General features: G+C 40.5%; 1 protein-coding gene across 1 annotated transcript; it reads left to right on the forward strand.

The window, feature by feature from the left end:
- Nucleotides 1–5,786: 5,786 nt before the first annotated feature.
- On the forward strand, nt 5,787–80,081 carry MKX (mohawk homeobox). Its single transcript, XM_006086632.3, has 6 exons — nt 5,787–6,214; nt 8,047–8,206; nt 15,948–16,101; nt 16,501–16,836; nt 79,091–79,118; nt 79,223–80,081. Exons 1-6 carry the CDS (start codon nt 6,027–6,029, stop codon nt 79,407–79,409), a joined length of 1,053 nt encoding a protein of 350 aa, XP_006086694.1. The 5' UTR covers nt 5,787–6,026; the 3' UTR covers nt 79,410–80,081.
- Nucleotides 80,082–144,179: the final 64,098 nt, after the last annotated feature.

Below are 144,179 nucleotides of genomic sequence, written 5' to 3' on the forward strand. Positions count from 1 at the left end.
CATATAGGTATCTCTCTGTCATCTATTAATATGTTTCTCTTTACTCTCTCTCCCTCCCATCCTCCTTCCACTCTCTTTTAAAAGTCAATGGAAAAATATCCTCTGGTGAGGATTAACAGCAACAAAAAGAATGTAAGCAATGGCCATAAGCAAATGTCTTCAATTAAAAAAATAAAAATGATATAAATAAGTGAAAAGGCTCTCAAACAATGACATTATTTTACTCATCATGTAGGCAAACATTATAAAGACTGAACATATACAATGGTGTATAAGCATGTGAGGCAATGGGGACATTCATGTGTTAGTGGGGGTGTAGGTTGAAGAGAAATTTGGAAATATCTATCAAAATTTTTAAAATCATGTTTCCTTCAACCCAGTAATTCTATGTCTGTGTAGCTATCCCTATAGAAATATTTACACATGTGCAGAAAGGATCATATACAAGAATGTTTGATGTTCATAATAGGAAAATTGGAAAGACAAAAACTTTCATAGGGGAATGGCTAAATGGATTATATAACAGTTAAAAGGCGTTATATTTATATTTACTATTATGAACGTTCTCTATGAAATTATTGAGTGAAAAAGCAAGTTTTAGTTTAATACATCTCTTTGTGTGTATACACTTATGTAAAGTATGGTATCATTTATTTTAAAAACGAATAAAACAAAACTATAATGTTTTGTCTGTATTCCTGTATGTGACTGCATAGAGAGAGGTAGAATTGATGCATATCAGACCAGCAATGGCCACCTCTTGGTGGCTGCCTCTGAGAATGTGATTGGGTGGAGCTAGCTGAAGAGGAACTTCCACTTGTACTCTAATCTTTGGTTGCTAGAGAGTGAATTTATGGAAAAGACCTTCTGTGAGAAAACTTATTCTGTATTATTTATTTTATTAAAGTATAAACGAAGCAAAAATACCTGTGAAGTATTTGCGGACCACCCATTCTACTAGTTTGCTCACAATGTTTCTGCAGCTGTGTCTTGCTATGTTGTTCCAATATGTATCTCTACAGGTCTGACTATCCAAGTGTGAGGTGAACCTATTTGTCCATAAATTTATTATTTTATGCCATTGGGACAGGAATAGACAGTCATTCCATGCTTTGTAATTTATTTAATTGCCTATAAGTAATAATTGGAAAAGAGAGTTTAAAAGCAATCATTATTTTCAAAAATTATGACCAATATTTGTTCTGAAATGTCAAGTTCCTTAGTAAAATATCAACATGCCAAAAATGAAGGCTTCTTTTCCCCCTTCATTAGAAAGCAAAATTATATTTATAACCACTCAAGGTCCAATAGAATGAATTTAGATTTCTACTAAATGTTTTTACTTAACATTTTTCTAGCTTTAGCAATAAGTACCTTTCACATTTAAAAAAATATCTTGATGAGAGCATAAGACAAGTTTATGGAAAACTCAATCATCTTCATTTTACACTTTAGTAAGTTCAGGTTAAACCAACATCAGATTAACTAGAATTAAGATTAGGGATCAAGTTTTCTAACTCTGGCCTAAGTTTCTCCCCCTGCTACATATAGCAATCTCCCACAAACTACATACACTTTCTTAAGTCTTTCTAAAACTGAAAGCTTGACTTCTGAAGGTTATAATACAGCATTTCATAAACTGAGATTGGAATATAGCATAAGAAGCAGAGTAATTTTAGGAAAATGTGACATTTAAAATAATGATAAATATATCTAAACAGCGGATTAAAATACATAAAGGATGAAATGCAAAAATAAAATTTTGGTCTGTCACAAAATACATGCTCATTGTATATTAGAGAGGGATTCTCCACACAATTTCACTTTAAAATAGATCTTCCAATATTCTTTCATTTTAAAATGAATTCTAATGACTAAACTATACTCTAAAGTAATTATCATATCTTAATTTTCAGTGACTTAACCTGAGACTGAGGTGTATATTACTCCTCTACTACATTAAAAAATAATTGCTGAAAGATATTTTGCTATATAGTTTATATCAGAGTTTAAGAAAACAAATTTTACATGTAAGTCTATACATGTAAATATGTCTTCAACCCAAATCCTCTAAATGCATTTAAAATTGTGTAAATAAGGTAAGACTAAAACAACAAAATTAATTTGCTCTGTACTAGCCTATATAGCAGCATACAGCTCTATAAGTCAGTAGAGTGGGTACTGAGAAATGCAAGCAACTGCACACAGGCCTGTTGCTTTACCTAGCACAGCTGACCAATATATGTCAGAGGGCAATGTTACAGCTGATTTCATTGTCATGTCTGGTGGCCACAGCACAGTCACGGAGACTTTAGAAGGAGCAACAGGTTTCTTTCCCTCCTATAAATTACCAATTAGAACTACTTTTGTTATGCAACTTATTCACAGCAAGTCTGGGGCTGAAACTTTATGATGTGTCCTTGACTTTAACTCCCTCCAGCGAGGTCTGTGAGCCCTTCTCTGCCCTGAACCCACACCACAGCTAGTCAAGTGCAGCTCCAATGACAAGAGGCCTGCGCTACAACAGCAAGTTATATCATAACAGAGAACTAGGACATAGTGATCAAATGATGATATTTATACACCTGATGTTCAAAAATGTGAACCTACATCCTCTTCTGCTTCAGATTGCTCTACTGCCCGGCTTGCTGCCAGGTAGTTTGGGGAGGGGTAACATATGGAAAATTCAGGGGTCTGATTAGTCTTGGGGGGAAATAGCTTTAGTATATAAAAGGAAGATGCTTAGGTGAGCCGCTGCCCAACCACCTCTAGAGAAGAAAAGGACAAATGATGCCATGACTTCCAGGTGCGGGTAAATCTACTTTCGCTCTTAAAAACAGATAAAAGGTGTCCCTACAGCGGCGAGGCCAGCTGCGAGAACGCGGGCGTCTAGGTGCTCAGAGTCCTGGGGATGTTCTAGGCTGACAGAAGCTCTGAGCCTCCAGTTGCACCCAAACCACAGCTTCGCTGCTCTTCCACTTGCGGCGACGGTGGGAAGTCAAGTATGACCAGTACGAGAATCTGATAACCGTTCTCTCTTTCCTAGCACTGGTCCCCGCTCGGATTCTTCTCAATTCCATTCGCTTGGCTTCGCACAGACCCCTGGCCTTGGGCTCGCCCTCTCTTCCACCCCTAGGCAACGGGCTCTCCTAGCCCCAGCCCTGCCCCTTTCCCCAGGCCCCGAGGCGAGCTCAGCCACTCCAGCGCGAGCCCCGGAAGGTGAATGTGTGCCCGGTTTTGAGACAGCCAGGACCCCCCAAACCTAGTGACACCGGAACAGAGGCTCCCAGGGTCCAAGCGGCTCTGGAAGTACCCTCGCGCCCCACAGGCGCAAACCGAGGTCTAAGTTCACTTCGGCTAACCGCGAGGAACATCTCTCCCGCCCAGCCATTCGTAGTGAAGTTTCCGACACTCGAGCCAGCTAAGACATGGGATTTGCACCGCAGCCTCTCAGCTTCCTGAGCTACTTGCAGCCCCTCCGAGAATTTCTCCCCGAAGGGCGAAGGAAGCGGCCCCTTATGCCCCGCGCCCTCGAGGCCCGCAGGGCTGGGGAGGGCTCGGCCGCTGGGGGCTCCCGTGGCGCCCGCCGTGGCATCTCCTCTGCGAGGGTTAACTGCCGTCCCCGCAGACGCGCGGGCGCGGGGGCTTTCTCCCGCCGGCCCTGGAACGTGGATGCCGCGCCCGCAGGATGTTCGCGGCCTGGGCCAGGCAGCCGGGAAACATGAGAAGGCCTCGGCATCCCTGTTCCCGGGCCGCGCGCGCCTGTCTGCGTAAATAAAGCCGAGACGACGGCGGTGGCGGCGCTGAGCGCCTGGGATCCCGCGCGGAAAACATGCGGCGGGCATGGGAGTGCGCCTAGCCTCGACGCGGGAGAAGCCAGCAGCCCTGCCGCCGGCCCCACGATCCCAGGTACAGCTTTTGGGTCTCTGAGTCCCCTGCCCCGAGGCCTCGGGATGGGAGGTGCGCTCCGGCCCCCGGCCCCCTGGGGCTCCACGTCCTTCCCCTACCTCTCTCCTCCGTCTGGAGGGGACGCGCCCGGGTGGCCCCTAAGGCTGGCCGGAGGGTCTGCTGGGAGACGGGAGCCCACCTGGCCGCTCCTCCTCTGCTTTAACTTTGCTGGCGGGCGTTGGGAGGGGCGGTTCCTCAGAGAGGGAGCTCCACGAGTGGCAATTTGGAGTGAATCAGGGTAAGTGTGAGCACGGGAGCCGAGAGGGGGTGTGGGGGGACCGCGCGTGGCTCCCCGGGAGGATGGGAAGCTGCGGTTCCCACGCCCCTAGGACCTCTTGCCTGAGCACCCAGCTCTCGGACTTCTCCCGCCCGCTCCCACCACGCCTGCTGCCCATGGCCCCAGCCCCTGGGCGGCTGCAGACAGCTAGAGAAGGCCCGGTGGTGCCAAACCTCGGGCGGATGCGCTGGGCAAAACACGCCTACAAATAGGAGGACAGGGCCGGGTGGGGGAAGACCCTGCGGCTGGGAAAGGCTGTATTTTACAAATGAAACAGCGTAAACGCAAAGCATGGAGCGCACAGATTTAAGTCCTGACCTCGGAACCGGGGCTGCGAGCACGGAAATTTGCTTGCACACTTCTCGCCTGGTGTCCAAACCCCAGACACCTACCTGTCTGTGCGGGAGGACTCAGTCTTAAGGGACGCGGGACTGCCAGCAGAGGTCCGACTTCACCTCCCCACGACGCGAGCCTTCGTTTAATCGCCGTGGTCCCGGTCCCACAGGTCGCGTGTTGCCGCTTCTGTGGAGAATGTGGACATTCGGCGAGGCACAGGATCGGTGCATGGCTGGGGGGGGGGGGGGGAGGGGGCCCGCAGCCCACGCCGCGGCGGGGCGGGGAGAGGGGCGCCGGCAGCAAAAGGAAAGAGAACTGTTCCGTGGCGGGAAGCAGGGAAGTGGGGCGGGCCGGGGCCGCTGGGCTTCTCGGGACAGGCGCTCGGCTGAGCCACGGCAGCGCGGACTTGCCCCTGAGAACGCTGGCGCTGGCAGAAGCTTCCCGCCGCCGGACCCGGGAAGTTGAGCTGGAGGTTTTGTCCGACGGTGCAAGGGCCGCGATTCCTCCTTCCTCTCCAAACACCTCGCAGCCTCTGAAGCGGTTCCTTGAAACCCCGGAAAGGGGCGGCTGTGGAAGGGCTCGGAGCTCCAGGGTCTCACCGCACTGTGGGAGAGGACCACACTGACAGTGGGCCCTGGGGGGCTGGGACTCCCCGGGCCACGGGCTCCTGCGCTCTGAACTGTCCCCACCCTGCACATCCTGGAGCGAGAGGAAGGTCTGGGGGGAGGGGAGTATGTGGTGCATTTGTCCCTGACACCACTTAACTTTCTAGCTCTGAGTCTGCTAACTTTCCCAGCCCTCACCCCCCACCCCAGGGACGGACGCAGGAGGTTCAGCCAAACCATCCCAGATCTAGAGAATATGAAAATTCCCGAAATCCCGTTACGGCCTGAGACTCATTAACTGGGGCTTGCGCACGCAGTCGTTCAAGTTCTACCCAATTTCTCTCCCTCCCAACCCCTCTTTACGACCCGAGTGGAACCTCCGAGAGGCGTTAGTCTTCCGCTGTGACGGAAGGCCCCGCGAGGCCCCGCGCAGATGCCCTCCGCTCTCCGGAGTGTGCTTCTTCCAGATTAAAACCGAGGCAGAAAGGCTCGTTCAGGAGTTAACTTTCCTTTGCCGCCGCGGGTACACACTCCTGGTTGAAGCGCGTTGAGAGCTCCATCGCCCGGTCAAGGACGAGGGCAGGGACTTGTCCCCGGAGTGTGCGGGGGCGAAGGGGACGGGTTAGCCAGGTACCGAGAGGTGCGGAATCCCTAGCTCGGATGCGGCGGTGTAGCCCCTGCCACGAACTCCGCAGCCGCTCGCCTTGGCTCCATTTGGGGCTCGGGTCGCTCAGGGTGTGAGCGCTCTCAGCGAGTAACCTGCTGCACTTTCATCTCCTAGAACCCGAGCCCTGAGGAGCTCCCGGTGGCCCGGCTCCTAGGCGCTGTGGCCGCGCGGGGCGCCCCTGCCCGCCCGCACCATGAACACCATCGTCTTCGATAAGCTCAACGGCGCCGTGCTTTTTGAGGACCGCAGCGCTCCGGAGCGGGAGCGGGGCGGGCGCCCCTATGGCGGCGTCCTGGACAGTCCCCACGCCCGCCCCGACGTGGGCATTCCGGACTGCCCGCCCCTCAAAGACAACCTCGGCCTGAGACACCGGAGGACCGGGTAGGCGCATCCTCCCTGGGCCCCGGGCCACCCGCAGCCCAGAGGGGTGGGGGCCGTGAGCGGAGGAGGCGTGCGAGTGGCAACCAGAGCGAGAGGGTTAGCAGCTTGGAGTATCCTAGGAGGGCAGGTCTCTGCCTCCTGGTTTTTCGCATTCTCATTTCAAGGTAGTAGTTTCTGAAAATATCGGGTAATCGATTGGTGAGGACAGCTCAAAAGAGGCTTATTGGAAACTGAGGACACCTGTAACTGGCCCCGCAATCCTCCCATACTTGGACCTCAGGATAGTGGGTGACCCCAGTCCCTCTCCGAACCTCGGGTGCAGACGCGCGACTGAGAGCCAAATATAAAGGATTGAGCAGGAAGAGTAGGAACAGGGAGGGCCAAGCTGTTGGGGCTTTCCAGGTCAGGCCGGCCTCGTGGGCTTCCTCCGTTCTGTCAAACAAGGCTTCGCCACAGCCTCGCGGCTCGCCTAGCCTCTGCCAGGGAGTTGGGAAGGTCGGCTTTGCCCTGGGCGCCCTAATCGCACGCGGCTGGGCCCGCTGCCAGCCGGGAGGGGGAGGCCGGGAGCTTGCGTTGCCGGGTTTCGGTTTAGCAGGGTAAGGAGGTGACCCCAGCAGCTCAGGCTGCAGACCTGTGGACAGCCGTCCCTAGCCCGGCCTCCTCCGAGAGGCTACCGGAGCGCGGGGTGAGGCAGAGGGAGAGGGGGCGGCCATCCCGGCCGTCTCCACCTGGAAGATTGCATCAGCTGCTTGTTCTGCGGCGCTGCTGGTTAGTTAATAGAGATTAGGTTTCCTCAAAACGTTACTACCAGTCCTTTCGGGTGGAATTGCATTTCAAAGTGTTTGAAGAGGCAAAAGCCCCAGAGGCTGCGGCACTAGCACCGGAGCCTCCTGGAGTCGCCGGGCGCGCGGGCGTTGGCGCGGCGACACCTCCCGGAGCCTCCTGGGAACGCAACGCCCAAGGCCGGCTCCAGGCTGCTAGTCTTTCTCCTAGGAATATGCTTTTCAAGAGGTTTTGTGTTTTTTTTTTTTCTTTTCCTTCGTGGAACAGAGCTTTCCAAACTTGGTAACTCTCCTTATATAGGGAAAGAGCCCTATAGTGTTTTCTTCGTACCCTTCCTTGGGAAAGTTTCTCCTTTTCCCCAGAGGATCCAAAGACTCTGGAGAGAGCTCGAAGGGAATCAGGACAGCAGGACGGCGGTCATCCCTTGCTTTATTCCCGCCGTCCAGTGGGCGACCGTTCCTTTGACTACAGGCGACTGGAAGCCCTGAGCGGCAGGCGTGCGTTAACTTTAAAGAGCCTGCAGCACCCTCCACGCAGCCCACCAGGCCAGAACCGCTAGAGGAGGGCGCAGTGCAGGCGGGCTAGGGAAGGGTGACACCGCCTTGCCGCACAGATCTGTAACTTGAATAACATTTTTCTTCAGGTCACTTAGCCATCGTCACCTAAACCTCTAACTTGGGTTACTGGCTTCAAGATGTCCCCCTTTTTAAGACAAACCTGGGGTCCTTCACTGCCACATGACCCCTGTGCGACAAACAGGCCACTTCAAAGAGACATACATACCAAGGAAAGGATATTAGCACCCAGAAATTGTGTGGCTCTCTCGCCTCAACCTCGGGACGCGCGGGGCGGGTTACCAAGGCTGGGCTGGGTGCCTGGGGGTGCCCTGCGGGGCGGGCGGGGGTGGGGGAAGAGGGGGAGGAGGAGGGAGGAGGGGGATCGGGCAGGGGACCTCGGCAACCGTTGAAATCCTTCCCCGCCTGAGGGATCCTGGCGGCCAACACCGAGAGCGCCGCTCACTAGGGCCTTCTCCTCTCCCGGTGTCCCAGGGCCCGGCAGAACGGCGGGAAGGTGAGGCACAAGCGACAGGCTCTGCAGGACATGGCACGGCCCCTCAAGCAGTGGCTTTACAAGCACCGTGACAATCCGTACCCCACCAAGACCGAGAAGATCCTCTTGGCGCTGGGCTCGCAGATGACCCTGGTGCAGGTAACCGGGCCCACCTGACCCTTCTCCTGGCGAGGGGGGAGGAGCAGGCACGCGTCCTGTTTGTGCGGCTCTCCACCTGGCGCTTCGCCCCGCAGAAGGACAGAGCAGAGAAAGGCCAGCGAGTTACTTTGCTGCTGAGGATGATGATGGGGTTGGCCCAGGGGCAGAGCTGTGTTCTGGGAAGAGTTTCTGGGTCTCCTCTCAATCCTATCAGTTCAGTGTTAATGCTCGTTCGAGGAGGGATCGCGTGGTGTTCTGTTAGGGAGGACAGTGACAAGTCAACTGAAAAGTTATGGGAAGTTGTCTGGGAATCTGGACTCACGGACCCTATATAGCTGGATTCAGATGGACTGCTCGCAGTGATTTTCAGACTGGAGCCTGCATCAGAATCGCCTGGAGGACTTGTGAAAACTCAAACCAGAGCTTCTGATTCAGTAGCGGTGGGCCCGTGATATGCATTTCTAACTAGCTCTTGGGGTGATGCTAAAGGTGCTGGCGCTGGGCCACACTTTGAGAACCAAGTACAGGATAACCTTCAAAATTAGCATTACTGACAGATCTAGGAGGTGGGTTGAAAGGGCAAGAAATGGGTTTGGATTGCTTTTTTGTTTAAGTAGAAGCATCCTGGGTATTGGCTAGAATCCACCAATTTCCCTGATGGCACCTTTCTACTGGGGTTAAGAGGAGGCAGATTTCATATAGTTGGGATACTCGTCAAGTGTAGAAATGGTACAAGTTTATTTCCTCTAGTGAACAACACTACCATACATTTGATTTGCTTATTTTCCTACAAATCTTACTTGATATTCACAAAATCATGGTGAGATATGGAAGTTATTGTCAGTATTTTACAGATGATGTAACCAAGGCATATAGAGGTTCTGTGTTAGTAAGGATAGATTTAGGCCTGGAAATGATGCAATTCCAGATCAAATGCTCTTTCCATCACACCACAGTTTTCTCTAATAAATAGGGTGATAGGAACTTTTATAAATGCAAACAGAACACAAGTATCTAAAAGAGTAGGAGATGCTAAATGAGCTGAGAAGTTTCATACATTGTAGTAGCACTACATCACTGCTGTGAAATATGGTCATCCCATTAGCTATATGTTAAGGGAAAATCCCCAAATAAAAAAACAAAGAAACAATATTTAACTATTAGATAAAAATGGAAATTGCTTTCCAGAGTAATCAAGATCATCATTTAGGAATTACTGGAAAATTTGACAAAGTACGAAAGTTGACTTGTGTTCAAGCATATTAAAACTATAATATGCATTTGTCTGGTTATTTTCAGAATACTATTATAGAGGAAAACATCTGTTTTGCTTCATATTGACAAGCAATAGTAGTAATAGTGATTTGCTGCAGCACTGGAGGGGAAAATTAATTTAGTGTTCTTGGCTTAATATCTGTTTAACATAAAGCTATGTAACTTTCAGTGATTTACAAAAGTAGTTTCTAAATAAATTATTCCACTCAGAAAAATTTGACTTTTGAAAATAAATGCATATAGTCAAATTTCAGTTTAAGCAGGTATGCTATTTATTTTGAAAATACATTAATTTATAAAGCTATTTGAATATTTCACAATGGTGTTAGCAATAAAATACTAGATTATTTTGATTCATTATATAGTTCCACATTTAATGCTTACCATTCTTTTATATAAAAGCAAAAACCCCTTATGACATATTTAGAACATTTTTTAATTATAAAAAGTGACCTTTGCCATTAGCAGACATTTACATTTTCATGTGCAGTAGTTTAATAAGATGCAATATAAGTAGTTTTCACTTTAATACAGAATCAAATCACTTCCTATCTGTAATGATACTGCAAATACAAATAATAATTCTTTTTGCCATAAGGTCTTGGTAAGGCTATTGCATTTTTCTAATTTACATGGAGTTTTCATTCATGTAATGAAAACTTTTCTTACTACAGTTTCTTTCTCTTACACTAGTCCTCAGAAAATAAAAATGCACAAAATTATGTAATTTTAAATAGGGCAAATATATTTGTAGCAATAAGTGATATTTGTTTAATAAATTTTAATTTATAGTATGTGAAGTTGGTTTCTGGAACTTTAAAATAAATAAATAAATAAAAATCTATACTATAATCAAGGGACCTTATATATAATCCAATTTTATTTCATTTACTTTCAATTAGGCATAAGGGATATCTATGTAAGAAAAAAAATATATGAATACACACATATCTACTACCTACCTATATCTTTATATATATGAGAGGTTTGTAAAAATCAAGCATATATTAAGAGCCAAATCAAATTCTAACACTATGGAAACCAAATAAATTATGTAAATACTTTACACTTCTGGGTGAAAAAATACAAAGCCATGATCTGAATAAAGCTTTTGATCCCTGCAAATTAGACCCTGATTTAATGAGTCAGGTTCTCCCACTGAATAAGTTTCTCCTGTGGAGTCAGGCTTCTTGAGAAGAGTGATCATGTCTTATTCATTTTCATACCCCCGTCCCACCCCAGCACAGTACTTTCCGTATAGTAAACCAGCTCTACATTTTTAAAGAGTGAATAGATTCTAATGGGGGAATACCACTATAATCACCATCTAGATTTCCAAAACATGTTTTTGAAAGCTAAAGAATGTCTTGAAATCTAATTAAAATAGTTTTAAAATTCATTCAATTGTAGAGAATACACAGAGGGCAGCTCTCTACCTTTAACGCTATATGATGGTTCAACAGAACAAGTAAGCGTATAGCCAATTTTGCTATTTTCGATATATCTGGAAATGTGTCCTATTTTTATGTCTACAGATACATATGGAACATTCTTCTTATTTCTGGTTTCAAACTCCTATTTCTTGTTTATTGCAACACCTATCTCTGTTTTTCATGATTTATATTAATAAGCTGTTGGCATAACTTTTATTCCTTAACAACAAGACTATCTTATATTTTGATAATTTCTTTTACACTTAACATTTTCCTTTTGGTTGTGTGTCAAACTTTTCATAAGAAGTATTTTTGACTTACTTTGTTACTCTTAAATTAATAAAGAGGGGTATAAAACCTGGTCAGCAATCTCCATTAAGCCCAGAAACAAAAAGTTGAAACTGTAGTGGAGAGAATATCTTTAGGGCCACAAAAAAGGTACTTTTTCTGATAAATAGAATCTCTGAGGATATGAATAGACACCTATTTTATTTACCCCTGAAAATGAAGCAGAAAGAATTATTTACAAAACTTTCACTACTAGACTTGGCAACTTGTCTTAATGTGCTATAACTATGTTTGACTCTCATTTACATTATTAATCTTGCATCTTACTTCCTAATGAGATATAAGCATTTTTATAAAATTAACAGAGAGGTTGTGTGTGTTTTGACTCTAGTCAACCAAATTTTCCATTGTACATGGTTCCTATGGCTGACCATTATTGAAATATAAAAATATACTCTGCACTCTCGAAATATAAACAGCTATATTGTGGAATAATGTAAACTGGTATACAATTAAGGTTTTGTATTATTGTAAGAAATGGATCTTACCAAAGAATAATTGCTTTTAGAGAGTTTCTAAAAAGGCAGATGGAGGCTGTATCTGGTTTTAACATTTTCCATAGTTTATGTGTGTATATTTTAAAATACTTTTTTTTCTGGATTATAGGAGTGGAATGTCTCCTTGGGATGGCTTCTTTCATGATCATAATACAGGGTGCAGGGCAAGAGGAGTTTGAGATTACAGTTTAACAATTGGATGTTAATGCTTCCTCCTCTTATAGTAGAACTTTCAAATTTCTAGGATATGCCCATACAATATGTGGTTAAAACTATGTTGCAAAATTTTGCCTCCTATATTGACATAGCTCTACTTTAGCTTGGTATGAGTGCCTCTGCTGAGCCATGTAGTTATGAACTGCAAGGATTATAGCAACTGCTAATTATTCAACAAAGTCTCAGAAAGGTCCTTCTACATTATTCCAAGTATCATACAACGTGGTGTGGAAATGAGGTGCTCAATATTTCAGTTGAATAACCCAGAATAAGTTTATTAATTCTTTATGTTCACAAGTGGGCAGATGCCAGCATATCCCTTTGGGCTTACTGTAATGCTTGCTCAGTCAATATGATGAACATAAACACCTCAGTTAGAGTAGGATGAAAATTACTTCGTTTTCTCTTCCAGCATCTAGATATGTGGTTCTCTGTGCATTTACTGTAAAATAGTGTTTTTAAAGCTCTGAATTTGACATTAAAATACAGGTAAGGAGGCTGTTTCATGTAAAAGAGAATTTGAATAATAATCCAAATCAACATATTGTAAGTGAAAGGGAGAAAACTTGAACTGCTATTTTTACCTTCAGTGAAACAGATAGGGCTTGTATTAATTCATCAGAAAAAAATTGCAAAATAATATTTATGCAGATTTGTTAACCATTTATTTGTCTGCTGTTGCACAACTTAATGTAAGTAGATATTAAAGTCTCACTGTATCCAGTCCTTTGGCTCTACTATAAATTTCTGGTAATAAAATACTGTCAGAGTAAATATATTAGCAGATTGAGTGTTCATCAAACTTATAAAATTAATTTAGAAACAGCCTTTATTAGATATCAGCAAATCTTTCTAGAAAATCTAATATATAATTAATATGCTATGGGTATATAAAACATAAAAAAGGACATGACCCCTATGTATGAAAAGCTGGTTAATTCCACCATGGCATTGAAAGGTCCCCATTTTTAGATTTTAAAATTATAGTATATTAATTTTTTTGAAATTAGGCCATTGCATTTTAATAAAAATGAGTAGTTTTATAAGAACTGGATTTTACACTGTACTGTGTGGTGGTTGTGTTACAATTAAGGTTAGTTAAGAATTAAGGTTTGTCTGAATTATATGATATTTAGTAAAGAAAACAACAAAAAGTTTTGGACTTGGATTCTACTAGATATGTGCCTTAGGCCTAGGGGAAGCTGCATTGTGTCCTCAGTGTATGAGAGGCGCAGAGAAGGACATAAACACACATATCTGATTGCTAGAGAGAGAAGTGGTTGAGAGCAGAGGGTAGGTTAGTTGCAACTATGAAGGGAATTAACACTGTTGTATGACAGGGTGGGCTATATTCCAAGATCTTAGTTCTGAGAGTTGACAAAGATGTTAGGAATCATCTAATGCATTTTACAGATGAAGGGTTTGAAGTTCAGAAAAGTGGGTGACTTATTTCAACTCACACAGCATGTTTTTGGCAAATACAGGACAAGATACCAGGTCTTTTTCCATTATACCACAGTGACAGGATAATGGGACATTCATGAGTATTTAAAGAAGTTAAGTAATTAAATCATAATGGTGCATCAACACAAATTTGAAAGTGGTTGTTAAGATCTATTCAATTGGACAGAATGGAAGTTCAGGAAAAGAATGTTCTAAAATTCCTAGTCAGTAGTAAGGAGGACGGGGACAAACACATTGGTTATGATTTGGACAATAGAAAGAGATTTGAGAAATGTAGTGAAGAAATGGACCAGGCATTTTGTGCTTCCGTAGCAATAACCTGTGTATCACAGTTAATCATAGATAGTTTTTCACTGCTGGTCCTTCTGTGTGTGCATGGGACACAATTTATCCATTCCTAGCACTTAATACCATGGCTAAAGCACAAGAGCATCTTGATACATGTTTATTGAATGAGCAGTCCCAGAAGTTGTCTGTCTATAGAGGTTGGGAAAGACTGAGAATTTGAAGTCAGATTGAATTGTAGTAATAATAGCGTAGCTTGGGAGGAAGAAGGGTTGATGAAGACTAAGACATCTGAAATGCCATGGTGAGATGTTACCTTATTACATGTAAGTTTAAGAGAACAATTGTTTAAGACACAAGGCAGTAATATTGAATTTATATAAAACATATGATGTATTTTATGCAGATACGTATATAAGTAAATGGGGGAAACTACCATGTTCTACCCATGGAAACAAAGAGAGAGAAAAAAATTGCAGCTTTGTTGTTGTTTTTTTTAAGTAGGAATTACCACAGGTCTACTCTCAACAATTAGGGCTTGAGAAATATGCAAAAATGGTGTTATTTATATTATAAATCTAAAATAAGGAGAAAAAGAGCTTTCAGTGCAATCATTGCCACACAAACTATGTTGGTAATGTGGGGCCGTGGTCTGGAACAAATTGACAGAAAGATGTATTTCTCTTTCCACATTTCATTCTTTAAGGGTAAATATCAGTCCCTCAGGTTTTTCATAAATGTATTCTGATGATAACCTGATGTTTTAAAAGAAACCTCAAGTACCATTGTAGCCTCTAGAAATTCAGTAGCATCCTATAAAAAAAAGCAATGGAAGTAACTGTACTTTGTTTTGTAGTGTTTTTTTTCTTTGAGAGCATTTGACTTTTAGCTTAAAGCTGGGTGTTACTTGTCTCTATCTCTGGCTGTTTTGCCAGTTCCTCTTTTATATTCCTACTAGAGGCCCAATGCACAAAATTCATGCAAGAGTAGGCCTTCCTTCCCTCGGCTGCGGGCACCGGCTTCCCTCTGGCACCTGGGACCCCCACTTCTCTCGCAGCCCTGGCTTCGTCCAGAAGGATGTCTGGTCTAATTAGCATATTATGCTTTTATTATCATAAACATCCTTAATCACTGGAGGTTTCCATTGGTCCTTGACCATCTTTTCATTCTTTTTACTCTCACAATTTCAGCTATCACTTCTGCACATTTGATCCAAATCTGCTCTTCCTCTCCCTTAAGTGTCAGGTACCATTATATTTTCTTGCTGCGCATCTCACCTGTATACTCTTCTGTTGCCTTCAACTAAACATGCCCCGAAACAAACATATCATTCTGTCTTTAAACAGTTCTACTTTCTTTCTCAAAATGGTACTATCCTCCTCTTGGTTACACAGATTTGATGATTCAAAGTCATCTTTAACTCTCTCTCTTCTTACCACACTCTTTCTGCAATTTGACTTATCTTTGTTCCAATGTCCTCTTTATTGGGAACACACTTACCTACCCATTATACCTGACATTTTCCTTCAAAGCCTACCTTAAATTTCTCATGAAGTCTTGAGTCACATGTATCCCCTCTTTCCTTTGGAATCCTGTGTTGTTTTATTTTATTTTTAATTTTTATTTTCTTGTTAATCCTCACCTGAGGATATTTTTTTCTGGTTTTAGAGAGAGTTGAGGGAGGGAAGGAAGGAGGGAGCTAGGGGGAGAGAGATTAATGTAAAAGAGACACATTGATTGGTTGCCTCCTGCACTTGCACCTACCAGGGCCAGGGATGGGACCTACAATCCAGTTATGTGCCCTTGATGGGAATCAAACTGGAGACACTTTGGTGTAGCTGGCAACGCTCTAACCATTTAGCAACACCAACCAGAGCCTGTATCATTTTATTTTAATGCATCTTAAGCTATTCTTCCCATTCTTTCCTATAATTAGACTTATTTGTATACTCTTCTACCTCTTTGATTAGACTGAAAATTTGATGGCAAGGCATCTGCATTTTTTAAATTCCCAGAATACAATTAGTGCTCAATCTCTGTAGTTAGCACTCAGCATATTTGTTGAGTGCATGAATGAGTGAGTGGAAGAAGTGTCTAATACTGCAACACCCTGAGGATATTTAGTGATCAGAGATACTGAGAGAGGCTTAGGTCCTTTATGGGAAAGTAATTGTATGATGGGTAATTTTTTGTTTTGTTAATTGAGAAATAATACTTTCTTAGGTGTCAAATTGGTTTGCTAATGCAAGACGTCGACTTAAGAATACTGTTCGACAGCCAGATTTAAGCTGGGCTTTAAGAATAAAGTTGTACAACAAGTATGTTCAAGGAAATGCTGAGCGGCTTAGTGTAAGCAGCGATGATTCGTGTTCTGAAGGTTTGTTCATATTTTATTTTGCTTCATTGGCTTTGCCTTTGTAATAAGTTTACCTCAATTGCTATTTTTAAGGTCAATCCCACAAAATATGGTGGTGCCATAATGGTTCCTTTTCACTTTTATAATACTAGAAATGACAATGGCTGTTTCCTCTTGTTTATAATTCATTGTGTGTCAGAATAACATTTTCTGTGAAAATTATTAAAATTAAAATACCATAGGGACAGATCACATAGACTCCTCCTTTTTTTGCCTAAAAAGTAATCTTGAATATAAAAGATAATTTTATACACTTTAAATATTCTTCCTTTACATATATTTTTAATGATTAAGCATAACAGTTGGGTGGCTGGGGAAAAGTACATACAAGTCCTACGTAGTGATATTTTTCCCTTTTAGATGGAGAAAACCCTCCAAGAAGCCACATGAACGAAGGGGGCTATAATAATCCCATTCACCATCCTGTGATTAAAAGTGAGAGCTCAGTCATAAAGGCAGGAGTGAGGCCAGAGTCACGGACCAATGAGGACTACGTGTCACCCCCAAAATACAAGAGCAGCTTATTGAACCGTTACCTTAACGACTCTTTGAGACATGTCATGGCCACAAACGCTGCCATGATGGGAAAAACAAGGCAAAGAAACCATTCGGGATCTTTTAGTTCCAATGAATTTGAGGAAGAATTAGTGTCTCCTTCGTCATCGGAAACCGAAGGCAACTTTGTCTATCGCACGGGTAAGTCTCTGCTTTTTGTACCTTGTTTAAAACCATTAAAACGGCAGCAGAGGCATTTATTTCAGCAGGTATAAAGCCATGGTTTTTATTGTTTTTGCAATAGGTTATTCATAGATTATCCATATTAAGGTTTTAATGTTTTTGTTTTGTTTTTAATTACCAGAGATTCTCGTAATAGATGATGGGAAATTTTCATTCTTAATAACAATGATAAGAATTTTTATTCTTAATAATAATTTTTAATCTTAATGGTAAACATTCCTAGATGAAATATATTTTGGCCTTTGTCAATAAATTTTAATGGAGGAATGTTCTGGATTCCATAGTCAGACATGCTAATACTCTGTATTCCATGTTTTCTCTTAAATTCTTTGTTTGCTAAATTATCATAGGTACCAAGACTTCTGTGATGGAGTAGTATCTGGCTTAAATTGCTTTGGGAATTTTACTTGTATTTCAGAAACAATGAATCAATTCCTACTTGTTCAAAACATTCAGATGGAGTAGTGAGTTTGGTAAAATTTTCTATCTTGACTTCAGTTCCCTGAGAACTTTGATCACACAGTGTTTCAGAATAAAGGACATGTGCAGCCTATATCTGGTGGAAATAGAGTTTGGGTCCTGAAGATAACTTCAGAAAGCATCTAGTCCAGCCAAATTATGTCATAAATAAGAAAATCCAGCCCTAGAACACACTACTAGTTTATTCTTCTCCAGATCTATAGTACAGCTAAGCCAGCACAACAGGTAGGAGGGATGTAACTACTACTTAGACTGCCATTACTGTTACTATTACACATACTAACGTAACCACAGCTCAACTTTACTGTTATGATTACACACACAGCCACCGTCATTTTATTGAGTAGTTATGATATGCTAGGCTCTATGCTAAATGCTATACAAATATTACTACATTTAGTTCTTAGCATATCAAGGAGGCTGATATGTGACCCATATGACTTTATAAAGGAATTTAAATTTGGCTTGTTAAATATACCCTTCAGCTTATCTAGCCAGAAATCTGATTTTTCAAGTGCCTACAAATGTGTACAAGATACATTATCTCTGAGGATTCAGAGAAAAATCTCAATATACTTTTAAAGACTTAATGTCATTTTTGTTTGCATCTCCAACTCCAACAATGAAAATACTCCAAACATTTTGAAATACAAAAATAGTCTTGTAAATAATGATTGGGTGTAGGAAAAAGTAAAAAATGCAATAAAAGACTATTTAGCTAATAACAAAAAAATTTAAAACTACATATTAACATCTAACTAATATGATTAGAGCAGAACTTGAAAGTAATTTAGAGCTTTATGAATGTTAATTTACAGAGAAAGGAAAATAACTTATTCAAGTACAGATAATTGAAAATATTTTTTTTAAAAAAAGGTAAAATGGAAAGCTGAAAAATAGATAAATAAATCAAGAAGTCACTCTTTGAAAGCAATAGTAAAAGAGATAAGCAAAAATTTGCACTAGTTAAAGTTGGGAATGAGAAAGGAGATATAGCAAAGCAATCATATAGGTATTAAGCAATATTATTAAAATTATGATGAAATACTATTAATAATTATTTACAAAATGCTGTTTATGAATATGTAGGTGAAATGAGTTGCTATTATCCACATAGATTAAATTATAAACTTATAATAAGAAAAGTTTTAAATCACCACTAATTCAGGAAAAATTAAGGTTTTAGTAAATCTGCTTTCCTAAACACATGATTTGATAGACTCATTGGATTTCTTTCAAACTTTGAAGAAATAATTAATTTCCATGCTTATACATTTTCTCTGAAACATATAAAATTATGGGAAGTATCTCAGTTTTTTTTAAAAATGTGAATGTCATCTAAATCCCAAACTAGATTAAAATAGCATAAAAGTCAAAATTGTTATTTATGATACTGATATTGACTATGAAACAACATGAGAAATATTGATAATGTGATGTTAAGTGAAAAACAATTTAAAATTGTGGGAACACTGAATACAATTATAACAATACAAGTGTGTATAGACAAAAAAAGATTTTTGGAAATAATAAAAATTAATTTTGATTAGGTAATTGAAAGTCTACTATTTTTAAAAAATTCCTTATAAATTTCTTTTTGTTGCCCAGTAAAAACAAGGTCATATTTCTATGAAATTTACCCAGTGTACTGAGTCTTCTGAAAATGCATGCTTTTTCAGAGGAAACAAAATAAAAAATTAAAGCAGGAATAGCATGCCTGTATATTTGATGCTTTTCAAAGTTAAATATCTTCGCCATTTATTTCTACTAAAACATTCCATGGCCAAGTTCTATTTTTACATAAAAACGTATTTTTTAGTTGCTCAAGCAATGAGAAAGCAGCCTAGACACGTAAACTTCTGGGTTTTCATGCATGTTTATAAACTTTAAAAGAATTTTTTAAATTTTTTGGTTCTTTGGATGGAGAATTAAGAAAGACTGGTGGTATAACACTGGTCGGCTAAATTTCTGACCAAAACAATAAATGGCTGTCGTCTTCTATGGGAACTGAGTGACAGCAGAGCTGCAGCTGGGTTAGCACTCTTGCATAAGGAGTAGAACAGGGGATTTTAATAAATACTTTCTGAACAACTGCTATGGTTTTCTCTGGCATACAGACTTACTTTGAATTCCTTTAATTCCTTCTGGTTATATCTTTTTTTCCCCTCACCTAAATAGAAATCTTCTAAGTCTGCTATTAACACTACCCCCTTCCCAGTTCTATAGTAGTACAAATATTTTGAATTTTAAATTCTTTTCAGGAATTGATCACTTTAAATACAATTTATTAGTTTATCCATGCTAAAAAATGTATCTATTTTTTCATCCATTTTTTCGTAAAAGAGTTGCTATCTCATGATGCATTTTAAAGGAATTGGTGTATGGAAGGATAATGTATTACTGTATTTAATTTCACTGGTTTTTGTTAAGTTTTATCAGGGAGAAGCCAGGAAGGTTATAAAGTAGTAATCCTAATTGAAGATATTACTAGATACCATCAAAGTAGATACATTTTCATTGATTTTATATAGGCATTAAATATTTCTCTGTAATCTGCAGTCTCCCACAACATGCAGAAAAAAAATGTTCTTTTTTTTTGAGGGGGATAATAAATATTAGTTATTTATATAACTCAATAAATATCGGTTAAACATTTCTGACAGCAGCAATTATAACATGAGAAATTATCAGAATTATTAAGGTCATTGATTTTAAATACAGTTAAGTAATACTCAAGAAAATTTAGTCACTCAGTGCTATCCACTGAATTAAGTCATCCAAATTAAAATTACAACTCGTTTTCATCATGTTGGGTTAACAGATGACAGTTTTCAGGTATTTGATAGAGTGAATTCCCATTACAAGCTGACTTCCAGGCCTCAGTATCAGGGAAAAATCAGGCAAGTCTTGAAATAAAATGTGTGACTTCCCCCTCTTCTTTTGCTTGGCTTGAGGACAATTCCCTATTCTGTTCTTTCTTTTTGCAGCTCACAAATGATCAACTTTTAAGTGGCTAGTACATTCTGAGCCCTACTGCTCTGCTGGTGTATAATTCATAAATTTAACCTCTCCCACGAGACTTCATCTTGTTAAACTGTCTAAAATCCCTCTTAGTAATACACACCTGGTGTCTACTTGACTGAAGTGAATATCCCTGAAGAAATAGAGATTTTTATTGAGAGGTGGGGGGTGGGGGGGAAGGTCATTTATTTGGTACATGGAACACTTTGGGAAGTAGATAGAATCCATTTGGATGGCTTGCCACAGTTGGAGCAAAATAAGAAAATGAGGCTTTTTGGTGACTGAGGAAAGAGGAACTAGGAAGTAGAAAGAAATTTGGGAAAATGACAAAAGCTAAATACCATTTCCAAACATTTTTTCTTGGCTAATGATGACTCACAAAGGAAGAGATGTTTCTTTTTCCCTCTCTTCCTGTATGTCATATACTTTAGAATTTAAGCTGGTATCAATGGTAGCAAAACTTAGGTATGCTCATGACTTCATGAGCCATTGAATTAGTCTGGAATTTAACCTTAATTTATAGCATAGTTTGGAGAATTACATTCTCAGTTCTAAACAACTGAGTTAACAGATAGTTTTCAGGAACACAATCCATTCATATACGAGGTGCTCTTTTGTGTATTCATTCAACTCAACACAAAAAAAGTTTATTGAGACTCTGTTGTAGGCTCACTGAAGCCCTAGGTTTTGTGTTAGCCTACTCATCACAGAAATTGTAGTTGAATGAAGCAGAAGAAAGATTTAAAGAGATGCTTTGGCAGATGTTTTTGAACAGTGAATAATCACTCCTAGTTTATGTTTCATCAATTTTAGGTTTTCTGTAGCCTAAAGAAAGTCACATGGCATTTGAGAGAAGACTTCCTCAAAAGCCAGATGTTAATGATGGCATGTTTCTGTGTGCCGATGACCTTGAACAACATGGGTTTGAACTGCACAGGTCCATCCTTTCAACTCAGTAATTTTAGGATTTTTTTCAATAAACACTGTAAATATATTTTCTCTTTTGTATGGTTTTCTTAATAACATTTTATTTCCTCTACCTCATTTTATTGTAAGAATACAGTATATAATACACATAACATAAAAATTATGTATTAACTGTTTATGTTATCGTAAGGGTTCTAGTCAACAGTAGACTACTAATAGTGAAGTTTTGGGGGACTTACAAGTTATATGTGGATTTTCGACTGCATGGGGCTTTGGCGACCCTAACCTCCATGTTGTTCAAGGGTCAACTGTATATCCTAGGTTTTTCTTTGGGGTTTTGTTGATCAGTAAGTCTACTTTCTACACTTTTTATCTTTTTTTTAACTTTTATTTCCCTTTTTGTGCTTGTCACTTCCTTATTTTTAGTGAAAGAATTGTGCTTTGGATTATTCCAGATATTCTTTCCCTAGCATGCAAATACATGACTGTCGAGCTACTCCAGCAAAGAACCCTAAAACCCTCTATCAGTGGCCCAGCTAGGGTACTTGAAAGGTTATCCAATTTCTTGTATCTTTACTACAAAAATACAGTTACCTCCTTTCAAACATCATCAATAAAATATATTAAAAAAAAATGAAATTTCTAGATAGAAATGTAAGTACCGATTTTTTAAATGTAGGATTTCTGCTCTCCTAAACTTACAGTATCAAACATAGCATGTGGAGTGTGCATCAATGTCTCTCTTCTCTAATCTCCTTCCTATTGCTTTTTACATGTTGTTCCATCCTTTCAACTCAGTAATTTTAGGATGACCATAACCCTAAACTTGCCTCTAACTCCTTTGTATATAAAAATGGTGACTTTCTGATTGCCTTTTAAAAAGGGATCTTTTCTAATTACTTATTTTAAAGCAGCAATCTTTTAAATGAGATTTCAAGAAATTCTGACGGTTGGATAGGCATGGGGTTACTATGGAATTATAAAAACTTAAGCATTGTTCTAAAAACCAGAGTCTTCAATATTTATCAGTGATGGTGATGGGAAAACACATTCACATAGATTATTTCTGAAATTAAAATTAACTTGATTTTTGAAAAGTAAGTATTTTTATGGATTTACTTGCACAATTTAAATGAAACGTTTATGTTTTCCACCTACTATTAAAAATTGAGAGATTAGTGGCAGACAGTTTGCTGGCTCCTCCTGGGGTTTTTGTTGTTTGGTATCATGTGAGAGCCTGACAAAACGTAATTGTAGACGCTGAAACTCACAGGCCCTTTTAACAACGTGACTTACAAACAAACTGAAAGTATATGGCAGCTCAGTTGACAAAATGTCCACGTTTTTTAGGTCTGTGTTTGACCCTGACAGTGTTGGTCCTTTTATGTTGTATTACCTCCCGGTGGCACCTCGCATGATATAACACTAACTTCACATTTGTGTGAATTAGACAAATTGCTTTCTGAAATGCAACTGCATCTTCTTTCTTCTGTTGTGCTGATTCCACTGCCATGTACATATTAAAGCTTGTTGAGGTGCTGAAACGGCGTTTTATTCATTTTTATAGTCCCACTAGCCCTTAGTGCAGTATCTTTCACTTATTTGCTCCATAACTGTTTCTTAAATGAATGGGTTAGTGTTTTATTGATTTAGTCTGTCTATCCCTGAAGTCGTAGAAGACATTTTAATGTACATATGTTTATCTCTGTGAACATGATAAGAGAAAGAAAATGGTCCTAAATAACTTTAAGTGGGTCAAGAAGAAAAGGCAAATACAAAAAGTTAAAACCAGAGGGGAAAAATTAAATAAAATGTAGCTTAAAATCATGAGATGTTTAAGAGATGAAAAGTTTTAAAATTTAGAAAATATAAAATGAAACTAAACAGATTTTTAAGTAAAAGAGTGACTTTCAAGAAAATGCAAGGGTGATAAAATCCACCAAAGAATAAAAAGTACAGCAGATAGACAAAAATAAGTGGAGCCTTAGTGTTTTTGACTTCACTAAGTAATGATATCTTTGTGCATATCGAGTGCACAGCCTTGCAGGTGAGACTTAAGAAATAAAGCACAGATTTAGATCTACTGATTTAACACTTCTTCACATTCACGCTCAGTGTTAGCATGACAGCTTTAACTTTTTCAGAATCAATATTTTTATTATTTTTTAAAGCCTTTTAATTGAGTTTTAGAGAGAGAGAAAGGGAGAGAGAAACATTGATGTGAGAGCAACATCAATCAGCTGCGTCCTGCACGCCCCCTCTCCTCCCACTGAGGATCGAGCCCCCAACCCAGCATGTGCCCTGACTAGGAATCAAACCGGAAACATTTCTGTACACAGGACTATGCTTAACCAACTGAGCCACACCAGCCAGGGCAAGTATTTTTAATCATATGATAGAACTGGAGAGAGTCTACACAGAAATTTTGCATTTTCTCTTTCCTCCTCTCGTGAGAATAAAGATCCCACACATTTTACACATATTCCTGTAAAAAAAAAAAACCCCAACAAATTTATCAATATGAAATTTTGATTCTGCAGTGTATTCACTATATTTTGGCATTACTGTCTACTGGCATTAAATCAATTGCAATTGATTTTCTGATACTCCATGAATTTCAAACTTACTGGAGCTGTCAGTCACATCCTGGTACAATTTCATAGAAGTGCTTGTTCATGTTATTATATTTAAGACTGTGTCAGTATTTCCATTCAGAGTGGCTTTTTTCATTCCCAAGGGCCTCTAAATAAGTTATAAAAAATCAAGCCAAACTCAAAGTTGGCATAAAGGGCCCCTTTTTCTCCTTCTCCTATGTATAATGAATATAGGTGCATAACTCTCACTAATTCTATATTTAGTCAGGTTTGTAAACTCTTTACACACCGACAAGACCAAATAAGATCTGTTGACACCTCTCCAGTCCAGTACTAAAAAGGATGTAAAAGGTTTTACTGTCTGTGAAAATAACAAGGCAATCTATTTAATGAATACGGAAGTGGTTTCTTTCCTTTCTTTCTTTTTTGGTTCAACGTAGTTAGTTTTTCCTTTCTGCCTCCCTACTTTGTTTCTAAAATTAAACAGATACTTTTCCAGGTCAAAATTTGTCTTGTTGATGTAATAGAATTTTTACTCAGGTAAATATTGGTTTCTTCCAGTTCAGAATTTTTGTACTTTTCAATTTGGGAAATTTGTGTTCTTGTTTTCTATTAGAAATTATATAATTTATAATTGTGCTTTGAGAAATCAATGTAATACTAATAATAATTTTATTCACTTTGCCCAATTTCTTTCACAAAACTTAAATTTTTTAGTTTTCAGGTTAGATGAAGCATGGCATGTTTAAATAGCTCCTGCATAATAACCTTTTCCTCCCTTTCTTCTTTGTTATCCAATTTCTCTACTTTTCGTTGTACTAAAAAGGGAAATAGCCAAGGATTTTATAAATCCAGCCCTGAATTTTAAAGGGTCCTCTACTTCAGCCTTTAATTTGCAGATTAGAAAATTGCTTTGGACTCTTCACTAAGCATCAGAATTGTTGGGTCTTTGAATATGAGCTGTTTGGTCTGGTGGAGCTGTGCCTGATCCCGGTACAGTAAGTCTAATTGCTTTTGGCAATTTCAGGTGTTTAATTGACTTTTACTTAAAAAATACTTAAATCACCAGTGTTGAACTTTTGAGAATTTAGGCAAGGTGTGAGTGCATTTTTAAAAATGTCTCTCTTTAATGGCTGCAATAGAAAGATCTTCACACATGTTGATAGGTGGTAGGTTGTAATAGACATACACCTGAGGATCATCCTAAGGGAAACTGGCATGGTTTGCGGAAGATCCCAAACAGTTAATACTCCTGTGGGGTGTGTGTGTGTGTGTGTGTGTGTGTGTGTGTGTGTGTGTGTGTGATTGAGTCGCGGGGTAGGAGTAAGTAATAGAAATTGAACATAGCTGGAGAAAGCAGCTTTTGAAAATGACCAGTGGTATCTTCCCTCTGCCTTGTGCATACACTAGAGACATTGAGTCATTACCTGAAGGTGGTCAGAAAAAATGTGAGTGATAATGACAACCCACTTGGAAAGTGGTGCTGGGAAGATAGATTAGTCTCAGCCTTAAGTAATAACATCAGTCATCCACTTTTAACAGTTTTGAGTCTGCCCAGTCAGAAAAGCCAGTTGTGTAGCATTTTTTGTGCCCAGTAGGACATCATGGTGCAGGATACACTGATGTGTTTCGGTGTCAACGTCACCTTTAACATTTCCTCAGGTGAGGCACGTCACTAAATTTACCGAGGAAAAACTTACTGTGGCACAGATTTGGGTAATACCTTAAGGATGGCACTGTGGCCAGGGTGTTCTCAAGTGCATGCTGTGCCTTCCACAATCACCAAACTGCAGGTCGGGTCAAAACAGCCTCTTGCCCGCTGACTTCAGTGCTTTGAAGCATCTTTGGCACAGTGACCAAGATGGACATTTTTGACAGAAAGAATGTGTTCCCTGTTTGGTACCATTATATATGAATATATATATCAGTGTATATATACCATACCCAAAGGCAATTTTGCCTTTGATCAAGTTTCATTTAGATAAAAAAATAATAAAATTTCTCAAAATACTAATTTTAAGAAGAATATTTTGTTAAAATAAAATTAAACAATAACAATGAAAATGAAACCTTTTAAAGCGCTGAAAGGTGGTCCGAGACAACCGTTCATAAAGTGTGATTTCCAAGAAACAGTTTGTTCTTTGAGTTTTCACATCGTTGCCTGTATATTTAAAATTTAGGGCTACTGGTCCCTTCGATTGAGCCAGACTCAGGTTATGGTGGACAAAGCTCTCAGTATGGCAGAGACATTTCAAGTAAGAATGCCCTGTTCTGCCAAGACTGTCATTATGACACTAAAATGTACCCTTTTGCTAAGGGCCAAAATTCAGTGTTTGTCCTTCCAGTTTCTACACTGATTTAGACAACAGATGCTGAAAAGGCAAAGTGGTATTTAGGATCATTTGTCACATGGCTTTAGGACAAGAGGATGGCTACCTGGCAAGAGTGAGAATTCCTTCAATGTTACTGGGTCTTACATTTCTAAGCGTAAAATCTCCGGCCAAAAGTTGCTTGGTGCCATGTGCCTTTGCTGTGATGTCTTTGCCCAGCACAAAGCTGGGTGGTTGCAACACTGTGACTGCTTGAGAATCCACATAACCTTTACTTGTTTGCAGCTGAGGTTGAGTGCTATTGTTGTGCATTTTCTCCTACCGTTGTCTCAGTTGCATTTATTCTTGCTGTACATTTTTCTCCTTTAATTATCTTCTAAACTGCTAAATCTATCCAGCTAGATCAAGGGTTTTTTTCACAACCTGTCCAGTGCAATTGGTCTTGTTTTCACTTTTATTGTGTCTTCCAGGTTTTTTATTTAAGATCTTTTCAGAAATATGGCACTACTTCAGATTTACTCATAATCCATGGGGCCTCCAGTTGATCTAACCTGTGTACTTTTGTCTTTCAGAACATAATTTTTAATTTATTTTTTCTTAAAATGTACTTTTAAAGGAATAAACATAAATTATCTGGAATAGTAATTCTCAACTATCTTGAAAGGTATTTGAGGACTATTTCATCGTTACTATGATTGAAGCAGTAAAATTTAGTTTATAGTTACAATAATTTTCCTTTCATTAGGAAAATATTAAAAGGCTCAACTTTATGATTTCATGACATAGTACCAATCCCCAAATACCATTCCTAATCCCCACCCCCTAACACACATACTCAGTGAAATATTATTAGGAAGCTCAGAGAAAAAGCAAAAAGACAAATGATCTATGTTCTGTTTGACCTCAGCCTCTCTCTAGGGTGCTTTAATTAAAATGATAGTATAAAGGTCTGGGTAGAGGATCAATTGGAGCAAAACAAGTTTAATCTATATTTTGATAACATAATTAAATTTTGTTGAATTTCTGCTGCTTTATCTGTGGTTTACTGGGCCCAGATTTTCTCTCCAGTCAGTCTCCTTGTCTGACCTGAAATTACCCACATGTAGATGAGGCCACAGGAAGTTATAATGTGCAAAAGCAGGGAGGTTTGCCTTAGAAAGCAGGAGCTTGGGATCCAGCCACCAGCTAACAATTGGGTGTGTATTCTAAGGCAAGTCCCTTTATTAACAAGGACTTCAGTTCCTTTAGCTATAGAATGAGGGCAGGTGACAAGATAATCCACAAATACCTTATTACCCCTGATAATCTGAGATTCTGTGAAATGCACAGGAGGAGAAGGAAGCCCACAGTTTACAGAAAGTCATAGTTAAATGCATACCTTATTATCTCTATTGGAAACAGAACCTGGGCTCTGAGTAACAGGACAGGGACATTTCCAAGGAGCATGTGGAGCATAGCAACAGCATTGGCAGATAAGGATCCTGGGTTAGAGGCTAAGAAGGGAGAGGGCTCGTGGTAACACCTGTTAATGTGTTCCCCCCAAAATTGACAGTCAGTTGTCCTAACACAATTTATTGAGTACATCCTCCTTTCCTTACTGATTTGAAGTTCTACCTTTATTATATTAACTTCCTTTGTGTGTGTCTATTTCTATGCTCTAATGTATTCCATCAAACTTTTAAAATATTTCTATATCAAATAGTACACTGTTCCCATGACTGTAGCTTTATTGTGCATTTTGACATATAAGGTATGTTTACTTTTACTTTAAAAAAATATTCTCATGTAGGTTCTTGAATTTATTTTTCTAGTTGAACTTTGAATAAGTTTGACAAGTTTTTAAAAATTCTTGGAAATTAATTTGGGATTGCATTGAATGCATATATTATTTTTTATCCTTATTATATCAGGTCTTCTCACTCAGGAACATGGCCTATTTCTCTATTTATTCTGATCATCTTTCCTGATACAATACATTTTTACAGTTTTCTGTACATAGGGTTTACATATTTCTCATTGTTAATTACTAGATATTTTATTTTGTTGTTCTTATTGTTTCTATTGTAGATGACTTCTTGTCTGTTACATTTATAATAGTTAGCACTGATATATGGGAAATCTGTTGAGTTTTGTATATTTTTCTTGTATCCAGTTGGATTGTCAAAGAACACACAAGCATTTAACCTTCAAATAGTAATGGTTTTATGTACTTAGCTCTTTCTCCCTTTTTCCTTTTCTCTCTCCCTCCAGTTATAACATTGCAAGAGGTTTTCCAAAACAATGTTGAGTATTAGAAGTGATGACAGACATTAAAGGAAATTTTTCTTATATTTTACCATTAAGCATAATGTTTGCAGGATGTTTCTGATATAATTGCTTTATTAAGTGAAGGGATTCTCCTTCCATTCCTAGATTATTTAATAAGAGATTTTCTCCACTCCCCAATACACACATATCTAAATAAGCTATTGCATTTATCAAATTCTTTTTCCACAATTTTAAGACTATCATCTAATTGTCCTCTTTTAATCTGTTTATATAGAGTACATTTCCGAGTGTTAGTCATTGAGTTTTTGGAAAAAATCTATTCCATCACAATATATTATTCTTTTAATATATTTTTGAATTCAATTTATTAACATTTTATTTTAGTAATTTTATGTCAAAATTCTCAAGTGAGATTTGTCTATGATTTTCTTTCTTTTTTCTAATGCTCTTCTTGCACAATTTTGATATTAGAGTTATCCTGTCTTGTGGAATGATCTAGAAAGTATTTAATTTTTTTCTACTCTGGTAAAGTTTAAATAAAGTATGGATGAGCTCTTCCTGATATCTTGAAGGTTTGAAATTATCTTGGCTTAGGATTTCTTGGTTCTCTACTTTTTCTTTCACATTTTCCTCCCCCCCCCTTCCTTCTAAGTTATGAACACATTTCCCAACTTTATCCTTCCAGATTATTAATTTAGTCTTCAATTTTGCCCCTTCCATTTTAGTTTTGCTATCTTGTTTTCACTTTCCAAGAACATCTGGTTTTCTTATGGCTTCTTTTTCATAGCATCTATGACCGCTGTAGAGATTAGAATTTACCTGAATCTTGACTCTGCACCTCTTAATGGTCTCACTGCCTTTGCTAGAAGCTGTCTTTAGATGGGTCCCCCAACTTGCTTTAAAAATCTGTAGAAACTGTGTCCTGGGGTCAGATGACTCAGTGGCACTCTATAGACTCAGGAGGAAAGGCATGACCTAGGTTTTCAGATGTCTGTCCCTTAACGGTAACCTTCATGATTCTCCTCATGGACCACTTACTGTCTATGAACTGCTGACTCGGAATACCTTCTGTGCCCTGTTGGGAGAAGTAGCTCACACTCTACCATGGTCTTGCTGTCCATCTATTTTGAGTTCTCTGCTCCAATTTCTTCACTAACTTGATGCCATATGCATTTCATCTTTCAAGAATTTCTCAACTTTTCTGATTTGGTGATGGTAACCTATATTGTTTTCAAGCATTGCTAGGTATTTATTTGTTTTTAAATTTTCATTCTGTAATTTTAATGGGATTTTGACAGAAGTAAATAAAGCTTATTTAGTGTACCAGCTTAAAAGGAATGCTGTAATATACACTTTTAGTGAATTATTTCCTTTGTTTCTGAGAGTTTTTAGTGGTAACTTGCACACATTCAGAGCTATGTACAGATTCTGAATATCAGAATAATTAATTTATAGTAATTATCTATAGAATGGAGCATGGGAACTCCTAAAAATTCCTGATAGGTTTCATGTACATAAACATGGCACATTATGATGGGTAAGATTTTCTAAAGTATAGTGCTTGAAATAAATATGTCCGCAATTATCTATATAATAAAAGCCTAACAGACTGTTACAGCAGAACGACCAGAACGACCGGTCGCTATGATGTGCACTGACCACCAGGGGGCAGACGCTCAATGCAGGAGCTTCCCCCTGGTGGTCAGTGCGCTCCCACAGGGGGAGCGTCGCTCAGCCAGAAGCCGGGCTCACAGCTGGTGAGCACAGTGGTGGTGGTGGGAGCCTCTCCTGACTCCATGGCAGCACTAAGGAGCAGCGAGCTGAGCAGTAAGAAGCAGTGAACAGGCAGGTGGTAAGGAGCAAGGGCTCCCGGACATGCCCTGAGGGGTCCCAGACTGTGAGAGGGCACAGGCCGGGTTGAGGGACACCCCCCTCCAGTGCAAGAATTTCATGCACTGGGCCTCTAGTAATAATATAATACTGTATAGTGGTACTTGGCAGCCGTGCACCTAATAAATACTATACTTTTGAAATGTGATTAGAATCCAAATGAATACTGTTTTACTCTGTAGTTAAGCATGTGGCAGGGCATGCTAGAAGTGACATTTCTTTCTTCCTTCTGGTGGAAAATTTAAGTTCTTTGTTTGAGTGAGTAGTGTTGGGAATTTTTAAGTAAAAACAAGGAGCTAGGAATTTTATTTCTTTTTGCCAATCTTTCCGTAAAGCAAAATTATCAGTTAATGAGAATTAAATAATAATATGCTTTATATATTTTTTACCTTTTCATACTTGGATTATTTTAATAATTTTAATTAGTGCTACAAATGTACTTAATTAAAGTTAAACATCAAAATAAAATGATACAATGGAAAGGAAAGGGTTATCATGTTTCAAAACATTATATCAATAAAGTACATATTGAAATTTGCATATTAAATTTATTTCAAAGATGTCAAAATATCTTGGTTTTCTTTTAATTTCTCTCTCTCCCTCTCTTCCTCCCTCCCTCTTTCTTTCCTTTTCTTTTTAATCAATAAAGTGCATTGTCTTTGTTCAAGGCTTTGTTGTCCAGATTCTTCCTTGGTTTGTTCCACTGCAGCTGAGCTGACTGAATATTTTGCAGTATTTCTATGTTTCTGGAACTGGTGGACTGACCACAGAGTACTTTTCTATGAGTTTTTCTTTCTTCCCTCAGGGATATGCTTGATTGTCCAGCTGTCAACATGTGGAAACTGTGCTGTTTACATAGCAATGAATTTAAAATGGGTCACTGTTCCCAATATCTTTCTGAGAGCAGCACCCAATTTTATTGGAGCACCAAACATTTCCAGAGCCCGCACGGTGACCTTATTGTCAATGTATTAGGCAGTGCTATACTGGCTGGGTCTGTCCCTGGATTGTGTAGCTATGCCTTGGTACATCCTTTGAATAACTAGAATCATTCTGATGAGGCCAAGAGCTTTTCATGTTATCACTACTTGAACTCCCCATTGGGCAACCAACTAATATCCAATATCCAAACCTAATTCATAGCCAGTCAAGGCTTTTCCTAGAATATATAGATTTAAAGGGTGTCCTTTTTTGATGATCCTCTACATCCTCTGTTGGAGATGCTAATGAGCAGCAGCATATCCAAAACTTACTCTAAGAAAATATTAAGTGAAGCCCTGAAACTCAGAAGGACAAGAGAAATGCCAGAAGGCCAGCTTGAGATAGTGGCACATACATTGCCAGGAATGGACAGCTTGTATGCCATAGTCAGGAATGGAGTATGTTGTTTTATAGTTAATTAACCATGACAGGTTCAAAAGTGATGGCTGTGGTTATACATCAAAGAATGGTTTTTATGCCTATGTATTGGTTTTCTATTGGTGCAAAACAAATTGCCACACAGGAGTGATAGGAGAGGGAGAGATTAGAAGACATCTGTAATACTGTCAACAATAAAATTAAAAATTAAAAAGCATATTACCACACACTTAGCAACTTATAACAATACCATTTATTACCTCGGGTCAGAAGGCTGGCACAGCATGACTGGATTCTCTGCTCAGAGTCTCACTAGGCTGACATCGAAGTGTCCCTCACACTGGGCTCTTAGCTGGCAGCACCGGGAAAGAACCCACTCACTGGCTCATTTAGGCTGCTGGCATAATCCACTTCCTGTGGCTGTAGGACTGGCTTCCTTGCCTTTCAGCTTCTGGAGGCTGCCCTATGCCTTCTCTCTGGTCTCTGCATTTTCAAACTGGCAACAGCATGTTGAATCCTTTTCACACTTGAGTCTCTCTGACTTCACCCCTGCACCTCCGACCAGGAGAAATCTCTGCATTAGAGGCTCGTGTGCTTACATTGAGCCCACCCCGAGTATCCAGGATAATCCCCCTATTTTAAGGTCAACTGATTGGTAATCTTAACTACATCTGTGCAGTCACCTTTAAGGTATAACATATTCATGGGGAGTCGTGGAGGAAAATTCTCCCTATCCCACCAGATATCACTTGGCAGGGGAATTTTTAGATAAGGTTTTGCCCTTTCAACCTCAAATGTTTGGACACTAAGCATCATCATTATTAGTGTGATCTTTTCATTATAAAGTGTAAAAAATATACAGCTTTAAATGCTTTTTGTATGGATAGTCGGATAAACAGTAATAAAAGCTTGTCTAAATATGTTAGTTGAAATTTACATAATTATTTACATATGAGTCCCCCAAACCCACACATATGTATTTTCTTTATACATTCAGTTAATCTTGCTTTCCTTAAAAATACAGATATTTTGTCTCATAATATAAGGCAGACATCTTATGCAGGCCAGTATCAGACAATGTATTACTAAGGTTGATTGCTAGAAGGTTCCCAGTGGTATGATGAATGTTTACTACACATGGTAACAGCAGCTGTCATTTACTGAGCATTTACTATGTGCCTGGCACTGTGCTTTACCTATATGTGTTATATCATTTAGTCCCCACAGTAACATTATGATGTAGGTATTACTATCCTTATTTTGAGGATGAGAGAATAGACTTCAGTGGCAGAATTTGCCCACATAAACTGTGATGCTGCAGAGCCAGGATTCAGACTCAGATCTGTTTGACTCTAAAACCTTGCTCTAGACATCTATCTACCTTTTGTTTTTGCTTTTTTGTTAATCCTCACCTGAGGATACCTTTTCATTGGTTTTTAGAGAGAGTGGAAGGGAGGGGGAGAGACAGAGAGAGAAACATCGATCTGAGAGAGACACATCGATTGGTTGCCTCCTGCATGTGCCTCGACCAGAGCCAGGGATCAAGCCTGCAATGGAGGTATGCGCCCTTGATCAGAATTGAACCCGGGACCTTCAGTTTGCAGGCCGATGTTTTACCCACTGAGCAAAACTGGCCAGGGTGACATCTACCTTTTACTTTGTCTCAAACCTGGGGAAAGTGACAAAGATGGTAGTTTATCTTTGAGAGATCCTTCCACCTCCTTTTCTAAGTTTCTTCTACCTCCAACGGCACCTATGTCCTATGCTATGTTCAATCCCCAGCCCAGACCAGGAGGTATTCTGCCTGCCCCTTCAATCCTCCAGAGTTAATGGTTATCCATGTCTCAATCAAACACTTCGGGGCAGCTGATACCTGTGAGGTGATACACAAGGGCATAATAATAACAATAATAATACCTGTCATAGAAGTCACACAATAATAGTAGTCATTGAGCATTCATCAAGCACCAGGCACTGTGTTAAGCACCTGACTTGCATTTTCTTAGTCCTCGTAACAACCCTGTAAAGCCACTCTCATTACTCCCATCTCCCACAGGGTATTTTGAAAGCAGAACTAGTAAATATTTAAGAGATTAAATGTGCTAGAGAGTTTAAAGAGAGCTTCTCTACCTCCTCTGGGCCATCCTAATCCCCCCCCCCATTCCAGAAGATTAGGATCAGCCACGTGCCACCTTCAGTCCAGAATCGATTTCATCGCCTCCATTTTCTTACTGCAGATCCTGTCTTTCAGAGTCCTGGTGTGGGCATTTGAGATGATGCCATTAGGATGGGGCCTTCTTTGCAGGAGAGGCCAGGGCATTCCGGCCTTGGCTTCCCAGGAGGGAGCATGGAGCATCTGTGTAGAGAGGAGGGGAACCCAGTAGTCAGAGGGAGACCAGCTGCCGGAAGCAACCCTCCTTAGAGTTATGGAATTTAAAAATGTGGTGAAGGAAGAGAAAGCAATCTCACAGAACAAAAGTTATAGGTCCCTTTATCAGGGGGAAGCTGTTCCTTTGGAAGGGACAGCAAATCAGTAGAGAAAACAAGCAGAACTGTAGTCAGAATCCTTCCTGTAGTTTCCCGTGGCCCCAGAGTGCTGAGGGCAGGAGAGGAGGCAGCACCCGCCTGGATCCTGGCGTCCAGGCCTCCACTTACTGCCTTACCCATGGTGCATTTTATTGAAGGCTTCTACTTCAGGCCACCCTAAATCCACAGAAAATAAAGTTGTGCCTTGAATTTCAGGATAGATACATTCCCAAAACTCGAGATTTAAATAGAATCATGTTTTAAGAACAGTACAGACACTTGATATTTTAAAATAACCCTGTCATGTACCCTTTAATTGTATGAACAATATAACTCAACTTCTGGGTTTTGTAAGTTTAGATTCTAAGATAGAGGGGTTTTCTTAAATTTAAGGTTAAACAATATCAACTGCTTTTTTTTCTTTTTACATCTGTCTTTGTGTCAGCAGTATGCCTATTAAAATATTGTATCCTGGTCATAAAATGGAACTGAAATAACTGGAAAATATAATACTGAGTGTATGAACTGTGACTATCATAGTTTTAAAACCACAAAAATGTTGTCTTTATGTGTGAGTGTATGCACTCAGTTTTTTTTATTTTCCTATAACAATGAAGATTGATACTTGAGGAGAAGAATTAATATTTTTAAATTTCAAATGCTTACTCCAAAAATGGGACTCAACAGCATTCCTTTTAAAAAAAAAAGTAAATAAACTTTGACTTTTAATCTATAATTAAAGCCAAAGTTTTCTTTTAATTTTCAAAGCTTGTCCTTGAACTAAAATAACATGGAACATTTTAAAACATGGCTCCGGGCTGCTGTAGATACATTTTATTTAAACCACAGAGACTGTGGTTAGATTTCTTAGTGCCAGACAAACTGCAAATTATAACTAGCTGAAGTGACTGCGTTTCTGGATGTTGTAGTAACAACAAGGCTGGTTGTTTTTTGGGCACTGTTCTCTCTCTGGGCTCTTCTCATGAATGACTTAATCCCTATGTGAGATCAAATTTCATGCCAGTTGCCATGCATAGAAAAAGCAAGTAAAGCTTCTTTTGCCTTCCACAAATTTGATGCGCTTGCTTACGAGGAGTGAGGCAGTCGGCAGGAATAGACACAAAACAGACATTGTAAAGTGAGGCCAGAACACAGTGAAACTACAAAGGTTAGATGAATGATAAAAATATCCTTTAAAGTGGAATGCCATTGTTTATTATGGCAAGAAAAGGGGGTAATATCCATGATTGAATTGTAAAAATATTTTTACTAAGGTCATTTTTGTGCTTACTATTCTGGTATTGGATTAGCAAATCTCATGCCAGATTAGACATAATAATATATTGTGTTGCTCTATGTACTCTAGAAAGTGCATGAACATCTGTTATTTTTATTTGATCTTCATTACAACACTGTAAGGAAAAAAAAATAAAGATAATTTTTCCCACTTTCAATTATTCCCACTTTCTCTCGATTGGGAGGGAATTATCCACTGATGATCGTCCAGAAAGAGGAGTTGAGTCTCTAGCTCCTCATTCAGGCTCTTTCCACTGGGTTTTACTGAGTTTTCCACCCTGGTTAAGTGTACTCAAAATAAAAAATCATTTATGGAGAACTCTCCAAAACTTCCTTTTGTATACACAGTGCTTTGAAAATTGGATGAAATGCTTTGGATCTCTCTCCAGGGAAATGGTACCCACTCCTTTCACCACCACACTTTTATTTTTTTTAATCCTCATCTGAGAATATGTTGTTTCTTTTAATTGATTTTAGAGAAAGAGAGGAAGAGGGAGGGGGAGAGAGAGAGAGAGAAAACATTGATCAGTTGCCTTCCATACAAGCCCTGACTGAGCCCGAACCTGCAATCTAGGTATGTGCCCTGACCAGGAATCGAACTCAAAACCTTTTGGTGTATGGGATGAAGCTCCAACCAACTGAGCCACCTGGCCAGGGCACTGCCACACTCTTTTGGAAGCCAGATGACAGCAGGGATATCTCTGATTTTTTATTTATTTAATTGCTTGTTTATTTAAAATGTATTGATTTTAGAAAGACAAAGGGGGGTGGGAGAGAGAGAGAGAGAGAAAGAGAGAGACAGAGAGAGAAATTGATTTGTTGTTCTACTTATTTATGCATTCATTGGTTGATTCTTGTATGTGCCCTGGCTGGGGATTGAACCCACAACCTTGGTGTATTGGGACAATACTCTAACCAACTGTGCTACCTGCTAGGGCTTCTGATATTTTAGATTATCAACATAAAGTCGTCTCCATCAATCTAGTGGCAGCAGGAATCCCTAATCTGGTGCTATAAAAGGAGAAAATTTAGTCAGGTGGAGAATTTGCAAACTGGGGAGACACAGCCTCTGATGGAAACCAAAAATACATTACACAGAGACAAAGGGGAGGCCCACTTACATAGAGAAAGTGCCCACCCTAGTCACTGATGGGTCCATTTCTGTGCAAATGAAGGATCCAATTTTGCACAGTCTGATTGGTTCAAATAACACTCTTTTGATTGGTCAGAATCACAAGTCCTAATTGGTCATTATGAAGCTTCTCTGATTAGTCAGTAAAGATGCAAATGAGACTATAGCTGCCCAACTCCTATTGGACAGGGCAAGTCTCAGCTCACTGGTCGAAACAGGATTCCAGGAACTCCTCTATAAGGTTCAGCTCAGATGGCAGGAATGAAGTGCAGGAGACTTGGCAGCTCAGTCTGTGACTTTTCCCTGAAGTTCATGAGAGTCACCCTGTAAATAAAAGCTGCTAGACTGATTATGAATTTGGGCCCAGTTAACCACAAGGAGACCTTTTTGGCAGGTCTATTTCTTTTCGGGGTCAACAAAATCTACATAGGATTTTCTTGAGCACTTTATTCACAGTGTGAAAAGTCAGTCCCATCTGAAGAGTATTGCTGATACCTGAGGGTTCTGTCTTTAAAGCATATGTCACTGTGTACTTTACAAGGTGCTTTTAGTTTATGGGTTTCATCACAATTCCACACATGTGGTCCCTGTACTGTATCATGTTGATTCAGATATGACATGTACTCCCTTCTCAAATGCCAGAAGATTCCACCGCTCTCAGAAGGTGTGTATGTGTAGCAGACTTTATGGGAAATTTGAAGGGAATGAAGAAAGATCACACACCATGCAGTTCACCTAACTTCACGTGGAGCACCATGTTTCCTTGTTCTGAAGTGTCCTTTAGCCATTGCATATGAGACTCTTCCCTGCCTGCTCTGCCCCACGTGGTCCCCAGCCTCACCGAATCTCACTAGCTCCATGATTCCCCTCTTTCACCTTTCCTAATCACCCCCTAGTTCCTCAGTTGCCTCAAAATCTCAAGGTTCTTTTCACGCAGTATAGTCCAGTAATGGCGAACCTATGACACGCGTGTCAGAGGTGACAAGCGAACTCATTTTTTTGGTTCATTTTTCTTTGTTACATGGCATTTAAATATATAAAATAAATATCAAAAATATAAATCTTTGTTTTACTATGGTTGCAAATATCAAAAAATTTCTATATGTGACATGGCACCAGAGTTAAGTTAGGGTTTTTCAAAATGCTGACACGCCGAGTTCAAAAGGTTCGCCGTCACTGGTCTAATCCATATCTCTCCAGCTTCAGTTCCCAAACTCTGTCCCAAGCCTACCTTTCATTCTCAAACTCACACATCCAGATATTAAACAGATTGAAGGTTCCTTGTAGTTCATAACCTTCACCTTCCTTATAAAGCATTTGTGATGTTTGATGGCAATTTATTTCACAGTTATACCTGATTATAATTTCAGGGGTTTCAAGGATTCCCTAAAACTCAATCACCATCCTCACCAGATTTGGAACCCCATTTGGAAATAGCTTTGGGGGTTTCTTGTCTTTTAAGGAGTGGGTTTAGAACTTCCTTGGGGTTCATCTTTGCAGCAGAGTCGGAAATGAGTCTCGGGCTCTCTCATGACCTCTTCAGGGCTGCATCCAGGACGGGGCAGCTGGCGTGGAAGTGATATTCGGGCTGAGGAGCTCATCCCATTTACCTGCCCATCGAGAAACTGAGGGTGGTATTGAAGCTTCTGGGGGAAAAAGAAAAGAAATCAATTAGTCCAACAAAACCTACTTTGGTTCATGCTTATATTTGTGTGTGTGTGTGTGTGTGTGTGTGTGTGTGTGTGTGTGTTTAGAGAAAATGATATATGTATTATTAGGAAAAGTGAAGAAAATGATACAGGAACAGAAAATGGCATAAAATGGTATTTGAAAAGTGGATAGTGATTTTAGGAAAGGAATCTTTTAGATAATTTATTTCATTTAATTTAAATTTGAAACTGTGTTATTCTAAGAGATGCATACTTCTTCCCAGAGATGCAACGCCCCTCGGTGATGGTCTGTGATTTCAGAGCACTGCTGCTTGGATTCTACATCTGTTTCCAGGGTACTCTGGCATGTATAGTTTTCTTACCTGTGATGGGCAGTACACAAGAATTTATCACATTTCTGATGGAAACTTTTTATTCAGTGCCATAATGTGATTTAGAAATATCATTGGTAAACACAAACATTAAGAAATTGGCAGAGGTGTGGAGTTAAGGGTAAACCAGAAATATTATATACCCACTGCAATTCTGAGGTTGTGTTGAAAATTGGACATTAGGCCCTGTCCAGGTTTCCCTCTAGCTTGGAGACCTTCTGTGGTTCCTGATGCCTTAACTCACTTTCTGATTGATCAGTCAGAGGAAGGCTGGGAGGATGCTGTAGCAGAATGTTAAATCAGGTGCATTTTGTGTTTTCTGACCAGTTTATTATTAGACTGGTCTCTCCAAGTTCTTTCTGCCTTCATAAAAAACCTCAGCCAAGGTCAAAGGGCACTTGATTTACTTTTTTATTTTAATCATTTTGGGTGCTGGAAACAAATTATATATAATTTTTTTCTGGGGAGGAAGGGGTGTCTTAATATTTGATGATATATCAAATAAGTCTCTTTTAATAAAGAATTAGAAAATCTGCTTTTGACAGAGAATAATCCAGAGCAAAGACAGAAAATACAAATATGATGATATGCCACATATAAAAAATAATGATGTCAGAGAAGGAAAAACAGAAGAAACAATAAGTAATGGAAAAGATAATCTAAAAGAGAAAAATCTAAAAAAATAAAAACTTCATTTGAGGTGGGGAAAAGGATATTGGAAAAGTTGATTAACTTGAGAAATGAGAGAGCTTGAGGAAAAAGGAAAAATCAGAATTTCACGGGACATGACTCTTATTTCTAGATCAGATTGGGCATTCTGAGAACCAGGGAACCTTTATATGCCAAGAATTATTGACAAGTTAGGCTTGAATGGACTCTTGAAGGAATTTGTGGAGATATATGACATACCCGCTGATAAAATGTTACTTCTGGTTCCATATTGCTCTATTCCTTAGATATAATTAAGGCTATATTAAGCAACATTCATAACAATTTTAGAGCCATAAAAATATTTTAGTCCAACCTATTTACTTTAAAAAACTAAGGAGATAAGGACCTGAGGTAACTTAACCAATAGTGCACACTTAAAAAATACTTAACTTTTAATATATCCTTATAAATTCTTTATATGTTTTAGAGAAAATATTGAATGTAAATTCTTATTTTCCCCTTTTATATAAAAGATAGACTATTGACTTCAACAACAAAAATAACACAATTTGAAAAAATGGCCAAAGGACTTCAATAGACATTTCACATGTAAAGATGTTCAACTAATCATTAGAGAAATGCAAATCAAAAACACAATAAAATACCCCTTACAAGTGTTGGTGACAATGTGGAAACAGAATACCCTGGAAACAGGGACTGGAACAGATATTTTACACTCACATTCATAGCAGAATTATATATAATAGCTAAAAGGTAGGAGCAATCCACGTATCTGTCAACAGATGAATGGATAAACAAAATATGGTACATACATATAAAGGAATAGTATTTAACCTTAAAAAGGAAGGAGATTCTGACATATACTACAAAATGGATGAATCTTGAAGACATTATTCTAAGTAAAATAAGCCAGTCATAAAAGTCCATTTGTTCTCTGTGTATATATTCATATTCTTTTTGCTATGGACACTTTTTTATTTATAATATTTAATTAATTTGAAGAGGACTTCATGGAATAGAGAGATTGGCTTGTGATAGTCATGAGTAACAAATATTTTGTTTCAATTAGTTATACATGCTTTGATTTATCTTTTGATATTTTTCTCCAAGTAGCCTTTAAAAATGTAATAACATTTATTAAACAGAAATACCAATTAGAAAGGATATATGCACCCCTATGTTCATAGCAGCACAATTTACAATAACTAAGATTTGGAAACAGCCTAAGTGCCCATCAGCAGATGAGTGGATTAGAAAACTGTGGTACATCTACACAATGAAATACTACTCTGCTGTAAAAAGAAGGAACTCTTACCATTTGCAATAATTGGGTGGAACTGGAGAGCACTATGCTAAGTGAAATAAGCCAGACAGAGAAAGATAAATATCACATGATCTCACTCATTTGTGGAATACAATGAACAACATAAACTAATGAACAAAAACAGAACCAGAGTAATAGGAGCATGGAATAAACTGTCCAAGCTATGAGGGAAGGTGGGGGGTGAGGGGGTAAGACATCAACCAAAGGACTTGTATGCATGTATATGAGCATAACCAATGGACAAAGATAGGAGAAGGGGAAGAGGGAATGTACTGGGGGTTGGGGGCGGCTGGGGAGAGGTCAATGGGGGGAAAAGGAGACTCATGTAATGCATTAAACAATAAAGAACTTAAATTAAAAATATATATATTCTTACACCCTTAAAATGTAATAACATTTATTAATCTTTTTATGGCTTCTAGATTTTAAGTGACATAATTTTCTCACTTCAAAACTTTAAAGGGAGTGTCCCAAGTTTTCTTCCAGTATTTCTATGGGCCTCAATTTTTCCTTAAATCTTTTAACTATGTGGAATGTATCTTAGTTTGAGACATGGTATAATATGGTGTGAAGAAAATATCCAATTTGTCCTAACTGATATTGCTCAGTGGTTAGAGCATTGAGCATTGACCCGTGAAGGGTCATGGGTTTGATTCCCAGTTAAGCGCATGTACCTGGGTTGCAGGTTTGATCCCTGGCTTCCAGCCCGGTCGAGGCATGTGAAGGAAGCAGCCAATCAATGTGTCTCTCTCACATCGATGTTTTTCTCTCTCTCTTTCTCCCCTCTCTTTCTCTCTTTCTCCCTCCCTTGCACTCTCTCTAAAAAAAGAAAAAAAAATCAATGGGAAAATATCCTTGGGTGAGGATTAACCAAAAAAAGAGAAAATATCCAAATTAATTTTTTTTCAATATAACTGTCCAGTTATCCTAATGCTACTTATTGAACATCTGTTTTTCTCCTCCCTTTCTAGTTGGGAATACCACTTTTAAAATGGAATTTATCTTATCTCTCTATTATCCTTTATTCATTTTTCTTTTTACTCATGTTCCAGACCCACAGTTTTAATTATTGACTTTAAAATATGTTGAATATCTGGCTTTGCTTATTCTTCTTTTTCATAGTTTTCTAGCTATTACTGCTTGTTTATTTTTCCATATTAACTTTAGGATCAACTTATCTACTAAAAAAGCCCATTTGTTATTTTTATCCTGATTGTTTTACATTTATGTATGCAGATTTATGTATTGAGATTGTTAACTTTATGAATTAGTTATTTAAAAAATTGATATTTTTTAGGGTGTAAAATCATGTTGTTTCTATCTCTATTTGTGACCATTAGTAGTAGTCTTTTTAAATGTTCTAAATAGATCTTGCACATTTCTTGTTAAATTTATGTCTGTATATTTTATATTTTTGTTGTTTTGTTGTTGTAAATAGAATCCTCCCTTCCATCACATTTCTAACTGGTTGTTTTTTATTCAAGAAAGTAAATAATTCCCAAAAATTAATACTATATTCTGCTATGGCCATAAAATTACTTATATTTTTCAGTAGTTTTTCAGTAGACTTTCTTGTACAGTATACAATTATATTATTCATAAATAGTGATGGTTTTTACCTCCTTTCTAAAATTTTTGCCATGGGTTTCTTTCTCTCGCTTATTACATTGAATTGTGCTTCTAGCATAGTGTTAAATAATAGTGGTAATAAATGCAAATTTTATTTTGTTTTGGCCCTTTGTGGCAATATTTCCAATATTTTCCCATTAACTATGATGCTGGCTTTTGGGTTTCAATCAATGCCTTCAGATTATGGTTTTAGACTTTGAACATCTAGGTTCAGATTTTATTTTTCTCTACCACTAACTGAGAAACATTAGGTAAATTGTCTAACTTTTTAAAATTTATTCCTATATTTATAAAATGAGGAAAAGAAAAATCCATGCCTCACAGAACTGTTGATAATGATTATGAAATCACCTGATGAGCTGTGCTCTATAAATGTCTCTTGTTATTCCTGTTTCCTCCAGGACAGAACGCTTTCCTACAGATCTCTCTTAAAGATTGGAAAATGGATTTCCCTTTGTGGCTCTGAGCCGTTTTGTAATTCCATTCACAATACAGTTTCTATATATATTCCAAGGTTGGAAAGAAAAAATGCTTTTTGAATGATGAGCAAATTCCTTTGCTGACATTTAATCAAAACGTGTTCCAAACCTGGAGCTTTCTGGAATGCTAAAAAAAAATATTGGTCACCTTCTTGTAAAAAAGTGAAATAAAAAATGTTTATGTGCCTCAGCACTTCCTGACTGAGCTAGAAGTGAGTGCACTGAAGTGGTGTTATTTTGTGGTGTTTCAATTCTGGGGAAAATGAAACCAGAAAACATAGGAAAATTTTCAAGATTTTTGCTTATGAAAGCTTTTTTTCCTCCCTCCTCCCCCACTTTGGTAGCCTTACGAGGGCCACATAAGTTTGACTCAACTGCAGATCTTCTGCAAATGAATTCCGTTCAGTGAGCTGCAACTAATGTTTTCTTCTGTGTTAAGTTCTGTTTTAGAAAATGAACTGTGTGTATGCAGATAGCAGCGGCTGTGCTCACTTTCTTAGACATAACACGCCTCCTGGCAGCCTTGCTGGGGCTTCCATACTAGTTCCTGCGCAGAGTTCTGTCTTGGGCCATCCTGCTGTGACTTAAATGGCCTGCCTTGTCCTTTGTGAGAAGTCACCCCCACATAGCTCCACTTCTAAAAGGGTTTATGCTACTTGAAGTTTGAAATATCAACCGCCCCCTCCCTCCATGCTCGAAAAGGAAAATGTGTGGTCATTATATGCCCAGTGTTTTCCAACACCACTGACCCTCCTCTTCCGGACGCTGACTTGGGTCTCGGGGTTAAGCTGTGGAAGCTGTTTTGGAGCAGCAGCCTTCTGCACTTGCCCTGCTGTTACATCAGTGGCTCTGGAGATGCCTCTGGCTTCATCATGAGGCTGGGCTTCAGGAGAAATGGCTAAAACTCATTTCCCTGGATTCATTTCTCTACACATTGAATTTGAGGAAGCCTCCCTTTCTAGGAAGATTGTGGATGCAGCTTTGCATTAAAAGCTAGTGAGGCCTTAATGTCTTCTTTCACAGAGACTGATCTGAGGAGGCCACTCTATCTCCGGCACGTGTTATGAATTTATTTTCTGACCTTAAAGGCACCACACCTTGGAAAACATACTCCTTTTATTTATATATCAACTCATCTTTTGTGAATCTCAAAGCAAAAGCATAATGAAAAAACAATGGGGGAATGTGCCAGAGATACCTCGAAAGATTCAGTTCTTTCTAAGGAAAAGCTCTTGGAAACCTTTGTTTATTAGACCTAAGTGGCAGTTGTTCCAACAATAGCAGTACCATCGTTTACACTCCTCCACTTTACAGAGCGCTTGTCAAAGCAAATTTAGTAAGTTGGAATAAAAGCCAAAATAGGAGGCATTAAATGAATCAGTCAAAAACTAACCCTCTACAGACATAGCCTGAATGGCTAGCAGTGGTTCTCAACCTTCCTAATGCCGCGACCCTTTAATACAGTTCCTCATGTTGTGGTGACCCCCAATTTCATTGTTACAAATTGAACATAATTAAAGCATAGTGATTAATCACAAAAACAATATGTAATTATATATGTGTTTTCCGTGGTCTTAGGCGACCCCTGTGAAAGGGTTGTTCGACCCCCAAAGGGGTCGCGACCCACAGGTTGAGAACCGCTGGGCTAGAGGAAGCATGCCCAGAAAACATTCACGCTCCCTGAACACACCCATTCCAAGCGAAGGGCTCCATCCCTGTTAATTCAAAAATAAAACAGGAGCCAGGGAACAAAATGTATTCCTCTCTATGGTGAAGGAGGACTCTTCATAACTGTAGAAATTAAAATGAGCAAGCTAGAAATGACAGTAAGTGTTCAACTTATCATTTTTCCCACCAGGTAAACTTCAGAGGACAAAGAGCATCCCCCTCTTGTTCAGGACTGCATAACCAGTTGTTAGCAAAGTGCAGTCAAGATCTGTTGAATGACTGGTTCATTGATTGATCTCTGGGAATATAAAAATACTTCCACCTTTGAAGCAATCTTAGTTTGGAGAGGAAAGTATGTATATCTTTTGTTATGTAAATATAACATCAAGCAAAGTAAATACTATGGGCCGGAACCCATTCTTGGGTAATTGGGAACAGACTCTGCCATGCAAATGGTTTACATTACTCCAAAAGCAAAATTTTGCATTTAATGTAAGATATAGTGGTAAAATATTGAGCTTTTGCTTTCTACTGATAGTGTAAACATTACTCCAAGATATAGTCTCTGGAGATAATTTAGGGTAACTCCTATTTTTATATGCATGTTCTGTTCTGGAGACTTGTGGCAAAAATTGACAGCAAGTTATTTTCTTTTAGTGACAGTTTGTTTACAGAAATTCCTTGAAATCTTGATGGTTATTGAAAAGACTGAAATAAATGTTCCCCGAAACTGCCTGTTGCTGAGCTACTCCACACCTTCCAAAGTAGTACCATACTTTGTTAGTAAATCACCTAAAATCTATAAAGGTCATGGAGGCTGCTCCCTCTGTTAAATGAAATATTTATGTTTCAACTCCAAAAACATATTGTGGATCATTTTGGTGTTTTAAGTTAAGGGTACAGAGTAAATTATTCCAAAATTATGGAGGCCAAATGTCATTTTCTCCAAAAGTTTGTGTAATATCTATTTATCTGTGGGCAGATGACTGTTCAGTATAATCAGAGGCAGACTTTGTCAAGTTAAGTCTAAGTAAACACAGCTGAACATAAGCAAGTTGGACTACAAGGTTTTCTTGAGCTTTGCCAACAGCATATGACCTTGGAGAATGCTGCTTTTTTTACTATAATCTGCTTTCAACGGAAAAAAGAATTCTTCTTGTTTCACATTAACAAGTGATGATTAGAAGCTTGTTATGTTCTAGTTTTTAGAGGCAAGACAAATGAACATCATGCACGCACCCAGCAATAAGCCACCTTCCTGAGGGAAGCGCCCCTGCCAGGGAGCTGCATATAAACTTCGAGTGTGGAAGCCAGTTAAAGGGAGCTTCTTTCTAAAAGAAAACAGTTTTTGTTTGCTTCCTTATGTGAATTTCTTGTCTCTGTGCCATTTCAACAGATTGAAATGATGGTTTCGAATGCCACTAGAAAATGAACTTTATTGATTTATCCATTCGTTAGGCAGCATCTGTCCTCAATCGGAAACTTTGTGTTGTCATTAACTTTCCGTTTTCAATAGAAATTCTCATTAACTGCTTTATGCTTTCCACAAATCTTTTCTTCTTCTTTTTAAAAAGTACATGTTTCTTTTCAGTCACCTAATGCTGTCTTCTTTTGACGTGGTATGGAATCCAATATTTAAAAATGTTAAGGTCACTTCGTGGCTCAAATGAAGGATCTATTAAATATTTAAAGAGGTGGACTTTAAGTGAGAACTTAGGTAAAAGATGGATTAGTAGAGATTTGCCTTGAAACTGCTGGCTTTTCAATATTGTCTGACTGGCTAGCAGCCAGATCCTCCAATGTTTCCCTTTTCTCACTTAAGGAAACAATTTCTTTTCCCTTCCCCCGTCGGGGGTACATTTTCTTCTGAGAGGAAATGCAGAAAGTATTAAGGGTGTGTGACTAATAAGATTTTTAAAATAATTCATCTTTCAAGACTTTGGTATTTTACACTTTTATTTTTTTAAATCACATGTTGAATAACATTACCTAAGAATATGTGACAATTTTAGATCTATGTGCTAAAATAATCTGTAGTTAGATTTGTTAAGACTCTTTCTTATTTATGTATTTATTTGTATACCTTCTTTTCCCTATATGCTCATGTATTTCCATGTTAAAATAAATGCTTTGAGGAGAAAATACAAAATCATTTCTAAATATATTGCTAAGTAATCTGGCAGTGAAGCTTCCTCTTTTCTGTTAAGGGCGGCATCACACCTCTCTAAGAATGTCAGCATCCACTCAAAATCAAACCCATGATGACCTACTCCTCCAAAGTAGAAGTTGCTCTTCCTCCTTTCTCCCTTAACTCAGAGAATGCTGTTTCCATCCACCCAATCATCCAAGGCAGAAATCCGAGAGATATCACTGACTCCTGCCTCCCTCTTCCAAACCCCATCTAGTCATTCAGCAAGTCTGCCCCCTCCGTCTCTCTCAAAGCTTGTCTTCCCATCCATCCCACTGCTACTTCCTTAACCCCGAGACTCCTCACTCTGTCTTTGGTTCCTGCCATGATTCTACCTAGCTCCTCCAATCCAGTCTTTCACTAAGGCTAGAGGGATCTTTCTGAAATCCAAACCAGATCAGATCACAGTTAAACATCCTTTAGGCATTCCCCATACCTTTCAGGATAGAGTTCATATTCTTTCTCTTAGCACCCAAAACCATTAACCCCTCAATGCCTGGCTCTGCTCATCTCTCTTGGTTCATTTCCCAATGACTCCTTTATACACCTCATTCATTTCAGCTTCACCAAAAAGAATTCCCAGAGGAGTGGTGCAGTGGCGTGACATTGGCTTTCATACAGCTATTCCCTTTCCTTTGAATGCTTTTCCCATCCTCACCTCGGTGACTCCTGCTCATCTTTACCTCAGGCCTATGCTTTCCCTTCTTTTCCAGGTCTAGACATCCAGATAATGGTAAGGTGGTTGGGCACTCTGGCAGGAATGGAGCCGGCTGCTTGCTGCTGGAAGCAATTTCCCAGGGTCTCTTCTCTGTGCCCCAAGCATATATGATCTCTTCTCTCCTTTGGAGCTCCTTTCAGGACACCCCCTGCCCCCCCCCCTCCACTGCCATTGCTCCCTTTCCGTATGCTCCACAGCACTTACCACAATGAGCTGTTGTCATCTATTTACCAAACTGTGAGTTGCTTGGTGAGAAATCCATTTGTAATTTGTATTTCTAGTGCCTATCACAGTGCCTACCATAAAGCATGTATTCAATAAATGTTTGTGCTATGAACCCATGAACCTGTGAATAAGTCAATGAAGACAACATGAAAAAGAACAAATTATATTCCACTTAAAGTTAGGAGATCTGGCTTCTAGTACTAGCCCTATTGTTTACTGACAGTTTAGCTTTGGACTTGTCAGTCTGCTTTTCTAAGTCTCAATTTTCACATTATAAAGTGGAGAAATGATATAAGTATGCATAAAAAGGAAGTGAGATTAATTGCACATTTATAATTTGCAATATGCTCCATAAATATTATCATTTCCATGAATTAAGTTGACCTGGTCCTTAACTATGCTGTGTACAAAGTAGTTTTCCATTTGACACTTACAAAAAGATAATTTGATTTTTCACTTGGATAAGCTCAGATTCACTGCAATGTATTTGCCCATTCTCTATCAAAGTACCAGGCATCCAAAGATAGCAAAAACTACTCCAAAGGAAATTGAGTATTCCTCCCATTCTGCTATGCAGTGGGGGAAATCTTTAATAATTGTCAGTCTTTTTGTAAGGTATCAGGATTTGAAATAATCTATATATTCTTGCTTCAGTCAATCTAAGACGTTAAGTACAGTTGTTTACAAAGCAGTGATACAATTAAGGTCTTTTAAGTAATGTATGTTCTAAGTAGTTATTTACTCCTTGTGAAAAGTAGGTATACCAGTTAGACTTTTATAGAAAATTCTTAATAACAAGGATTATTTGACCCAGTGATCCCACTTCTAGGAATATATGCTAAGAAACCCAAAACACCAATCAGAAAGAATATATGCACCCCCTATATTCATAGCAGTGCAATTTACAATAGCTAAGATTTGGAAACAGCCCAAGTGCCCATCAGCAGATGAGTGGATAAAAAGCTGTGGTACATCTACACAATGGAATACTATGTGGCAGTAAAAAAGAAAGAACTCTTACCACTTTCAACAGCATGGATGAACTTAGAGAGTATTATGCTAAGTGAAATAAAGCCATCAGAGAAAGATAAGTATCACATGATCTCACTCATATGTGGAATCTAATGCACAAAATAAACTGATGAACAAAATAGATCCAGAGACATGGAAGCATGGAACAGACTGATGAATCTCAGTGGGAAGGCGGGGGTGGGTTGGTGGTGGGAAAAGATTAACCAAAGGACTTATATTCACAGCCCATGGCCACAGACAATAGTGTGATGAAGGCCCGGGAGGGGCTGGGGCAGGGCTGAGGGAGTCAATGGAGAAAAAAACAAATGATGTGTGTAATACTTTCAACAATAAAGATAAATTTTTACAAAAATAACAAGGATTAGAGAAGTAGCTTTTAAGCATTGGGAATTTCCAAAGCTGCTCCCCTAGATTTAAATGATATATTCTATCTTGAGAAAGGATCTTCACATTTAAAACTTTCTCCAAGCAATTAAGAGAAAACACTCTAACATCTATATGACTGCATGGGTAACATGTGTAAACCTCTAGTCCAATAACTGTTATATGGGCCAACTCCAAAAATGAACAGCAGAAGATCAATTGCTGGAATTTGCCTTGGTAAGCTCATTCTCACTCTCAGAGCAGATTCCACCCTAATGTTTTGCATGTTATAGCTGCTAAGCAATTTAAGTGACCTTCTCCAAGCCATTGTAAACTAATGCCTCCGTAATATGCAGTCTTGCTCTTTTGAGAATTTCTCACACCAGAGCACCATAGACATAACATAGCTGACCTTGACCTAGCTTAGACAATTCAAATACAAAAACCATTTTGAATTGTTGTGTTACCTGTTATCTGTTCCATTCCAAGGTTCAGCATTCATCAAAGTTTGCTGCCACTACAAAAATAGTATATGCAATTCTGGAATAATCAGAGTTGCTATTTATTTACTATTACTGGATGCCTGGTGTTTTACAGTGACTAGTACTGATTTTTACAGCAGTACTTATTGTACAGTATTTTTGTACTTTACAGATGAGAGAGAGAGAGAGACTCAGAGAGATTAAGTAATTTGTCCCAAGTCCCATGCTAATAAGCAATAGAACTGAAATTCAGACCTCAAACTCTGGTTCCAAATCTGTCCTCTTTCCAGTGCACCTGACTCTTGGAGGACTCTAGTGCAGTGGTTCTCAACCTTGGCTGCACATTAGAATCACCTGGGAATTTTTTTTAAATCCTGATTTCTGGGCCTTATCCTCCGGAAATCAGGATTTAAAAAGATTCCCAGGTGATTCTAATGTGCAGCCACGGTTGAGAACCACTGACCTAGTGTGATGAAGTTAGCCCGCCCTTCACAGTTAGAGCTGATTTGTAGTAAACAGGTGCAATCAATTTCTCAATTCAAGAGAAACCAAAATAACAGCTGTAGGAATTTGAGCCATTAATTGGTTCTTCTCTCTCTGTCTTAACTACTGAAGTTATCATGAAATTCTATTTGAATAATTCTTCAATTAATCATAAATTCTGACTCCTGTTTCTAAAGCAACCTTTGAGTAGATGCTTCCAACTCTCTGTTACTTTCTGCTTTTCTTAGCCCTGCCAATTATTTTTATTATGAATAGTCATTTAAATAATTAACAAATGTATTTTCACACGTTCACCTTCATTATCACTCATCTTTTATTTCTTTATTCTCCCACTAGGGGCCCAGTGCACAAATTTGTGCACCTTGAATGGAACTCTGGGCCGCAAAGCTGCGGTAGGCACAGGGGCAGGTCTCAGCCCATCCTTCAAGCCCCCTCCCGGTCCCTCCCGCTGCAGTCCCTGATCCCCTGTCTGTCTGCAGCCCTGCGCCTGCCACCACAGATCTCACACACTGACAGCACCGGCCCCGCTCACCTCTGCTGAAGGCACCAGCAGGGGGTGCAAGTGGGGCCCACGCCGTCAGTGGGTGCAAGCAGCAGTTGCTGCCCCAATTGCCCCTCAGGAGCAGGGGGAGGTGGAGAAGCCCTCAGGGGCGATCAGGGCAGGCAGCCACCACTCACACTCATTGATGGCGCCGAGCAATTGGGACCAGCGCCAGGCACCAGCAGTTGGTGCGAGTGGTGGCTCCGGTGCAAGCTGCAGATGTGAGTGGGGCTGGCGCTGGTAGTGGGTGCAAGTGGGGTCATCACCAGCAGCAGGTGCCAACGCCGGGCAGCACCATGGCACATGGGAGCAAAGAATTTTCAGTAACCACCAGAGGCCAGCCCCAATGACAGCAATCGGTGCCCTGCCTTGGTCTGGTGCCCACACTCACCTGCTCCACCATCCTGCCGCAGCCAACACCCACCATGTTTCACACACGCCCCCTGGTGGTCAGTGCACATCATAGCGACCGGTTGTTTAGTTCAGTTGTTCCAGTTGTTCCGCCGTTTGGTCTATTTGCCTATTAGCCTTTTATTATATAGGATGAGCTCATATAAGTAGCACACATACAGATTCCTTGCTTCTTTCACTTTGAAGATATTTTTCTACATCATCTTGTCCAAGTAAGAGTCTATATATTACATTTTCTAATAAACTCTATTATAGGATGACTTTTATAAACCTGTTTAAGTAAGCTGAAAATCAGCTAGATGATGTAGAGTTTGGAACAGAAAAGAAATACTTTTTATAAAAAACCTTCCTGACCAACTCCACCTTCCCACCTCCTATTCTTGTCTTGTGCTGAAGCTGTGTAATTGAATGCTGCCCTGAGACCTGAGACAATGGCTTACTTCTTCACATGTGTTTGGTAATGTCTTGTACTAGGCAACCATTGTGGGTGGCCTTGGAAATATGGTTTCTTCTCCCATGATAGGAGGATGCTTTCTCCTCCTTGGATTCCCTTGGCCTTGGACCCATGAGCAAATGGTATGCATAATAGAGAGTGGGCACTCATGCTAGACATGAACTGGGTATGTGTCTAACTGGATAGACATCTGAAATAATAGAGGGCATTGTGACCAATGGTGCTGTGGTGTATTTCTAGCTTGAGGGACCCTCACATCTCTTGGTTTCTTGTGAGAAACTATTCTGCCCATCAATCTATGACTGAGCTATACCAACCCCTCTTGCTTCCATCCACCTTCTGAGTGCGAAAAAGTGACCAGAACTACCTTGTCCTATTAGGGGTAACAGAAGGCTATGCGCCTATAAGAGTAGGGGAATCTTGCAAGGGATGTATGATTTTTCTGGCTGTTATCCACCCCCCATCCCCAAAAAAGAGAAAAAAAGGCAACTTTTTTGTGCTTCCATGATGAAAACACATATGTAGTTTGTTTACTCTTGCCCATGATAGCCAGGCTCTTGTGTACAAAACTTTGATTCAAGGCAATAACTACTACCCTCTTCTGTTATTCATTCACCATCTATTTCTGGGTGTCTGGAGAGAATTTGGAATTGGAGGATTTGATTTTTAAATCACTTTCCAGTATGTATAGTATATCCCATCACCAAATATGTTGATAAGTGGATCTGGTTTGTTCTGGAACTGTAATTTTTTCTTCTCTTTTCTTTTTTTGCACAGCTTACTACCTCTCTACTCCTTTTGTTTATTTTTAATTGGTTTGTATTATTGATTGTTAAAATATTACATTTCTCTCTGAAGTCATCAATAAGTAAGGAATAGGGTAGAAAATATAAGAACTAGCAGAGGATTACATTTAGTAAAAAGAAATAATTATTAGGTTCATTGTCCCTTTCTCTAAATCAATAATTTTTAATAACAAAACCAAATATTTTTATTTTAAGGTATCTTATTTACTTATAAAAACATGACATTTATATGAAAATATGTATGGCAGCTGTTTGGCAGTTAAATATAGTTAAGTCATGTGAACATGCCACTCTTTTGTGTTTAAATGTCCATGAAACAACTTTGCAAGAACTTTTCTATATATTATTCTTGTTCTTTTTGATAGTCATTGAGCTCTGGCTTTTTTGTTTTGTCTAAGATTATAAGGGTGCCTTCTCTTTTTTTATAATTTCTCTGATTCATGTTTAAGTACTACATTTTTAATATCTTGTGGTGCCTACAAAAATACCCCTCCTGAATATTACATTTCTAAGGTTGTGGCTGTGGAGCCTTATTATTTTAGACTCACAATATCTAGTTTGGTGGCCACTACAGCAGTGGTCCCAGCACAGGATGACTCCACGTGCTTCAGGGAGAGAACCGGCTCAGCTCACTCGCAGAGACACCCAACCAAGAGTCATTTTCAGTTCTCAGGCTGTCCCTAGATCGTTGGGTAGTTTTGAGATGACTACCATTGGCATTTTGGTTCTCTACAGCCACTTAGTCCCAGATGGTTTGACATTCCACTGTTGTTCAAAAGCAAAGCCTCCAGCAGGCCTAGACAGGACCCTCTCGATCCTCCTTGGCAACTAGATTCATTATCATGACCAGTGCGCTCTGTTTTAGCAATTCTGGTATTGGTGGTGGCCCAGTTGTCTGCATTGTGGTTCTCTTTCTTACAACCCCTTATCCCTGTTCCTCTTTAGAGATCATATAGCTCCATCTACCTCTCAGGGCTGCAATAAAAATAACAGGTTAAAACTAACCAAAAACTGTTTGTAAAACCTAATCACTCTGTTGATGCACAATAAAACAATGCTCTGTTCTTTCTGAGGCAGGCCTGAGTAAAATATTCTACTGAGGGCAGCAGAAACAAAGTTTACTTTAGTTTATAAAAGCTTATTATGCTACCCTGGAAAAAAACTTCTGTGAGGTTGAATAATTCGTTTTTGATAACTCTGTGTGGATTAATATTTGTCACCCTATTTTCCCAAAGGAAAGATTAAAAGAAAATACAAGACTTACAAAAATAAAAGGCCCCACAATTACAGCAATATAGAGCTGGGCCAACGTGTTTATTTTCAAAACAGAAAACAGATCTTATAACAGTATATTATTATCGTAGCTGTTCCAATTAGAAGAAGGAGGGTGATTTGATTATTCTGAAGAAGCCTGTAATATGTCACAATGAAAATTTTGGGTTCTTTTATTCTCAACTTTGTCTTTGTAATGACTGTCTCCAAATTATATGTCATAGCATAGGAAAAATGATAATAACTGGGGAAAATAATGGAAGTAAAGTGAAGTATTTTATTTAAAAAATGTGTTTTTAGTGACATTATATTCATGTTTAAGCAAAAATAGATAATAAAAAGTATTTTTGAAGCTACAATCTGAACAATATTTCCTTATAAAAATCATATATCTGCTATTCACATGAAGGGAAAATCAAATTTTTTTCCATTAAATACAGACCTAAGACTGTTACTTGACGCTTGTTGGAATACGAGGAATCCATAATGTGTTTTTTAAGTAGCAAAGAAATGCTGTCGATGCTGCTACCCTTGAGTGAACCCCCAGGACGACCAGCTTTCTGGAACTCTTTACTGAAAGCAATCCCCTTCTATGCTCCACAATAGCTCTGCTCACGGGTGGCCCCTCTTTCATCTACACAGAACACTGGGGAGCTTGCTCCTCACGTGTCTGTGACCTACATAATCACGTTCTCAGAGATGGGACAGCTACCTGCCCTTTTGAGACATTCCCCTGTGTATTTTTTTCTCTTTTCTACAGCATCCTAAGATGGGTTAGAGACTAGGTGTGTTAGTAGAAACCTGTGTGGAGGGCTTAGCACCTCCATGGGACTTGGAGTGGCCCCATGACTACTAGTAATCACTTTGAAGAAGAATGAATGAACATCACTTCTTCACTTTAGGAACTGTAGCACCATAGCCCTTACTTACTATGGACCACGCACAATACCAAGAACTTGACACTTAATATAAAGTTGATCCTTGAATAACATTGTTTCATTCAATGTTGTTTTCTTATAACACTGATGAGAAAAAAATCAATTCTGTCTGGGCCACTGTCTGTGTGGAGTTGGCATGTTCTACACGTGTCTGCGTAGGTTTTCTCCGGGTACTCTAGTCTCCTCCCTTGTCCCAAAGATGTGCGTGTGAGGTTAGCTGGCACGTCTCCATTGTCCCTGTCTTTATGAATGTGGGTGTGGAGGTGTTGGGGGGTGTGAGTGCACCCTTTGATGGTCAGGTCCCACCTTGTACCTTGAGCTACCAGGACAGCTCTGACCACCCAAAATTCTGAACCTGAATAAGCAGGTTGGACAAGAATTCTCTTACTTGTTTTTATTCATCTTATTTATTTATTTAATTTATTTTGGTCTGGACAAAATATTTAATATTAAAACCAGTTTAAGTTTGATTAATGTCTTTTAGAGGTATTGCCATAAAGTATATATTGTTACCTAGATTTACAAAGAGTTTATGATATAATCTTTTGGTTAAGTATATTTGACAACCTTCCCAAAGTTTAAATTTTTAACTGAGAAATGACTTTTTAAAAAAATATTTATTGTTGAGAATATTACAGATGCCCCTTTTTTGCTCCCCTATTGTCCCCTCTCCACCCAGTTTCTGCCTTGCCCCGCCCCAGGCCTTTACCACACTACAGTCTGTGTCCATAATTAAGATCTTTGGTTAATCTCTTTCTGCCCCCTTTCCCTGTTTCCCTCTGAGATTTGTCAGTCTGTTCCATGTTTCCATGCCTCTGTTAGGTTGAATATTTTATTCACAAGTTTATTTTGTTCATTAGATTTCTTGTTCATTTACTTTGACTTTTAGATTCAATTGTTGATAGATATGTATGTATTGCCATTTTATTGGTCAGATGCTTCTTCTTTTCCTCCTCCTTCTCCTCTCCTCCTCCTCCTCCTCCTCCTCCTCCTCCTCCTCCTCCTCCTCCTCCTCCTCCTTCTTCTTCTTCTTCTTCTTCTTCTTCTTCTTCTTCTTCTTCTTCTTCTTCTTCTTCTTCTTCTTCTTCTCCCTCTTCTTAAAGAATACCCTTCACCATTTCATGTAATACTGGTTTGGTGGTGATGAACTCCTTTGCTTTTTCTTGTCTGTGAATCTCTTTATCTGACTTCAATTCTAAATGATAGCTTTGCTGGGTAGAGTAATCTTGGTTGTAGGTCCCTGCTATTTATCACTTTGAATATTTCTTGCCACTCCTTCTGGCATGCATAGTTTCTGTTGAGAAGTCAACTGACAGTCATATGGACACTCCCTTGTAGATAACTAACTTCTTTCCTCTTGCTGTTTTTTTTTTATTCTTAAGGGTATTACAAAGAGTATTACATATGTCTCCTTTCCCCCCCCGCCTTGACATTCCCCCAGCCTCCGCTAACCCCCCTCCCCATGTCTTGAGTCCATTGGTTATCTTATATGCATGCATACAAGTCTCTCTCTCTCTCTCTCTCTCCTCTCCCTCTTCTTAAAGAATACCCTTCACCATTTCATGTAATACGGGTTTGGTGGTGATGAACTCCTTTAGCTTTTTCTTGTCTGTGAATCTCTTTATCTGACTTCAATTCTAAATGATAGTTTTGCTGGGTAGAGTAATCTTGGTTGGGGCTGGCGCAGCCTCACAGGGGCCGTCCCCGCCTCACAGGGGCCGTCTCAGCCTCACAGGGGCCGTCTCAACTGACAGTCATATGGACACTCCCTTGTAGATAACTAACTTCTTTCCTCTTGCTGTTTTTAAGATTCTTTCTTTGTCTTTTTTTAATTTTATTTATTAAATTGATTGGGGTGACATTGGTCAACATGAACACGTGGATTTCTATGTTTCAAAGACTTGTATATTGCACCATGTGCCCACCACCCAAAGTTAAATCTTTTCCTGTCACCCTCGTCCCTCTGGCAACCATCACTCTGCTGTTTGTGTTCATAAGTTTCAGTATTATATCCCACATATACCAGTAAGTGAAATCATATGGTTCTTAGCTTTTCCTGACTGACTTATTTCACTTATTTCTATTTCATCCTTTCTTATGGCTGAGTAGTATTCCATTGTGTATATTTACCACAACTTCTTTATCCAGTCCTCTATTGTAGGACACTTTGGTTGTTTGCATGTCTTGGCCACTGTGAATAATCCTGCAATGAACATAGGGTGCATATATCTTTGCAAATACATGATTTCAAGATTTTTTAGTATATACTCAGGAGTGGAGTTGCTAGGTCATATGGTAACTCTATTCTTAATTTTTTGAGGAATTGCCAGACTGCTATCCATAGTGGTTTTACCAGTCTACATTCCCACCAGCAGTGAATGAGGGTTCCCTTTTTTCCACAACCTCTCCAGCACTTGTTATTGCTTGTCTTGTTGATAACGGCCAGTCTAACAGGTGTGAGGTGGTATCCCATTGTAGCTTTGATTCGCATTTCCCTATCAGTGGTGGGCAAACTCATTAGTCAACAGAGCCAAATATCAACAGTACAACGATTGAAATTTCTTTTGAGAGCCAAATTTTTTAAACTTAAACTATATAGGTAGGTACATTGTTATTAACTTAATTAGGGTACTCCTAAGGCTTAGGAAGAGCCTCACTCAAGGGGCCAAAGAGCCACATGTGGCTCGCGAGCCGCAGTTTGCCGACCACGGCGAGAACATCTTTTCATATATCTATTGGCTATTTGTATGTATTCTTGGGAGAGGTGTATTTTCAGGTCTTCTGCCCATTTTTTTTTATTGGATACTTTGTTTGGTGTTGAGTTTTATGAGTTCTTTATATATTTTGGAAATTAAACCTTTGTTGGAGCTACTGTGTGCAAATATCATCTCCCATCTGGTTAGCTGCCTGTTTGTTTTGTTGTCCATTTCTTTTGCTCTACAGAAGCTTTTTAGTTTGATATAGTCCCATTCATTTATTTTTGCCTTTACCTCCCTTGCTTTCACAGTCAAGTCCATAAAATGTTCTCTACGACCCAGGTCTATAAGTTTGCTACCTATATTATCTTCAATGTAACTTATTGTTTCCGGTCTTATGTTTAGGTCTTTGATGATTTTGAATTAATTTTTATACATGGGGACAAACTGCAATCCAGTGTCATTCCTTTGCATGTGGCTTTCCAGTTTCCCCAGCACCATTATTGAAGAGACTATCTTTACTCCAATGTGCATTTCTGACTCCTTTGTCAAAAATTATCTGTCCATATACATGTGGTTTTATAGCTGCGCTCTCTATTCTGTCCCACTGATCTGTGTGTTTGTTTCTCTGCCAATACCATGCTGTTTTGATTATCATAGCTCTGTAGTATAATTTGAAGTCAGATAGCATGATGCCTCCAACTTTGTTCTTTTCTTTTTTTTTTTTTCAGGATTGCTTTGGCTATTCAGGGTCTTTTGTGGTTCTGTACAAATCTGATGACTTTTTGTTCTATTTGTTTAAAAAATGACATTGGGATTTTGATGGGGAATGCATTAAATCTGTATATTGCTTTGAGTAATATGGCCATTTTAACTATGCTGATTCTTCCAATCCATGAACACGGGGATATTTTTTCATTTTGTTGTGTCTTTTTCAATCTGTTTTAATAATGCTTTGTAATTTTCAGTATATAGGTCTTTCTTTTTTAATTTTATTCCTAAGTATTTTATTCTTTTGGTTGCTATTACAAAAGGAATTGTTTTTTTCCATTTATTTTTCTGAAGTGTTGCTGTTAGTATACAGGAAGGCAATGGATTTTTGCACATTGGTTTAGTATCCTGCAACTTGACTGTATTTGTTTATTGTTTCTAAGAGTTTTTTGGTGGAGTCTTTAGGGTTTTCTATATGCAGCATCATGTCATCCACAAAAAGTGACAGTTTGAGTTCTTTCTTCCATATCTGGATGCCTTTTATTTCTTTCTCTTGCCATATTGCTCTGGCCAGGACTTTCAGCACTATGTTGAGGAAGAGTGGTGATAGGGTGGGACACCCAGCACTTCTTTCCATTTCTGAGGAAAACTCAAATGTCCAAAAAAAGAAAAAAAGAATTAAAACGCATTAAAAGATTTATTTGGATAAGTTGCCCATAGTGAATTTTCCCCCAGGAAGAGGGCAGGAACAAGTAGGTAGACATTTCTGTTTGGATAGAAGCAGGAAGGCAGGAAATTTTGTGCAATGTCACCATGAGTGCCTCAAAGCTGTATTAGTGCCATTGGAATAATAAATTTAATTATGGTGGTGGGGAAAAATAAAAGAGTGGTGTCTTGTTCCTGATCTTAGGAGAAAAGCTTTCAGTTTTTTGCCATTGAGTATGATATTAGCTGAGTGTTTATCATATCCTAGGGTCCCAGTGCAGGAATTTGTGCACCTTGAAAGGAACTGCAGGCCACGAGACTGCAGTGGGCACAGGGGTGGGTCTCAGCCCATCCTCCTCGTCCCCACCCAGCCCCTCCAGCCACAGCCCCCAGTCCCCTGTCTGTCGGCAGCCCCCGCCACCACTGTTCCCATGTGCTGACAGCACTGGCCCTGCTCACACCCACTGATGGTGTGGAGCGATTGGGGCTGGCGCCAGCAGTGGGTGCAAGCAGGGCCATTGCCATCAGCAAGTGCGAGGGGCAGTTGCTGCCCCGATTGCCCCTCGGGAGCAGGGGAGGTGGAGAAGCCCTCAGGGACGATCGCAGCCAACAGCCACCATTCACACCCGCTGAGGGCGCCGAGCAATCAGAAGGGGCAATCAGAGCTAGCAGCCACTGCTTGCACCTGCTGACAGCACCGGGCGATCAGGGCCAGCACTGGGCACCGGCAGCAGGTGCAAGTGGCAGCTCTGGTGCCAGCAGCAGGTGCGAATGGGGCCAGCACTGGCAGCAGGTGCAGGTGCTGGCAGCAGGTGTGAGCACCCAGCGGGACTGTGGCAGGTGGGAGCAAAGAATTTTCAATAACCACCAGAGGCTCGCCCCTTTGACAGCAACCAGTGTCCCGATGACAGCAACCAGCACCCCGCCTTGGTCTGGCACCCCCACTCACCTGCTCCACCATCCTGCAGTGGCTGATGCCTGCCATGTACCGTGTGCGCCCCCTGGTGGTCAGCACATGTCATAGCGACCGGTTGTTTGGTTGTTCAGTTGTTCCACTGTTCAGTCTATTTGCATATTAGGGTTTTATATATATAGATGGCCTTTATTACGTTGAGGTACTTTCCTTCTATTCCTATAATGTTTTAATCATAAATGGATGCTGTGTCTTATCAAAGGCTTTTTCTGCATCTATTGATAAGATCATATGATTTTTATCCTTTCTTTTTTTTAAGGTGGTGATTATGTTGATTGATTTGCAAATGCTGAACCATCCTAGTGCCCCTGGAATGAGCCCCACTTGATCATGATGTATTATTTTTGAATGTACTGTTGTATTCCATTAGCTAGTAATTTGTTTAGGACTTTTGCATCTGTATTCATCAGGGATATTGGTCTGTAGTTTTCTTTTTTGTGTTATCTTTGCCAGGTTTTGGTATCAGGGTTTTATTGGCTTTGTAGAATGTGTTAAAAAAGTATTGCCTCTTCTTCTATTTTTTGGAAGAATTTGAAAAGAATAGGTTTTAGTTCTTTGAATATTTGTTAGGTTAGAATTCACTGGTGAAACATTCTAGTTTTGGACTTTGCTTTTGGGGGGAGGTTTTTGATGTTTGTTTCAATTTCCTCACTGCTTATTAGTCTACCTAGATTTTCCAATTCTTTATGATTTAGTCTAGGAAGATTATATATTTCTAGGAACTTATCCATTTCTTCTAGGTTATTAAATTTGGTGGCATAAAGTCTTTCATAATATTCTAGTATGATTCTTTGTATATCTGTTATGTCTGTGGTGACTTGCTGGCGGCAAAGACCAACAGTAATTAACACTTGGAGTGGGGGAAACGAGTTAAGTCGGCTCGCGTGAATTGCGCGTACTCCGCGGGAGCCGTCTTTAACTCGGTTCATATAGATTTGCGGTGGAGTGCGGGAAACGTGTAAACTCGGGCCGATTGTAACTGCGTATTACCAAATATTTGTTTGTAATCCACCCTTTTGGTGGATGGAACAAAACCAAAAGACAGAGCCATCTTATATTTTGGCGGGAAATTCACCCCACACCGGAGTGTTAACATATAAATGCGAGAAGTCCGTCAGAAAGCTGATGGACTTTGATATTCAGCAAGGGCTGAAAATCTGCATATTATTACCTACTGCTGGCTGAATGGCTGAGGGCAATCCCCTAACCTGATAAACCTTTATTGTTTACCAGATCTTGCCATTGATGTCTGTTTGCTTTGCTAAAGGGAAAATGTATATTCTAGTAAATAAAAAGCTATGGGTCCAGAGATTCGGAGAGCCAGTCCACTAGAGAAGGTCCTCCGCCTGGTTCCTCCAGTACTTTCCAAATTTATATTTCTTACCTAGTGTATCCATTTGTGTGTGGCCCCTTCTCCAGATTCTGAATCCTTGCTGCAAAAAGTTGTGGCGGTGACTTCTCCTTTCTCATTTCTGATTTTGTTTATATGGGTATTTTCCCTTTTTTCCTTAGTGAGTGTAGGAAGGGGTTAGTCAATTTTATTAATCTTTAAAAAAAAACAGCTCTTTGGTTTTTTTGTACAGTCTTTTTGTTCTCTATTTCATTTAATTCTGCTCTAATTTTTATTATTTCCTTTCTTCTACTGTTGCTTTTGTTCTTCTTTTTCTAGCATTTTAAGGTGTGATGTTAGGTTGTTTAGTTGGGATTTCTCTTGTTTCCAGAGATAGGCCTGTAATATATAAATGCCCCTCTTATTACTGCTTTTGCTGTACCCAGATGTTTTGATATGTTGTGTTATCATTCTCATTTGTCTCTATATATCTTTTGATCTCATCTTTTATTTATTCTTTGATTCAGTCATTAGTTAGTAGTATGTTATTTAATATCCATGTATTTGTGGGGTTTTTTACTTCCTTTTTGCAGTTGATTTCTAAAAATATATGCTTGATATAATTTCAATCATCTTGAATTTGTTGATGCTAGTTTTCTGATCAACATATGGTCTAACCTTGAGAAAGTTCTATGTGCACTGGAAAAGAATGCATGATCTAATATTCTGGGATGAAATGTTCTGTAAATGTCAATTATGTCCATTGGTTTAGTGTTTCATTTAAGTCTGATATTTCTTTATTGATTTTTTATTTGGTTGATCTGTCTAGAGTTGTCAATGGAGTGTTAAGGTCTCCAACTATGATTGTGTTTTAATCTGTTTCTCCCTTTAGTTCTGTGAGTAGCTGTATAATATATTTCAGTGCTCCCTGATTGGGTGCATATATATTAAGAAGTGTTATGTTTTCTTGTTGTAGTATTCCCTTTATCATTATAAAGTGTCCATTTTTTGTCTCTTGTTATCTTTGTTATCTTGAGATCTATTTTGTTAGATGTAAGTATGGCAACACCTACTTTTTTGTGGATATTATTTGCTTGGAGAAACATTTTCCCCCCTTTTACTTTGAATCTACCTTTGTTTGTGCTATTTAGATGTGTCTCTTGTAGGCAGCATATGGTTGGGTTTTGTTTTTTGATCCACTCTGTTACTCTGTGCCTCTATACTGGTGCATTCAGATCATTTTATATTTAGGGTAATTACTGATGCATGAGGATTTCCTATAGCCACTTTATCTTTTGTTTTCTGGTAGCTCTGTGCCTCCTTTGGTTATTTTCCTTTATGCTTCTGAGTGTTGTTTTTGTTTGATGGTATTCCATACTTCTTTCCTCCATTTCCTCTTTTTTTAAGCTATATGTCCTGTTTTGGGGACTTTTGTGTAGGCTTATAAAAATTGAAGTTGCAAATATATCGTAGTTTTTTCCCTTTTGAGTGCATCTGATATTTATCTTCCTTTGCCAGTTCATACCTTTCTCCCTCCCCCTTGTATGTTTTTGTTGTCACAAATTATCCCTGCTTATGCTACATATTTTTTGGCAATCTCACTCATAGTGTTGTGACCTTATATTCTTTGTTTCAGGTAGAATAGCTCCCTTGAGTATTTCCTGCAATTTAGGTTTTCTAGTGATAAAATCCTCAGCTTCTATATGTCTTCGAATGTCCTATTTCTCCTTCATATTTAAAGGATAATTTTGCTGGATATATTATACGTGGCTGGTAATTTCTCTCTGTCAGATGGTTGAATACCTGGTTCCACTCTCTTCTGGCTTGTAGAGTTTCTCTGAGAAGTCAAATAAAATTCTGATGGATTTTCTTTTGTAGGTCACTTCCTTCTTTTCCCTGGGTGCTTTCAGAATTTTTTCTTTGTCATTAATTTTTTACAGCTTTGTTATCAAGTGCCTTGGAGAGAGTCTCTTTGGATTGATGTAACTAAATGTTCTGTTTGCTTCTTGGATCTGAGTATCTAGTTCTTTCCATAAATTTGGGAAGCTCTCATCCACTATTTCTTTTAATAGACTCTCCATTCCATGCTTCCTCTCTCCCTCCTCCACAATGCCTTTGATTCTCATGTTACTTTTTCTGATGGAATCAGAGAGGTCTCATAGAGCTCTCATTTTTCTTTATTTTCCCTCTGCGTCATTTCTTGATTACTATTTTCAGTATCACTAGTTCTGTCTTTTAACTGGCTGGTCCTGTTTTCTATTCTCAACAGCTCACTCTTTTTTTTTCTTTCTGTCTTTATTGATTAAGGTATTACATATGTGTCCTTATCCTCCCATTGCCCCTCCCCCCACCCCCTGGTGTCTGTGTCCATTGGTTATGCTTATATGCATGCATACAAGTCCTTTGGTTGATCTCTTCCCTTTACCCCCACTTTCCCCTACCTTCCCTCTGAGGTATGAGCATCTGATTGATGCTTCTCTGTCTCTGGATCTGTTTTTGTTCATCAGTTTATGTTGTTCATTATATTCCACAAATGAGTGAGATCATGTGATATTTATCTTTCCCTGACTGACTTATTTTGCTTAGCATAATGCACTCCAGGACCATCCATGTCAACAGCTCACTCTTGACCTTCTTAATTGCATACTTCATTTCCAGGATTTCTGATTGATTCTTTTTTAAAGTTTCTATTTCCTTGAAAAAAATACTCATTTTGTTCATTGATTTGTTTTTTGAGTGCACTAAATTGCCTGTCAGTATTTTCTCATATTTCGTTGAGTATTTTCAAAACTGCAATCTTGAAATCTCTGTCATTTATATCACACTAGAGGCCCTGTGCATGAATTCGTGCACCAGTGGGGTTCCCTCGGCCTGGCCTGTGGGATCGGGCCAAAACTGACTCTCTGACATCCCCCAAAGGGTCTCAGATTGCAAGAGGGTGCAGGCCAGGCCGAGGGACCCCATCAGTGCATGATCGGGGCCAGGGAGTGATGCAGGAGGTTGGCCAGCCAGGGAAGGACTGTGGGAAGGCTCCAGGGCGTGTCCGGCCCATCTCACTCAGTCCTGATTGGCCAGACCCCAGCAGCAAGCTAACCTACAGGTTGGAGCGTCTGCCCCCTGGTGGTTAGTGCACGTCATAGCAAGTGGTTGAGTGGCTTTAGCATATCATTAGCATATTATGCTTTGATGGTTTGAATGGGCAACTGGATGACCAGACACTTAGCATATTAGGCTTTTATTATATAGGATAATTCCATGTGTTCCAGCCTACTATCTGGGGATTTTTCATTATCTTTCTGGTCATCATCATTATTGTGGTTGTTCTTGGTATTTGTTGTCCTCCTTTGTTTTCCCATTTATCTCTGAGGAGGTCTTTCTACTCTATTCCAGTAGATGGCACTGAATCGCAAGATTTTTACCTCTGTGGCCTCACAGTTTTGAGCCTCTGCAGTTTCTGTAAGGCAGTACTGCCTCTGCTGCTTGGGAGTGGGGTTTGTTTTTCCTCACTGTAATGGCGACCCCTGGCCTCCATGGGTCCAGCCCAAGCACCCCTCCTGGGGCTTAGAGGGAAACAGTGATTCTACTGCAACAGCTCTTGGTTCACTAATAATATCCTCCTGGAGTCAACTCCAAGGGCAACAAGAGGCAAGTTTTGGGAGTCTAATCAGGGGCAGGGCTCTGATTTACTTTTCTTTTTTTAATAGATTTTTATTGATTTCAGAGAGGAAGGGAGAGGGGGAGGGAGAGATAGAAACATCAATAATGAAAGAGAATCATTGATCAGCTGCCTCCTGCACACCCCCTATGGGGGATCGAGCCCACAACCCCACAACCCAGGCATGTGCCCTTGACCGGAATCAAACCTGGAACCCTTCAGTCCGCAGGCTGACACTCTATCCACTGAGCCAAACCGGCAAGGGCTCTGATTTACTTTCTTTGTCTGAAAGACCACCACCAGGCCCAGCATTGGGGAGCCACTGGGCAGCACCCATGCTCTGTAGGGAAGGCATCTGCTGACTCAGTGTTTGCTCCTGCTGCTCACATGCATAACTCAGACCTTCTTCCCAACACACCGTGATTCAAACACTGCACTCTCACTGCTTGTGCACCTAACCACACAACTCAGACAGACAATGTCTTCTCTTGTTGATGGCAGCTCACCCCTTGCCACTCACAGATTACCTTGCTGGGCTGCCCCCCCCCCAACTTTCTGTTCCTCCTGGCCAGCCAGAGAAAGTGCCTGCTACTGCAGCTGGCTTTCTCCCCTTTCCTGGCCAGTTCCCAACTGCGCTGCAGATGTACTGCCCTGTAGGGCTGCTGCATCCATGGCTAGCCATGTTCATGCCTCCCTCCCTTCTCATCTCCCCACATATTCCAGGAAGCCCTCCTTAGGTGTTTCAGAGGTGGGTCTCTCAGGCATGCATCTGTGTTGAGCAGGGACTTCTTTGATTAATTATAGATTGTTAACTTGTTGAAATGTCAGGGTGAGAGGAAAAGACGTGCCCTTTAGCCACCATTCCTCTGACGTCACTTCTCTTTCTCTTTAACCCATGGCATTTTAATTATGATGTATCTTGATTTGGGCCTCTTTGGGTTCCTCTTGTTTGAGACTCTGTGCTCCCTGAACTTGTAAGTCTACTTCTTTCACCAGGTAAGGCAAGTTTTCTGTCATTATTTCTTCAAATAGGTTTTCAATATCTTGCTCTCTCTCTTTTCTCCTTCTGGCAAAATGCGAATGTTGGTACACTTCAAGTTGTCCCCGAAGCTCCTTATAGTATCTTCATATTTTAGGATTCTTTTTTTCTTTTTGCTCTTTTGCTTGGGTGTTTTTTGCTTCCTCATATTCCAAATTGTTGATTTGATTCTCGAAATCCTCTGCTGTACTGTTGAATCCCTGTAAATTATTCTTTATTTCAATTCGTGTATACTTAATTTTTGACTGATCCTTTTTCATGTCTTTGACATTCTCACTAAGATCCTTGAAAGTTTCACTAAGTCTCTCAAAGCTCTCATGAAGATCCTTGAGTAACCTTATAACTGTGGTTTTGGAACTCTGTATCTAGTAGTTTGCTTGCTTCTATTTCTTTCATTTGTGACATGTTTCTTAGTCTCCACATGTTGGTTGCTTCCTTGTGTTTGTTTCTGTGTATTATGTAGAGCTTCTGTGTCTCCTCGAATTGGTAGAGTGGCCTTGTGTAGTAAGTGTACTGTAGAGCCCAGTGGCTCAGCCTCCCCTGTCACCTGAGCTGAGCACTCTAGGTGCGGCCCTGTGTGGGCTACGTGCACAGTCTTGTAGTTGAGCCTTGATTGCTATTGGCGTCATTGGGAGGAGTTGACCTCCAGGCCAATTGGCTGTGAGGAACAGCTGCAATTACAGTGGGAGAGTTGCTGTGCAGGAAACACTCCTATGGAGCAGGACTTGCTTCAGTGGGACTTTAGTAATTGTAAATTGCTATGGTCTGAAGCTGTCCACCGGGTGCACTGGCTCTAGGGCCTCCAGAAAGATGCAAAGTCAGCCACTTCCTGGGGCCACCCAGCAGGAGCTACAGAGGGATATGCAGACAGCTGCTATTTGCTATTTGTATTGGGCTTAGAGGTGCCCAGGCGAGGCCCAGCTGTGAAGCAAGGCAGGCTGTTGCTAGTGCCGGATCTTGGGCCTTTTATTGAGAGGTTTGGGGCATGCTGACACCAGCTGCAACTTGTTTGAGAGATTTTAGCAGTCTGAAAGCTGAGCCAGGACAGGCCATTCATATGGAAAAGTTGCTGCAAACAGCTTGGGTGGGGCTGCAAATTGGATGGGCCAGGATCTCAGGGAATCACCAGGGCATAGCAGTGTGAGCCAGGCTGATGGAGACTCAGATATGGCCACTGCCAGTCAGTCCTGCAACAGGGGAGGTCCCAGCACAGAAACAATGATCCCTGCAAGCACCCCCATCTGGGAGGAAGCCGCCCCTGAGTTCCCACCTTGATACCAGACAATCCAGTTTCTCCCTGTATGTGTCTGGGTCCCCCAAAGCTACCTGCACTGAAGCCCAGAGGGATCGAGTTTGAGTAAGTTCATGCACTAGCCCTTTAAAAGGAGCACCTGGGCCTCCAGCAGCCTCCCTGTCACTCAGCCACAGTCTCTGCTGGTTTTTACAGCACATAGTTAGGGGGACTTCTCTTCCCAGCTTTGGAGCCCTGGGCTGAGGCTGGTGTGGGACTGGGACCCCTTGCTCCTCACAGGAGGCCTCCACAGAGAAGATCTCCCTCCCAATTTATAAAAAAAAACAGCACACGTGGTTGTCAAATGAGCCCATTCCATACCTCTGCTCTTCCTACCAGTCTCGTTGTGCTTTCTTTATTTCTCTAGTTGTAGGACTTCTATTCAGCCAGCTTTCAGGTGGTTTTGAATGATGGTTGTTCTGTATTTCAGTTGTAATTTTGATGTGGTTATGGGAGGTGGCACGTAGGGACGGTTACCTATGCCGCCATTTTCTTGAGAGATCTTATTCATCTTTTTAAAATGTATGTTTAGCTCATATTTATTTTAATGTTTAATATTAGAAGTAATTTGGGTCTTTACTTAGAAGTTTGGTGATATTTTTGTTTTCAGAACATGCCATAGAAACTTAACTCTTGTTTCTATTGATTAGCCCCGTGATTTTCAACCTGTGTGCTGCAAGAGTTTTTAAAACATACAAGACCTGACTATTTCCTAGTATTCAGGGCCACTGACCTCTTTTCCCTTAGAAGGTCAAGTAAAAAACTGACAACAGCCAACACAACAATAGCCACTTGGTATGAATGAATCAAAATTATACCTTTTTTTTTCTTTATCAGATCGGCAAAAAGTATAATATATTTTTTGGTGTGCCGCAGAATTTCAGTAATTAGGTTATGTGTGCCATTAGATGAAAAAAGTTGAAAATCACTGAATTAGCCTATGGTAAAACTTGTTTCCTCACATGCTGTTTCACTTAAAGTCGCAGTTTCCAAGAACCTATCCAGGAGAACTTCCTGTATATCATTTAATCCTCACAGCAACCTGGGGAAGTATATGTAATCATTATCCCCACTTTATAGCTAAAGACTTAGATACAGTGTGCATAAATAATTTCCCAATGTAATACTTTTAGCAATAAAAAAATAAAAATAAATAAATAAATAAAAAATAAAATAAAAATGAAAAAAAATAAAATAATTTCCCAAGGTCATATAACTAGCAAGTCAGCTAACTATTGTCCTATGGTCCTAACACATCTGTGCCTTATACAAATTATTATACAAAAAGGTGGTTTTGAGCTATAAAATGTGTTTTGTTTTCTCCCTAAACATATCATCTTGTTAGGTTTAAGGAAATTATCTCCCACTTTTTTTCTAGATCTTTTGTATTTTAAATTTAGGTGATGATAGTGGAATATGATCTGTATGCCACCAGAGTTTAACAAATGGTGTGGGATGTAGATCCTTTGGCAAAATTTAGAGTGGGTCCCTCTGGCAAGATTTGAAGTAGAGAGGGGTTATTTGGTAATCTCTTGGTCAAAACAGGTCATCAGAAATCTCTTGACTAAGTATTCTTGGACCTCCACCCACAGCCAAGACAAGGCACTTACATCTTTATGCCTAGTTCCTTTTTAACTTATCCTGCCCTTCAGAGCCATAAACTTTCCGAATTTTATTTCAAAGGCTCTCTCCTCCCCAGTTTAGACTTTAAATGACTGTTTCTGAAATTAAAAACAGAAAATCACAGAACCTTTAAATGTAGAAATGTGTGAACATAGAACAGCAACATGCCAAGTACAATTTTAACATTTTAAGTGTATTAAGAAATTGAAATGCATTTAAACTGTAGAAGAAGGCCTGGCAATACCATGCATCTTATGTATAAAATATGTTTTTTTTTCTATTAATAAATGCAGCAAATGAACTGTGAGTAAGGAAACTGCCATTTGCTGCTCTTTGGAAAGATCCAAGAAAGTTGTGAACATCATCTCTTATTGTGTCATTTCTGGTGTTTATGCAGTCAGGCAGGTTTAACATTAAGATCTCCTAGTCTGAAGAGTCATTTATAGAGATGCTAATTTGAGGAATTTGAAAAGAATGGCAATAATGTGAGCCAGTTTAAAGATGCCCAGCAGTTCATATATGGAAGGATGGTTTTTCAGAGATACCGAAGACCTTGTCAAATACATGGATGGAGCCAGACTTTCCAGCTAATTTCTAGATTGTTAAAAATGCCTTTTTTCTTTATTCCATTGGTCTTTTTGCTGAATAAAGTCATATTAGTATTTTGTAATTTAACACTATTCAACTATATATTAATTAAATAAGTCAACCTTCTAGAACTGCAGTGTAGCAGTTAGAAGTTGATCTCAAGAAAAATAGCCCTCATTAAGTTTCAGCTAAGAATCAGAGTAAGTCCATTCAATTTTCAGAATAGTGGACCAACTTGCATGTAAAAAGGAATGCTTTTATAAATAATTAATGCCCCTTGCAACACAGGCACACAGAAGTTATTCATGCATAGTTAAAAAGTCATTTTTCTGAGACTTTGGCTAAAAACTGAGCTTTCATGGATGAAACATTTTGAGGAACATCTCCAATATTCTCCTTGAGAAAATGAAGTAACAAAATCTATTAGATACTTAAAATTAGTAGATATTCTTTAAAGTGGCTCCAATGCGTTTTGTCTTGGCATGTTGTGGTGCTTTGGCACAAAATAGTGCCAGAAAGCTTTTTTTATCTTTGAAGATGATATATTCTGCACATTTAATTCATTGTTCTGAGCTGATGGGTTGAAATATTTCATCTTTACATAATGGTTTTCATATTAAATCTCTGAACAATACAAGATTTTCTGGTGACGGCAATCGACCCCATATTCTAAATATAAAAAAAAAATAAAGAGAGAAGGCTAACTTTCTTTCATTTTACAGGATTTATATAGTACTAAATATATGTGCTCAAACTGTCTTTTACAAAAGATTAAATCAGATGGTCTTCATAACAAGCCTATGGGCTTACTATTATTAGCCCCATTTTACTAGTATAGGGGAGAAAGTCAAGCAGCTGGCCAGCTATTACACAGACAGTGTGTGGTAAGCAAGAGTTCAACTCCTGCTGTCTGGTACCAGGGTCTGGGCTCCAACCACTGTACTATACTGCCTCGTGCCTCACACCAGACCACACTCATAGTTCGTAATGATGAGCTAATAATGGAAACAGGAATATTTAACATTTCCAGACCTCCTTCTGATCACTCACCAATAATTGCCTCCCCATAGACCTCATTCTAATCTTCAAAGTGAAGTTTCAGACTGAAATGTTAGACTTTGGAAAGGTAGAGCCTTTGAAATCACAGAGGGACAATCTTTGTAGATGGACTATGGAGAGTAACTTAACATCAAGAATATTTACAAACTGTCGAATCTCAGAGGGAAGGCAGGGGAGGGTGGGTGGGTAGGAAGAGATCAACCAAAGAACTTGTATGCATATATGCATAACCCATGGACACAGACAATAGGGTGGTGAAGGCAGGGAGGGGTGAGGGGGTGGGATCAGGGGCTAAAAGAAGTTAATGGGGGGATGGGAGTATATGTAATAATTTTAACAATAAAGGTTTTTAAAAAAGAACCTATAAAAGCCTAAGTGATTGTTTGACTGTTCGACCATTCAACTATTCGACCAGTAGCTATGATGAGCACTGACCACCAGGGGGCAGACACTCAATGCACAGGCATGGAAACATGGAACAGACTGCTAAATCTCAGAGGGAAAGGAGGAGAGGGGAGGGCAGGAAGAGATTAACCAAAAATCTTATATGCATACTAGAGGCCCGGTACACGAATTTGTGCACTAATGGGGTGTCTCTCGGCCTGGCTGTGGGGACCGGGCTGAAACTGGCATTCCGACATCCCCCGAGGGGTCCCAGATTGCGAGAAGGCGCAGCCCAGGCTGAGGAACCCCCCCCCCCCCCCGCCCCCAGGTGCACAAATCCGTGCACCAGGCCTCTAGTATTTAATATATTTTGTGAAAAAGCTTGAAAGTAAAGTTGAGACATTACAATTGGTTGGCACTCTACTTATTTGAAAAGTTTCTTTAACTTATAAACCTCATTGCCTATACCTTAAGTCCTCCAGCCCAGGCAGATGAGGTCAGAATCAGTGTGCATTTTATCAGAACAAAGGTGCAGCTGGGGCTTAATAAGAAGCCACCAGCCTCCAGCTCTTGTGTTCTGCATAATGAGGAAAGCCATCAAAGCCATAACTCCCTAACTGACAAGGAACCAAGCAGCACTCTCACAGGTTTACCCACAGACATGGGTACTCCTGGAACAATAAAGATGTGCTGCTGTTGGTGGTATTGATGGAAATATGACCTATCCTGGAAGCTTTCAGATGTTAATTTACCCCCATCCTGACCAGGGGACTCTTCACTATTGGTCCAAAATAGAAAAGTGTAGTTTTTATTTTTATTTTGTAGCAGGAGATAGAGGGGATGGTGCATTGACAGAAAGGCAGCTAAAGGTGAGCATCCTGTAGATCCTGGACATCTGGGCATCATTAGCTGTGGAGGGGCCAGCCCACAGGAGAGGTAGTAGAAAGAAAAAGAATCTTTGGCCAGAGTGGGGAAGTCATGGCTGGAGGAAAACTGGCTTAATTTTTGGAAAAGATTTTTCTTTGAAATGATTTTGGAAGCCATTCATTCTTTAAGTGCCCAGGATAAATAGTTTAGCTAGTATGTTACAGAAGGAAAAAAATACTAGATCCATCCATGAAGATGAGAAGGATTTCTTTATATAATTCTCACTATTCAGAAAGCTTGCAAAGATCCCCCATCTCAAGGCTCACAGAACTCAGGCTCCAATAACTCTTCTGAAAGCAGTAACCCTGACATTCACTAAGCTTTAGTTGCAACCTCTTCCTGTCATGTGAAGATTTCAAGTGGAACTCATTTTTTTAGTCAGTGGAATTGGAAGAAGCAGCTTAGTCATCAATAGGTAAGTGTTATGGATTATTGGGGTTTTTTCCCTTCCTTTTTGGGAAAAATCACTTAGAATGATTTATCTTTACTCATTCAAAAGCTCTAACTACTTAAAGAGAGGGTAACCACAAAAATGTCCTTTAAAAGTGTTGCAGCAACAGCTGTCTAGAAGTTATTTAGAAGTAATTCACTGCTAAGAAAAGAATGATTATACAGATATCACATCTGTTAAAATGTCACTCTAACTAAAGTGTGAAAAGGACCTCAAGAGCTTATTTAGAGACCCTATTCTGTGATTTTGACAGATATTTTGATATTAAAGGTTAAATTATAAGGAGAAAAAAGTTTTTTTGTATCTCTAGAGTCTAAAATACTAGTAAAAAGAACAAAAAAGGTGTTTAATAAGTTTTTGATAGGTTATCATTCCATAGACTTTCTATGTAAACAATGCATTGAGCTTTGTCGGGGTCCTTGAAAGTGACTTTAGCAACCAAGAGCACTTGGATAAAGGAATGCAGCAGTGAAAACATGGCCTTCAGAGTCTGATGACTGGGAGTGAGTCTCACAACTCCTATTGCCTACAACTGAATCCTTTGCAAGTTTCTGGACTCCTCTATACTACAGCATCATCCTATATAATAAAAGGGTAATATGCAAAATGACCCTATCGGCGGAATGACCAGGAATGACCAGTCACTATGATGTGCACTGACCACTAGGGGGAAGACACTCAATGCAGGAGCTGCCCCCTGGTCGTCACTGTGCTCCCACAGCGGGATCTCCACTCAGCTACAAGCCGGGTGAATTTGGAGCCATCGGTATTTCAAAATCTCCCGTGTCCTCAGCAGCGCTAAGGATGTTTGACTGTGGCTTAGGCCCACTCCCCATCAGTTGGACATCCCCCGAGGGCTCCCAGGCTGCCAGAGGGATGTCTGACTGCCAGCTTAGGCCCAATCCCCCAGGGAGCAGGCCTAAACTGGCAGGTGGACATCCCCTGAGGGGTCCCAGACTGCAAGAGGGTGCAGGCCAGGCTGAGGGACCCCCCAAGTGCCCAAATTTTCATGCACTGGGCCTCTAGTTTATAAATAAGGACCATGATGCTCTCTTGCAGGGTTATTGTAAGCATTTAACCAGAGATAACAGTTGTAGAATGCCTGGCATGAGAATAAGCATTCAATCAATATTAGTAATTGTTGTTTTAAAGATAACCCCTTTTTGTAACATTGGAGTCTCTCAGTATTCACGTTTACATTAGATGATGCTGGACTTTGAATTTTTTCAAGCTGTTTTTATTTTACAGGCAAAAACCACTGTCACATTAAGGAAGGCCAAATGGTAGATTATTATCTTATCCTAATATATAAAAAGCCAGGGGCCTTCATGACCGAAACACCCAGACAGACGACAGAACAGCAGGCTGCATGGGGCGACCAGGCTGGCAGGGAGGTTAGTGAGGGATGACCAAACGACTGAACAGCAGACTGCATGGGGCAACAAGGCCAGTGGGGGGGCAGTTGGGGGTGACCAGGCTGGCAAGGGGGGCAATTAGGCTGAGGGGATCTCCCGACGCATGAATTTCATGCACTGGGACTCTAGTTTATTAATAAAGAGTAAGGCTAAAATAGTTCAGTGAAAAAAGCTAATTATAAAACATATACAGAATCACTCCATTTAAAAAATGTATATAAACTTACTTGAAAGGCCATATATCTAAATATTAATATGTTATCCCTAAAATGTCCTTTATTTTCTCTTTTGCACTTTCCCCCAGACTTTCTGAAATGAACCTGTCTTTTCTTATTAGAGAAAAACAACATATGGTATTTTTAAAAGGAATGGAAGGTAGAGTCACAGTGGATCCAATCTGTAGTTGTGTGCGAGCCCAGGCTGGATCTACTGTGTGTGGAAGTAGAGGGAGACCCTAGTGATGGGCAGCAGGGAGCCTGCAATTGCTCAGTCCATTTGGTGTAAGGTTCTATGAATTTGGAGCCATCAGTATTTCAAAATCTTCAGCGAGGTTTTCTATCTGCTCTATTCATCAGAGCCTGGTGTTTTATCTCACTTGTTCCAAGTATGTAACTATTCCAGAAACTGATCTGGTGTCTTGGGGGCTCTTGGGACCTCTGAGATCAGAAACACACTAAACTCTGGCTGTCCACACCTGCTGTCACCAGTCACGGCCCCTGAACTGACCCAAATGCGAGGTAACACAGTTGTCAAACATCTGGAGCTCTGACTTGCTCTATTTTAATTTAGGAAAACTTATTGTATGATTTTTAGATTATTTAATTAAAAAAATACTCATATTCTCGCCCTGGCCAGTTTGGCTAGGTGATTAGAGCATCGACCCTGGGACTGAAGGGTTGCAGGTTTGATTCCGGGCAAGGGCATGTACCTCAGTTGCAGGCTCAATCCCCGGCCCCAGTAAGGATGGGTGGGGAGGCAACCAATCGATGTGTCTCTCTCATATCAATGTTTCTCTCTGTCTCTCTTTCTCCCTTCCACTCTCTCTAAAAATCCATGGGGGAAAAAATATCCTCAGGTGAATATTAACAAAAAAAAATACACATATTCTTAATCATATTTAATTTTATTTACATTTTAGTGGGTGTAATATTTTGTGGAACATTTAAAAACTTCCCAACTTTAGAGCTTATTGATTAAATTGGGGGGAAAATGGCCATATTTTTGTCTCTTTTTATGCCTATAACTCCTATTTCAGGAATATATATCAGAATTAATGTGTTTCTAAATTGGCATTTATCAAAATGAATGAACACTTTGCCCACAGAGTTGCAGTAGACCTGGATTTTCTGTATAATTCTTTCTCTACTTAACTTTATAAGGAAACACATGTCCAAACCAAGGATGGCCCCACTTTACTAGTAAGTTTCAACATGGTTTGGGTTTTACAATGTTCAAGATTTTCCTAACAACGCACCTCTTTTTTTTTCTTTCCTTTTCATTTTTTGGTTTTAAAACACGCTCTTTTGGCTGGTTGAATAAGTTGTTACTGCCAACCAGTTGCTTTTATGGTAATTGACAGCATAGCTGATTTTTGGAACCTTAGAATCTAAAAAGGCATTTTAGCCCAGACTTTGGAGAGGCTGAGCCAAGCTACTTGCAGAGTGAGAGCTGCAGCTGAGCGGAGTGTAGGGGGCAGTCAGACAGGAGTCTGTGCATGTTAATTAGCAGCAGCGAAACGTCTGCTCTAGCTCAGACTGATGGGTGCCCTCTTTTCAGCAGCATTCAGAATCCTCCTTCTCCTGTCAGATTGAGCTACTGGGTGCCACTTCTGGAGAGGAGGCGGTGAGACCACATGTCTGCAGTAGGCAGAAGTGACATGAGCCCCTGAGCACTGGTGATGGGTCAACACCCACCACTCCTTAAATACTGACAATTGACTAAAAAGGCACAAAATACTTGAACCTGATGAGAGCCAGCAAGTTTAAACTTCAAAGGAAAAGAGCATAAGAAAAAAACACTTTATATTTAATATAATTATTTAATGTGATAGTGAATTGTGTATTTTCTGAGTTCCCCATAAGTGATACCAGTTCTCTAAAATTCCTGGGGCATTTCCCCAGATTGTACCTCAGCATAACAAATAGGAAAAAAAATTTCCCCAAACTCCCAGGTCTTTATAGTTCTTTGCTTACCCACGAAAGAACAAATGTTTCTGAGTGAAAGGGACCCTGTTTTCTATCTTTCTTCTGATAGCACTGGAAACTAGAAACACTGCACTGCAGGAGGTGGCTCTCAGATGCATAATATCCTAGTGACAACGGGCAGCCCCCCAATAACAGCAGCAGGAAAGCATGCCCTTTTAACACCAATTTAGGTTTTGAACCAAAACGACTCTGGACACAGAGATGACCCCGTTTTGCCCCCACACACCAACCCACCCCCACCCCCATCCCCACCCCCACCCCGCCCTCCAAAGCTGTGCTGGAAACTAGAAACACTGGTTTGAAATGTTTGACATAGAGATGCATAATATCCTAGTGACAACGGGCAGCCCCCCAATAACAGCAGCAGGAAAGCATGCCCTTTTAACACCAATTTAGGTTTTGAACCAAAACCACTCTGGACACAGAGATGACCCCGTTTTGCCCCCACGCACCAACCCATCCCCACCCCCACCCCGCCCTCCAAAGCTGTGGTAGTCAGCTTTTCCTTATTGGTTTGAAATGTTTGACATAGAGCTTTGTTACATGCTGTTTAGTATTAACTATTGACGAAGAATCAAAATGTTTCTTCTATACATTACTTTTTATGAAGATTTTTCTTCTGTTTCTGGAAAAGAAACCTGATTCCATACCTAAGGACACTGCCGGTATCGTCTGCCTTAGAAATGAAATACAGGATTCAGTCTTTGAAATTCTGCTGAGTACATTGTTGAAATTTGTGAAACTAATTAGGAATACCCGAGTGGGGATTGGAGTCTGTGTTTTTACACTTCAAAGGTATTTTCATAGGCACCAAACTGTAAAACACATATACCCAAAGAGTAAGCAGAATTTTATAATCTCACAGTTGGCTGTAGTAAACTTGTTTCTCGGTGGCACAAGTTCAAGGAGGCAGCCACAGGGAGTACAGACGTTCAGGGGACTGCGGGACCTACGGCTTCACTCTTTTTCTCAACTAGAAGCTGTCCTTGAAACTTAACAGTGAATTACATGCTCCCTTTCCACAGACAGCCTCCATTCTGACATTTCTGGGCTCTGTAACCCATTACCTATTTGATAGCTACAGGCATCCTTCTTGTCTGTGCAAAAAGTGCTCTCAAGGTTGGCCATTCAGGTGAGGAGTCTGATTCTGGCCCTTCGTGTATGCGAGACTGCTTGGTTTGTGAGCCAGAACATCAATTACATGGTCTTTTCTAAATTATGTTTTGTTATTTCCCTAATGTTATTTAAGCTTCATGGAACTTATTCTGCATTTGCCAAGTCTTTCCAGTGAATAAATATCTCCACAACCTATTGCTTCACTCTGGCAATAGAATTGTTGCAATTTGTGGGCAAAATTGAGCAAAGGCCTGACTTTCCCCACCCCCTCTGTAAAATGTCCAATGTGCTGGCCTTCTTCCTCTTACACAAAGGCCTTGACTTGTTCTGTGTTATGGTAGCGCCTTGTCTCTGTCAGTACTGAGGAAAGATTTATAGAGAACAGTACTAAGCAAAGAATGGTTTAGCATAACAGGGACATGCTGTCCACACACAGAGTCACTAATACTAAATAAATTAAGATACAAAGTGCTTAGAATAGTGCCTGGCACATAGGAAGTCATCTTGAACTAGGATTATCAGTTGTGTGAATTAAAACTTGTCATTCTTTTCCTCCATTTACATGAGTAACTTTGTAATTCCAAAAGCAGCACAAATATAGCTAATCATTCAGGTCTGCCTAAGCCAGAAGATTCAGAGGCTGAGCATCCAATGGCTCACGGATCCAATTATTTCCCCAAAGGATCTCTAAAACGAAAGGAGACCAAAGGAACTAACAACAGTTCTTATTCCATTTTGGGCCAGACATGCATTATCTCATTTATTCTTCCTAACAACCTTATCGTTTATTCACTCAATGCTTTTGTTTTGTTTGATTGTTTGTTTGTTTGTTTGTTTTAAGTTCCCAGAGTGAAAGATTGCACAAAGAGCTCACAGTGACCCAGAATTGTCTCCCCGTCTACACCGTGAGGCCTAACTTATGATATGTTAATAGGCTTTCCCCATTTTTTCCTTCATAGAGGGCATCAAAGTTTAGCTGCCTTAGCTACATGGCTTTGTGATTATATTCTCTTGAGCACATCTTCTCTGGGAATTTTTGCCCTGGTTGGACTATATTATGATCATGTGGATGTTTTTCCGCATGGCCAATCTAGCCTGAAGCATTGCCAGGGGAATAAATTACCTTCAGAAGTATTGGGTTGGAGGTGGTAAAACAAAGGGAAAGGCTTAGGAAGAGACAGCTTTCCAACAGCTCTCGAGCTAGAAGAGGGCCCTGAGCAAACACTGTGTTTTTCGGTCTCCTGTGTGCGGCACAGCGCCGCATTCTGTAGCTGCTTGGTCATGTGGTTGTTGATAGTGGTGACTTAACCACTGTCTAGTTTTGGAGTCTCATAGGCTGAGGGGGAGTCCCAACCCCACTCCTTTGTCTCTTCTTCCCTGTCATGCTGGTAGCCTCTCTTTCCCTCTACCTGTCCACTTTTGTGTTGCCAATTCGTTTAGCCAGAGGAGTGATCAAGATCAGGATCAAGAACCTGCTTTGTCTCGGGCAGTGGTTCTCAACCTGTGGGTTGAGACCCCTTTGGTGGTTGAACAACCCCTTCACAGGGGTCACCTAAGACTATCCTGCATATAAGATATTTACATTATGATTCATAACAGTAGCAACATTACAGTTATGAAGTAGCAACGAAAATAATTTTATGGTTGGGTCACAACATGAGGAACTGTATTTAAAGGGCCAGAAGGTTGAGAACCACTGGTTTATAGTGATGTGGCACCGGTCGACATTAGTGTTCTGAGTGAGGGAGCAGCAGAAGAGGAGTTCTTTTGGAGACTGGTGCCTGCTGATTTGAATATGCCAGGGACTCCTGTGTTGCTGTCAGCGTTGGGTCTGTTACTCTTTTGTTTACAGCCTGAGGGAACCAGCTGCCAGTGCTTTTTCAAAGATGGAGGTTTGATTCCTTTGAAATCATAGAATATTGAGCCAGTGGCACCCATTTTATAGTTGAGGAACTTTCACGCTAGATGTTGTGGGGCACCATAATCTGGCCAAAAGTACATGGCGGCTTAGTGGTGGGGTGGAACCAGCACCAGGACCAGAACCTCGCTATATTGTTCTCCTCCTTGTGAAAAGGCCCAATTTCTCCGAATAAATTAACTTTAGACTACTTTATGTCTGTGAGAGCTACTTTTTGTTCTTTATTACTTGTCCTTATCATATGCCTGCTTCTTTGTGAAGATTATTTTTTTCATTTTAATTTAAACTACTTTATCTTTGTTAAAAAAAACTACAACCTTTTTTGTTGTTGTTGTTAATCCTCATCAAAGGGTATGTCTTCCATTTATTTTTACAGAGTGGAAGTGATGGATAGAAGGAGGAAAGAAGAGAGAGAGAGAGAGAGAGAGAGAGAGAGAGAGAGAGAGAAATGTGAGCAACCATATTTTCTGATGAACTTTTATTCCTGGTAATTCATGATGAAACTCCTGAGATTAAAAGAGAAAGAAAAGTAATTGAATTTCTGTTTTTCTTTACAGACACTCTGGAAAATGGATCCAATAAGAGGTGAGCAATAGGCTTTGATTTGCTGTTTGTGCTTTCCAGTGTTGCCATTTTCTGTGTAGCTGCAGTGAGTTTGATCGTTTTCTTTTTGTTTTGTTTCAATCCAGTGCAGCTAACAGGAAGGGGCTGAGCAAGGATGACACATATTGGAAGGAGATCAATGCTGCTATGGCCTTAACGAATCTCGCACAAGGAAAAGACAGACTGCAGGGAACCGCCAGCTGCATCATCCAGAAGTCGTCACATATAGCAGAAGTGAAGACAGTCAAAGTGCCCCTGGCCCAGCAGTTCTGACCGTCTGCGCGTTGCAGACCAGTGGCTGTCCTTCACACAGAGTTTTCTCACAAATCCTCATCTTGAGAGCTGAAGCAGGAGTGATAATGGCTCCCTTTGAAATGTCTTCTTATTTTTAAATATCCTAAATATTTCATGTAGTCGCTTCTATAAAAGACATAAATTATAAGAACCCTCACTTTAATCAAAAGTATTAACTTATTTTATGCTATTCAAACTATGCATACAATGCCTGCATTGCCATCACAGCAAGTGCCTTGCTTCCTGAAAATCAGCTACAACGTGGGCACAGCAGAGCAGCTATGCCTCAAAATGACAACGCCATAATGCTTATTAGTCTCTGTGTGTCGTTCCAGATGGACCTGACCATTCCAGGACTGAAACCATAATTGCCAAAAGCCCTTGAAATATATTCAATAATTCACATGTGAAAACTTGGAAATCCATTCTGCCCAAAGGAAATGTTCCTTTAAGAAAAATTTCTGCCGTACTTAAAATTGTTCGGTGTTCTTTGCAGAGTGACAGTAAGACTTTTATGCATGTATCTTGCTTGCATATCTAATACATTACAAACTTTCAAAATGAAAGGTGCAGTGATCACATAGTGTGTAAAATTAAGAAGAATCGCAATGAATACGTTGTGATCAGAAAAGCTTTTTCCAAGCACTGCTAGAAAATACATGCCTTTTAGAGTTAATTTGGATTTTCTTATTCTCAAGTTTTGCTGAAGATTTTTTTAAAAAATTATTATATAGATAACTCGAAATTTTTCTGTGTAGAAGTAAACTTATTGCTTAGTTTTAAAACATAAACTTGTTTGCTATTTTTGTAATGGAAATTATTTTTCTTAAGAAATGGCTAAAAACCTTTTATTTGGTTCATTTCAAATTACAATTGCTGATGGGCAATTTATTTTGCAATGAGAACAAGATAATGAAAGAAATGAATCTCTGTGTGTATAAATATATATATACACACACACATAAAATTGATTTTTAAATTTAAAACATATGGACAATAAAACAAACAGTCTCTAAATTTTGCCAAGTAGGACTTTAAGTAAAAATTAAATGAAATTGTGCATTAAAAGAAAGAACATTTTGTTTCTAAATTAGGCTATCATTGAGCGAGAATAATCAATATGAAGAAAGAAGAATATCTTTTACAATCAAACAATAATACTCAAATCAGCTTGAAACTTGAATAAAAGTGGAGACACCAAATGTAACAGTGTGTATGTGCCACAGAGATGTAAAAAGGATTTCACTCTTTCATGGGGGAAGTTTTTATGTGTATGTAATATATTTTGTAATTTTTTTTAAACTGGAAAGCATTTTTGTGAGTGTGAATGAGAGCCAGTAGTGCAGCCATATGGTGACATTTTTTATTTTATTTTGCAAAATGCTTTTAAAACCAAAGGCTGCTCTAGTCCATATGTGGACAATATCAATCTTGACGTAAATTGTAGGACACTTTTTCATGTAACATAGCATTTGGGGATTGGGTTTATTTAGTGTATGAAAATAATTTGATATAAAAATATTTTGTACATATTTTTACTTTGTTTTCTAAATTGCTGTTTTCAGTAAAAATAAGTGCAACGCAAGATATGTAAGTTATGACTGTATGATCAGATGAAGTATGCGTTCTTTTGGTTTACATCCTTAAGTAGTTACAAATCCATTATAAAAAACTTTTTAATCTTTGTAAAACAATTTTGTCAAAATGGGGTCATATCAATGAAAACTAAAGACAAGTACTTCACTCTTTTTCATACTATTATAAGTTATTCTGGTATTAAATATTTTAATAAATTGTTTTGTTTTGACATATTCCAGTTAGAAGAATGGATGCTGGTTGTGTTTATTTGAATTGGTTATAACTCATTGTTGGCATTTTTAAAAAAAGAAATCAGCAAATGTGTTCAATGTTATAAACTATGGATGACAAGCCAATATAGGATGGCTGCTCATATGTGTGTGTTTTTTACATACTAAAGCTTGGAGTCTGGCCTATAAACATATCAAGAAGATTTTATAACTAGCACATCCTTGGCAATATCCCCAATTGCAAGTACTTTTAATTTCTTTCTCTTGCTGCTTAACATTTTCTGGAAACCAAAGTTCCCCCAATCCTATAAAAGAATCTTGAACAATGCTGAGCCAGCAGCTAAAAATCTAACTCATAATTTATGTTGCAGAGAAATAGAATTACCTCTATGCTTTGTTTTGCCATGTGTAATCATTTTAATAAAATTAATAACTGCCAAGAGTTCTTGACAGATTTAAAATAAAAGTTAATTTCTAGACCTCAGTGATCATATGAATTTTGTTTTCCTTTGAGAGTTGACCAGGTGGAGAAAGAAGTAGAACAGAAGGGCCCATTATATGCTGTAACTTTCCTTCGGTTACTAAGGGATATGATATGGGAGCACCGCATTGGTGTTAGGTTTGATTTCATCACCTCAGACCACCAACCCACCTTTTCAGAGCTGAAGAAAAGAGTGTGCTTCTGTTAAAATACATTTAAAATGAACGTTTTCATTAAATGCCTTCTTTCGGTAGCTAATACAACAAGCATTGTTTCTGTGTGCTTTGCCCTGGAGAGAACCTGGGCCGTGAGGCTGGACGGGTCTACGCTGAATCCCAGCACTGCCACTCACTCTGTGAGATCCAGACTCAGTCCCTCTTGGCTTCAGTTTCTTTATCTGCAAAGTGTAGAATTTGCTGCAAACTTTAGAGATAATATATAATATATAAAGTGCCTGCCACAGTGCCCGGAATTTTTAAATAGGTGCTCAATAAATGGTATTATTACATAATTATAATTCCTCAATACAGGGTTTAGACCCAAGAAAATAGAAATATAAATGGCATATGAGATATGGGCAGTTCAATAAAGAGCCTTGGAAAAGGAAAGATATCTGACATGAGAGACTGCAATGAAACAGTGAAAGTTGGTATCAGAGTTAGAAAGACCTGCAAGGAAGATCATTTTATCATTAGTTTGAACTTTCTGGAAAAAGCATAAACTAGGACAAAGAGAAGAACAGACATGCAATAGAAAACACAGCATGTGCAAGAGCTTCCTTCATTCAGATCAACAAGAATTGCTTTTCCCTCTAATAGTCTTGCTCAATCCTCCTGTTTAAGATGACTGAGAACTCAAGCCACTATCTGTATTCTCTGCCCACTGCACATAGCGATGTTTAATAAACAGTGGCAACAGCCATGTTCTCCTTTTAAACTCAGCCAACTCAATGCCATAATATCATGCAAACAAACACAGAAAATAAGAGCAAGTCAATCAGACTCTTCCGTCTGGGGCGCTTAGGGTGGCCATGCCTTGGAAGGCAGTGTGGAGTGGTGGTCAGGACTTGGCTGGCATAGCCTGGCATTGCCGCTGTACTCCTTAGTGACTTTGGGGCATAAACATAAGTCTCCTATACCTACAGTTTACATCTATAAAAGTTGATCTATGAAACCACCTCTCCAAAGATGTGCAGATTAAGTAAGACAGATATAAAAATGTTCTGCCCACTGCATGGTACTGTACAAATGTTAACAATTATTAATGTATTCCAGATGCTCTGAAAGGTCTAATATCCCATAATTTTTGGCAATATAAATTATAGTTTCCATGAAGCATATAGGACCCCTCAATTTTGTCAAAAACATGTTATGATCTACCATTTTGGGCCTTTTTGAGCATAAGGCGTCTTTGGTCCTGTACTTCTTTGAAACAGTTATGATCAGAATTAGATAACTGATCGTCACACTGCAGGTAAAATATCTTAATTTCACCACTCTCTAGCTTTGAGACGTATCTTAGAGATGGACTAAACATTTGGTTTGGGAGGTGTATATATTGCCCATAATAATTTTTTTTTAAGATGAGAAAACCAGATTTCTGAGTTTGGAAAAACATGCTCATGTGTTTTTACATCTTTACACAAATGACTCCATGGAAATTCATGTAAAGATTGTCTCAATAAGTCTTCTGAAATAAATTTCACCCCAAAGCCAGTTTCTGGAAATTTGATCTGCAGTGAGTCCAATTTGACTTGTATTCATTACTTTTAAACAAAATTTTAAATTTTAATTTATGGTTTTAAAAAGTATTAATGTAACTTATGCTAGTTTGTATAAAAGTGTAAGCACTATAACAGAGCACAAGATAAAAATCTCTATGCCCTGTCTTTCCCTGATCCAAGTTCCATAGCCCAAAGATAACCATGGCTAACAATGTCTTGTGTATACTTCCAAAAACTCTATGCATATGCAAACTCATACTTTTTCATCTTGCACTTTTAACTATATTTATAATTCTCTGCAATATTTTTCCATTCTGTCATGTATATATAAAAGTAGTACATATATGTAGATATGTATACCTCATTATTAAATGAATGCATATGTTTTTATTTGTTTTAATGTATTTACTAGAGGCCCGGTGCATGAAATTCGTGCACAGGTAGGGTCCCTAGACCTGGCAAGAGATCAGGGCAAATAGGGGTCTTCTGGCTGCCAGCAGGTGCCTTCCTTCATTCTGCACTGCCCCCTGATGATCAGCACATGTCATAGCGAGCGATTGAACTCCCGGTCAAACTCCTGAGGGGACACTTTGCATATTAGCCTTTTATATATATTGATTTTTAAATCTTTATTGTTGAAAGTATTACATATGTCTCCTTCTTTCCCCATTGATCCCTTCTAGTCCCCACTGCCCTGCCTGCTCCATCCCCAGGCCTTCACCACCCTATTATCTGTGTCCATGGATTAGGCATATATGCATACAAATTCTTTGGTTGATCTCTTTCCATCCACCCACCCACCCACCCACCACTTTCCTTCTGAGATTTGACAGCCTGCTCCATGCTTCTATGTCTCTGGATATATTTTGTTCATCAATTTATTTTGTTCATTAGATTCCACATATGAGTGAGATCATAGGATTTTATTTTTAATCTATTTTAACTTTTTTAGTAAATACCCACTTGATAGACTTTGGGGTTATTTCCAATTATTAGTTATTGTAAACTATGCTATTCAAGGTGTTGTTTCACACTGAGATAAGGAGCTTGCACCAGAATATAAATCAACATACTGCTTTCTTTAAAAAAAAATTTCTATTAATATTTAGAGAGAGAAAGAAAGGAGAGAAGGGGAGATAAAATTGATGTGAGAGCAGAATTTAGATCAGCTGCCTCCTACATGCCCTGTACCAGGAATCAAACCCGAAACCTGGACATGTGACTGGGAATCAAACCAGCAACCTTTCAGTGCACAGGATGACACCCAGCCAACTGAGCCACCCAGCCAGGACAACATACTGCATCTTAATCAGGAAAGTCTTCCTATGAAAAAAAATTGCTACTTGAACTCACTGTACTCTTAGAAGTGTAGGTGATTTACATTCTGGCCCTTTAACTCCTCACAGACTAATAACAAGCCATTGGTGAGTTGTTATCCTTGTGCAGGCCATATTTGAATAGCACTGCTATAGTGAACAATCATTGCTGTAGTGAACAATCTTGTGCATATGTGTTTCAGGCTATTTATAACCTGTGAAATAAATACCTAGCAGTGGAATTAATGGCTCAAATGATACATACATTAATGTTTTTGATGGACACTGCCAAATTACTGTTTAAAAGTTCTTCCAATTTAGCTTTTGCCAGTTTAGCTCAGGGGTAGAGCATTGTCTCTCATACCTAAGAGTCAAGGGTTCAATTCCTGGTCAAGGGCATGTACCTGGGTTGCAGTTTGATCATCCTAGGCCCCAGATAGGCAAGTACGGGAGTGATATGTCTCTCTCTCACATTGCTGTTTCTCTCTCTCTTCTCTCTCTCTCTCTCTCTCTCTCTCTCTCTCTCTCTCTCTCCTTCCTCCCTTCCACTCTCTCTAAAAATCAATAGAAAAAATATCCTTGGGTGAGGATTAATAAACAACAAAAAAAAGTTCTACCAATTTACACTTCCAACAGTAGGGCATGAATGTCTGTTTTTTTCATAACTTGGTCAAAACACTGAGTATTACTAAACTTTTTAATACTTAACAATATACTAGGTAAAAAATAATGTATCATTGTTTTAAGTAGTATTGGTGTAATTTTAAAGTGAGTGACATTGTGCATAAGGTTATTGGCCACTGGTATTTCTCTTCAGTGAACTATTTGTTTGTGTCCTTCTTTCCTTCCTTCCTTCCTTCCTTCCTTCCTTCCTTCCTTCCTTCCCTCCTTCCTTTATTCTTTCTTTCCCTCCTTTCATCCATTTCTTAGTGATTTTTATGATCTATTTGTATATTTAAAAATTCAGTACCTTGTCTATAAAATATGTTTCAAATATCTTCCTGGTTTGTATTTTATATATTTTTTACTCCTTCTATAATATTTTTAAACTTGGAAGCTTAAATAGTATCTGTGCATCTATACAGGGTATATTGAAGGGGGTTGCATATATTTGGTCAGCATAGAATTAGTAAAGCTCAGAGCACAAAGTCTGGAGCCAAACTACTGAGATTCCAATCTTATCTCTTCTGCTTACTAGATCTGCAATCTTGAAGAAGACACCTAACCTATCTAACTTCGGTTTCATCTCTGTAAATTATAATAGATACTGATCATTATAATAACCTATTTCTTAGTGTTGTTGTGAAGATTAAAATAGTTATCCTATATAATAAAGAGGTAATATGCAAATTGACCATCACATCCTCACACAGATGGCCACCCCCATGTGATCAAAAGATGGCCAACACAAGATGGTCAGCAGGGGAGGGCAGTTGGGGGTGATTGGGCCTGCAGGGGAGGGAGGGCAGTTGAGGGGGGCGGGGACCAGGCCTGCAGGGGAGGGCAGTTAGGGAAGACCAGGCTGGTAGGGGAGGGCAGTTGGGGGCGATTGGGCCAGCAGGGGAGCAGTTAGGTGGTGATCAGGCTGGCAGGAGTGGTTAGGGCATGATCAGACTGGCATGCAGAAGCAGTTAGGGGCAATCAGGCAGGCAGGCAGATGAGTGGTTGGGACCCAGCAGTCCTGGATTGTGAGAGGAATGTCCGACTGCCGGTTTACGCCCGATCCCTGTGGGATCATCCCAGTCGGACATCCCTTGAGGAGTCCAAGATTGGAGAGGGTGCAGGTTGGGCTGAGGGACACTCATGCCTGCCCTCCCTTTTTTCTGGTACTGGACTCTAACCATCATGAGGGTGGAGACCTTGAGGGCTTCTGTTCTTTCGTTCACCCTTGTCTCCCCAGTGCAAGCATTTCGTGCACTGAACCTCTAGTTATATATAAAGCACTTGCAATAATAGTACCTGGTACATAGATAGTGCAAAAATTGTAAAGAGATTCATCCATCTCTTTGGCTATTAGTATTACAGTATTATTCTGCTATTAGCATTTTTTGTATGTTTAAATCTTGTATCCATTGGCACTTTATTTTGGCATAAAAATTAGCTAGGAACTCCCCCCTCCCCAAAAAGAAATATTTATGTATAAATCTGACAAAATATGTACAAGATCAATATATGAAAATTACAAAACTCTGATGAAAGAACTAAATAAACGGAGAGATATTCTATGCTCCTGGATGGAAAGACTAAATATTGTTAAGATCTCAGTTATTCCCAACTTTATCTACAGATTCAACACAATCCCAATCAAAATCCCAGCAAGTTAATTTGTGGATCTCAACAAACTGATTCCAAATATTGGGAGAGAAAAAAGGTCCTGAATAGCCAGTACAATCTGGAAGAACAAAGTTAGAGTTCTGACACTCCCAACTTCAAGACTTACTTTAAAGCCACAGTAATTAAGACAGAGAGGTGTTGACAAAAGAATATGCAAATTCAACAATGGTATAGAATAGACTCACACAGATAAAGCCAACTGATATTTGACAAAGTAGCAATACAATGTAGAAAAGAAACTCTTTTAAAAAATGGTACTGGAACAAGTGGACATTGATATGCAAAAAAACCCCAAAAAAGTGAAATTAGACATAGGCCTTACATCCCTCATAAAAACTAATTTAAAATGGGTCATATGCCTAAATGTAAAACTTTTATCTATAAAACTCTTAGAAGATTACATAGGAAAAAACCTAGGTATGGCAATAACTTTTTAGATATGTCACCAAGGCATGATGAATGAAACAACTGACAAACTATACTTCATTAAAGTTTAAAAAAACTTCTAAGAGACTGGGAGAAACTATTTGCAAAATACACATCTGATAAAGAACTGTTATTCAAAAAATACAAAGAACTCATAAAAATGAACAATAAGAGAACAACCTGATTTAAAACATGGATCAAAGACCTTAAGAATCCCCTCACCAAAGAAGATATACAGATGGAAAATAAGTATATGAAAAGATGCTCGACATCATCTGTCATCAGGGAAATTAAAATTAAAACAACAATGAGATACCACTACACACTAATTAGAATGGCCAAAATCCAGAACACTGACAACACCAAATGCTGACAAGGATGTGGAGCAATAGAAATTGTCTTTACAATAGCTAAGATTTGGAAACAGCCTAAGTGTCCATCAGCAGATGAGTGGATTAAAAAGCTGTGGTACATCTACACAATGGAATACTACACTACTGTAAAAAGGAATGAACCTTTACCATTTGCAACAGCATGGATAGACCTAGAGAACATTTTGCTAAGTGAAATAAGCCAGTCGGAGAAAGATAAATATCACATGCTGTCACTCATTTGTGGAATTTAATGAACAACATAAACTGATGAAAAAAATTAGATCCAGAGACATAGAAGCATCAAACAGACTGTCCAACCTCAGAGGGAAGGTGGGGGATAGGAGGGAGACAAGAGAGCAACCACAAGACTTGTATGCATGCATATAAGCATAACCCATGGACACAGACAGTAGTGGGGTGAGGGCATGTGCTGGGAAGAAGTCAATGGGGGAAGAAGTCAATGGGGGAAAAGGAGACATATGTAATACTTTAAACAATAAAGAATTTTTTTTAAAAGCTCTGTAACAAATTATATTTCCTAGCATTTAATTCTATTTTTATTAAGTGTTTCCATGTGTATTTCAAAGAAAAATCAGTATAGTTGAAATCATCTCTCCAGTAACTAACACACATGAAAGAAGAGAAATATGTTTACAAATATTAACATGACAAAACTGAGTTCACAGTGTCAATATACATTGTAAATTGCAATAAAACTCACTCATCACTTTGAAAAAAAGAAATTGTCATCATTGCTGGTGAGGATGCAAAATAGAAACTTCAAGGGGTCGGCTGATGCCTTATTTGGAATGGCATTGCAGATCAACTTCTCTCTCTGCTCAGTTTTTATTTACTTATTTATTTATTTATTTATTTATTCCTCACCCAAAGGTATTTTCTCCATTGCTTTTAGTGAGAGTGGAAGGGAAGGAGGGAGCAGAAGAGAGGAGGAGGAGGAGAAGGAGGGGGAGGAGGAGAAGTAAGAAGGAGGAGAGAGAGAGAGACCAGAGACCAATGTGACAGAAACACATTGATTGGTTGTCTCCTGCAGGTGCCTTGATCAGAGCCAGCATCACACCTGCAACCCAGGTATGTGCCTTTGACCCGAAATTGAGACCTACTCTAATCATTGAACCACAGGAGCCAGGGCTAAGATTCAAGTTTTAAAATTAATTATCCAGATGTATCGCTTGGATTTCCAGGTATACAATCATTATTTCCAAATAATGGAAATTCACTGACCCCTTTCTGATATTTATATTTTATTTATTTCTCTTACCTTATAACACTGACTGACATTTCTAGAACAGTTTTTAATGACAAAGGTGATAGTGAGCTCTCTTGTATTTTTCATGTTAATGAGCTCACTTTTAGTGTTTAAATATTATATGTAATAACTAGAGGCCTGGTGCACAAATTCGTGCATGGGTGAGTCTGGCCGGCCCTCCCCGATGAGGGCTGATCGGGCCAGGCCAACTGGTGGGAGGGGTCACAGGAGGTTAGCCAGCTGGCCCCACCCAAAATCAGGGTGTGGGGGGCCAATCAGGGGCAGGGCCAGCCAGGAAGAGGGGCTGCAGGCAGTTGGCCAGCCAGCCCCACCCCCGATTGGGAGGGGGCGATTGGGGGCGGGGCAGGGCCAGAGGGAGGGGCTGTGGGAGGTTGGCCAGCTGGCCCTCAATTGGGCTGTTGGCCGGCCGCAGTACATGTCATAGCGACCAGTCACTCTGGTTGTTCCAGTCATTCCAGTGTTCTGGTCACTTAGCTTTTATATATGTAGATGGGTGGAGTTTGAGATAGTTATTCTTTTTCATATTTTAACAATATTCTTTTATTCTTGTATAAAAGATTTTATTATAAATGGATGTTGTTTTTTCTAAATATTTTTATCTATAATAATAAAAGCATAATATGCTAATTAGACCTGATGTCCTTCTGGACGACTTTCTGGATGAATCCGGGGATGCAAGGGAAGCCCGGGTCCTGGGTGCCAGAGGGAAGCCGGTGCCGGCAGCCGGGGGGAAGGAAGGCCTACTCTTGCATGAATTTCGTGCATCGGGTCTCTAGTTAAATTATAACAGGAAATTTTATAAATCATAGATATACAATTCAACAAACATTTACAAAGGAAATGTAATTGTGTAACCAACACTCTGATCAAGACAAAAAATATATACATATTAAAAGAGACCTAAAGATAAACATTCTTCTTTCTGCCTATTTTTGAAATTTAAATAAATGGAATCATAGTTACACAGTTGTTTTTTGTTGTTGTTCAATATTGTGTTTGTGAGATTCATCCATCTTGTTGCATATAGCAGCAACTGATTCTTTTTTATTGCTATATATCACTATTGCATCATTATACGTCAATCCTACTGTTGGTGAACATTTGGGTTGTTTTCCATTTGGGGGCTATGACAAATAATGCTACTATAAACATTCTTGTAGATTTATTTTGGTATATTTATGTACATATTTCTATTAGGTAGGAGTGAACTTGTTATGTTTGGCTTTAGTGGATATTATCAAATAGTTTTCCTTAGTGATAACACCAGTTTACAACACCACAAGGAGGGTATGAGAGATCCAGTTGCTCCCCAAAGTTGCCAGTTTTTAATATTTTAGTCATTATGGTAGATTTGCAGAAGCATCCAATTATGGTTTGAATTTGTTTTTAATATTAAAATAAAATTAAACACATTGATATTTAATATTTAATTTTTTGTTTTAATATACATTGACTATTTAAATATTGTGGAGTGCTCATTTAAGTTTTTTGCACATTTTTGAATTGGATTGTCTGTTCTTTTCTTATTGATTTTAAGGTATTTCTTTTTTTATTTTTTTTATTTTATTGATTTTTTACAGAGAGGAAGGGAGAGAGATAGTTAGAAACATCGATGAGAGAGAAACATCGATCAGCTGCCTCCTGCACATCTCCCACTGGGGATGTGCCTGCAACCCAGGTACATGCCCTTGACCGGAATCGAACCTGGGACCTTTCAGTCCGCAGGCCGATGCTCTATCCACTGAGCCAAACCGGTTTTGGCGATTTTAAGGTATTTCTTAATACATTCAGGATATGAGTCCTTTGATCAGATGTACATGCAAGTGCACACGTGTGTGTGTGCGTGTGTGTGTGTTTGTGTGTGTGTGTGTGTATAACAAGTATCTTCCTGAAAAACATCTTGTAAATATCTTGACTCTCCTGTGATGCATTTGTTTTTTTATTATCTAGTTATAATAGTTCTTCTCAGACAATCATCTCAGTAGAAACTGCTGTTCTGGATATTGTGTTTGTCATTCCTCTCTCTGGATGCTTAATGCCATTTCCATTGTGTGCTCAAAACTTGCCTCATTTGAAGCCCAGTCCGTCTTACGCAGTGGAAATTCTATGAGTAGGGGGTGGGGCAGAGACTCTCGGCCCTTGTGATCAGGAGACATGCCAGCTGCTTGCTATACTCCCCATCTCCCCGGTCCCCCTTACGGTACCAGGAGGCTTCCCATCTGCGCACCAACTTCTCAGCAATTCGAGGGGCAGAACCTCTGCTACCTTCTTCTCAGAGGTCTCTGTGTTTTCACACACCAGACTTTCTCTAAGAACTTAGAGCTTGGTGCACACCTTGGGGTTCTCCTTTACAACTCCACAAGTTCTAGTCTCCACAGAGGGAAACAAATTATCTCCTCACTCCTACCCTTTTCCCTTCTCCTCCTGTTCCTACACCCTTTCTCCCTGTTGCCCTCTCCCTCCCTCTCAATTTTCTTGTTAATTTTACATTATCAATATTTATGCTACAGTACTTACATTTTCTCTAAAAGCATAACACCCACAGCTACTGAAATGGGTGTAATGCTTACTCGGAGCCTTTTCATATACTACTTCCCCTTCCTGCTATATTTAGATTTATCTTTTGATTCAATGGTTTTTGTCATTTTTTTAAGATGAGCTCATAAATGCTGTAATCCCTCAGGTGAAACTATCTTTGTCCCTTTATACATTCATGATAACCTAAATAGGTCTGGGGTCTTACTTTCATCCTCAGAATTCTTGTTATTGCTGTCCTACTAATTGACTAGTTGAACAGTGTTGTGGGAAACTTTGATGCCAGCCTTGTATTCTCACCAATACATTACTTTTTTTTTTGCCTGAATTCCATTCAATTTTTTATTTAAAATTTAGCAACTTAACCAAATGTGTCTAAGGGTTATTCTGGAGCATTCTGTGTCTTCTGCATCTACAGATTAAAATATAATTTATTTCAGGAAAAAAATTCTTATATCTAAGTTATTTAAGTTCCCCTTTTATGTTCTCTTCCTCAATATTGTTTATATGCCATGTACATTTATTCAATTATTACTTGTTATGTACCTATACTATGCCAGGCACTTTGTGAGGCATTGGGTATTGTAATGCATACTGACAGAGTATAGCAGAATTCTAGTTAAATTTTCTGTGTTAGTCAGTCTTTCATAGCTACTTTTAGCAGTATCAAGTTTTCCTTTTGTTTTTTACATCTATATGTTTCGTTCTATTTGTTAAATTATCTTCCATTTTTTTCTTGCCCGCAAGAGGTTCACTTTTACTTCCTTATCATTCTCTACTCTGCGATAGTGATGTCATTTATATCCACTTTGAGCTCACTTTTCAAGCTGTAATTCCTCTTTAACTTCTTTGAGTAGATAGAATATTTGTCAGAGATGTTATTTTTTTGTGGAGGTTATTTTTATGCAGGTTCTTCATTTGCTTTTTGCTTGCTGTATGTTTGCTTTTCTCCTTTTTGAGAATTACATTCAGGTCCCATTTTTATTGTCCTTTATCCTTACTATTACTCTTTGCTCAAGAAGAGGTGGAGAGGGGAATGGAAAGGGCACAGTGTCCCTGCAGCTCTAGTCCACGTATGTGCTTCAGAACCACACCACGCTCACATTCCTTCCCCAAGCGGCTCTGTGCCTGTGTGGGAGCAGAACTCCAGTCTCCAGCACGGGCAGTTCTCCCAGGCTGGAACTGAAGAGGCTCATAGTAAAATATGGTAATTCTCAGAGATTACTTCTTTGTTCAACTGACTCAGGTCAGCAATTATAAACTGGATCATTGTTTTCTCTTCTTTTCCAGGTCTGGCTCACTTCTAGACCATTTCTTGATAAGAGAAGATCAGTCTTGCAGCCCCACTTCCCTTCTAGTTCTATGTTATAAAATGAACTCCCATTAGGATTGACCCCCACCTCCTTTCCTGTGGTCTGCTCATGACCCAAGTGCTTGTCTTTCCAGGTAAGGGACGAGTGTTTGCTGTTTTAGAACACTGCTTCACTCACTTGGAGAGCAATCTCTATCCTCTTTGAGATGTAGAGAGGTATGCATCAACTTTTATATTAACCCTGCATTTGGTGAAAATGTCACTGCATACAACAGATATTCTTCATATTCTGTGGCTGGGTCCAAGCCAAGATTCATGAAAGATGGAACTTTGCCCTCTGTTTTTCTTCTTAGTACTGGTGGCGGGAGCTAACAAGGAGAGTAGAGTAAGTACAACTTTGGGCTACCATCTTCCACCAGGAGTCTTAGGAAATTACATTCTTAATATTTTCTTTATTGTGATTGTAAAATTTTTCTGTTCTGATATTTCATTTTTTAAACTTTCTCTTTTGTACCTTTGCTGGGTTTTCACAACTCTCTAACCCCGCCTCTACCTGACAGTATCATGTTACCTAGAAATGATTTCCTCCTTTAAATAGCCGCAGTCTTGCCTTTCCTAGTTTGTCATAAGACCCCCTAAAGTCAATAATGAATGGAGTGGCTATGAAGAAGTGATAACCTCTATTTCCTGTTCACTTTCTCACAAGCGGTTAAGCTTAAATGTGTGCTATAAAATCGTTCCAACCAACAAGCCCAACCATTTATCACTATAGTCTTAACTACCTCTGCTTTTTGGATATCTTAATTCCCCAAAGGACTGTCAATTTAACCATAACTACCTAACAACTGCCAAGCCTCACTTTATGAGCTGCTATTGAAAGTTTAGCTATTTAAGGCTGATTTTTAAAAAATTTTATTGGTACTTCGTGGCATTTGCTTGATTTACAATGCTTGCTGTAAATAACCACAAATTGGGAAAATTTCTATCCCTTTAAGGTATAGGAAAATATTAAAATGGGTACTGAATTGTCTTTCTCCATATTTTTAGAAAGATCTTTTAATTGACTTTTAGAGAAAGAAGGGAAGGGAGAGGGAGAGAGAAACATCGATGTGAGAGCAGAACATTGAACGGCTGCCTCCTACATGCCCGCTACCTGGGATTAAGCCCACAATCCAGGCATGTGCTCTGACCAGGAATCAAACCAGCAACCTTTCTGTGCACAGGACAGCACCCAATCAACTGAGCCACAGGGGCCAGGGCCTCCATATATTTAACTCCTTGTCAGTTCATTCTTCCAAGTTCACCCAACTCGTAAGGTTGAATGTGGTCAGAACTTGATGGGGATGAGACCTCTGTGCAACATGCCTTCATGCCTCTCATCAAGAACTCTGTTTTTGCAAATGTCTCCAAAGTGGGAAAAATCGGTAGTTAAAAAGATATTGAATATTTTTCAGCCATAAGAAGGAGTGAAATTCTGACACATGCTACAACCAGATAAACTTGAAGACATTGTGCTAAGTAACATAAGCCAAACACTAAATGGCAAATATTATATAATTCTACTTAAGTGAGGAACCTAGAATAGGTGAATTCATAGAGACAGAAAGTGGATTAAAGGTCACCAGGGTTAGGAGAGGAGCAATGGGGAGCAGTTGCTTAATGGGTAGAGCGTTTCCTTTGGAAGTAGACAGTGATGATGCTTGAACATTGTGAATGTAATTAATGCCACTTATTTGTAACTTAAAAATGGTGTACATAATTTTTAAAAGATTTATATATTACTTCACATTAAAACAAACAAACAAACAAACAAACAAACATGTTCGGAAGTAACTTCAGGACTTTTATTTCTTCCACTCTTCCCTCCTCTGAGGGTACCGTGAGTAAATGCTGTCCTTAGTCCCGCCCAGGGTTCTTTCTCCTCACTTAGGTGCCGGGACCCTTTGCCTGTGTCTCGGTGGATCTCTCTCCATCACCCTTCCCAGTCTCTCCATTTCTGGTCCTCTCCTCTGGAAGGGCCACACTTGATTCCTCTCCCCGCCCTCCCCCTCCCTGACAGTCTGACCCCTAGTCCCTCTGCCTCATTTTTGAGACTGTGTGACACTCCCTTCAGCAGTATTCCAAGCTGTGAAATTTAGCAAAGCATACCCTTTGCTAAATTCTGTGCTGGGCAAAGACCTTCCTGGCAGAGACGCCACGGCTCCTCTCCCTCTGCAGGCCCTCATGAGCAACAGAAGAGCTCTCAGAGAGAGTAGTTGGCTTACTGAGTGATCATGACCATGAAGAGCCACAGCCTCGTCCCTGCTGTCTGCTCAGGACGAGGGTCAGATGCCTGGAACCAGGATTCTAAATCACCATGTAGGGGCTAGTGAGCAGTTTGACCTCTGTCTATGCCCTAAATCCTCAAGCCAGGTGGCCAGTTTGCTGGGGTTTCACTGCCAGAAACCAGGGGCAAGATACAGGCACGTGGCAGAGGAGGGCCACCAGAGCAGCTGCATGGCACAAATCAGCACAAATGGAGAAGGCCCTAAACAAGGTTTAAAGAAGGATTGCTTCTCTTTCCAAAAAACTATAGAGGCAAGGGCAGAGGCCGTTGAAAAAGCAAATACCAGGCCAGGGGCTAAATCTGACAGAGTAGAAAAGATAGTGAGCTGTTGTGTGTAGTGACAGGAAAGCCTCCCATTTGTACAGTCACTCCTCTGTATCTATGGGTTCATGTCTTCAATTCAACCAACAGTGATTTGATCCAGGGTTGGTTGAATCCATGGATGCAGAATCCAAGCGTATGAAGGGTCGACTAAGGGACTTGAACACCCTGGGATTTTGGTATCTGAGGGAGTCCGAGAGTCAATTCCCGGGGGACTCACAGGGAATACTGTATAAAAAAAAAACAGCAGTGACAGCACAGAAGGAGGCGGGGTTGGAGACCTGTGCAGAAGCTAAGGGAAAACCAAAATTTGGGAGAAATCCTCATTATTACAGGAAATTGGTGATTAAGTGAATTGATGTTTACTGAATTTCCTTTCAGGTAGAATGTGTAGTCCTGCGACTCAGTCACAACTGACTCTGGTTTATCTAAAACTTACTTTCAGATTTCTCAGAAAATAGTATTTGTTACAGGGTGGGAGAGAGATAACATGCCCTAACATAAGTATATAAATATTCTTTATTTTACCTAGTCATAACAAATAATTCCAGGTCCCAGAAAACATAGGAAGTAGAGATAAATTGTATTTATCTGCTTAAATTTGTTAAGAATCATCAGAGGAACATTTGCATAAGCAGGTGAAGGTGGCAAGAAGCGGTGTGTCAGAGCTTCTGAGGCAGTGCGGGCAGTGGGGCCACAAGTGTGCAGGCGCATGAAGGGGCCTGCCTTATTAGCCTAAGAAAAACATCATTAGGAAGGAAATCTGCTACTGAAAATTCTACCATCGTATATCATTCACCCCAAAGCCAAATACAGTGGAAGGTTTTTGTTTATCCACTGTCTGGAATTTTCCATACTTGTGTCATTGACCAATAGAGAAACAGCCTCAGCTTTGGGCTGGCTCATTAAGGCCTGTCAGAAAGGAGCCAGTGGACTTAGCATGTCATCCCAGAGGGAAGGCTCCTGATCATGTTAAACCAGAATGGTGCTGACTGTTTCCTGCACTGCACTCTTAGTTCAAAGTGTAGCAGCACTAAAATATCTACAATTACATTCGCTCTCTTTTTTGCCACTGTTGTCCCCAGAAATAGCCTACACAAGCATGTGGTTTCTCTGACAAGGCCCCACATTTTTGTTTTACTTTCTTCTCTTCAATTCTTTACCCAAATCGTCCTTCTTTTCCCCTCTTTCTCTCTCTTTTTTCCTCTTTACATAGCTGTTTGGCTGTTTGCTTCTGAGTTGAAGTCAGCACTCTGTTGATAAAAACAAACATAAAACACATACAAACACAAATCCAACAGCTCAGGTGTGAAAACTTTTTGGAAACTTCTCTTTACTGTATTTGCATACCTTATAGAATAAAAATGACAGGATGATGTTTTTTCAATACTGTTTTGCTATTGAATCTATAAGCATTGGATTAAGTCTCACTGGAAACATGAAGTGATTCAGGGACCAGCTTCTTTGAGAAAGAAGTTTGTGCCTCAGAAAGGAAATTAGAACCAAGAGCATGGACCAGGCTGGGCATGAAAAAGGTTTCAGCTTTTCTTGGCCTGGGCAGTACAAGGTCCAACGTCTAGGGCCTGATCCTGAACGTGGTTGTGAAATGCGGCGTTTTCAAACTGACACCTAGAAAAGAAAGTCTCAGAAGAAGGCTGGGTTTGATAGCAGGTATCCCACATGGGCTGTCACCTTTGGGCGGCAAGCTCTACCTTATAAGGGAACTGCCTCTATTTTCTACATGTAGAAAACATGTACTTTCCTGTGGTTATTCCCATTTATGATTAAATAATTTTACTTAGGGAGTCAAGGAAAGCATTTTTTGCCAGTTTTTAGGCTCTGGGTGTCTTAAGGATGCAATGAGTTCCTAAGGCCATCATGACCCTACAGAGGAGAATCTAATGCAGAGAAAAATAGGGGGTTGAGAGAGAGAGAGAGAGAGAGACCCTTTATAACACTACTTTGACAGTGTCTTGTCCTTAATTCATATGGATGTTGGTATTTCTTTTGCCTTTTTCCAGCTAATTCACTTAATGATCTCCTTCTTTATTCCCAAAACATTTGTAGCCAGTTACTAATTTTTGCTGAGTAGAATTAACTCAGTTCAAAGAAATTATGTTCTATTCTAGCCAACAACCACCCTCCCCGTCTCGCTCCTGCCCAGAATCTGCAATTAGGATATGCTGCCATCAGGTGGTGCAGTACTGGAAAATATAAAAGGAAAAACCTCATTTAAATAGAGTTGGAAACCCTGAAGGGGGGGATGACTTCCATATATCTGCTGCAGACCCCAGCAAGAAGAAGCTTAGTTTATGTACCCCAGAAGGAGGAAGGAAGATTTACTTCTTGCCCAGCAACAAGCCAGCCAATGATTATCTATCACATCTCAGCCAATGAGAAGTCACCACAACCCTGAACAGAAATAAATTCATAGATACAGAGAACAATTTGATAGTTGCCAGATGGGAGGGAGTTGGGGGCATGGGGGTGGGGGGAATGAGAAGAAATTAAGAAGAACAAATTGGTTGTTATAGAATAGTCATGGGGATGTAAAATACAGCATAGGGAATACACTCAAAAATATTGCAATAACTATGTATGGTGTCAGAGGGGTCCTAGATTTATTGGGGTGATCACTTAGTAAGCTATATGAAGTAATCACTGGGTTGTACACCTAAAACTAATATAATATTGTATTAACTATAATTTAAAATAACAATTTATTCAAAATGAAAAACAAAACAAAGCAGCCTTGTCCAACTTCCACTTTTCCTCTATAAAAGAAATCTCTTGTCTTTTGTTCTCTGGACTTGCCTGTGGCTTCCAATAGTTTGCATGATATAAACTATGACACACATTTATATTTTGTTTAAAATCTAACTTAAAAACATTAAACAAAGGTCCCTCAGCTTTATAATAAATGTTTCCATCTTGTATTTACCAAAACATAGGACTCCTTACTAAGTTTACAAAGTTGGTCTCCCAAACTATCTTTTTTTCTCAGAATATTTTTCCTTCTTTTCTCTTCATTTTGGAAAATTTCTTTTTTAAAAAATATATTTTTTATTGATTTTTTACAGAGAGGAAGGGAGAGGAATAGAGAGTTAGAAACATCGATCAGCTGCCTCCTGCACGCTCCCTACTGGGGATGTGCCTGCAACCAAGGTACATGCCCTTGACCAGAATTGAACCTGGGACCCCTCAGTCCGCAGGCTGATGCTCTATCCACTGAGCCAAACCGGTTAGGGCCATTTTGGGAAATTTCTTAAGCTTGTCTTTCAATTACTAATCTGGCATTAATCAAGGTGGCAATTCAAATATTTTATTTTATCTTATATTTCATAGCATTCCTTTCTTTACCCACTTAGCTTTTTAAAGAAAAACTTAGCTTGATGACTATTTCAATCTATTTCATAGAGTCTGTTTTCTTAAACTTTATTGAGTTCATAGAAAATGCTATTCAAATGTATTTCCTTTTCAGCAATAAATTTTTTCTAAAATTATGTTCCATCTGCCTTTTGAATACTATGTTTTCCTTCTTATATTAGAGAATTTCTTCCGAGGCCTGTACGTGCCATAGTTCAATCTGGAAAACACTCTGGATATTTTAAAGAAGCAGGTCATACACAGAGAACTGGCTAGAGGTGACTAGAGCAATGAGAGCAGTGGTAGTGGTGGAGCCCAGGAGCCAGGTTACCTGGTAGGAGCTGAACCTCAGCGGCCTGCTTGGGGGTGGGGGAGCAGGGACTGGGACCTCAAGAGGGAGCAGTTATCCTGTCTGGTGTGAGCTGGAGCCACGGGGGAGATGAGTCCATGCCGAGAGGCCTTCTGAAGCAGAGAGAACATCCTGACTTTTCCCCTCCTCTCACCCTCCAGCCTCTCTGAGCCTCCAGAGAGTAAAACAACCTTTGATTCAGAGCAGTATTATAATGCGAGGATCTGAGAGCAAGCAGAAAAAAACCAACCTCATGCTGTTGGCCGTTTTTGTTTCCTTTCTACACTTTTTTGAACAATGAGGATTCTATACAGGCTTTGTATTTGTGCCAAAAGGATTCCTCGTGGAAGGCCTCTTACATCTAAACAGGCGCAATCCGGAATGGGAAAGGATTGGGGGCTCTCCTGGCAGGGGAGCTCCTGCCTGCTTTTGGTGATGCTGCCCGGACAGGCTCCAGCTGCCGGTGTCTCAGTCTCCTCCTGGTCTGCAGCCACTGCATCAGGGCACAGCTCTGCCTCTTCCGGAGCAGCCTCCCCTCACAGCGGCTCTGGCTCCTGCGTGGTGTGGCCACCTCGCAGCCACTCAGCCCAGCCAGACTCTTTCTGTTTGGCCTTCTGCCTGATGCTGGTGCCTGAGAAGCTTTAAAATGCTCACCACTGACCATAGCTTGGCAGGGTTCCCGGAGCCACACACTCTCCCTTGACCCAGATCCTAAAGATAGAATGTTGACAGAAGACCCTTAGCACTAACGCAGAGACCTCGTCCCCCAAGCTGCTGCCCAGGTTCCCACGCCCTGGCTACGGCTGCCTGTGTCTGGGGCTGTGGGCTGAGTCTCCATTATACTGGCCAAAAGGACTGCAAGTCTGGCCATCTTTCCTTGCCTTTGGACTCAGAGGATATTTATGGAGTTTGAGATCCTCTCTAGGTACTTCCTGCAAGGCCACCACAACCAGAGACTCCATGAGGCTCCAAGGACACAAACTGAACAAGACACAGTCTCTGCTCCACTAGGAAGACAGGCAAATAATTGGAGGAGGAAGGGCCAGACAGGGAAGGGCAGAGCTTGCAGAGGATGCAGGTAGGAGAGGCACCTTGACTAGCATGGAGGTGAGGGTGGTTGAGGAAGGCTCCCTGTGTGGGCACCTCTGAGGGGAGACCAGAGAGAAACAGCAAAAGTGGGTAAGGCTGCCCTAACCGGTTTGGCTCAGTGGATAGAGCGTCGGCCTGCGGACTCAAGGGTCCCAGGTTCGATTCTGGTCAAGGGCATGTACCTGGGTTGCGGGCACATACCTAGTAGGGAGTGTGCAGGAGGCAGCTGATCGATGTTTCTCTCTCATCGATGTTTTTAACTCTCTATCCCTCTCCCTTCCTCTCTGTAAAAAATCAATAAAATATATATATTTTTTAAAAAGTGGGTAAGGCTGCTGTTGGACATGTGAGGCACAGGGCAGGAGAGGGGGGCTTCTTAGGTAGAGAGAAGAGCATGGCCAGAGGTCTGAAAGTGGAAGAAAGCCAGGTGTAACCATGGGCCAGCAAGCGGGGAGAGTTGAAGAGCAAGGATGGGGGCCATGTTGACAGATCTGAGAAGAGTGGCACCGATGGTAGAAGGGAAGGCCTTACATGCTGACGTGTTCAGGCGTTATGCTGAGGGAAATGGGCATCCAAGAATATGTGTGCAGCATCACATGTGTGTTTAAGCAAGAAAACTCTCTTGCTACTGTATGTAGAATGGTTTAGTGCTTTGGTTCTCAACCTTCTGGCCCTTTAAATACAGTTCCTCATGTTGTGTCCCAACCATAAAATTATTTTTGTTGCTACTTCATAACTGTAATGTTGCTACTGTTATTAATCATAATGTAAATATCTGATATGCAGGATGGTCTTAGGCAACCCCTGTGAAAGGGTCGTTCGACCGCCAAAGGGGTCGCGACCCACAGGTTGAGAACCACTGGTTTAGTGGGAGATTGGGAGACCAGTTAGGAGGCCAAGGTTAGAGATAAAAGCACCCCAAAACGGGAGTGGCAAAGGGATGGAGAGAAATGGATGGTTCAGGACAAACTGTAGCAGCTGTTGGCTGATTGGGTGTGGGGTGTGAGGGAGAAAAGTAACTAGGGCAATACTGAGGCCTTCCTGGCTTGGGTGGCTTAAAAAATGAAAGAAGGCCTAAGGTAGTGAACACTGAATGAAAACCAGGTTGCTGGGGTTCAGAGGAAAGATTTTATTTTTTTTTTCATTTGATGAGTTTGAGACACTTGTGGGATATCTGCTTAAACTATATGTTAGGAGTGCAGATGCTACCCACAAATTGTAAGAATGCTTGTAGATCTAGATAATAGTGATGTTCCAACAAGCAATATTACAGTGGGGCCTTGACTTATGAGTGTCCCGAGTAACGAGTTTTTTGAGATACCAGCTGTCTCTTGGCCGATTTTTTGCATTGAGTTGACAGAGTAATTTGAGTTAACGAGCTCCTTAATGAGCTCCTTAACGAGCTCGGTCTCGGAACGAATTAAACTCGTAAGTCAAGGCCCCACTGTACATTACTCTACTTATACAAGTGGCAAAGAATACTGAAAATGCTCTATTTGGAAATGATTCCATTTGTTTCCAAGATTGTGACAGGGACACAGATCAGTTTGGAAGATGACAATTTTTATTAGAGTGTGTCTGTAGTGATATCTATGCAGTTTTACAGGTCAGCAGACCCAGGTAGAGTCAGAAGGCAGATTTAAAACACCTTTCAGGGGCAACAGGAGCCGCAGCCGGCATGCACGGGAGTCCTTCGTGGAGCTGGCTGGTCCCTTAGGAAGCTCTGCCTCACAATCACCGAGCAGGACAAACAGGAGTGTCTCCCTGAGCAAACAGGGCCAAGTCAGGAACTTGGTGAAATTTGGTCTCTATTAAAACGTCCCCAGAGAGCCTGAAACTCATTTAGAGCTGTTTCATAGAGAACCCATTTGAGGAACATGACTGGCCTTGTATAGCACCTTTAAAATAACAACTTTCCATTAAGCTGTGAACACTAAGGAAAACATTTCTCACAAATATTTTTTAACCAACTTCCAACAGAAGGTTGCCTTATACAGCCACCCTGGCTAAAACACTGCTCTCGTTCTATGAGGAGCCATAGGACCTCCTGCAGCCATGAGCATGCCCGGGCAGGGCTCTTTGCAGCTTTCCTAGAAGCAAAACGGAGTGAGAATTCTCCACATCATTTGTAACGTGAAACAGTCTTTGGCTCTGTTTCATAAAACACGTACTAGAATGAAAGTAATTGTAAGGTGAATATGGATTTACTATTGAAATTCCATTATTACTTTAAGAAATAATTATGAGCACTTAGCAGATTCCAGGTACTGTAATAGGTGCTGAAGATAAGAAGTTAAATTATAAGAGCTCACTGGCTCACATTCTTGTGCTGAGTGGTATGAAGTTCTACCAATTGGGGGAGAGGTATGGAAGATTGTGAGGAGTTGGCAGGGTGTGCAATTAGAAGAGAAGTGAGAATGGTTTAGTTCAAACATTTCCTGTGGAGGATAATATTTCATGACATGTGAAAATTACATAAAATTCAGATTTTAGCATCTATTAATAAAGTTTTCTTATAACATAGCCGTGTGTGTATTGTCTATCGCTACTTTGTGCTATAACGGCAAAGTTGAGTCATTGCAACAGAGATAGTATGGCCTGCAAAGCCAAAACTTTACAGAAATAATTTTCTGATCTGGTCTAGATTCAAGAAAATGAAAGGAAATATTAAAAATGCATATTCTTAAATGTTAAAATTAAGAGTGTTGTGTCTTTTAGTGTTACCATATAAATAGCAAAAACAATTGAGAAAACATTATCCAGAATTCAAAAACTAGTATCCAAGTCAACAAAGAAATGTCTCACATTATTACCAAACAAATGAAGTTCTGGTCCACCTCTATGTTGCTTTATTTTCTTTTTAAATCAAAATAAACAAAACTATCAATTGATATTCATGATGCCAGTGATGGAAAAAAATATTCCATGCCAATAGTAACTAAAAGAGATCTGGGGTGGCCATACCAATATCAGACAAAATATCATTTATATTAAGAAAGGTTACAAAAAATAAAGAAGGATATTATATATTAATAAAAGTTTAAATAAAATAAGACTTATAAACATGTATGCACCTAATCATAGATCCTCAAGAAATATGAAGCAAAATATAGTGAAGGGAGAAACAGTTCTACAATAACAGTTGGAGATTTCAATATTCCATGCTCAAAATGGAAAGAACAACCAGACAGAAGATAAGTAAAGAAATAGAGGACTTAGCACGGTAACCTAACAGACATATGCAGAATAATTCACTCAAAAACAACAGAATGCACATTCTTTCAAGTGCACATGGAACATTTTTCAGGATAGCCCTTATGTTAGTCCACAAAAAGTCTCAATAGACTTAAAAAGATAATACTATACAAATTATCTTCTTTGATCACAATGACATGAAGTTAGAAATCAATGACAGAAGAAAAACTAGAATATTTACAAATAGGTGAAATTAAAGAATACATTCTTAAACAACCAATGGATCAAAAAAGAAATCACCAGGGAAATTAGAAAATATCTATATATATAAAAGGCTAAACGAATATCCGACTGACTGACTGTCCAACCAGCTGGTAGGTATGATGCAGACTGACCACCAGGGGGCAGATGCTCAACGCAGGAGCTGCCAAGCTACAGCAACTTTGCAGTGTCCTCTTGCACTCTGGGATACCTCGGAGGATGTCAGAGAGCCAGTTTTGGCCCAATCCCCGCAGGTCAGGCTAAGGAACCCCACCTGCTGGAGGGACCCCGCTCACTCCGCAGATGCCCTTCAAGCCACAGCGCTGCCCCAGGTGCGGCTGGCTGGGGAGGGACTGCAGGAGGTTGACCCCAGGGAGTGTCCAGCCCATCTCACCCAGTCCTGCCCTGCCGGCCACCTTCTAATTAATTTCCTTTCAATGTGCACGAATCCATGCACCAGGCCACTAATTTAGAGATAAAGAAAAACAAAAGTACAGTAGTAGTATAGCAAAACTTATTAGACATAGCAAAAGCAGTGCTAAGAGAAAAATATATCACTGTAACCACTTACATTAAAAAAGAAGAAAGATTTCAAATCAACAACTTAACTTTATACCTTAAGCAACTAGAAAAGAAGAACAAACTAAACCCAAAGCAAGTGGAAGGAAAAAAATAATAGAGTTTAGAGCAAAGATAAATAAAATAGAGACTAGAAAATAAATAATAGAGAAAATCAACATAACCAAAAATTGTTTCTTTGAAAAGATTAACAAAATTGAGAAAGCTTTAACTTAGACAACTAAGAAAAAAGGCTCAAATTGCTAAAACAAAAAATGAAAGCATGGACATTACTACTGATTCAACAAAAATAAAAAGAATTATAAGAGAGTACTATAAATAATCATCTGCCAAAAATTGGAGAACCTAGATGAAAGGGACAGATTCTTAGAAACCTACCAAGATTAACTCATGAGAAATAGAAACTCTGAGTAGAGCTATAACTGATATGAAAATAGAATCAGTAATCAAAGACTCTCAACAAAGAAAAGCCATACACCAGATGACTTCACTAATGAATTATTCCAAACATTTAAAGAGTAACTAACACCAGTCCTTCTCAAATGTTTCCAAAAATTGAAGAAGAAGAAACACCCTCACTCATTCTATAAGGCCAGTATTCTCTGTTAGCAAAGCCAGACAAAGACACTATAAGAAAAACAACAACAGCCCTGACTGGTTTGGCTCAGTGGATAGAGCGTCGGCCTACAGACTGAAAGGTCCCAGGTTCAATTCCAGTCAAGGGCATGTACCTTGGTTGCGAGCACATCCCCAGTAGGGGGTGTGCAGGAAGCAGCTGATCGATGTTTCTCTCTCATCAATGTTTCTAACTCTCTATCCCTCTCCCTTCCTCTCTGTAAAAAATCAATAAAATATATTTTTTTAAAAAAAGAAAAAGAAAAACAACAACAAAACCCACAGACCTATATCTCGGATGAATATTCATTCAAAAATATATTGAATCAAAAACACACTAGCAAAACAAATCTAGAAACATATTAAGTGGATTATAGACCATGACCAAGTGGGATCTATTCCTGGGATATAAGACTGGTTAAATGTACAAAAATCAGTGCAGTCACCCCATTAACAGAATGAAGGACAAAATTCACATGATCATCTCCATTGATGCAGGAAAATTTTTTGAAAAAATCAAACCTTTAATAATAAAAACACTCAACAAACTAAGACTGAAAGGAAAATACCTCACGGATACGTCCTGTACCTAAGCGATCAGCAAATCACATCAGCTTTCCTTAAAAATAAATCAGAATTCAATTTCTCGCCACATCCACTGCTACTACCCTGATACAAACCTCCATCCTCTCTCATATAGATTACTACAAAGCTTCAACACTGATCTCCTTGTTTCTTCCCTTGTCTTCAGTCCATTATCAAAACAGAAGCCAAAATGATCCTGTTAAAATTTAAGTCACATCATGTCCGTTCTCTTCTCAAAATTCCTCCACTGGCTTCCCATCTCACATAAAGTAAAAGCTTGAGCCCTAGCCGGTTTGGCTCAGTGGATAGAGCATTGGCTTGCAAACCCAAAGGGTCCCGGGTTCTATTTCAGTCAAGGGTACGTACCTTGGTTGCAGGCTCTTCCCCGGCCCAGACCCTGGTTAAGGCTCATGGGGGAGGCAACCAGTCAATGTGTTTCTCTCACATTGATGTTTCTCTCTGTCTTTCCCTTTCTCTTCCACTCTCCCTAAAAATCAGTAGAAAAATATCCTCGAGTGAAAATTAACAAAAAATAAAAATAAATAAAATCTTGAGTCCTCACAAGGCCCTCCATGATTTTCCCCTCCCCATAACTTCTCTGAAATCATCTCCTATGGCTCTCCCCTCACTCAGTCTACTCCAACCACTCTGGCCAGGCGCCTTCCTGCCTCCCAGCTTCCCCTAGTGGTTCCCTCTATTGAAATGTTCCCCTTCTCAAATATCACCTTCTCAGTGAAACCTCCCCTAGCCACCCCATCTAAAATTTCAACTACCTCCATTCATCCTGATATTTCCTATTCTTATTCCTGCTCCAGTTGTAAGTCTCAGCATTCACTAGTATCTATCTTACTAGTGTGAGTGTGTGCGTGTATGTATAATGTACTAATACGATAATACTAATGTACTAATACTATACTATAATATAGTATCCTATCTAATAAAAGACAAAGAAGCTAATTGACCATACCGTCACTATGCCCATCAGCCAATCAGAGCAATATGCAAATTAACCACCAACAAAGATGGTGGCTAATTTGCATACTGCAGGCAGGGCTGGCCAGCATGAGCTGCCATCTGGGCCCCTGTGTGCCACGTAAGCCCCGCGCCACCTAAGCCCTGCCCCCAGCCGGGATCCCATGACTATCTGAGAGCAGGAAAGCACAGCCTGCAGGCAGCACCCCACCCTGGCCACAGCTCAAGGGAGAGAACAACATGCAATGGAGGCCAGGAGCCTGAGAGATCAACACAGAGGGGCGCCTGCTCCAAGCCTCCACGGTATGGCTGGGGGCAGGCTCCCAGCAGACACACACACACACACACACACACACACACACACACACTCAGTGCCTGCTTTGAGCCTCCAATGTGGCTGGGGGCAGGACCCCAGCGGGGACACACACACACACACACACACACACACACACAGGAAGCCTGCTCCGAGCCTCAGCTGCCAGACTGTGGCCATCAGTAGGACATCCACTGAGGGCTTCTGGACTGTGAGAGGGGCAGGCTGGGCTGAGGGAACCCCATCCCCCAGTGCACGAATTTCATGCACCAGGCCTCTAGTACAGTATATAATACTATATCTATCTCTATATATACTATATATCTCTACTAATACTATACTATAATATACTATATAATATATATTACTATTCCCTATAAATACTAGTGTATATTATAGTATACTATAACTAGTATACATAGTATAGACAATATAGAAATACAGATGATCTGCACTGTACTACAAACTCCAAGAAGGCAGACATCTTTTTCTCTGTTTTGTTATATCTTTTGTATTGCTATATCCTCAGCATTTGAGTAGTGCCTGGCACACAGGCACTCAATGACTATTTGTTGAGTGAATGCATGAGTATAATATACATGCTTGTGTATTTGAAAGCAAGGGAAGGATATGTGAGGAAGCAAGGATCCAACATCAAACATTTCCTTGGGTTTTGTTCTTCAAAATAATATCATCATGTCTATGGATAGTCAGTTGGTAGGGAATATCCTGCAATTATTTTTTAAAGGAATGATCATTTCCAAGCTCAAACTTTCTTCAGAGACTGCAGATGAGAACAAAGATGAGGTGGCATTGTTGGTATTTGACACTGATATTTTATAAACTTATTTTTACCTGTATTGGGATTAGAGGAATCAGTTAAAGGGCAGCCAGCAGACAAGAGAAGGCTAGTGAACATGGAGAAGAATGCTTATGTGGGGCAAAAAGATGGGGCAAGGCAAGGGAAAAGAGAGAGAGAAGGGCCAAGATACACCCTTTGGCTTTTGTGGCATAACTCAAATATAACTGGAACCCATTCGGCCTCCTTTGGCACATACGTTTTGATTCAAAGAGCAACACTCTGCTGAAAAACAAATGAAATCAGTTCCAACTCTTACTTAGGGAAAAATTGCCAAGATACGTGGGGAGAACTACACTTTTAGTGCAAAGCCAATCATCCTGAGTCCTCTTTCTGAGTCTCCTCCACTCTCAATATTCACCACAGAAATCGCAACTGATCCCAGAAACCTCTTTCTCCCTCCCTCTCCAACTCCCAATCCAAATATCCTCCAAGGCCCAAGTCCTGCTACTCTCCATTCTCCCTCTGTCTGTCCTCCCTTTCATCTCCAGTTTTCTCTCTCATGAATAAGCTTGTCCTTTCCAATGTAAACGCCATGTCCTCACTCATCCAGTGTGTCTGTCTCTGCCATCGCCTCAATTCTGTATCATAAACCCAGACTCTGAGCTGACAAAGCTAGAATTCTCTTGATGAGAGGGGCCGAGGGGGTCCTGGAAAGGCTGTGACCACAGACATTAATAATGTTCTTCCCCATCACAGTAGACTAAAGTCTCTTTTCCCTCCCTTGGATTTCAAGTGTCTTAAAATATCTGATTTCAAAAGAAGGAGGAGGAAGAAGCCCTTGGAAAGACAGAAGTACTAGGAAAAGAGAAATCCCTCTCTTTGACTAAGGATTTCAGCCAAGTGAGCTAAAAAGCCAGGATTCTTTTTAACCATCCATGCCACAAGATGTAAACGAATCTATTTACTCAGCAAAATATTTCCTTATTACATTTTGAGTAATTTCCCATTGAAAACAAACAGTGCATGTCAAAAAGCTCCGCAAGTCCCTGAGGCCTTGGAGGCTAGAATGGACCCATCTCAGTCATCTTTCTTCTTCTTTCAAGAGAGAAAGCCAGACAAGTTTATTTTTACTTTTGTCTTTCTATTTTGATTTGCCAAATGCCACTGCTCAATTGAGCTTTGAAAAAGACAGTCAAAAGCAGCAACCATCTTAGTTTAGATTGACTACAGAACATTGGAGCTGAGAGGGATCTTAGCGGGCAGCTAATTCGACAATGTTTTATTTACTGGTTAGGGAAACTGAGAGGGGTCAAGGTTACCAACTTTGACATGGGTCGCCCAGCTCTCGTGCACTCTTCCGTAATAAAGCATTGAAAAAGAAATAAAATCATTTCCCTTTTCTTTACCAGTATCTAGTGATTATCAATACAACTCATTGGACAATCTACTTCCACACTAATGTAAAATGCCATGTTTGTCATAGGTTGAGGTCTCATATTTAATTCTATACTGTGATATTGAGCTGTACGTCTGGAAGCAGAGTTCGACACTTTTTATTCCTGTAAATTTCTGAGTACTTTTAATATCTTATATAAGTCCACTTTTTTGCCCTTTAAATATTATTATCATTTATTTATTATTAGAGGCCCAGTGCATAAAATTCAGTCCCTGAGTCTGGCCTGTGCCCTCTCGCAGTCCAAGACCCCTCAGGGGATGTTTGCCTGCCGGCTTAGGCCTGATCTTGGGGGGATTGGGCCTAAGCCAACAGTCGGACATCCCTCTTGCAATCCGGGATCCCTCGCTCCTTACCGCCCACCTGCTCACTCCTTATTGCTCAGCTCACTGCTCCTTAGCGCTGCCACAGAGGCGGGAGAGGCTCTTGCCACCGCCGCTGCGCTCGCCTGCCGTGAGCCTGGCTTTGGCTGAGCAGCACTCCCCCTGTGGAAGCGCACTGACCACCAGGGGGCAGCTCCTGCGTTGAGCGTATGCCCCTGGTGGTCAGTGAGCATCATAGCGACCAATTGTTCTCGTGGTTCCACCATAACGGTCACTTAAGCTTTTAATATATAGATTCTAGGTGAATTTAGAATCATTTGACAGATTTTGTAAAAAAAAAAAAAAAACACACACAAAAAACCCTCTACTAAGATTTTATTTTTTAAGTTGGAGTACACTTATCATTGTAATTTTATTTATTTAAAAATATTCCTCTTTAAATTATTTTCTGTTTTCTTCATATAGGTTTAATCTAGATACTGACTTTGTACATTTTTTTAACATTCAAATCAAATTGTCTTGAATCTCCCTCAAATGCAGTGGGAAACCCACAGTAGGTAAACTCTCAAGGTCTGGTTGGCATATTGGTGATGTGCAGAATGTTTAGAACCAATATCCTAGACTCTTCAGCTGACTGAAGCCATTCCTGCTGAAAGTCAGTCGTTTGGGCTTCAAGAATACAGGGCTCAAAAAAAAAGAAAAAAGAATACAGGGCTCTTGCAAGAAAGGATGAGAGCAATTTTTTCATTTGGGCTGGGTGGTTTCCTCAAAAAGGAATCAACTAATCTGCTAAAGCGTTCACGCTGGCTGTTAGTTTTCTGGGACCCAAGTGAAGGAAGAGGGCCAGAGGTCTCACCGTTGAGGATGTCAACTTGCATTGGTCCTCCGTTTTCAATATGGCACCTTCCTCTCATTTTTTTGCTATGCTGGGTATGCCCCAATCCAGCACCTGTCAGAATTGCCCTCTCAAAAGATGAAAACTCCAATATTCTGCTGAAAATAGGGAGACACAGTGATGGATCAGGGAAGGGATCCAGGAGTCTAACTGCTCAATATAAGGACTTTTAACCAGCCTTCCTGATCGTGGCCACACCTTACACTCTGTCTCCCAGAGCTTTATGGACCATCTGTAGAACCTACCTTACTTTGTGGTGGGTTTCTTCATCCGTGGGCTTAGATCTCAACTTTCTTCTGCTTCCAAAATGTTGATATATCTTACTTGCTATTGTTTTCTATTCTGTTATTCTTGTCTTTGTGGATTTATGTCTTTTGAATATTTTTTACAGTCATTTTAGTAGGGTTTCTGGAGAGAGTGGGAATAAGCTCATGTGTTCAAAACACTATGTTTTCACTATTTATTTTTTAAACTTCTCTTATTATTTTGAGGTATGTCTTTTGAAAACAACAAATAGTTGCATTTTAAAACTCAATTGAGTCTTTTCTTTTTTTTGAGGTGTGATTTATACACAGTAAAGTGCACAAATCTTAAATGTACAATTAGATGAGCATTTACATATGCATACACTTGTGTATTCAACCCCCAAATCAACTTATAGACCATTTTCATTGACCCTGCAGGCTCCCTGCTGCCCCCATGTTACAGTTTGGGTTCTCTGAGACAGAGTGTTTAGGCTATTTATTAAGGACTCTCAGGATCCATACCTATGGAAGAGAGGGAAGGAAGCAGAATTGGGTAGAAGATATCACGGTGTGATGCAGGACCCTCAGCCTCAGCCACACCCACAGAAACTCTAGAGCTGAAAGAACCCATCAGAATTGCCCTGAATTGGGCCAAAATGGACAGCCCTTGGCCCTTATCAATGATTGGATGTGAGCTGCCTCTGGAAGAGTATGACCTTGGATGAGGCAGCTCTCTGCTGCTGAGGCAATCCCCGAAGCAACTGACAGCCAGAGCTGTTCACTGACAGCTTTCCCAGCGGCTGAGCAGCTTCACAGTCCTTCCTTGAAGGGGGAACCCAGGCAGTGCCTGCTCATGTCCACCTACTCTCCTTTCAATACCCTTCAAGTCATTCTAACTTCTATTACCACAGATAAGTTTTGCTAAATTTTGAATTTCATTTAACTGGAATCACATGGCATTTACTCTTCATTCTATGTCGTTTATTTTGTTCAGCACCATGTCTGTGAGGTTCATCATGCTGAATATATCATAATTTACTTACCCATTCTTTCATTGAAGACATTTGGGTTGTTTCCATTTTGGGGCTATTATGAATAACAAGAGTCCCAGTGCACGAATTTGTGCGGAGGGGGAGGGAGGGACAGCAGCGGATTGGCCAGCCGGTGGAGTCAGGTGAGGAGGTGACAGTCGCTGGGCTGGGTGTGGAAGGAATGGATGCTGAACGCCGACGCCACTGCCAGCACCCCGCCACCACGTGGTTTCCCGCCTCCCCCCTCCTTCCCTCACTGCTGCGCCACCACCACACAGGCAGGTGGCCCCCGGGGAAGAGAGAGGACGGGAGCAAGACAAACCCTTGTGTCGAAGGCTGACTTTCAATAGATCACAGTGAGGGAGCTGCCCTGCTACATACAAAACCCTGACCCAGAAGCAGGTCTCTACCAATGGTTTAGCACCAGGGGCCAATGGGGGCTGGCCGACGGGAGAGAGGGGCTGCAGGAGGTTGGCTGTGGGAGTGCACTGACCACCAGGGGGCAGCTCCTGTGTTAAGCATCTGCCCCCTGGTGGTCAGTGCACATGATAGAGACTGGTTGACAGGTCGCTCCAGTCCTTCAGTTGTAACAGTCGCTTAGGCTTTTATATATATAGATGTTACTATTAACATTCTTATACATGTCTAGTCCATGCCTTATATATATTTTATTTTGGAGGACATAAAAACTCATTTTTTCTTGGTATGTATCCTAGGAGGGGAATTGCTGGATCATAGGATATATACGTGTTTAGCTTTAATAGATATTTCGAAGTAGTTTTCTTAAGTAGTTTGTACTTTCAATTTGTTGATTTCATTTCCATTATATCTTTGCTATCTATGTCATCAACTTCTGCTTGAGCTATATTTTTGCTTCAAATACTTAGGATTTATTTTGCTTTTTATTTTTTAACTAGGGCCCCAGTACACGAATTCGTGCACCTTGAAAGGAACTGTGGGCTATGAGGCTGTGGTAAGCACAGGGGCGGGTCTCAACCCATCCTCCATACCTCTGCCTGGCCCCTGCCACCATGGCCCTTGGTCCCCTGTCTGCAGGAAGCTCCACTCCCGCAGCCACTCCCACATGCTGATGGCGCCAGCCCTGCTAGCACCTGCTGACAGCGAGAAGAGATTGGGGCCAGTGCCAGCAGCGGGTGTGAGTGGGGCTGCTGCCCCAGTTGACCCTCAGGGGCAGGGGGAGATGGAGAAGCCCTCAGGGGCGATTGGGGCCAGCAACTGCCGCTTGCACCTGCTGACGGTGCCAAGCAATAAGGACCAGCGCCAGGCACCAGCAATGGGTGCAAGTGGCGGATACAGCGCCAACAGCAGGTGCAAACACCGGCCCCAGCACCAGCAGTGGGTGTGAGTAGCGGCTGCCAGCCCCGATTGCCCCTCAGGAGCAGAGGGAGGTGGAGAAGCCTTGAGGGACAATCGGGGCCGGCAGCCGCCACTCGCACCCACTGATGGCACTGAGCAATCAGGGCCGGTGCCAGGCACAGGCAGTGGATGCATGCAGCGGCTCTGGCGCCAGCAGTGGGTGTGAGTTGGGCCAGCGCTGGTATCGGATGCGAGCGCCCGGCAGGACCATGGCGTGCGAGAGCAAAGAATTTTCAGTAACCACCAGAGGCTCGCCCTGATGACAGCGACTGGCGCCCCACCTTGGTCTGGCGCCCCCGCTCACCTGCTCCACCATCCTGCTGCAGCCAATGCCTGCCATGTTTCGTGCACACCCCCTGGTGGTCAGCACACATCGTAGCGACTGGTTGTTCGGTTGTTCTGCCGTTTGGTCTATTTGCATATTAGTGTTTTATATATAGAGCTTTCCTGAGGGAACTTAAATCATTGAGTTTCAACTTTTCTTTTTCTAATATATTCATTTAAAACTATAAATTTCTCTTTGGTCAGAAATGGCATTCTCAAGTTTGATATGCCAAATTTTTACTACTATTGAGTTCAAAATATCTCATGACTACTATTTCTTTTTTTATACATGTGTTATTATAATTTCTTTTTTATACATGTATTATTAAAGTTCCAACTTTATCTACTTTTGTACTTATCTTTCTGTTACTGATTTCAAGTTTAATTCTACTGGGGTCAAAGAACATTTTCTACATGCTCTTAGTCCTTTGAAATTTTGTGAGACTTACTCTATGACCCATCATATAGTCTATTTGGGTCAATGTTTCTTATAAACTTGAAAAGAATGTGTATTCTACAGTTGTTGGGTGTGATGTTCTATACCTATCAAGTAGGTTCAGATCTTCCATGTTTTTATTGATTATTTTCTCTACATGTTACTATCAATTATGATCAGTTACTGAGAATGGTGTATTAAAATCTCCAACTATAGCCGAAACCGGTTTGGCTCAGTGGATAGAGCATCGGCCTGTGGACTCAAGGGTCCCAGGTTCGATTCCGGTCAAGGGCATGTACGTGGGTTGCGGGCACATCCCCAGTAGGAGATGTGCAGGAGGCAGCTGGTCGATGTTTCTCTCTCATCGATGTTTCTAACTCTCTATCTCTCTATCTCTCTCCCTTCCTCTCTGTAAAAAATCAATAAAATATATAAAAAAAAAAAAAAAAAAAATCTCCAACTATAACTGTGGATTTCAATTTCTACTTTTAGTTCTATCAACTCTTGTTTTATATCTTTTATAATTATTAAATATATAAAAATTTAAAAGTATTATGTCTCCAAGATGTCTAATCTCTTTTATCATTATGGAAATTCCTCTCTCTATTAACATTTTTGCCTTAAATTTTATTGTTTGCTATTAATATAGCTATATCAGCTATAGCTTGGTTGTTGTTTATAATGCATATTTTTTCTTCCTATTTTTCCATTTTTTTGTGTCTCCTACAAACAGTATTTTATTCAAGTGTATCTTTTGCAAATAGCATATAGTCAGTTAAAAAAAATCCACATTGGCAAATGGGCTCAGCAAAGAAAATTGCCAGATCCCTTCAGAAATGGAATTCCAACTCATTAAGTTCTGTTTCCACAACTCTTGTATGTCTTTAAATATATAATTTTGGAAAATGTTTCTAGTTATTGCAGTGAGAACACTGGATTACTATGACCACTATATCCTGCCATGAAATGCAAATCTCTGAGTCTTTGTTATTTAATAGCAAATTTAACTATTCACCATTAATGTGATAGCTGCTTTAAGTGATCTAACTTCTTATATCTTATTTAAGGTTTATTGCTTTGTGGTTATTTTTCACTTTACTTTTTGATAGATTTACCTTTTTAACTCTAATAATGTAGAAACTGTATACCTCAGGTGTCACATGGTTCCTTGATATCTGAAACCAAACCAAACCACTGGTCCCCTCACTACCACATTCAATGAGAAATCTAACATCCTCTCCAAGATTTTGGCAAACTTATAGACACTTACATTTTCCTGGTGAATTTTGCTTCTGATTGTCTGTGTCTTCCACCCTCAATACCTCCATGGCAGTTCCCATAGCTCTGCAATCCCCACAGCTTTATTCTAACCTAAGTGTGCTCTCTGTTCTCTTTATTCCCTCTCAACTTCCTCATCACTTCCAACTTTATACTAAGCCTTTAATTACTTCCAAACCTTCTGCAAAGCTTTCACCGAAGCCTTGAGATGATGACAGTAAATTATAGCAGCACAAGAAAGAGAATATTGGACGAAACAAATCTTTAAAATTTCTTTGTTCATCCTGACATTAAAGATTTCTTATAACCACCACAGAAATAGGACTATTTCTCTCACTGGGTAACATTGACTTCTTTTTCTCATTACACTTTTACTTTTGAATAGATAATATTTTAGTTCTTTACTCCTATTCAAGTCTATCTACCTTTATAGGTCCCCAAATCTCATTAATATACTGCACCAGAAAAGGGGCATATTTTCCAGATCTTATGCTTATCAGCACCAAAGTATGTGCATGTGACTTTAAGGTTCAGTCTTTCACCAAAACTTTCTCTATATGTTGAAAGAACCAATATAAAGACTTCTTTTTTCCTTTTGACATGGCATGCTATAATTATTTTATTTCTCTATATTTCTATGTTCTATAGGAGGTTGCTTTTCAATAATATTTGAACCTAGATTCTTGATCACAATCAAGCAAAGAATCAAATCTATTCATTGTCCCTCTCTAAAATTTAACAGCCTTTTACTTTATATCCCCAAGTCCAAATTACTGTTAAATAATCTAAGCTTTTTAGATCCAAATGACTCATATTACTTTAAAAATATTATGTTTATTACATTTCAAGTCACTTTTATCAATATTCTCAGGAGTAATAGCCTAAAAACATCAGGATGAGCCCTCCCTCCCCCTCACTCCTTAATGCTGTTCTGAGGAGGAATATAGGGGGCAACCTGGGGAGGAGGGGGCCTAGCAATCTGAATCTGTGCCAGTGACCGGTGTCCTCGTGCACACTCCTGTTGGCCTATATTTAAGTCACTGTCCCTTCCTTAGTCTGTTTTCCTGGGTGCTCCCAGTTTGCAGGGGCCACAGGCTGGGAATTTGGCAGCTTGGCCAGAGGGGGGTTGCTGGTGCCATGCAGGCCAGGCATTTAGGTACAATCTAACTTCCCCATTCGAGCTGACTCAGGAGGGGCTGTGAAAGCCTGCCACAAAAGCCCGGAAGTGAGGAAACAAAGAATTTAGAAATATATATATAGGGGGTGATCTCATTGTATTGGTTGTTCAGGCTTTGGATCTTCGAATCCCTGAGCCAGCAGCGCTGCTTTAAAAAGGGATTTTCCTGAATCTCTGAGTACTCCTTGTGTATTTTCCAGTTGCCTGGTAAATTCTGTAACAGTTCTAATCCTCAAACTTGCTTTTGAAGAAACCAGGTAAATACTGATGCAGATTTCTCTGTTATATATTTATTTGGTTCTTTCTTTCTTTCTTTTTAAGGAAATGTGAGTGAACATGTTAGAATAGTTGAAGTGGAGAAAGACATTTTTTAAAAATATATTTTTATTGATTTCTGACAGGAAGGGAGAGAGAGAGATGGAAACATCAATGATGAGAGAGAATCATTGATCACTGCCTCCTGCACGCCCCCTACTAAGGATCAAGCCCACAACCTGGACATGTGCCCTTGACCAGAATTGAACCTGGGACCTTTCAATCTACAGGTCAACATACTATCCACTGAGTAAAACCTGCTAGAGCTTGTTTGGTTATTTCAACAGGAATTTGGGAGGGGAAATTACCTACTGCTCAAATGCAGAGGAGGTTGTCTGCATCTTGAACTAGAAATCCATTCATTTACTTTTACAGAAGTGAGGTCTTATATTAAAACTCATTACTTAAATTATTTCATGTCCAATTTTTAAATATAAGTCCATGTTCTTTCCCCTAATCCTACCTAATTTACTTCTTCAACTTTCTCCCTCCACACTGACGCTCCCATTACACTCTCATGTACCACACAATACTTGCCTACTTTATTCAAGGAATCCAAATTTATTTTAATACTCACCCCAGTCTGTTTTAATTTTAAAAGGCCTATTCCATTTCCATTGCATAACACAAAATTTATTCTTAAAATTCTGTTTAAAATAGGTTTCTTTTGGGTTTTTTTGGTTGGGGTTTTGTTTTGTTTTTTGGGTGTTTTTTTCTTGTTGTTGTTTTGTAAATTAAATGCACCAGCAGAGCTGTTTTTTTTTTAAACATTTTTTTCATATATTTTATTGATTTTTTACAAAGAGGAAGGGAGAGGGATAGAGAGTTAGAAACATCGGATCAGCTGCCTCCTGCACACTCCCCACTGGGATGTACCCGCAACCAAGGTACATGCCCTTGACCAGAATCAAACCCGGGACCCTTGCGTCTGCAGTCCGGCGCTCTATCCACTGAGCCAAACTGGCTAGGGCCAGCGGAGCTGTTTTTTAAAGGAAGCCTTCAGTGAATCATTTTGCAAAATAAAGAATTTTTATGCAATGTGAATAAACTCCTATCCCAACCAATTTCCACCTCCTCATCCCACTAACAACAATAACAAAAATTCTGTTTTATAAATTAGGATTTCTGAATAGTAAAGAGGCTTACCATATTTCATTTAAAAACCAAATGTAAACATTTACATAGCTCTCTCATCTGCATAAATAAGTATTCATTCTCTCTAGTAGAGAACTTACTATTTCTTTTCACTACTTTCGCTTTCTCTTTTCTTTATTTTTTACCCCCAGACTGTGCAGATGCTTAGTGATCTGAAATGAGAGATTAAAAAGATTAAAGAGAAATCATGTTTTTCTTTGTAAATATTACAAACCTCTTAATTGTTTTTTTCCTTGGCTCAAATCTCCTTTAACTTTTTTTCTATCATCATTATAATTGGTCTCTCAGAGATCAAACAAATGTGCTAAATAGCCTGTACACACTGGCAGACTTTTATGTTTGCTGCTCTCTCAGGTAATGAAGTAGCAGCCTAGAAAAATCAATTTATTTGCTGGCAAAAACCTCCACTCCAACACGAATGTGCGTCCCCATGTCAGGAATTTCTTTGCAAGGTACTTTTCCTAGCACTGCACTCTTGCTGTAGTTAGTAATAGTGACTAGTATGGGGATGAAGGTTCCAAAACTGAGAAAGCCTTGTAGTGAAAGATAAGCTTTTGCAGTTGTCCAAGAAACACAATAAAGTGGTGTTATGGAGCCACAGCGCTCACTAATAGGACCTGTTTCTGATGATTAAGGGAGAGGGCTCAGTAAGCTTCATGGTGAAGTAATTAGCAGAATTTTTTATTATATTCTGACAAGTTCAATAAAGAGTTGTTTGGTTACTTTCTACAGTTGCAACACACATGGAAAACACATGTGGTATGGACTGGAGTACGTTCTACTTTAGAGGTGTTGATAAAATATTTTTTAAAATGTAATTCACAGGCCTGTAACATTCCTCAACCCTACACAATGTCAACCTGCCTCCCAGTTGAAGTTAGAGTCTGTGCAGAGAACCCCCTTGCTATCAAGCTGTCTGCACCACCCCAAACCAGCACCATCCTGCCCAGCCCTGACCCTGGCCTCAACCCAGACCACCACTGGGACCCAGCTCTGTATTCCAGAGAAAGAAGACTCCAGGCGGGGACCAGCTCTCACTTTCTTCATTTTTCAGCTCTTCCAATGGTTTTGTGATCCTGGAACCCAAGCACCAGGTTGCCAGCAGAATCCAGTTTTAAATCTTAGAAGGCAGCACATGTATAACTAATGAACATGGAGAGAATAAAATCATCATGTCCTTGTGATTCCTTCCTCTCCACATTTCTCATATGTCTTGAATTCATCCATTATCATTATCAATCTCTTAACCCTGGCCACCGTCATCTCTACCTTTTGGATTAATGCAAAAATCCCTAAAACATCTGCCTCCAGTACTCTTTTCTTCAGAACGTTCTACTACTACAGCCAAAGTAATATTTCTAAAATACAAAGATGATGTTTCTTTCTTCCTTCCCTCCTTGGGCCTTCAGGGTTGAGATAGAGTTCCTTGGCATGAAAAGAATGGGGTGATCATACCATTCTTATTTGTCCAAATCAATCACTGCTGAGAGTGAAGGAAGGGTGGGGGTAATGGTTATGCTGGAACAGCAAGTACAAATAGAGACTATTCCAGGGTAAACTGGGACATTGGTGCAACCAGAGCACAGAGGACCTTCATGAGCGGATCCCTGATCATCCCTCCTAACTCACCTCCCACCTCTTTGCCATTTTTGCACATGCTGTTCTCACTGCCTTGAATTTCATTCCCCTTACCACGCACTCTTTCACCTGGATGGCTCTGATTGATCCTAGGTCCTTGCTTAGACTCCTCTTCTTCTAGGAAACCTTTCCTGGCTTCTTAAGACCACGGTAAGTGCTTCCTTTTGGGTACCCTCCCTTCCCTTGTGCTGAGTAGCCTTAGCAGTGACCACACCCTATTGTCTATTTGTCACTCTGCCCCCATAGATTGCTAAACTCATTGAAAACAGAGATCCTGGTATTGTTTGTGTCCTCCCAAAATTCTATGTTGAAATCCTAACCCCAAGGTGATTGTATTAAAAAGTAGAACCTTTGGGAGGTGATTAGATTCTGAGAATGAAACCCTTATGAATGGGATAGTACTCTTATAATAGAGACCTTTCACTTCTTCCACCATGTGAGGAAACACCAAATCTGCCGATGACTGTGAAAATACATTTCTGTTGTTTATAAGCCACCGAGTCTATGGTATTCTGTTATAGCAGCCTTAAATAACTAAGATAACAAACACAATGAGTGAATTTACAAATCCAACAGCCACTAGAATTGAGGGGGTAAAGATCTAAGAGATTTCTGGGAGATGATATTTGGGAGATGGTGGAGATGACAGCTGGACCCTGGGTGGTATTAGGAAGCCTGGGGGGTGGGGGTGAAGGCACAGTCAGAGGAGCCTGAGGACAGCTCTGGGGTGCACAGCATGCCCTTGACTAGAGCTCATTGTAAACTTCCGACACAAGATAAATTATTATCTTTAGTGGCTGACAAGAAAAACATAATTTAAGATATAATTAATAAAGGGGAGAGAGCAGGGACTGGAAGAGAGCTGAGTGAGGCTTATGGGGTGTTGTTGATGTTCTTTTCTGTGATTTAGAGATGTTTTCTGTTTGAGAAAATTCATTGAGCTGAGAGATGCACTTTTCTGTATGTATATTATAAAAAGTTTAAGAATAAGAGGAATACTTTCTAAATCCCTTTTCCAAGCTTGGGAATCATAAGGGTGTTAAGTATAAAATGTCCAGTTTCCATCCTGTCTCCCTCTGCCCACTCCCACTCCTACCCTCGAGAGCCATAGCACGAATCTGGAACGCCTTCCATAGGGCTAAGTGCACCTGGAACCTTCTAGGCTTCCACCACCACAGCATTAGGGTTTGGTGATTTGGGTCCCGCAATCGAGCAAATCAAAATGAACCAGCCTGCTAATTGCTTAAATGCAAGTTCAACGTTTCTAAGATACGCTTTCATTTTTGTTCGCTGTGCATGTGTTTCCAATGAAAATTCCAAACGTGTATTTGAGTGCTCCACCCATTTAGGGATGTTCACAAACATGCTCCAATATACCCTGTGTCTAGGCATTAATGTTCAATTTGAAACACAAACTGCCCAGACATGCATATTTATGGCCTGGCCTCCTCTCTAACCAGTCCTCCCTCTCACCCCCATTTCCACTTTTGTTTTCCTGGAGGCTGACTTGTCTAAGGACCCTTGGGTTTTTGCTGGCCCATCCCTGTGGCCAAAAATGACACGGGCTGCTGACATCCAGTGGCTGTGTGGCTTCATTACAGATGTATATTCTGTCCAATTGTGCTGGAGCCTGTTCTTGCTGAAGGGAGTCCTGCCCGGAGCTGCACAGATGGCCCTACCACAGGCAGAAGACAGAGCTGCTCCTTTGTCGTGAGCGTAGGCTCTGCCTGCTTGGCCTGTTCCATCCTGTCAGACTTTGAGGAGCAAGCCGAGGCCTGAAGACCCTAGCCTGTCTCAGGGCAGAGGACAGGGCACACCCCTTATTTTCTGCCTTCTCTGTATCCCTCCCCTCCTACTCCCCTTCTCCCCGCTCCACCTCACCTCTCCCTTCCTCCACCTTTAAGGCCTAATGGGTAATCATTTCCTGACAGAAAACTCAACTTGAATTGTGAAACAGAAGTCATTTTAAAAGAAACCGGCTCCACATTTTATTATTTTTCCAGGGAAAACAGGTTTTGCCTTTCCCCAGGCCTCCATACCATGGTAGGATATGAGTTGTGACAGGCCTAAAACACATTCAGAACAGTAAACCCAAACCCGCCGCAGCACCCTAATTTAAACCGGGGCATTCGAGGCAGGCAGTGTTTTCCACGGCACTTTGAGCACAAGTGGCTTTATTTCAGAGGAAATCATTCCTTTTGAATCTGAGACTGAGAAAGAGAATATAAGAAGGAAAAAAGTTTGGTTTCAATATGTGAAATTTATTCCCCTGGAGGGAACTTTAATTCTTGTCAAATGTTTAGGGAGAATGCAAAAGGGAATTTTCCACGTTTGCAGATGCATTCCACGGGGCTCCAACTCCCAGTGTCTGTGTGAAGCCTCTCACTCCCATTCCAGAGGCTTCTGGAGGGAAAGAGCCCTGGGCCTGGGAAAGGGGAATGAAGGGACATCTGGCAAAATGACCAAGTGGCTGTGCAGCCACAGCCAGCGAGATGTGCCTTGTCTGTTAGGAGGAGGGGACTGAGGCTGAGGCAAGACAGGGCAGAGACTGGCTCTGAGGAGTGCAGTGGCCCCTTCCCAAGATGGACACAGCTGAGAAAACTCTTCCCATAAAATTGCCTTCTCTTTCCTCTGGCTGGGCAGGCTCTGCAAGTCTGTGTGCCAGGAGATGGGCCAGGCAGGAGACCTTGACATCCCCAGAAAAAGGGTTAGAAGACAGTGTCCTCCACGGATGCAGCTGGGCCATATTGACGGAGCCATGGTTATAGTTGTAAAAGACACATTTCCCAACCCTAGCATCTAAAACCCGATGCCCTTGTGATATAGGAGGTCCGGGGTCCAGGGATCCAAGGGTCTGAGACCCACTGGAGGTTCTTGGCTTTGTGCAGCATAGAGTTTAAAATGAAAGTGAGTTTATTAGCAAAGCGGTTAGACAGAGAATGGGCCACTCCACAGACAGAGCAGCTTCCCTTTCGCAGGATTTGCTTCCATTATTGAGGTTCATTTAATTGAGGGGTAGGGTATTCATTGAGGGGGAAGAATATTCAGGATCTTTTCAGGGGAAGAGGTGGCGATTTCTCAGAGGAGCTCCAATGACCATTTGGTGTCTTTATATGGGTTTTCCATTTTTCGAGCATGTGGCTCTGGGTGTGTCAAGCCAAGAGTTTGGGGGACATAAATCTGGGTGTGGTCTCCTAGCACAGCTGGCTTCGCTTAGCTTTTAGGTGCACTCAAGTGATCACCGTTTGTATGTTACCACCCACATCATTGCCCTGCCCTTTAGACTGAGGTCGGCCCTTGTCTTTCCCATATACCCTTCTCACACTGTTGTTTATGTTTAAAACATGTCATCCTAGTTGGACTGGCAACGCCTTGAGGGCAGGGTTCTGCTGTGTTGTTCACCTCTGAATACCCAGTGCTTACCTCAGACAAGCACATAGTAAGTGCTTAAAGACTCTGCTTAATGAATGAATAAATGAGCCCTCCTGCTTGCTGCTAATGAAGAAGAGTATTGGGCAAAGAAATAAAGAAAAAGAAGAAATGGAGGTTTTTAAAACCCCAACAGGTCTAATTTAGCTTAGCATGATTTTGAAAAGAGCTTTAAAGGCAAAATCCCGTGAGGCCATTTTTACTACTGGCTAAAAGAAACCTGGCCTGTGGCATATGGAGGATTCCCATTGTGTAACTGAATGCCAGTTGCCTGTAGGGAGTGGGGTTGGGGGAGGTGGTTGCAGGTGGAAAGTTGCCAGAGGCACAAACAAGGAGAATGTGGGAAGGGCCAGCTTTACACAGGAAGCTGTCTCCCAGGAGATGTGACTACAGCAGTCACCACTATTGCCTCAAATTCCTCTTCTTCACTCTTTAGGGTTGAGGCACAGAGGGCTGCTATTAAAATGCAGGTATTATTTTGTAGGGCAACCTAGCAGGAACTTTGGAAATTGGTCAGATAAATTCTTTAATAGTCAACTAAAGACATCTTGGTACTCTGAACGGAAAAAAAAAAATAGGGCCCCTTAAAGGGCCCACATAGGTTCATGAGAAGAGTATTTAGAAATGAAAGGTGCTATTGTACTGCCAATAGAGGCTCCTATGTAAGATTTAGTTCCATTGTTTTAAAATATATTTTTATTGATTTCGGAGAGGAAGGAGAAAGATAGAAACATCAATAATGAGAAAGAGTCATTGATCAGCTGCCTCCTGCATGCTCCCTACTGGGGATAGAGCCCACAACTCAGACATATGCCCTGACCCGGAATCCAACTGTGACCTCCTGGTCAATAGGTCGATGCTCAACCACTGAGCCACACCAGCTTGGCTAGTTCCATTTTTAACAGCATCTCCAAGTTGACAGATGAGGACACTCTATGCAATGATTTCAGTAAAACATGTGACAAAACATCCAATAATATTTTATAGATAGTATGGTGAAATACAGGCTAGATGGTAACAAGGCTAGATGAATTTGGAATTGGTGAGGATGGAATCTGAAGAGTGATTCATGGCCTGGTAACATCTAGAGAGCTGTTCCTGAACTTTAACTTTTTTACCAGTGACTTTTATGACAAGAGAAAATTATCGATGTTGCAATGGGGGAAAAAAATCAAAAGAGGAGGCCAGTACCATACATGACAGACTCAAGATTTAAAATATCATCAACAATCTCAACTATTGCCTAAATGTAGATGGGATGAACCTTAACACAGAAGAAAGGGAAAGTCTTAACATTTAGTCTCCAAAAATAAATCACAGAACAACAGGATGGAGGAGACTTAGGTTGGCATAAATTCATAAGAAAAAGGTTAGAGGATTAAGAATAACTAGCAGGTAATCAGAGGACAAAGGCTGATTTAGGAGAATTCTGAAAAACATGACAAATGTCTGAAAAGATAGAATGTGTTGCTTGGAAAAGAAAGTTTGGAGCAGTGTGAGTGCTCTTGAAAGAACTATCTATTGCCCTAGGTGGTTTGGCTCAGTGGATAGAGCGTCGGCCTGTAGACTGAAAAGTCCTGGGTTTGATTCCGCTCAAGGGCACATGCCGGGTTGTGGGCTTGATCCCCAGTAGGGGGCATGCAGGAGGCAACCGATCAATGATTCTCTCTCATCATGTTTCTATCTCTCTCTCTACCTTCCTCTCTGAAATCAATATATAGCCCTGACAGGTTTGGCTTAGTGGATAGAGCGTCAGCCTGCGGACTCAAGGGTCCCGGGTTCGATTCCAGTCAAGGGCATGTACCTTGGTTGAGGGCACATCCCCAGTGGGGAGTGTGCAGGAGGCAGCTGATCGATGTTTCTCTCTCATCGATGTTTCTAACTCCCTCTCCCTTCCTCTCTGTAAAAAATCAATAAAATATATTTTTTAAAAAGAAATATATATATATATATACACACACACACATATATATATATATATATATATATATATATATATATATATATATGAACTATCTATCAAGAAGAAGGAGTTGTTGCAGAAGTCAGAAGTGACAGGGAGACAGACATCCAAGTTCACTGTTGGGAGTTCTTGGTGGAAAGGTGACTTCAATGACTTCCAAAGTTCCTCTCAGCCTTTTGATTCTGGGTCACTTTTTGTAATTCCTTTCCCTGCCTTGGTCTTGGCAAAGACACACATCATTAGGTCGCTGAGTGTTCTTTGTGAATCGCTTACAGAACAAGCAGTGGCTCTGCCATGTCACAAAATAGTTTTCCCCTTATGGACACAAGAATCTGCTGTGAACACAGAGAACCCTGCCATGCTGTCCTCTTGCCAGCAGTCCCAGAATCGTCTGAAAGAAAAAGAGTCGAAGGAGCGTGGAGAGAGAGGGGTGTTTCCATACCCTTCACACAAAAGGCTCCTCTGGGCAGGTCTTATTCAATCCATCTGGCTCATGAAACATTCTACTTTGTACCTTCTGTGGCTGCTGAAGAGGCAGAGTGGAGATTTATAACAACAATTGTTCATTCCAGCCCAACTGGTTTGGCACAGGGGGGAGCTATGTTTTTCAGAACAGCTTTTTGACATTCCTACATAAGCTGAAATGCATGAAAATCTCAGTGTTGAAACAACCAGATGTTTTTGTCAGGGAAGAAATAGATGACCTAAAGGAGACAGGGAAGATAAACTTGGGGCTCAGGGAAGAAAATGGTAGTGTAGGGAGCTCATGTCTCTCTCACAACTCCGACCAACCACTCATGATTGTCCTACTTGTACCAGAGCCAGACCCCACTCAGCATTTTCCATCCCAAGGTTCCCACCTGGGCTGCAAGGCTGCTAAAGGGAGTTAAGGGAGAAGTTCGCTGTCCTCCACTGCAGACACTGCGAGTGGGGAGGGCAGACCACCGGGGACAGAACCCTTCAAAGCAGAACTGGCCCAGCTGAAGCAGAAGTACAATGGGCTGTAGGGAGTAGTAGAAATAATAGTGCCCTGGGTTTCTTAGCCATGAACTTTGCCATTTATTTGAGACCCAGTCATATCACTTGTAAAACAAGTGGCTTGGAACACATAATCCCTAACATCTTTTTAGCCTCCTGATTCACTGTAGTTCTGATTCTTACCTTCCTTAAAAACAGATAATACAGCCCTGGCCAGTGTTTCTCAGTGGTTAGAGTGTTGGCCCCCACACTGGAGAGTTGTGGGTTCGATTCCCAGTCAAGGGCATTGCACCTGGATTGCAGGTTCCATCCCTGGCCTTGGTCAGGACCCGTGCCGCAAACCACCAATCAATGTGTCTCATTCACATCTCTCTTTCTCTATCTCTCCCTCCTTCCTTCCTTCTCTCCCTTCCACGCTAAAAAATCAATGGGAAAAAATATCCTCAGGTGAGGATTAACAAAAACAAACAAAAAGAAACCAGATAATACATTTAAATTGATCATAAGGAAATAACTCTTCATGGTCAGTTATCAGGTAAAAGATAGAAAGGTGTTTTTTTTCAATAAAGGTGGCATCTTTTCGATTTGAAAAGCGCAAGTACTTCAATAGATTCATTGAATTACATTACTTCAATAATTCATTGAACTATATTACTAGTATACAGTGACCATAGTCACAGATTTTTCAAAATTGTCTTGATTTTGGATTTACTGCTATCACACCATGAGTTCTAGTTTTCAGTTAAGAGAATATAGTCAGGTACTTACAAATACTGGTGGGGAAAATGGAGAGATGCTGGAGGGCATAGAGTTATGATTTCATATTATTGTTTTTACCCCAAATATAAAGTTTTCTTCTCAGTTCTTTATGTCTTTCTGGATAAGACTTGTTAAAAATTCTTGAGCAAGAGAAGCCCAGGAATCACGTAGCTCCTCCCCTTGGTCTCCGGAGTTCTCACTTCTCTGATGCAGCTGAAACCTTGAGCTACACTAAGTATCTGTCTGCTGCGACAGCCAAGAGCCCAGAGGTCCGGGCATCCCCAGTGAGGCTCCTTGGCGCTCTGGCACCTGCCACCATTTCCACTCTTGCTACCTCTTTCCTCTGCTTTACAAAGTCTTGTTTGGTTACAAGAGGGAAAGGGATTTTAAAAGTGGTGCAACCAAGAATGATTTGGACAGCGAGCATTGAAAGTGCCTACCTTCAGCTGTACCTGTCATCTGCCCTACTGGTTTGACTTCCAGAGCCACACATCAAACTCCAGCGCTGCCCTTTGCCTGACGAGCCCCAGCTTCCTGTGCTTTCCAAGTGCTACCAGCACCTGGGTGATTTGTTTAACATTACTCTTGTAAAGTGGCTGCTTCTCCGAGAGCCGCGTCAGCATGCCTCCCTCTTCTTCAGAGAGAGCCAAGAGAAACTATTAAAAATGTGTTTGAAATTACACATTCCCCGCTCTCCTTGACAGAGGAGCTTTGCAAAGCTCGTTAAGAGAGCTGGAGAAAATTCCACAGCACATTTCTGGGTTTATGGTTATTATTTTGCATGTGCTGCTGAGCTAATAGAATGTGACTTTGGACATCCATGATCCAAGGGAAAACGGCTGCGTAGGTTGGAGGCTTTACACCAGAGCAGCAGAGATGGTTACCATTTTGGCTACTCACCCCATCTGCTCTACTCGCAGACTCTTGAAAAGATGAGAGCCAAGGAGACAGAGACAAAGAAGAAAGGAATAAATTAAGCCGATTTTGAAATGAGCTTTTTCTCTCTCTCCTCCCTTGCCCTTTCGAACGCTGGATGGGCTGATTTAAGCTTATTTTACAGCTTTTCTCTGACTCTGAAACTGAGCTCTACCAGAGCCGAACTCTGACACTTGTAAATAATCTCCTGGAGGAGCTCGCTAAGTGGAAGCAGCCTGTTCAGTTCAATTTTCTCCTCAAGTTACCATCGATGACCTCCAGACATCTCAGTTTCTTACATAATCCCCGAGCAAACAAAGCCACCCCTCCGTTGCCTCTGTTGGAAAAAATGTCGCGCCTGACCTTCTCCCTGCTGGTGTGTGAGCACGACAACGTGCGAACCAGCCCAGCTCAGATCAGGAACCACCACATTAAAACTTCAGATACGGCTTCGTGGTTTTATACCTTCTCCAGGAGATTGAACGCCTGGTGAATGTATTGCTAAACAGACACATTAGAAGTGAAGTTCTCTACCACCTCATTGAAACCGATCCTTTACTATAAAAACAATGGAGCCCAGTGAGGTTTGTGTCAAGCAAAATGTGAAACAACACCATTTGACCTCAGGCCATGTAAATAACTTTAACAAGCGAAAGCTAAAACACACTGAGCCCATCTAACAAGGAACATATATTGAGAAGTCTAGCATGTGGGAGAATTTCGGCAGAATTTTAAAAATCCATTAAAAATGGGAACTGAAGAGCTCCGAGATACCTATTTCCAGTGTCTTATAAATTTCGGAAGCAAAGAACACAAGACATTCCTAGTGCTATGAGTGACTATAACCTTCATGTTAAAACAAGAGTTTAGAGGAGAACAGGTATCATTTCTATGTGCCTGTACCCTTAGTTCTTGATTTGAAATAGCATTCGTTATAGTTATGATTGTATTAGTATGTAGTGACCCCCATATTTCAATATTAAATTGTAACCCTATGTGAGACCCACAAAACCCGAATGTACTTTCCCAAATGAGTGAACGCCCAGAACTTGTACCCTAGACCATATCGCACCAATACAGCAACCACAGCCGGCAGCCACCGAGAAGGACCGTCGTGTTTACTCGATCACATAAAAACCCCGGACTGTTGACACTCAGTGTCTCCTGCCCCGAGAGAGAAGGACTCCACGTCGCTCTATGACCCCGAGACGCCCCGCCGAGCCGCGGCCGCTCCCGTTTTGGTCTTCGTCCTTGTCGGTGTGCATCGCCGGTGGCCGCGCTGGTGCTAGGATCCACCAGGAACTGGTAATAAACCCCAGTGTGATGGCATAGTACCATCTGTCTCTGTGTGTGGATGTTTATGACTTGGCTCGGTTGCCTTAGGCCTTAAAGATCCGAGCGGGACGGTGTTATCATGGACCCTGAGACACCTGCGCTTGTCCCGACCAGGCTAAGGCAGAATAAGTAATTAATAGAATTTGGGGTCAGCTGGGACAGCATTGTTAAACAAGCCAGCTGCCCCTGACTGAGGAACACAGTTTTCTTTTCATTCAGATTGCATTTAGATGATTTCAGTCTGGAAAAACTGGAAGAGAAAGAAAATATTCTTATCCCATTGGATCAAATATATTTCTTGACAAAATAAATGCTGAATTCTTAACAGGACAGTATATAACCAACACCTAAAGAATTCTTGCCTTAGCCAGTTTGGCTCAGTGGATAGAGCTCTGGCCTTCGGACCAAGGGTCCTGGGTTCCATTCTGATTAAGAGCACATGCCTGGGTGGGCTTGATCCCCAGTGGGGGGTCATGCAGGAGACAGCCAATCAATGATTCTCTCTCATCATTGATGTTTCTATCTCTCTCCCTCTCCCTTCCTCTCTGAACTCAATAAAAATATATATTTTTAAAAAATAATTCTTTATTCTTCAAAATTTTAAGCACAATTTCATCTCAACAAGTTAAAAAACAGTTTCCAGAAAACAATTCCAAAAATTATATCCATCCGTCTAAAAAGACCTCATTTCCAAAATGCTGCCGTAGGTTTTTTGTTTTCCTGGATATGTTTTGTTTTGTTTTTTCCATCTCAACTTTTATCTAAGGCAAGGACCTATCTTTACTCATAAAAATATTTCAGGAAAAAATGTAGTACCAGAATATTTCCTCTTCCGGATTTCTAAGAACCCTTACCCACAAAGCAGGATCTTTTTGTTTGTGATAATCATTGCCTACAAAGATATGACCCTTTTAGCTGAGACTGTGTGTTTTAGATTAACATCCACTTTATATTCAACTAATTTTTCAAAGTTCACAGGCTTTGAACAATCAATCACCTTCATCTATCCATTGCTTCTGTGGAGGATGAAGGGCCTAGCATGCAACCCCAGAGCCCCCAAAAGAGACATTTTCTCTTTGAATTTAGGAGGCATGTGAGGCACTTGGTGTCCGAGAGCTCGCCACCATTCCATAGAGGGCACACAGCACATTCCTCAGACGCCGGATTCTAGTGTGCCATCCTCTGTCAACTGGAGGGTGGCACTTGGCAAAAGAGGAATTTACAGATCAGTCTTGTTGCCCGAACTTGAACTGAAGAGCTCAGGGATACCTGATTTGGAGAACTAGCATTTTCTAACTGGCCATAACTGAAGTTTCTCTCAGAATTGGGACAGGCATGGAGGGCAGGACTGAGTTTCCTGGGCGCTTCATTCACTTAGAGGTAGAGACCGGCCCCCAAAGTCTCAGAGCCTGAGAATGAGGTCAGGGCCATTTCCCAGGTGGGAGCATCTGCAATCTCAAGCAGCTCTTCAATCTCTAGGCCCCACTTAACTTTGTTTCCATGTGACTCAGCTCTCTGAAAGGCACAAAGGGGCAGAGAAATTTGCTGAGCTTTAAAGGACTTTTACAACCATCATTGTTAAGAGCTAATTTAAATAAAGAGGAAACCCGCAGTAGAAATTTTCTCTGAAGTGCACACAATGTAAGGAGTGACAGAAACGTACCTGGCAGAGCCGGGCTCCTGCGCTGGCCTCAGCCCAGATGACAGACGCTGAGGGTCCACGCCCCTCCAACCTGTCTGTGGTGAGGCTGCTTGTAGGGGCCCCAGAATAGGGTGGTCAAAGCCGAGCTCTGCTCCAATCACACACACATGGGAACATCGCCATCTGACAAATAGAAACATCGCCATCTGACAAATATAAAAGATCAAAACGACTGGGAAAAGACATTTTAAAAAAATGTTTCTTTATTGATTTCAGAGAGGAAGGGGGGGAGAGAGAGAGAGAGAGAGAGAGAGAGAGGAGAGAGACACATCAACGATGAGAATCATCCATCGGCTGCTTCCTGCACTCAAAATTGAACCTGGACCCTTCAGTCCGAAGGCTGACACTCTATCCACTGAGCCAAACCGGCTAGGGTAGAAAAGACATTTTTAACGTATTTGTGTTGGAAACAAATTATTACGGGCATGGGGGGTGGGGGGAGGGCAGAGTGCACAAATGTAGTTTGAAAATGTCGGTTTATTTGGTGAAGAGAATTTGAAAAAAAATCAGTTTATTTGGTGAGGAGAGGAAAGGAAGGAAAGAAAAGGGGGAAAGCCAATGAATTCAAGTATGAAAAGAGTGGAAAAAGTCCTCTGGGCTTGGGGAGACTCAGCAGCTGTTCTGGGGGCCACTCACTCCCATGTGACGCCCCTTTCTCACTGTTATCCTCTTAGATCCAGGTTAATCACCAAATTATCAAGTAGACAATTCTCTCATGCTTCAGATGGTATCTTATCCCTCCCTGAACCCCTCCACTAAACCAGTTCCTTAAAAAACTCTCCAACACCATTTCCTGTCTCCTCCACTGTCCTCAAGCCACATGGGAGAGGGGTGTCCGCTACCAGTGCCTGGTTCATTCATTCATTCATTCATTCCACAAATTCTCACTATGCTCCTTCCATGTAATCTGTGCCAAGCACTAAGATACTGTGAGGCACAAGGCAGAAAAAGCCTTCTTTGCTCTCAATGGGTTTAAATTCAGGGGTGGGGACCAAGGGATGGGTGAAATGAGTGAAGGGGGTCAAAAGGTGAAACTTCCTGTTACAAAATAAGTAAGTCATGGGGATATAATGTCCAACATGGCAACTTAGTTAACAATATTGTATTGCATATTTGAAAGTTGCTAAGAGAATAGAACTTAAAAGTCCTCATCACAAGACAAAAAGGAAAAATTGTTACAATGTATGGTGACAGATGTTAACTACACTTATTGTGGTGATCATTTTAAAATATCTACAAATATCAAATCATTATGTTGTAGACCTGAAACTAAAATAATGTCAATTATATCTCAATTAAAAATAAGTAAATTCAGGGGTGAGGTGAGGATGGGAGAAGGGAGGCCAATATATAAGCAAACAAATGAACAAGAGAACTTCAGGTAGCTGTTCAGTTCCTCGAAGAAAATAAAAGAGGGTGACATGTTTTTGACGGCAGCCCTGGGGCGACAGCATGGGGGTAGGTTGTCAGAGAGGTGATGTTTCAGTGACAGCATGCGGTCAGTTCTGCAAAGATCTTGGTGACAGGAGATTCCACACCGTGCATACTCCCTCAAGTAACAGTGAGCTGGGCACATTCGTGGAAGAGAGAGAGTCACTGTGGCTGAAGCTTAGTGAGACCTGAGGAGAGAGGCGGGAGATGGGGTGGGAAGAAAGGCACGGAGATCACTGGGTTATGTAGGTACATGGCAGGGAGTATGCATTTTGTTCTGAGTTCATGGGAAATCTCTGGAGAGATTTAAGGAAGCAAGACACCAGCATAATTTAAGAGGCAGTTTCTTTGTTTGTTTTAAATCACTGCCTGTTGCATAAGAGTTTTGTGGGCAGTGTAATGAAAACTAGGGATATCCTAGGACCTAGTTGAAAGAGCACAACATCAAGGTCCTTGGTATGGTTAGTAAACAGTCTTCAAACAACTCTTCATGATGACTGCTTCCTCTTGGGGGAATCTTTGGAGCAAGTTAGGCAGAAATACTGGTACTTAGAGCAATCCTGCAGAAACCTGGAACCCAGACGTTGTGACTCTGCCCAGGCATTTGAGGACAGCTCCTCTACGGCTTGCCAGGGAGGAGGAGGGAGAAGGTAGCTTCTTTAGTTGGGATTGTTTGATTTGCCCCCTTCCGGCAAGGCTGAATTTACCAGTGAAATCTAGTTGTTTTCTTCAGCAAGGAAATCTATTTCAACCCTGTTCACCTAACAGGGTTGGGGTGGGGGAACACAATAGCTAGTGTTATAGATCATTGCTTCTAAAGTTAGCCCCTAGCATCTAGGGGTGCATGCGGGAGACTCCGTAGAAAACCAGCCTGTTCATTGAAGGCTAAGACTGTTAAGTGTTACGTTGATTTAGCTTCCTATTCCATAATATACTTAGGTTTGTTTGAAAATTTAGAGATTATTATACTTTAGAATATTTTACCTATTCAGTTATTTTGCTTTTCCCTTGCAATTTTCTGGTTTAAAAAAATTTCCAACCCTCTAGAACAGCGGTTCTCAACCTGTGGGTCGCGGCCCCTTTGGGGGTTGAACGACCCTTTCACAGGGGTAGCCTAAGACCATCGGAAAACACATATATAATTTACATATTGTTTTTGTGATTAATCACTATGCTTTAATTATGTTCAATTTGTAACAATGAAAATACATCCTGCATATCAGATATTTACATTATGATTCATAACAGTAGCAAAATTACAGTTATGAAGTAGCAACGAAAATAATTTTATGGTTGGGTCACAACATGAGGAACTGTATTAAAGGGTCACGGCATTAGGAAGGTTGAGATCCACTGCTCTAGAAGGTCTTGGATGACCTGATACATCGCTGCCAACCCCAGGGGGTGCCTGCTCTCCTGTTTGAGAGGTGAGGGTCTAGGTCCAGCACCATTGCCACCCTGCGCCTGAAGAATTAGGTGCCCCACCAAAAAGGTGGTAAATGAAGGCTGGGCCTGAGGTGGGGAAGCAGGAAGGGAGGAGATAAGAATCTCCCCGGGTTCCAGAATATGTCTGATTTTTAGCTGGTGCCCAATTCTGTATGACACCTCTCTCCAGGGTGAACCAGCTGCCAGACACTTGGGCTCTGTGCTAATTCCATGACTGCCCATCAGACCAACCTCTCTTCTTGTTTACTGCTGATGAAATGCTGCAAGCTAAGGGTTAATAGAAGAAAACCAAAGGATTCCACACCTTTTTATGGCAGTTTGGATGAGTCGTCCAAGAAGTTCACATCAGTTTTTCTGTTTTGCAAAATCAATGCAATTTATGACTTGCAGAGCCAACACCATGATCCCAGCCAAATCAGCCACCAACTGTTATCTTTTTCAACTAATGAAGTAACTAATCTTGTTTTCCCAAAATATCTTGAAAAGGTTATTTCCATGCTGACACCCTGCTTGCCAGATTTTATTTAGAAACACATTTTTAAATATAGTCACTCCCATTCTCAGAGAGAAAGGGGCCAAGAAAGAGTCAATAAAGCGGGGGCTGAGGTTACTACCCGTGCGTTAATCCCTGGGCTCTGATTAAACTTGAGCCCTGCAAATACAGACCCTCTTTCAAAAGGGACCCTTGTTGCCCTGGAGGGTTTAGAGTTGAAAAGGAAAGCTTTTCAAAGCCATCAGAAAATGAACATCAATCTAAGTGCATCTATGTAGCTCAAGAGTGTCAGGATCCATAATTAGGATTCAGAAATTTCTTTGCAACAGAGCAAAAATAAATAAACTCACACGAGCACAAATCTAAAGGCAGCGGATGTACATATTCCAAGTATCAGCTTGAATTTATTTCTCCACTTGGAAAGGGGAGTCTTTGAAAGCTGCTGTCAGTGTGGAGGGAGCCTCCTCAACTCTTCTCGGCCAGGCAAAGCTTTGAATGTTGTAGCAAGAAACCCAAAGAATAGCACAAGAAGCTTTGGACTTCTTACTTTGAAAAGGAGTTCTTTCTTTTTTTTTTAATCACAGTTTACATTCATTATTATTCTGTATTAATTTCAGGTGAACAGCATAGTGGTTAGACAATCATATACTTTACAGTGTTTCCCCTGATATGTCCAGTCCCAACCTGGCACCACACATAGTTATTATAATATTATTGATTATTCTCAATGCTGTAATTTACATCCCCATGACTGTTCTGTAACTACTAATTTGTACTTCTTAATTCCTTCACCTTTTTTGCCCAGCCCCCAAACCCCCTCCCTTCTGGCAACCATCAGTCTGTTCTCTGTATTTATGAGTCTGTTGAAAGAGTTCTTTAAAAGAGGAGAGGGAAGGAAGAAAAAGAGAAAGATAACAAACCTCTTTTATAGCAATCTCCTTGGTATAATAGTCCAAAATGCTTGGCACATTCAAACCAAATACCAACAAACAAACAAAAGTAAAGTCTGATTTCCAGTATGCTGTTTGACTCATCTGGACAGGGTTTAGCAAAGACACTGACATACCATTTTAACTGCATTGAGAATTTTGCTAGGACAACAACAAATATATATATACACACACACACACACACACACACACACATATGTAGTCACATAATTCAGAGTGTAGAAATCTGAGTAACATAACCATTTCTCTTGTGAATGGAAAAATCATCATTATAGCATTTAAACTGGAGGGGATCAATAGTAATGGAATTTCCTGAGAGTGCCATGTGGAAAAAGGGTCACGGAAAACAATACCTGTGGAACTGATTACTTGTCATTAGATTTAGTGGCATGAAAATAAAATTTTTTCCTCTTCTGTTGTCATTCACTTTCAGGCATCCAAACAGGAAGCTCCAAATTAGCAAAGTAAAAGAGCCACTCCAAGAAGATGCTGGTGCTTTGGGAAAACGTCTTTTGCAGCAATCTTTTTTTAAAATTTATCTTTATTGTTGAAAGTATTACAGATACCTCCCTTTTCCCCCCGTTGACCCCCTCCACTCCGCACCCTCCCCCCAGGCCTTCACCACACTATTGTCTGTGTCCATGAGCTATGCATATATGTATATAAGTTCTTCGGTTAATCTCTCCCCACCCAACTACCCACCCCTGCCTTCCCTCTCTGTAGCAATCTGTTGACATTACAGCCAGGGTAGAAGTTTGTGAACTGAGTCAACATCACCCGTACAAGCTGGCTGTCAGCTGGGTCATACAGGAATTGGGCTGAGGGTTACTCACCAGGCTCCTGGAGTTAGTTATCCATGAGCTTTTGTGTCTCAGTTCCCCTCATCTATGAAGTAAGAAGGCCTATCTTTCCTCCTGAATCATTTTTTATGTTTAAGAGGAAGTTGTTAAGATATAAAAAGCATTTTTAAAGCATGAATACCTTTAATACACAAGAAATGTATTGTTCCAAAATTACTCAAAAAAACCTGAGCAGAAGGTAAATGACAGAGGGCAGGTAATTCCCTGCACAGGCTGTTCCAGTTTCTCTTGAGGCTGGATGGAAGGTGGAATATAGAAAAAGAAGCAGGTGACTCTGCTCTGGGCTTTATGCAGCCCGCTGGACTGAAAGGCCTGGAAGGACTAGAGTTTGGGGCATCAGTGGGCTTGCCTAACACATCCAGAGTCACTTCCATGTAGGAAACTCAGAGGAAGCCTGACTGGCTAGAATTGCAACCTCACTTTTCAGACCCAAATGTCTCCTATTGTCAAAAAGAGCTAGAGAAGTTGACCGGGTTCTATCAAGACTGTGGCATAGGCAAATGCGATACTCAAACCCTCCCACAAACACATTAAATTACAACTAAACTACAGAACAACTATCATTTAGAGCAGCAGTTCTCAACCTGTGGGTCGCGACCCTTTTGGGGGTCGAACAACCCTTTCACAGGGGTCGCCTAAGACCATCGGAAAACACATATATAATTACATACTGTTTTTGTGATTAATCACTATGCTTTAATTATGTTCAATTTGTAACAATGAAAATACATCCTGCATATCAGATATTTACATTATGATTCATAACAGTAGCAAAATTACAGTTATGAAGTAGCAAGGAAAATAATTTTATGGTTGGGGGTCACCACAACATGAGGAACTGTGTTAAAGGGTCGCGGCATTAGGAAGGTTGAGAACCACTGATTTAGAACCACCTAAAATCTAGCTGAACAGAAGTTCTACAACTAAGGACATAAAGAAGAAGCCACATTGAGACTGTTAGGAGGGGCAGAGATTCGGAAGGGGCTGGTCCCATAACTACGTGTGACAGATAAAAATCAGGAGGGATATCTCAGCTACAGAGGATCCCCCTGAGGAGCAAGGAGTCCCAGTCCCACACCAGGACCCCTAGCCCAGTGTTCCAGTGCCAGGAAGAAATGTCCCCATAACTTCTGGCTTAAAAACCAGCGGGGATTGTGGCTAGGAGACAGAAGGCTTCTGCAGTCCCAGGCATTCATCTAAAGAGCTCATCTATGTACTTACTTGGACTCACTCTCTCTGAGACCATTGCTGGGGCAGCAGCTTGAAAGGAATGAGGGACATACAGGAAGGAAGTGAAGTGTCTGGCATTAGGGTGAGAGCTGGAGGGACAGCATTGTCCCAGAGAGAAGTGATAACAGAGGCCATTGTTCCTTTTCTGAGCCCTTCCCTCACAGAGCCTAAAGGCAGGTGCCCTATCTGAGACTCCTCCAACCTGGCTCACACTGTTTGCCCCATCCTGGTGATTCCTGGAGGCCCTGTCCCGCGCAATTTGTGGCCCCACCCAAACTCTTTCCAGTGGCTTTTCCATAGGAATGGCCTGTCTTGGCTCATGCTTCAGACTTTCCCAAAATCTCTCAAACAAGCAGCATCTGGCCTCAGTGTGCCCCATACCTTTCGCTAAGTGGCCCCAGGCCTAGCATTAGCAGCTTGGCCTCTCCTTGACACCTCTAAGCCCAGCACAAGGAGCAACCATATGCAGATTGCTTGGTAGCTCATGCTGGTTGGCCCCTGGCAAGACACAGGCAGCCAGATAAACTTGGCCTATACTTCCTAGGAGACCTCCAAGCCAGTGCACCTTGTAGACAGCTACAGACCACATTAAAGCACACCAAACCTACTCCACAAGGGACACACTCAAGGGGCAGACTCAGCGGGTACCAGAGCCCTGCTGAAGTAAGACCTGCTCTGTGAGGTGGGCCCCTGTACAGCTATCCTCCACTGTGGTCAAAGCCAGTCCGTGTAGCCATCGGCTTGGGGTTAAATCACTCCTGTTGGGGTGCCAACAGCAATTAAGGCTCAACTAAAACAGGAGGGTATACACACCGTACACTGGTGGGTGCACCTGGAGTTCAAGCTGAGGTGATATGGAGGCTGTGCCACAGGACCCTGCAGGGCACCTACTACCTTATATAACTCTACCAAGCATGGGAGACATATCAGCTCTACATAATACATAGAAACAAACTCAAGGAGGCAGCCAAAATGAAGAGACAAAGAAACGCATCCCCAATGAAAGAACAGAACAGAATTCCAGAAAAAGAATTAAACAAAATGGGGACAAGCAACCTACTAGATGCAGAGTTCAAAACACTAGTTATAGGGATGCTTAGTGAACTTAGAGGAAGAGTTAATGAACTTGGTGAGAATTTCAACAAAGAGACATAAAAATGGAGATAGAAAACATAAAAAAGAACCAGTCAGAAATGAAGAATGCAATGAAGAACACATTATAGGGAATCAACAGTGGAGTAGATGAAGCAGAGGATCAAATCAGAGATTTCAAAAATAAGGAAGTAGAAAACATCCAATCAGAACAGGAAAAAGAAAAAAGAATTTTTAAAAATGAGGATAGTACAAGGAGCCTATGTCTGGGACAACTTCAAGAGTACCAACATTCCCATCATGGGTGTGCCAGAAGGAGACGAGAGCGAGAAATTGAAAACCTATGTGGCCCGGCCGATGTGGCTCAGTGGTTGAGTATCGACCTATGAATCGGGAGGTCATGGTTTGACTCCAGTCAGGGCACATGCCCGGGTTGTGGGCTCAATCCCCATAGGGGGCATGCAGGAGGCAGCTGATTAATGATTCTCTCTCATATTAATGTTTCTATCTCTCTATATCCCTTCCTCTTTCTGAAATAAATGAAAGAAGAAAGAAAGAAAGAAAGAAAGAAAGAAAGAAAGAAAGAAAGAAAGAAAGAAAGAAAGAAAGAAAGAAAGAAAGAAAGAAAGAAAGAAAGAGAAAGAAAGAAATGTGAAAAAAATAATGATGGAAAACTTTCCTAACCTGGTGAAGGAAATAGACACACAAGTATAGGAAATGCAGAGAGTCCCAAAAAAGATGAACCCAAAGAGGCCCTCACCAGGACACGTCATAATTAAAATGCCAAAGGTTAAAGACAAAGAGAGAATCTTAAAAGCAGCAAGAGAAAAGAAGTTATCTACAAGGGTGCTCCCATAAGATTGTCAGCTTATTTCTCAAAGAAACTTTGCAGGCCAGAAGGGATTGGCAAGAAATGCTCAAAGTGATGAAAAGCAAGGACCTACAACCAAAATTATTCTACCTAGCAAAGCTATCATTTGGAATAAAAGGACAGATAGAGATTTCCAGACAAGAAGAAGAAGAAGAAGAAGAAGAAGAAGAAGAAGAAGAAGAAGAAGAAGAAGAAGAAGAAGAAGAAGAAAAAGAAGAAGAAGAAGAAGAAGAAGAAGAAGAAGAAGAAGAAGAAGAAGAAGAAGAAGAAGAAGAAGAAGAAGAAGGAGAAGAAGGAGAAGGAGGAGGAGAAGGAGGGGGAGGAGGAGAAGGAGGGGGAGGAGGAGAAGAATACAATGGCAATAAATACATGTCTATCAACAATTGAATCTAAAAAAACAAAATAAACAAAGAAGCAGAACAGAAACAGAGTCATAGATACAGAGAATATTTTGATGGTTGCCAGATGGGAAGGGGGTTGAGGGGATGTTGAAAAAGGTGAAGGGATTAAGAAGTACAGTTGTGGGGATATAAAGTATAGCATAGGGACTATAGTCAATATCATAATAACTATGTATGGTGTCAGACAGGTACAAGATTTATCGATGATCACTTAGTAAATTATATAATGTCTAATCACTGGGTTGTTCACCTGAAATTAATATAACATTATATGCCAACTGTAATTGAAAAATAAAAAATTATTTAAGTAAAAGAAAAAAAAATAAGAAGTTGACTTGCATTTAGAATGATTCTCTGGGGAGGAAAATACCTGAGCCTTTGACTATACTGCCTATCATTTCAGAAGACAAAGCCCATCAACTTAATATCAAACACTATATACAGTATACTGTTTTGTTACCATATATACATACCTTTTCAATTAAAGGAAGCACTTTATGGCTTCTCTTTGGCATATCTGAATTGCCAATTGCCAGCATCATTACTCTTGTGCTTTGGGGCCATTATTAAGTAAAATAAGTAGACTTGAATACAAGCACTGCGATATGGCAGTGGTCAATCTAATAACCCAGAGAGCTATTACGTGACTAATGGGGATAGTCTATAGTGTAGAGATGTTGGACAAACAGGAGATTTACGTCACAGGCAGGATGAAACAGGACAGCAAGATTTAAAACAGGAATTGTTTGGTTCTGGAATTTTCCATTTAATATTGTTAAAACTGTGGGTGACCATGGGTAACTGAAACCACAGAAAATGAAACCGTGGATAAAGGGGCCTACAGTATTAGCAACATAATGCAAGCAGAGGTTTGCTCTCTTGAGATGATGTCATGAGAAGAACATGTCCAGAGAAGCTCAACAATCCCAAGAAAATGAGAAACACCTGGAACATACTTGAACTTCTGAGATGAAGGGTGAAATCATCAGAGGTTCCCCAGTTAGCCAGCTGTTTGAAGCCAGCTGGCCCCAACTGACCAGCAGACAAGTGATCCAGAATAAAAGTTTATTTTTTTATGCCACCATGTTTGGGGATGGATGGCTTGTTATGCAGCCATTTGTGGCAATAGATGACTGATATTGGTCCCCATGGAAAGTAGAACAGATTATAAATTAAAGTGGAAGCCAGATATTTGGTGTGTAATACAGAATTTTTTTACAACTGCAAAATTTGGAAATTGTATTTTAGCAATGTGACTTGATTGATTCTCATTGACATCCAGTTGGCATCCCAGATTCCCTCAATGACTGAAACACTAAATGTAAATTGGATAAAGGAAGCCTAGATATTTAACATTTTCCCCCATTTTTACTACAGAAATGTTCAACCCAAAAGAAAGCAGGTTAAAACCCAGCTTTAACAATTATCAGCGTTTTACAAGATGTATTGCTCCTAGCCTAGACACTGTTTCCTTGAAAATTCAATCTTTTAAATTACAGATCTGCTAGAACATAACTTCTTTTAGTTCCTATCATCAAAGTAGAGATATCCTCTAGCAGGGGTTCCTAAATTTGAGTTCAAGGGACCCATGTATCTTCAGATATTTATGAAAAAGTTTGTGTATGTAAATTTTCTGTGGAGGAGGTCCATGGTTTCCACCAAATTCAGAAGATAAGATCTACATAACTGCACACAAAAAACATCAGCCATATTCTTGTCATGCCAGACGACAGCATCTTACAGCCATATTCTTGCCATGCAGACAGCAGAAAGCACATCCATATGAGGGATCAGATCACCTCAGCCCAAGGAGAACCACAAATTCTCCAGATGGCAGATCATTGGCTTGCTTATGGAGGCAAAGAAATAAGACAAAGTGTCAGCTTTAATTTTACAAGTACTAGAAGTCACAATCTTCTATACTAATAAAAGCGTAATACACAAAACGACTGAATGACCGAACAGCAGAACGACCGTCCGGATGACCTTCCTGACAACCATGCTATGACACCCACTGGTGCCAGGACAGCTGAAGCGGGTGCGATGTGATTGGTCGGGGCCTGGCCATCACCCTGCAGAGGGAGGCCCAGGCTACCCAGCTGGCAGTGCTGCAGCGGGTAGCCTGGGCCTCCCTCTGTGGGTGCGACCCATCTCGGAGCCCTGGCCAGGTGGGCAGGGCCTACTTCTTTGGGACAATCAACCACAGGGCTCCTGGACTGTGAGAGGGCACAGGCCGGGCTGAGGTCCCTGCCCCCGCCCCAAGTGCACAAATTTCGTGCACCAGGCCTCTATCATTTAAATAATCAGGAAGAACAACTCTGTCTTTCAGTGAAAATGTCTTGGGTGGCTTAAGGGCTCAATTTCTAGACCTTAGTGGTCTAACACCTCGGATGCCCTGCCTGCCCCCTTCATCAGCAGAGAGGAAGTACCTCAGGATGGGTAGACTGAGTCTAGTGAAGTGATTCTTACATTTTTGAGAATATGTGCATCACCTGAAAGATTTTTAAATCCCTATTTCTGGGTCCATTTCCAGACCTACTGAATTGGAGTCTCTGGGAAATCTGCATTTTTAACAAGTTCCACAGACCTCATGCCAAGAAGTACTAGCTGAGGGTTGCCCAGGTCTAGAACAACCATCTGAAGCTTAAAGTAAGTTTTCCTTTCTTGAATTTATATTTCCTTTTAGTCTGCAAATGAGGCGGATTTTTTTTAATGCACCTTTAAACTCTCTACCAGCCTAGAAATCTGTGATTCCTAAGATTTCCAATTTCCTTTAGGGCCTGTGTACCTCTACTAATTTGTAGGACTCCTGTTCCACTGGGCTGGTTTGAAAGGTTTTAGGGGAATTCCCATCAATCCAAACTGGGGAGAACCAACCAAAGTCAGGGGGCCCCCAAAGTTATTCAAACTATACAGGTGGCAGTGGCAGCCAGGGAGCATAGAGTCAAGCAAAGTCAAATTTGAATTTCAAAACCAGTTCTTCCCAGGAGAAAGTCACATAAGCAATGGGAGCTCCAGAAGTTCCTTCCCTTCAAGTACAAAAGGGAACAAGAATGTGATGAGAAGTACAGAGCTAAAGGACAGTAAATGCAGCCCCCCTCCCCACCCCGTGTTCAACATCAAGGCCACTGGTACAATGTGGGTTTCATTAATGGCTCAGAGACAATATTTCACAGAGTTATAAGTTCAAGATGTTATTGAAAAACCCATATTGTGGCTTTTTAAAGTCTGCCCTTTCCCCTCCCCCAGGGTTTTCTAAAAATCTTTTAAGGTGGTTCCACCCCAGTGGTCAAATTTCTAAGGGTTTGGGGCAAACCTCACCGGAGCCAGTGAAACCCAAAACGGTTTGGTAGAAGGATGATGCTATTTCCTCTGCCTCTCAGAGGGAGAAGGGGAAAGCTGTGAACTCTTTAAGTACATAAGCAGGATCGTGTGGGTGGCCCCAGAGAGGGACACCTGTTTTGCTACTAAGGGCGAGATTACAAACACAATTTTTCCATAATACTATCCTATCTGAAGCTCAGCCAGCACTGCAAAACCAAGGGGATTTCTAGAGAAATTGAGAGCAAGATCTCACAAGGTCTTAAAGGTATAATCTTGGAAAATTAAAAGAAAAAGAATTATGGACATTATTTTTCGTAGATGCAGACTATTCCATGATATGGCTATACTAGCTATTGGTGGACATTCAGGTTGTTTATACTTTTTTCTGCTATAAACAATGCCGCAATGGATAAATAAATGTATGTTAATATATATTACATGTATTTCTGGAGGATGGATTTCACAATTAATGTTGAGGGATTAAGAATATTAACCAGCATGAACATTGAACATTTAATAAATATTGACATACAGGTTGGGGCAAAAGTAGGTTTACAGTTGTTCATATGGAAAATACTACAATAATTAATTCTATCTAATAGTAGACAAACATGGTAATTGACCATACCTTCGCTACACCTCCCATTGGCTAATCAGTGTGATATGCAAATTAACTGCCAACAAAGATGGCAGCTAGTTTGCATACTGCAGGCAGGGCGAGACAGCGTGAACCGCCAGCGCACCGCCATCCAGGGCAGGCCGGCCCCAGAAGCCCCAGCAGCCGGCCTGCCTTGCCGCCCCGGGACCCCATCGGCGGTCCCAGGCAGCAAGGCAGGCCCGCCCCAGAAGCCCCAGAAGCCGCCTGATATGGTAGTAACTCTATCAGTAAGCACTCTGAAAGTCATTGGCATAGATGCACCAATTAAAAGACAGATTATGAGGGTGAATCAAAAACAAAACCCACTTTAAATATAAAGACACATATAGATTAAAAGTAAATGAATTAAGCTGCAGCCTGTTTTGCTCAGTGGATAGAGCATTAGCCCGTGGACTGAAGGGTCCCAGGTTCGATTCCAGTCAAGGGCATGTACCTCAGTTGCTGGCTTGATCCCCAGTCCCTATCAGAGCATGTGCAGGAGGCAACCAATCAATGTGTCTCTCCCTTTCCCTTCACTCTCTCTAAAATTCAATGGAAAAATATCCTTGGGTGAAGATTAACAAAAACAAAGTAAATGGATTAAGTAACATTAAAGAGATTATAAGAAAAATATATTCCAAATTTTGTTAGTTGTATAATGGTTATGTTTAAATTATTAACACCTAAGAAATTGGGTGAATGGTACATATAATGTGCTATAGTATTTTATAGTTTTTTTTTACATGTATGAGATTATTTCAAATTAAAATATTAAAAATTAAAAATTAATAAAATATTAATTGAAATGTGTATGCATTACATGAAAAATCTCCTAATTGCTTCTAGCATAATTTATTAAATTGTGCTAAAATTTACAAGGGTTCAATTAAAAAATATCTTAATTATAAATGATATA

The sequence above is a fragment of the Myotis lucifugus genome, unplaced genomic scaffold (genome assembly GCF_000147115.1).
Source record: "Myotis lucifugus unplaced genomic scaffold, Myoluc2.0 scaffold_29, whole genome shotgun sequence".
Taxonomy (NCBI): domain Eukaryota; kingdom Metazoa; phylum Chordata; class Mammalia; order Chiroptera; family Vespertilionidae; genus Myotis; species Myotis lucifugus.

Coding starts and splice junctions, on each gene's coding strand:
- MKX (XM_006086632.3), top strand. CDS start 6,027: ATGAACACCATCGTCTTCGATAAGCTCAACGGCGCCGTGCTTTTTGAG. Junction 16,102..16,500: donor CGATGATTCGTGTTCTGAAG/GTTTGTTCATAT, acceptor TTTCCCTTTTAG/ATGGAGAAAACCCTCCAAGA. Junction 79,119..79,222: donor GAAAATGGATCCAATAAGAG/GTGAGCAATAGG, acceptor GTTTCAATCCAG/TGCAGCTAACAGGAAGGGGC.